The 144179-nt window shown below is 33.9% G+C and overlaps 9 protein-coding genes and 1 long non-coding RNA gene across 15 annotated transcripts; 5 read left to right on the forward strand and 5 right to left on the reverse strand.

Annotated features, from left to right (window-relative positions):
* Nucleotides 1–5566: 5566 nt before the first annotated feature.
* LOC107894196 (uncharacterized) lies at nucleotides 5567–8849 on the reverse strand. Of its 2 annotated transcripts, none has more exons than XM_016819429.2 (4): nucleotides 8506–8849; nucleotides 6077–7797; nucleotides 5873–5971; nucleotides 5567–5722 (listed from the first exon to the last, which is right to left on the reverse strand). In XM_016819429.2, exons 1-3 carry the CDS (start codon nucleotides 8684–8686, stop codon nucleotides 5894–5896), a joined length of 1980 nt encoding a protein of 659 aa, XP_016674918.1. In that variant the 5' UTR covers nucleotides 8687–8849; the 3' UTR covers nucleotides 5567–5722; nucleotides 5873–5893. The 2 variants fall into 2 exon arrangements, with proteins under 2 accessions (XP_016674918.1, XP_016674919.1); XM_016819430.2 differs by having other exon boundaries at nucleotides 5567–5971; nucleotides 6077–6224; nucleotides 6261–7797; nucleotides 8506–8848.
* Nucleotides 8850–11188: 2339 nt separating this feature from the next.
* LOC107894193 (4-hydroxy-3-methylbut-2-enyl diphosphate reductase, chloroplastic) lies at nucleotides 11189–15276 on the forward strand. The gene is made up of 10 exons (XM_016819422.2): nucleotides 11189–11568; nucleotides 11705–11901; nucleotides 13025–13204; nucleotides 13309–13440; nucleotides 13531–13605; nucleotides 13681–13786; nucleotides 13879–13973; nucleotides 14104–14289; nucleotides 14378–14464; nucleotides 15021–15276. The coding sequence occupies exons 1-10, from the start codon at nucleotides 11313–11315 to the stop codon at nucleotides 15084–15086; spliced, it is 1380 nt and encodes a 459-aa protein (XP_016674911.1). The 5' UTR covers nucleotides 11189–11312; the 3' UTR covers nucleotides 15087–15276.
* Nucleotides 15277–17351: 2075 nt separating this feature from the next.
* LOC121212239 (probable 1-acyl-sn-glycerol-3-phosphate acyltransferase 5) lies at nucleotides 17352–20685 on the forward strand. 3 transcript variants are annotated; one of them, XM_041084633.1, is made up of 4 exons: nucleotides 17352–17489; nucleotides 18193–18893; nucleotides 19161–19291; nucleotides 19918–20685. In XM_041084633.1, the coding sequence occupies exons 2-4, from the start codon at nucleotides 18331–18333 to the stop codon at nucleotides 20340–20342; spliced, it is 1119 nt and encodes a 372-aa protein (XP_040940567.1). In that variant the 5' UTR covers nucleotides 17352–17489; nucleotides 18193–18330; the 3' UTR covers nucleotides 20343–20685. The 3 variants fall into 3 exon arrangements, with proteins under 3 accessions (XP_040940567.1, XP_040940566.1, XP_040940568.1); XM_041084634.1 differs by lacking the exon at nucleotides 17352–17489 and adding an exon at nucleotides 17496–17797; XM_041084632.1 differs by having other exon boundaries at nucleotides 17423–18893.
* A 1147-nt stretch (nucleotides 20686–21832) lies between these two features.
* LOC121212240 (UPF0496 protein At4g34320) lies at nucleotides 21833–23821 on the reverse strand. Its single transcript, XM_041084635.1, has one exon. It carries the CDS (start codon nucleotides 23230–23232, stop codon nucleotides 22069–22071), a length of 1164 nt encoding a protein of 387 aa, XP_040940569.1. The 5' UTR covers nucleotides 23233–23821; the 3' UTR covers nucleotides 21833–22068.
* Nucleotides 23822–51513: 27692 nt separating this feature from the next.
* On the forward strand, nucleotides 51514–52235 carry LOC107894953 (uncharacterized). The gene is made up of 2 exons (XR_001683331.2): nucleotides 51514–51665; nucleotides 51915–52235. It is a non-coding gene; the product is annotated as an uncharacterized lncRNA (long non-coding RNA).
* Nucleotides 52236–60311: 8076 nt separating this feature from the next.
* On the forward strand, nucleotides 60312–60884 carry LOC107894952 (putative lipid-transfer protein DIR1). The gene has a single exon (XM_016820110.2). It carries the CDS (start codon nucleotides 60382–60384, stop codon nucleotides 60700–60702), a length of 321 nt encoding a protein of 106 aa, XP_016675599.1. The 5' UTR covers nucleotides 60312–60381; the 3' UTR covers nucleotides 60703–60884.
* A 27042-nt stretch (nucleotides 60885–87926) lies between these two features.
* On the reverse strand, nucleotides 87927–91668 carry LOC121212241 (dolichyl-diphosphooligosaccharide--protein glycosyltransferase 48 kDa subunit). Its single transcript, XM_041084636.1, has 13 exons — nucleotides 91157–91668; nucleotides 90915–91051; nucleotides 90694–90819; nucleotides 90361–90414; nucleotides 90143–90256; nucleotides 89936–89991; nucleotides 89777–89818; nucleotides 89383–89458; nucleotides 89215–89286; nucleotides 89001–89126; nucleotides 88797–88901; nucleotides 88466–88549; nucleotides 87927–88175 (listed from the first exon to the last, which is right to left on the reverse strand). Exons 1-13 carry the CDS (start codon nucleotides 91428–91430, stop codon nucleotides 88128–88130), a joined length of 1314 nt encoding a protein of 437 aa, XP_040940570.1. The 5' UTR covers nucleotides 91431–91668; the 3' UTR covers nucleotides 87927–88127.
* A 1440-nt stretch (nucleotides 91669–93108) lies between these two features.
* On the reverse strand, nucleotides 93109–95409 carry LOC107894191 (deSI-like protein At4g17486). 2 transcript variants are annotated; one of them, XM_016819418.2, is made up of 5 exons: nucleotides 95172–95409; nucleotides 95021–95085; nucleotides 94203–94447; nucleotides 93836–94123; nucleotides 93109–93658 (listed from the first exon to the last, which is right to left on the reverse strand). In XM_016819418.2, the coding sequence occupies exons 3-5, from the start codon at nucleotides 94405–94407 to the stop codon at nucleotides 93417–93419; spliced, it is 735 nt and encodes a 244-aa protein (XP_016674907.1). In that variant the 5' UTR covers nucleotides 94408–94447; nucleotides 95021–95085; nucleotides 95172–95409; the 3' UTR covers nucleotides 93109–93416. The 2 variants fall into 2 exon arrangements, with proteins under 2 accessions (XP_016674907.1, XP_016674908.1); XM_016819419.1 differs by having other exon boundaries at nucleotides 95206–95400.
* Nucleotides 95410–98414: 3005 nt separating this feature from the next.
* On the forward strand, nucleotides 98415–102286 carry LOC107894190 (dehydrodolichyl diphosphate synthase complex subunit nus1). 2 transcript variants are annotated; one of them, XM_016819417.2, is made up of 8 exons: nucleotides 98415–98612; nucleotides 98723–98776; nucleotides 99520–99787; nucleotides 99881–99942; nucleotides 100385–100574; nucleotides 100671–100767; nucleotides 101104–101186; nucleotides 101916–102286. In XM_016819417.2, exons 1-8 carry the CDS (start codon nucleotides 98430–98432, stop codon nucleotides 101921–101923), a joined length of 945 nt encoding a protein of 314 aa, XP_016674906.1. In that variant the 5' UTR covers nucleotides 98415–98429; the 3' UTR covers nucleotides 101924–102286. The 2 variants fall into 2 exon arrangements, with proteins under 2 accessions (XP_016674906.1, XP_016674905.1); XM_016819416.2 differs by having other exon boundaries at nucleotides 98423–98612; nucleotides 100668–100767.
* Nucleotides 102287–115684: 13398 nt separating this feature from the next.
* LOC107894188 (BURP domain-containing protein 13) lies at nucleotides 115685–116834 on the reverse strand. Its single transcript, XM_016819415.2, has 2 exons — nucleotides 116663–116834; nucleotides 115685–116568 (listed from the first exon to the last, which is right to left on the reverse strand). Exons 1-2 carry the CDS (start codon nucleotides 116711–116713, stop codon nucleotides 116077–116079), a joined length of 543 nt encoding a protein of 180 aa, XP_016674904.1. The 5' UTR covers nucleotides 116714–116834; the 3' UTR covers nucleotides 115685–116076.
* Between the last annotated feature and the right edge of the window lie 27345 nt (nucleotides 116835–144179).

Genomic DNA, 144179 nt, shown 5'->3' on the forward strand with positions numbered 1-144179 from the left:
AGAAAAGTTTTTACCCCCAAACAAATGGAGCCTAAGTGTAATTGAAGCATCCAAATTATGTTTTCCAATTTTTAGGTGGAGGGTGAGAATTGAAGTAATTACGCAGGCAATTACACTCATATCCAATTTTAAAAAAATTGTTTTCGTAACACCCCATCACCCGACCCGATCGTCAAGTCCTAGTTACAAGGTGTTACATTCATTGTCAGAGCAACTACAATAAAACTAAATTCTATTTATACTAGTAAATGATTAATTTCAACCAATACATGCATACAATACGATATACAATCGTTTTCGTGTCTTAAACAAGTTTATGAAAGCTCTAAAGCTAACTCGAGGTCGAATTAGGACCAAATTGTAAAAATTTCAAAACACCAGGTTGACGTCGCAATGTCAAGGGGTTCCTCGTCGCACCGCAACATACTAAGTAGGCCTCATCGCAGTGATTAATACTCGGCATTGCGTCATGGCATGGCAACTTGGTCTTGTCGCGACAACAAACATTCAACATCGTGATGTGACATACTGTTTCTAAATGTTACCATTTTGACAAGCTCCACCTAGAAACAAGTCCAATTCAAATACATACCATTTCAACTCAATTTTACCATTATCAACTCTACATTTCTAAAATATCTTACTATTCATGTATTAGGATTCAAAAACACATGCCAAAACTTTACACTTTTTGACAATTCTTAACATCTACCACATTTACTTATTCATTCATTTATATAGATTACTAATAGAGCAACATTTTGAGCAATTTCATTAGGTACCAATCTCTAGTACAAGAATTCAAGCCAATTGACAATCTCAAGTTACCATTCAAAACATCAAACACTCACAAATTCACATTTTATACCAAAACCGACTCCACCTACGTACATTCCGTATAATGAACAAAAAGAGACTTTACGAACATTGATGAGTTGGAGATCTCTGGCTGGATGCTGGAGTCACTGCTCGAGACCTCAAGATGTACCTAAACCTATGCACGAAAAACAAATCGTACGTTGAGCAATAAAGCTCGGTGATATTTCTATGATTCAAATCAATATAATATAGATCATAATCAACTACATAAAATTTATATGATTTCTAATGTCAACTAATACAAGCTCATCATATACCACAATTATACCAAATGTTTCATATGAATCACCTATACATTAATTGAATTAGTCAAGCTAAATGATTATATTATAACAATATTTCAATGCCAACGAAATTCACACAACTATTCAATTTGCAACATTTAATCATACCACATTTCCTTACCAAATCGAATAAAATCATTTTTAATCTTACCATATCGGCCCTGAAGCTCGTTAACTAGTTCGCATGGTCTTTCACGTGCAATTGATAATCAAATATCGTATATAAGTACCTATAGTACAACTTCATAACATTTAATTCTTTTCAAATATGATTCAATCAATTCAAAATTTATATCCCTTATTAACATAACTCAAACTCAAATGGATATATGGATCCCAACCAACACACCAATTTGGCACCCAATGCCTCATTGGAACATCCGAAGTAAATAAATTGCATCCAATGCTCATCAAAATAACCGATGTAAAAGTTGTGTCCTGCACTCATAAAAACGTCCAAATAAAAATGCACTCAATGTTCATCGATATATAGCCGAATTAACCTGTACTCAATCTATCTTATGGCATGCCAACTATTTCACTTTGCCTAAATAATTCATATGGTAACCAATTTTCCGAATTCATTATATAGCTTAATTACAATATTTCAATATTTCAATTCATTCCACGTCTCAATTTATTGTCAATTCATCATTTCATCAATTCATACAACATATCTCAACTCAATTTTATACTGAACATCATAAATCATTAAGTTGATCTGAATCATAAAAATACAAACCGAAAACTCGAGTTACTCGTCATCGGCTCTCGCCTTTCTTTTCCCTCTCGACAATCCTGCATTGTCTTTAGCTAAAAATAATAATAATTTAATAATAAACAATATCAAATTCCATATCGAATCACATTCAATTACAAAGGCATACATATTTTGCAATTTATTCAATTTAGTCCTTAAACTTAGGACAAGCATAACTTTCAATCTGGACCTTGGGATTAAAATTCGATTTCACATATATTCATTAGGGACCTTCTACTTTCTATTCCTACCAAAATTTCATGACAATTTTTCATTTTATTTAGTTTGGTCCTTAATATACAAAATCGATAATTAAGCTTTACAAATTAGTCATTTTCTTAAACTAAACTTAATTTCTATCAAGTTCACACCTAAATCTTTAAGAAATCAACAATGACAACTTTCTAGAACTTTAATAGTTTCACAACTTAATACATGAGTTAGCTAAATCAAACTTTCATGACCTTAAATTTATAAATAAATAAAAATGAAAAATGACTAGAAACTTACTTGAATCTTTGGTCGAAAGTTAAGAAATATTGAAGCTTTCTTTGTTTCCTTAGCTATGGAGGATGACAAGGAAGAAGATGAAAAGCTTTCGTCTTTCCTTCCACTTTCTTTAGTTTATATGTTAGGATTATAACTTAATTAATTATGTTTTTTATCTTAATAAATCAAAATATAATATTAGATCCACTATCTCTTATTCATAAAGGGTTTAAATACCATTTTAGACCTTTGTATAATTGCAATTTAAGCCTCCAAACCATTTCCTAATTAAAAATCTATTGCCATTGGACTTTTACAATTTAGTCTTGGGGCATTAATTAACTATAATTTTAGCTAAATTACTTATCCAAATTTCAATTCATTTATACGCCAACTCCATAAATATTCTTATGTAATATTTATAGAATCGATTTACAAAAATAAAGTCCCAAAACTGCATTTTTAACACCACTGGAAACCAAGTCGTTACAATTTTTATACAAGTTATAAAAATTATATTATAAGCATGAACATATATCGGTGTTTGGATTGGTTACGACAAAAAAATTATATTATAAATCTTAAAAAAATTATATTATAAAAATATTTTGTGTATTTTATAAAGTTATAAATAAATCATATTATTTAAATCCTAAAAACTTTCTAAAGTTATGCCCCAAATATTTATTATGAAAAATAATTCACGTATCATAAAAGCGTTATAATATATTTATTTATAAAAAGTTATGGTTAATAAGTATGGACATAATTTGTTTATGTGTCCATGCTATATATTATAAAAATAATATATTTATCCATAAAAATGTTATTATTTTATTTACAATTTATTTATAAAAAATAACTTTCTAAAGTTACGACAAAAAATATATATTATTTATAAAAAGTGTTACAAAAGTTTTGTACAATTCATAAAAGTTATATGTTATAAATTTTATAATTTTTTTTACTTAATTTACGTATTATAAAAAATGATATAACCTAGCATAATTCTTCCTTCAAATTAAATTTATACAAGTCTTTTTTATTAAAACTATAGATTATTTGGACTATGAGCTCAAATATTATAAGGTTGATGCTAATTATACAAATAGAAAAAATTTCTTGAACTATATCGTGGGGTATGATACCATTGGATAGAATAGTACCAAACACAAGCGCCATAGACAATTCGTGCATGAACTCTTTAATTTGAGACATTCAAGGCTTTAAAGTGTGATTGAGAAGACATTTATTGTTCTAAAAAAATATTTCTCATATTAACAACATCACCTTAATATTAAAAAAAATGGTTGGATTATATTAGCATGTTGCATATTTTATAATTTCAATTATAGGATTGAGATGATTCATATTTCGAAGAGTATATGGAAGAAGAAAATGTTAGTAATATTAATTATTCCAATTCAAATTCAGATGATGACAAACTGGATCAATGACTAACGTATGATGATATGTTAAACATTAAAGAGGGAATAACCCAATAAATATGCACTAAAACAATTAGATAAAATTACATATTATGCTTATTTTTCTTGATATTTTTATTAATAATCGTATTATCAACTACTTTTTAAACTAAAATAATACATATAATAATTTTATTTTAATTTTTATTAAATATTTAAAAATTATTTTTATCATACTAATAATCTTTATAGTAATTGATATTTTTTATCTCCATTGTGCAGCTTTCTTATCCAATATAGATTTTCTATTATTTTATTATTCTTATTTCATATTTCAAATATGTCTATTATTATATTACAAATCATAAATGATTATTTTATAAATAAATACTTAAGTCAATTAAGTCTTAGCTCGATTGGCATCGATATTGTTGTTAATATAGGAGGACTTGAGTTGAGTGCGCTGATTATTGCCAGTCTAACAGGTTCATCCGATTCGATTAAATAAATTATTAAAAAATTCATAAAAATAATTTAAAATACATGATTCAATTGGTTCATACCAATTTTCAAGTCAATCAATTTAACATCACTCTCCAAACCAATACCTTAATCGATTCTTAGTTCGATTGATTGGTCTGGTTCAAACAATGATGACCGTAATATAAAAGTATAGGATAATGTATATTAAGTTCCTCTATCATAATTTGATCTATTACTAAAATTTGATCTTGCCCTTATAATAGGACCTGTTAAGCAATTTCACCTAAAAATAAAACAAAATCACTCTCCAAACCAATACCTTAATCGATTTTTAGTTCGATTGATTGGTCTCGTTCAAACAATGATGACCGTAATATAAAAGTATAGGATAATGTATATTAAGTTCCTCTATCATAATTTGATCTATTACTAAAATTTGATCTTGCCCTTATAATAGGACCTGTTAAGCAATTTCACCTAAAAATAAAACAAAATCACTCTCCAAACCAATACCTTAATCGATTCTTAGTTCGATTGATTGGTCTCGTTCAAACAATGATGACCGTAATATAAAAGTATAGGATAATGTATATTAAGTTCCTCTATCATAATTTGATCTATTACTAAAATTTGATCTTGCCCTTATAATAGGACCTGTTAAGCAATTTCACCTAAAAATAAAACAAAATCACTCTCCAAACCAATACCTTAATCGATTCTTAGTTCGATTGATTGGTCTGGTTCAAACAATGATGACCGTAATATAAAAGTATAGGATAATGTATATTAAGTTCCTCTATCATAATTTGATCTATTACTAAAATTTGATCTTGCCCTTATAATAGGACCTGTTAAGCAATTTCACCTAAAAATAAAACAAAATCACTCTCCAAACCAATACCTTAATCGATTCTTAGTTCGATTGATTGGTCTGGTTCAAACAATGATGACCGTAATATAAAAGTATAGGATAATGTATATTAAGTTCCTCTATCATAATTTGATCTATTACTAAAATTTGATCTTGCCCTTATAATAGGACCTGTTAAGCAATTTCACCTAAAAATAAAACAAAATATTGTAGTCTATAACCATATATATTTTAAGCCAATTTGGCAAGGAAATATGGTGTAGAAACCTGTAATCTCAGACCAACCAATTTTGTTATCCTTCAAATTGCACTCACTAAAAAACTGTAGAAGATTATATATATATAAAAGAAAAATCATATTAAGAAAGAAAAGAAAAAAAAAAGGAGATTAGATTAGATTGGTAAGAATTAGAGTTGATGAAGCAATGGGAGAGTGGAGACCATCCAATAACAATAAGCTCTACCCTATGTCAACATCCTTCCCAAGAACAATGGTTCATTGCGCAGCAGTGCAAATTGTAACAACTAACTACACAAGCTCTTTCCATCATCATGGAGAAGTCATGACTTGGTTTCGGATTCGGCTCGAACGCCTAACCGGGGTCACTATCCCTTCTTCTCTTCCTCTCTTCAATTCAAAACAAACAAACACAAGCACACAGTGTTAGTAAACAACTAACTACACAAGCTCTTTCCATCATCATGGAGAAGTCATGACTTGGTTTCGGATTCGGCTCGAACGCCTAACCGGGGTCACTATCCCTTCTTCTCTTCCTCTCTTCAATTCAAAACAAACAAACACAAGCACACAGTGTTAGTAAACAAGTTCTCTGTCTGGTTTGTCGATGACAAGTATATATATAATGAGTATGTTGTTACTTACATGCTTGCTAGGTATCTTATCGTACGTGGTAAAACTACCATAGGACAACGAACCCATGGAGTTATCGGATGAAGCTGTAGATTCTCTCCTGTAAGTAGTCTTCCTCCTTTCTTGGCTCTGATGATTTTCATTTGGCTCTGATGATGAGCTGCTCATGTCTGAAGGGCATGGTTCATGGATTGTATCCTTTAAACCTGCTGCCACTGAGGGCTTTCCTCTCTTTGTGTAGACTAAAGCTGAAGCTGCTAATAGACACAACACAAGCAAAGCAAAACCCGTCATATTCTTCACGGGAAACTGGTCCTCAGGTCCGTTGATTGTGGAATCATCTACCGAAATTTGAGAGCTGTAAGTGGAATCTTCCTCAGGGAACATTGTTTCAGCAATGTTGCTCGATTCATCACCCTCAGGGTCCCAAGTTTTGGATATATCATGTTGAATTTCAGTAGCTTTAAGGTCCACATTGCACCCTGCATCTAACTGATCATCAAGTTCAATCATCTCAGCTCTGATCTCTTGCTCCGTTGCATCAGTTTCAGCTTCTGGAACCAGCTCCGAGCTTTTAAAATCTTCTTGTTCTTCATCTTCTCCTGCATCAGTTTCTTCTTCTATCTCTTCTTCATCTTCATCTACTGCCTCATTGGCTTCAACCTCTCCATGATACTTATCATTTGCTATTACACTGTGATCAAACATGAGACCGTGGTGCCCCTCATCAACCACATGATCCTCATCCTCTAGCAAATGACTCAAGTTAGCATATTCAAAGAGATTGAATTTGTCCCCTGCTCTCGAACTGGAAACATAAGATACAAAGCTATCCGACCATTGCCAAAGATTTTCACTGAAAACATCAAATTTAGCTTTTGCAAAAGCGGTGACTTGAGGCGGCACATGGAAGTTTAATAGGCTTAATTCTTCCAATCCACTAGAAGTAAAAGCTGGAGAATTAGCTGCTAGAACTGAAAAGTAAGAAAAGGCCAAAACCATAAGCAAAACAATGAATTTTGATTTGATGCAAAAATGTTGCCTGGACCTTCTTTTGGTCTCAAAACTCTCTTCAACCGTGGCAGCAGCATCCTCAGATTCTCTCTGGGAACCTTCGGACTCTGTTTCTCCAGTGTCGTAATAGCTTTCGGTTGCTAAGCACTCCTCGAGTTGCTTGTCATCTCTTTCCCGATAAAGCTCGATTCGAGGATTTGGCCTGTAGTGAAGAAACTGAGGCCTTGGAGAAAGGTAATTGGTTTGGGGGTCATGAGGAAGCATCAATGGATCTGCATCAAGTGGTGCTAAAATCGAAACTTTAGGACTAATCTCTAAGCTGGGAATCACTTGAACCGAATTGGCATTGCCTTCCAAAGGCTCCTTACATTCATTATCTTCCATGATCATGCTTTTAACATCAGAAAATGAAACCTTCTTCGGCTTCAAAGCAACCTCCGGGGTTGATTCATTATCTTGCATGATTAGACTTTTCACATCAGAGAATGAAACAGAAGATCGAGGCAGCTCGTTTCTCTCTACCAAGATTTTCTTTCTAGGTGACGCATTGATCTTCGAAGCAGCCGAGATTGTTGGTGCCATGAAATTCTTTGTACCCTTTGAAACAGCTGGTGATCTGAGTCTTGTTGGTTTCGGATTCTGGTCTATATAATTCTCCTTGTTGGGATCACGCAAAGAAGCTACACTTTCTCTGCCAGTTGAATACCTTCGAACAAAATCTAGAAAAGGAAAATGATAAAAAGTACATATACAAATATCAGAACCATAATTCTTACTGTTTGGTTGCTAGGAAAATATCTCACCATTGCAAATAAATAAAAGCAACATTCAGTACTTGAAAAGTTGCAAGTTTGGAACTTTTATCAACTTGGTCTCTAGACCTTTTTTAGTCTGTCTTTGAAATTGAATTTTTACGAACAATTTAATTTTTTTAACACATTTAATGTCATGTTATCACCTGAATTTTTAAAAAATATATATAATTTTTAAAGATTATTTTATATATCTTAAAACCTTCAGATCATGAAATAATATAATCTTAAAATGTGATATTATCACCTCTTAACGAGGTTAAAAAAATTAAATTAATTTACAAAATTCAAGTTAGGAAACTAAATTCCACTAACCAATAATGATTTAAACTTACAATGACTCAACCTGGAAAATTGAAAATTCTAAAACAATTCAAACTCAAGGGTGAATGTTCATTTTCTACCCAAAAAAGCAGATCAATATTTTCTAACAAAACTAACATAAAACGAAACAAAAATACGAACCCAAATTTCCTCTTCGATATTCCCTTTAGAACCCAGATTAATGTCTCAAATTTTCTTTACATTTGTTTCATACCCTTAATTCCTATTGCCAGAAACAGATAATAAAAACTCTAAAAAAAAAAAGAATAGTAGAGTGAAAGAAAATGGAACCTGAAGGGCTATTAGCCGGAGTGTTGAGGTTAAATGCTTTGGGATTTGTGATAACAGCCGGCTTTGTAAAAGGGTTTCCATTGAAACTTCTCCTTGTGGGGTCGCAGAGTTTGGATTTTCTCGTATTAGCGTTCGTTCTACATGGGATCGACGATGAAGAAGTTTTGGAAACTGATGTCATTATTGAAAATTTTTGTTTGCTTTGTTTCGTTTACTGTTAGCTTGATTGAATGTGATGGGGGTTTAGGGTTTTAGAATGGAAAACAACAAAATCTTGGATGGTAATGGTAAAAGATTGTGACTGGGGAAATGTGAAAGAAAATTTGATGAGGGGGGATGGGTGGGTAATGTAAAAATGGAACATAACGGCTAGTTTGTTTCAAAAGCAGAGATTCTGATTCCGGGCTTTTGAGTTTTGACCGTTGGAATTCGAAAAGGTCTTGGAACGAAAGTGAACCGTTTGATTCATTGTTTCTGCTGCAGTTTGATACCACTGATTCTACAATCCATCTTTGTCATTAAGGTAAATTATACATTTAATCACTCAACTATAAAAATTTTATTTTAAGCACTTAAAATAAAAAATTTGTAATTTAAACAATTATTTTTTTCCTGACTAAGTCTTAACTTAATTGACATCAATATTATTATCAGTACAAGAAACGTGAATTTGAGTGCGTCAAAGTATATTATTCTCTTATTTAATAATTGAAGAGGGATATAGATAATTTTAAACATTATATCGAAAAATAAACATTAGGAAGTAAATAAAAAATAATAATCACGTTTTATCCCATTTTAAGTTAACTTGTCACTAACCCTTTTTGAACGGTTTGAACGGCACGAACTTTTTTTATTTAGTTAATATTTTATCTATTTAATTTAAGGTGTCCCATAAATGCAGTTGTACCAGTACCACATAATTTTCAATTTTTTAAGTTTTATATTGATATTTTTATTAATAAAAAGTCATATAAATTTTTCTTTTTCATATTTTTCTTTATTGAATTGTTCAAAATTCTCCATATTTAGTTCTTGCTTTGGTCGATTAAGTTTTAACTCAATTAATATGAGTATTGTTGTCAATCTAGGAGGATGTGGGTTCGAGTGTGCTAAAGCGCATTATCCTCCTATTAATGGGTTGGAGAGGGATTATAGGTAATTCTAAGCATTGTGTCAAAAATAGTAAATATTATCATAATTTATAATGAGACTATTAAAAAAAAATTCATGTTTGTGTTTAGTTTTCTTTTCCTAAGTTTTTTAATTTACTAATGGTGATACTGACAAGCTAAGAAAACAAGAACCACCTATGAATTAGGCATCGATTATAGGCTCTCCCATTTTTTTTTCTATTTCAACGATTTGTTTTCATTTTCATTTTTATTTCACCTATTTTGTTTTTAAAAATTACCACCGCTATCGCTTCATACATGGCAACACCCATTAAAAAATTATTTTTTTCAATTGATTTCAACTGGCATAATTTTTTTAAAAAAATTGACCAATATTATCTAACACACATACGACACCTGTTAAAAAAATACTCACATTTTTATGAGTATTTTAAAAAATATATATGAGTGTCGCCTGACACAATGATAGCATCAAAATTATTTTTTTTGAAATCATGGTAATTAAGAAGACAAGGGGTGATATTACCCGTATGTCAACACCTACGAATACTATTAAAAACAAACCGTTTTTGTAAATAAAATTTTCACTTTTTAACTCATTTTTATAAATAATTAATATTTCTATATTATTTAAAAAAAACTAATATAAATCCATAGGATTGTGTAAAAGGCTAAAACATGCTTTTGGCACAAAATTTGAGTGGATGCATAAATCACATGTAGATGTGACTTCTCTGAAATTTCTACATGGAAGGTGGATCCATTCACTCATTCTAACACGTTAAACATGCCTGCCTAACTTTACATATCACAATCTTTAAATTTTGGGTCAATTATTAAACATAAAATCCATTTAGTTATTAAAAAAATTTAAAAGTATTAATTAATAATAATTTAAAAATTGAAAGAGTCTTAAACATATTTAAGTGTTTATTATCATATATTTTTATTTATATATTCTTGAAAATAAATCAATTTCCATTCCTTAAAAAATCCAAAAAGAGTCTAGTTTTTATATTATTGTTTTATTTTGGGTTTTTTTGAAAAAAAATATTAAATTAATTTTTTTTATTTTATGCTAAACATACATTGTTATAATATTGGATCGATTTAATTACTAATTAAATTTTAGTTTGATTGGCATGAACATTGTTATTAATATAAGAAAATATGAGTTTAAGTGCTTGAAGTGTATTATGATTTGAATCTATATATTCTTATATTTTATATAAATCAATAAAAAATAATAATAAAATTTAAACATTTAACTTTACTATCTTAATTAAAATCTCGTTTAATTTTTATATAATTTTTAACAAATATATTTATTTCATAAACTTTTCACCATATTCATTTTATGCATTCTTCTTCTTAAAAAATATGTTATTTATATGGTGTTAATAATATGTGCTTTATTAGTGATCCAAGTGGACATCGGTAGAGTACTAAAACGAACCATCCTCACAAATAAAACGACACAAATAATAACAAACAAATAAAAATCGTGAAATTAAATAAAAACCAGTAACCACGACATACACGTGGAGCTACTAAACTTTGTCCGGAAATTAATAAAACGCGCACTGCACACTCCCAGTATAAACCTTACAGGAAATTTTCCTACTATATTCGCTAACGTGCGCTGCTGTTCCCTCCTTATTCTCTCCCAAAATGGCGATTTCTCTGCAACTGTGTCGTTTCTCCATCCGCATCGGTTCCGATAACTTTGGCGGAAGATCCGTAGCTCTCCCTTGTCGGAAACCTATCTCCGTCAGATGCTCCACCGATTCCACTTCTGTTGTGGTGGATCCCGATAACTTCGACGCCAAGTCTTTCCGACGTAACTTGACGAGGAGCAAGAATTATAATCGGAAAGGATTTGGACGCAAAGAGGAAACTCTCGAGCTCATGAATCGAGAGTATACTAGTAAGAAAAATTCCGCTTCTTCTTCTTCCTTTTCTTTTTTTTTAAAAAAAAATCTAATTCATGTTTTTGGTACGATGTACAGTAGGATTTAATTTGAATTGTGTCAAAAAAATTATTGTTTGGAAATTTCTTTCAGGTGATATCTTAAAGAAATTGAAGGAAAATGGAAACGAGTATACATGGGGAAATGTTACTGTAAAATTGGCAGAAGCGTACGGATTTTGCTGGGGAGTTGAGAGAGCTGTTCAAATTGCTTATGAAGCGAGAAAGCAGTTTCCAGATGAGAAAATTTGGATTACCAATGAAATTATCCACAATCCTACTGTTAATAAGGTACTCTATGCTTACTCTTTTCCATACTTTTTTTCTTAATATACTCTTTTCCATACTTAGTACAGGCTGCAGACCACCGGATATATGTAATTTTTATAAAATTTGAATTTGACTCCGAATCTGCTTTAAATCCGAATTTACTTATTATTTGCATTAAATATGGATATTGTTATCCGAATTTAAATTATCTGTTAATATCTACATCCGCTTCAAATTTGCCCTCAAGAGTAATTAGAATAAGCAAATCCAAATATTATCTAAATGTGTAATACCTTAATCTACGACAAACAAATCGGGTTTCAGTAAATATTTGAATCCGCATTATTGCCGTTGTTGAGGAATGCTTTTTGTTTCAAGTAAGCTCTTATATATATTTTTAATTAAATATACCTTTATTCTTTAAATTTTATTGAGTTTAAGTAAAACTAGAAATACTTTTATCTGTTAAATTAACTGATCTTTGAAATTAAAATACTAATGTGGATGATATAGTAAAATTTTATGATTTGGACAAACATATGAGAGAACTTTTATCTGTTTTTGCTTTAATTTGACAGAATCTCTAATAGGTGATTAAAACTATTTTAAATTTATTAAATTAGTAAGAATACTAAAATTGAATATTTACATGTTCATATATCAAGTATTATTTGTAGCATGGCTTGGTGGATTTCTCAGAAGTATTTTTATCATAAATAAAAATCAAACAACAAGGACTTATGTAATTAAAAAAGAACATAATATCTTACATGAATAAGTGCATTAGTTAAGGTTATTTCTAATATATTAACATTCTTTTTACTATTTTATACTTTCTATAATGATTATAATAAATTCATGGGCTGAGCACCATCGGCACTAGCTGGCCTTGGTGCTTGAGCACCATGTGGATTTTGCTTTACTCCATTATTATTTTTTACATTTTATCTCATGCATGTTTAATTACCGCTTACAAATTGACTTTCACATGTAATGAATGAGTCTTACACATTTGAATTGTGATGATCTTTTTATTAGATATTAGTGGATGAAAAAGTAATGGAGTGTATGAAACCCTGTCAGACACTACTGGGACTGGACCTTGTTAGTTTCTTTACGTAGTTCTTTTCTTTTTCAAATGCAGCGGTTAGAGGAGATGGAAGTTAAAACCATCCCTGTTGAGGGAGGGAAGAAACAGTTTGATGTTGTGAATAAGGATGACGTAGTAGTTTTGCCTGCTTTTGGTGCTGCAGTTGATGAGATGTTGGTTTTGAATGACAAAAATGTCCAAATTGTTGACACTACTTGTCCTTGGGTAACCAAGGTATCATCTTCCACAACTTGTTTTTTCCAATTCGTTAGATCTTTGTAGCTTTTTGACATTCAGAACAACGGGTTTTCGATACTGAAACCTTCTTTCATATGTAGGTATGGAACTCTGTAGAGAAGCATCAGAAAGGTGATTACACTTCCATCATTCACGGTAAATACTCTCACGAGGAGACAATCGCGACCGCATCTTTTGCTGCTACATACATTATTGTGAAGGATATGACTGAGGTATGTCCTAGAGTGGCTAGTATTCTTTTTTCCTTCTGATATCTTGTAATCAATAAGTTGTTGATTTGTATGATGTATGATTTGTGATAGGCAATGTATGTTTGTGATTACATTCTTGGAGGTGAACTTAATGGAGCTAGCTCCACCAAAGAGGCGTTTATGGAGGTATAGTCTTCATCTCGTTTCTTCTTTTCTTCATATGTCAAATATATGTTCGCATGATTGTTGGTTCTTTTGCAGAAATTTAAACTTGCTACCTCAGAGGGCTTCGATCCAGATCATGACCTGGTAAAACTTGGCATTGCAAATCAAACTACAATGCTGAAGGGAGAGACTGAGGAAATTGGTTAGTGGCACTTTATGCACTTGCTATACATCATCATTCTTCTTTGCCAAGTAATTACTGCTTCATACACACGTTACATTTCGGTTTAACAGGGAAATTAGTTGAGAGGACAATGATGCAGAAATATGGAGTCGAAAACATCAATTATCACTTCTTAAGCTTTAACACAATTTGTGATGCAACGCAAGTAAGTTGAATATTTGCGACCGATGCAATGATGTGCAGTCCTTGTTGTTTTCATCCCCTTAACTGATTGGATATTGAAATCATTGTTGTGTTGGTCATTGAATTTAAGCCATTTTATCATCATTTTTCAGGAGCGACAAGATGCTATGTATAAGTTAGTGGAGGAAGATTTGGATCTTATGTTAGTAGTCGGCGGGTGGAACTCGAGCAACACTTCACACCTTCAAGAAATTCCCGAGGATAGCGGGATCCCCTCATATTGGATCGACAGTGAACGGAGAATTGGTCCGGGAAACAGGATAGCTCACAAATTGAAAGTAAGCATGAACTGCCTAGAGAAAAAAAAGGGGGTATTCTAGTTGCAGTTCTTAATATTCTAATTTATGCAAAATTGTGTTGTACCAGCATGGGGAGCTTGTTGAAACGGAAAACTGGCTACCGGAGGGCCACATTACAATTGGTGTCACTTCTGGTGCCTCCACACCAGATAAGGTAATTCTAGTGTTATATGTGTATATACACACACGTACACACAAGGGCTAAGGTAAGAAAAAGTTTTAGGGCCTAAATTGAATAATAAATTTTGGGGGGCAAAGTGTAATTTCATGATTATGTTAATTTATAATTTTCGAAAAAAGACTTAAAAGTAATTTTGACATTTAAGGGCGCCAAGGCCAATGTCTACTTTCTAGATTCACTATGCACAACTATATACACATTCACCATGTGTGTGGAAAAAGAAATATTAAAAATTTATGTAACAAGTAATTGAAGTTTTAGTTGAAACGGTAAAGTTGAAGATCTAAATATCATAATCTTTTAAGTTAAAGTTTTACTATATGTATATTTATGTTTATATGATTTATATAAAAATATAAAAAGATAACACACTCTGTAATAATATAATTTATTTTGTATATAAAAAAAGATATTTTAATTATTTTTTAACTAAGTTGATGTTTAGTTGACTTGTAATATGAATGTAAGTATAATATATATATATATAAACACAAATAATACTATTGTTTTGTGAAATTGGATTAATCAGGCTGTGGAAGATGCCCTCGTCAAGGTGTTTGACATAAAACGGGAGGAGGCCTTGCAAGTAGCATAAAAGTATGTATGTATATATGTATGTAGGTTTACACAGGTGGGTCAGCCATTGGTGCTCGTTCGGTACTGATAGTATAATGTTGTCAGTGTATAGTTGAAGTGAAGGACTCTTTAATCTTTAGGATCTGCGCGTACTTGAAATCAGATAATGTTGAGTAATTATGTATCATGAAATGGTTTTTCTTTTTGCCTTTTCTTTCTTTTGGCATAAGATTCACCACTAAATGTGACTCTCGGACCCAGTTACCGTATTCGAATATAAGACATTATATTATGATACTAAAGCAACTCTGACTAATTTGATGTAGTATCACAAAGTTCAACGTGTAAATATCATGTAATTCAAATTAATCGTCATTCACAATCATTCAAGTATATTATTTAACAAGTCTATGATTTGTTCAAGGTCAAAAATGGAGTTAGAACTTAAATTTCATATTTTATTAGTGTCTCGAGACAAGACATTCATGTGTCAAAACCTATTGATTTTTATTGTTGTTCCGATGTTGGAATGTCTCGAAACTAATGTACCTTGACTAAATCAGAAATTGAGCTGGATAGGATCTTATTCAAAAGGCAAAACTTTTCTAATATTGTTTTCACTATTTTCAAAACTCAAATTTGAAACCTCTTTTTTGTCGAAATCAAGGTGTTTATTGTTTATAGTAACTAATTATCCCTTCGTTGTGAGTGTTCTAAAAGAGGTAAACGACTAACCATGAAACGTGCTCTATTCTAATGGGCGAGGATCGAATGTCTAACCTCATGGTTAAGGGATAAGATAAACAACAATCAACCTCATGATTAAGGGATAAGATAAACAACCATCACACCACATGATTCAAATTCGTAACCTTACTTTAATTCAATTTCGAAACCTTGCTCAATAAACATTAAGCGCTTTATCATATGATACAACAAATATTGAAGAAATGTTTGATATTTATAGATGGTTTTATAAGTTTTTAGTACTCATCAAATTTCAACCAACCGTAAAAAGAATTACAATTGATAATATTCGAATGTTATATTTGATCAATTTTACTTTTTATTTTTAAATAAATTAGTTAAACTAAGTTTGGGATTCATCAGCCATCCTCTATAGAGAATTAGAGATCGAAAATGGTTCAGTTTTTGAATTTTGTGAAAGCCATGTTTAACTGCCAAGCTGTCTACATAAGAAACCTTATAGTTCTTATTCAGGTACAAGAAAAAACACAAGGACTTTACATAAAAAAAATAGAAAATTCAGGGGCTCATTTTGAATTTAGCCAAAAAAATCAACAACCAAGCGTTGCTTGCTTGATATTTCGAGTTATGCGGTCAATTTAGTTAAAAATTAAGAAATCTTGAAATAAAAATGAAGAATGAAGATATTCAATTCTTTTCATTTTTATTCATTCTTTTCATTTTTAAATATAAATATTAAAAATAAAAATCTAGAAAAATGTTTTTACTCTTTTATGTATTTCTTTTTAACACATATTGTTTACCGAATTACTCTTCTATTACCAAATAATTACGCCTCTATTCGTATATATATTTAAAAATAAATAATATTTTCTAAAATACAATTTGAATAATAAATTGGTATAATTGTCGTTTTAGTTCATATCAATGTTGAAAATGAACAACTTAGTATCTCTAAAAAAAATTAAAAATAAATTTTAAAATTCAAAATATTTATAAAAATTTCAAAATTTATATTTAAAAAAAGAATTTTTTTTAAAAAAATTCTAAAAAATATATAAATAAAATTAAAAATTTTAAAATTTTCTAAAATAATAATTTTAGGATCTAAATAAGTTAATTAATGATTCAAGTTTGTCATACTAAAGTATCTTATTTTTCTTTAAATTTTTTTCAAATATATATGGTTTTAAATTTACGTGATGTAACATGAAAATAGTTATATTGTAACAAGATTTTAATTTGACATGTTTAATTTTTTTAATTTAACTCTAATAATTTTACCTAATTTGATTCGTTTATAGTTTTATTTTACTAGATTCAATTCGAAATAATTTCAAATCTAATTAAAATGTTAAAATAAAACTCGTGAACCCTATTAATTCGAAAATTTTTTCAGGTATAACTGCTATCAGAGATAAGTCAGGTATCAAGTTAGATGCATATATTTATCATCATTTATTATGTATTTAATATTTTATTTAAAATTATTAATTTTTAAATTGAAATTTTGGTTCTATTTTTAAAAAGCCATAAATAGTGGCAGGATCTGTAATTTAGACTCAATTCTGTGTCCATTTCATTAAACCCTCCACCTCCTAAGCTCAACTCTTCATAAATAGACCAAAATCCCAAGTTCTCCGATTTTTCCGGCAGATTCTTTTTTTTTTTCTTTTTATTTACCGTTAAAAACCTGAACCCTAACTATTTAAAGGTAAACACTCACTTTCCCCATTTTTTTATAAAAATTTTCAGATAATTTTAATCTTCTTTTAAGTGTATATATATGTATAAGTGTGTGTGTATATGGTTGATGCTGATAAAATGCCGCCATGGAATTTGCTTTATTTTCCTTTTAAGATTCCCGTTCTTAAAATTTTCCGAGCAACCAAACAGGATCTTTAAGGATATTTGCTTTATTTGCGTGGATTTTGAGCAACATCTTATCCAGCATTCAGATCCGTTTCTTTATTTGCAAGATTTGTAACTAATTATTCTACTTATTATTTATTCAGTGATTAGGTAGACGACGAGCTTTTGTCTTTTTTGTATCTGTTTATTTATTTATTTATTTGAACATGCTTTGGAGAGTTTATTTAACTGAATCTTAGTTAGCATTATCTGAATGTAGAATTTTTTTTTATTTTATAAAAAAGGAATGCTTCGATGGTATCTTCTTGACTTTAAGAGTGAAGTAATAATGGCTTGCTATTTTTGTTAAGAAATTAGAGGTTTATGCTTAGGAAGCAAGCATGCTTTTCGAGGAAGATCATTTGATACTAAGTTGCCCTTTGGTCTTCATCCTTTTAAATGCTGGTTGAACTTAAGTATTTGATTAATCTTTGCTCTCCGTATGTTGTAGCTCGCTTTTCAGTGCTTTTGAATTATTGCACTAAACTTAACTTTGTTTTCTGCAGTGTCTTGATTTTCAGTGTTTTCTGCATGTTCGCTTGGGGCTAGACGTCCTGTCGGTTAGTTTCTAAGTAGATAAGTTCATATTATAGAGTCTGTGCAGTTTATTTTGTTTGAAAGGTACGGATTGGGAGTTGTAAGGTATGGAAGTTCCAAGTGCGAAACATGAAACAAGGCATCGTAGGTTGACCCCGCTTAGGGTGTTAAGGGGTCTGATATGTTTGCTAGTGTTGCTTTTAACAGCTTTTATGATGATAGTGTATTGTGGCTTTTTTAGTACTGTTGTATTGAGGCTTTTCAGCGTACATTACAGCCGAAAAGTAACAGCTTTCTTCTTTAGTTCTTGGTTAGCATTATGGCCTTTTCTATTTGAGAAAATAAACAAAACCAAGGTCATTTTTTCTGGAGATGATGTTCCTGCAAGGGAACGAGTTTTACTTATTTGCAACCACAGAACTGAGGTTGACTGGATGTACCTGTGGGATCTTGCATTGCGGAAAGATTCCCTGGGATACATAAAGTACATCCTTAAGAGCAGCTTAATGAAATTACCTGTATTTGGTTGGTCATTCCAAATTTTGGAGTTCATCCCTGTGGAAAGGAAGTGGGAGGTTGATGAGGCAAAAATGCGCCAGATGCTTTCAAAATTCAAAGATCCTCGAGATCCCCTTTGGCTTGTTCTCTTTCCAGAAGGAACAGATTTCACGTATGTTCCTTTTATTTTATTTTATTTTATTTTGGAATCATCGCAATTTATGCGAACATCACGACACTGGAAATTTATCACTAGTTTGCCTTGAGTTCTTTGCTGATGCACTTGCAGTGCACTATTGTCTTTTTATTTTATTTTATTTTGGAATCATCGCAATTTATGCGAACATCACGACACTGGAAATTTATCACTAGTTTGCCTTGAGTTCTTTGCTATTGCACTTGCAGTGCACTAAGCCTTTAATTATTCTTTTCCTTGCAGTGAGCAGAAGTGCTTAAGAAATAAAAAATATGCAGCTGAAAATGGCTTGCCTATCCTAAAGAATTTGCTGCTTCCAAAATCAAAGGGTTTTAATGCCTGCTTGGAAGATTTGAGGAGCACTTTGGATGCAGGTTTTTTTTCTTCTATATGCTCTTCTGTTGTTTTAAGCAATTGGTTGTCTGTGGAGGCTCTTCTAGCGCATTGATAGGTAGTTGTAGAGCAATAGGTTTTCTCATCATGAGATGGAGTCAATAGCATAAGAGACCGGTTTCTCATGTAACTACAACTTTACAAAGATGATCGGTTTCTTTTTCCCCCTTTCCTTCCTAGCACACTACCTAAACTAAGGTCACTAGCTGCTAGAACTTAGCCAAATGTGGCACAGGTTGGAGAAGAGTGATAACCTTTCACAATGTAGAAAGATTTGAACTTTCCCTATTTACGATAACCCTTGGTTTCTTGTCTGGTCTAGAGCTGATCAAGAATTTTAATTCAGACCTATCCTGTTTCCTTTTTTTAGATTCAAGAAATGGAAGGATAGGTAGAGAGTTCTTAACTTTTGCGTAATGAAAAATAATTTTTTTTCCAAGGTTTCAAATAGGCTCCAGTAAGACTGAAATTTAGGCATAGGATAAACTCGATTATTCTACTTTCTAATCTGTTTGATTGCTAGGAGAATGCTTACTTTTAGTTTTCATCTGATAAACCCAGTTTAGGCACTTCGACAAATTTCCATGACCTATTGGTTTGTTTTCAGTTTACGATGTGACCATTGGATATAAGCATCGCTGTCCATCATTCTTGGATAACGTCTTTGGGGTTGACCCTTCTGAAGTTCATATTCACATCAGGTGTGTTACCCTGGATGACATCCCGTTGTCCGAAAGGGAAGTAACTTCTTGGTTAATGGATACATTCCAACGTAAGGATCAATTGCTTTCTAATTTCAATTCCGAAGGTTATTTCCCTCTGCATGGAGCAGAATTGAACCTCTCTACAGTCAAGTGCCTCATAAACGTCATGCTGGTGCTTGTCTTGACTGGTGCATTCACATTTTTAACCTTTTTCTCTTCCATTTGGTTTAAGATTTTTGTATCGTTATCTTGTTCCTATATGGTTTCGGCTACTTATTTAAACATCCGTCCAGAACCTATCTTCAACTTTGTCAAAACTAGTCTTTAAACCTAATTTCTTCCAAGTTATTATTATGCAACTTCAATAGGTATTCATTCACAAGCAGCATCAAGAAGTGCTTGCCGGAAAAACTTCATTTGACATGACTTCCAGCATCATCCAAATGGGAAGGTTCATGTCGGGAGCTTAAATAGCTTGTGGCCTAACGGAGAATCTTCGGGGCGTCAAAATTGCCTGTATGTGCTATTTTCAGATATCAACTTTGTTGTAAGGCTTATGTACTATTAAGTAGAATTTTAGGTTCCAATTCTCAGAAACTGTATGAAATCTCTAAATAAGGTTTGCCATTTCGCACATTTTATAGAAGCATCAATCAACGCCCATTTGTTTCTATTTATCTTCAGAGAATTTTCTCTGGTTTAATGATATCCAAAGTTCGAATCTCGTTTTGTGTAAATCTTGTGTGGACTTTTTTTTTTTTAAATTTTAGTGTTATTTAAGTCCGGTTATCATTTTAATCGTGCTTTGATAGTGATTGATTTTATTTATAATTATTCGAATGTGTTATTTGTACTGATTCTATTTTTAACTTGAAAACTTGGATTTCTACCAATAATTGATTAAAAAAAATATGGTGGTCCAAATCTTGTGGCAACTGGAAATGTAATTAAAGATTATAACATGGAATTGCATCCCAAGTGGTCCAAATTTCGTGGCTACTGGAAATGTCATTTATCCCTCATTTGATGATACGATAGCGCTAGTGGATCATATGTTTAACGAGTCCGACTGTCACATTGTTGTATTCTCTATGTTGTACATGAGGATATGGTGCATAAAGCAACGGAGTTGAAAAGTAAACTCAAAAAGTTCGAACCATCATAAAATATGGTGTGGTGGTTGCTTATTTTATTTTTTTGAATAATATTGTTAGGGGTTATTACCGAATGTGAATACTTTGATTTTCTTTAACAAGAAAACTGTCAATTCCGATTCAAGATGGTAATTGAATTGGGATAAATTCGAACATGACGAGAATTCTTTAACATCTAAAATTATTCAATCGAACGGTTTAGGGTTTAATTTTTAATCTTTAATGTTGAGTTTGATTTTTATATCATTTAGCATTGATTCAATTGTCAATTTTAAGGCTCTATTTGGTAGAGTAAAAAAGAAAATTGAAATGATAGAAGATTGAAGGGTAGAAAATTAGACGGATGAAAATCATAAATTTTCTTTCTATTCATTACTTGGTAGAGTTGAAAATTAGAAGGAAAGAAAATAAATCATTTGAAAAATGTATAATTCTGAACTAATATATACATTTTCTCTCGTCTCATCTTTTCAATTTGAAATAATTGATTTTTATGCATTCAGACGGGAAATAACATCTCTTTTATTTTTTTCTTCTCATTATTTTTTTTCATTTTTCATTTTTTCACTCGCTTTTATCCCTCTACTTTTCCACCCAACCACCACAGCGTTAGTACTCCTTCCAATTGACCACGAGAAAATGAAATCAAATAGTGAATAAAAAATTGAGCAAATTTAGAAAATAATAAAAATAGTATTCAATAATTACATAGAATCAAAGAAACATTTCCCAAATGGAAAATATCAACAATCTCTGAGACCTGAAAAAACATACATAACCAGGATGTGGCAAATCAATCAAATATTTCATCAATTTTTTCAACATTTTTGTCAATATTGTCAGCATCAAACATGAAAAGAGGTCAAATTTCCCAGGATTTAAAATGATCTCAATAGAACATCAATTGTTAGGATGTTTTATGATCCTTTGAAGAACAACAGTCCTTGCCCTCCTTATGTCACGGCTACAATTATCAGCTTGTTGCCCTAAATCCTCCACATTCTTCATGAACACCCCTAGCTTCTTCTTGATCTCATCGATCCCGATCCTCACGGCTTCTTCTTGTTCTATCGCGAAACCCACGTTCTGCAACAGAGCTTCGATCTCGATCTCCAACCGCTCCACAAGTACCCGAATGTTATCCAAGTCTTTAATGGCAACATAAGTGCCTGCTTGCATTGAGGTGATCACTTCCTTTTGCCCTTTCAACACGTTTTCGTAGTTCCTCCACAGGGAATCGATCCATTTCCCCATCGAACCCAATGGGATGGACGTTGCAGCGGCGAGTGCAGCAGCCACCGGAGGAGCAGCCATGGCGGCTGCTACAACCGAACAAATCAACACTGTGGCGAACGTGGCAACGAATATCATGCTCGATACCTTACGCCACGTGTGGATACACTTGAGCTTCTTGTCAAGCTTGTTCTTCCTCAGATGCAGCTTCTCAAGCATTGCTATTTGTTGCCTATAAACAGATTGAAATATTTGAAAGAATTCAACAGTGAAAGGGTCCCCAGCTGCCTTGAAATTCCTCAGTTCTTCCAATGTCTTCACATATTTGCTGCCGTTAACCTCGCTTTCGTCCTCGAATTGTTGCAGCGCCATTAGGATCAACAACTGGCTATCCCGAGCTCGTTTTAGGCACTTCTCCAACGCGGAGCAAAAATCGAGTGTTTGCAGGCTGTTCTCAAAGTACTCTTCAACTAGCTCAAACAATTCTTGGCTCTTCCATATATCTTTCTTGCATTCCAGGATAACTTTAACCACCTCTTGGTTCATCTCTAAGAGACAACCTGTTACCTCTTTGAGCGAATCGAACGAAAGGGCTCGAACCTCGACACCCATGGCTAGCGTGTTGATGACTCGATTGGTTCGAGCTTGGACATTGGTGTCGAATGTTTGCAGCTCTTTGTCTTGCTTACAAGCTGCTTCATAGGAGCTTAATTCAGTTGTGTACTGCAAATTGCTGCTAAGACTGATAGATGATGTCGATGCCGATGAGGATGATAATGATGATGATGATGACGATGGTTCTGATGTTTTCTTGCTACCATGATTTCCCATAGCTCTGTTTAGATCAGATCTAAGCAAAGAAAACAAAAGATTATGAAAACCCAAACCCAAATTCAACACCTTTCACAAAACCCAGAGCTTTAAATCTGTTCAAACACACTTTATATCAAACAGGTTATGAACATATGCACTGAAATAACCAAAATCATTGAGATTTTGAACACTGTCAATGCTTAAAAAAAAAAACCCCAGATAGAAAAAAAGAAGAAGATGATTGATGGAATCTTATCCAAACAATGGCATTAACAGGGAAAGAAAAAAAATGAGGGAGAAAAGGTTTTATCTTCAAAACAAAGAAAGGCAAAGGCATACAACAAGACGCAATTATTAAGGTGAAGTTGAAAGCTTGAAAAACAAACTTAGAACAGTAGAAGAATCAAGCAAGAAAAAAAAAGAGAAATTGGGAGGTGGGAATGTTGTTTTGGTTTAGAATTTAAAGGGATTAGAGCATAGCTTGCACGCATGAGGAAATGAGAATTGGGGGTGGCATGGAAAACGCGGGAAGCAATGTATGTTCTTGTATTTTCTCTTTCTATCTCTAAAAACTCCATTTTTATTTTTACAGTTTTAATGCGCAAATCAACTGCTAACTTCAGAAAATCATCCAATTTCGATAGTTTAATATAATTTCATATTGAATTTTTAAGTTTTTTTTTTTTGCGATAAAAAATTGTAAAGTGATATTAAATTATTAGAAATAGGTAATATCATATTTCCTACGATCCTTTTCACTAAATTAATATAATTGTTACTGTAATAAATTTCGTAATAATAAATAGATATAATTAAACGTCAGTTCAACAATTTAGATGCACAAAACCAACAAAAGATTATAAGTTTGTTAATTTATATTCAATGGAGTAGAAATTAGCAATATTTTATATTCATAAAATATGATGAGTAAATTTTGATAAATTAAAATAATAATAAAAAGACTTGGTTTTTCAATTTTTTTTAAAATTAAACCAACAAAATAAACAAAAACTTTGATCTAGAGAAAAATGAGGGAATGTTGGGGGATAGTATGCTTAAGCTCCAAGATTATTGGTGGTGACGTTTAATATGAACAATTTTTTTTATTAAAGTATTAAAAAAGTCCCTCAAAAATAATTCGAAAATTAATTTAAAAATAATAATCAATTGAGTCTTTCGAATTGTCATTTCTATTAAGGCTCTTAACGAATGGTTAAGTATTGATGTGACGAGTAATGTAACGGATGCCATGAAAATTTTGATGACATGGCAATTGATGTGGAAAAACGTTAAAGTGGAGGGTTTAATTGATTTTTAGGGATCATATAAAAATTCTTAAGAAATTGTACAAAATGTTAAAATATTTTAGAAATAACTAAAATGAAAAATGAAAATATTAAATATATTATAAAAATTTTAGCTAAAAGTTATTAAAATATTATTAAAAAATGAAAATTATGGAAAATCTATCAAAGTTATCAAATAACATAAATTTTTTAAAAAATATAAAAACTATTAAATATTATAAAATATTATTAATATGTTATGAGAAAATGAAATATTAATAAAATATTATAAAGAAATTAGAAATGATAGAAAATTATATCAAAAATTAAACTGATAAAAGAATATATAAAAATTAATAAAAAAGTTATAAAAACTTATTGAACGTATAAAAAGTTGTAGACTTCAATGAGGTGTTGAATAAAGGACCCGAGAAATAATGGATTTAGTATTTGGTGGTTTAAGGTGAGTGATGAGTAATGATTTTGAGTGAAGAGAGATGATCAATACACGTTAATAAGAATGATTTAAGTACGATGTAGGGTAACATGTGTTGGAAAACAAAGAATGAGCAGTAATTTTTATTAAGAAGTTTTAAATATTATTAAAAGTTACTAAAATATTATAATTTTTTTTGAAAATTTGTAAAAAAATATATAACTTATTAAGGCTTAATTTGGATAGGCAGTGTGTTTACCTCCGGTGAGGTTAAAAACAGCGGTGACGGTGAGATTAGATACTGTAGTGGTGGGGTGAAAATAAAAAATGAATATTAAGGACATCATATTAGAATTGATATATAATAAAAGTTTTTTAAATTATTTTATTTTTATAAAATTATTAAAATGTGTGAATTTATAAATTCATTTAATACAATATTAAAATATATCTTCCAATATTTTATTATAAATATTTTAATGAATTATATAATCAATTGAAATTATTTATTAGATAAAATGATAATTATTTTTATTTTTTATTGTTAAATATTCTTTTATAACAAGGATAAACTACAAAAATAGTCACTTTTGTTTGTAAAAAGGAGAGAAAGAACTTTACAAATAAAACAATTTTCATTCAAAAACATAATTTAGCCGGATGAAGTATGTATTAACAAATATACTTAAAATCTAGTTTTAGTTCTCAAAGATGAAAAATAAAATACTAAGACTTTAATTATTTCAAGTAAATAACTAAAATTAATGTCTACTAATAATTTAATTAAAATTTGAGAAAGAAATCAAATATTTATTATTTTATTTAATATTTTGAAGCTAATTATATATTTAGCTATAATTGTTCAATTTAGTATTACTTTATTTATATAGTTAGATATTTTATTTTAGGTTTATATTTAAAATTATTTACTTTTATATTATAAATTTTATTATGATTTCTTTGTTTTATTTTAAGTTGTTTTATGGGATTTATTAGAAAGGACAAAAAAAAAGGATAAAATGCTACAAACACAGCTTTAAAATTTTAACTGGGTAAAAATAGACCAGTGGGATTTTTAGGGTGTGGTGTGATTACACCTCTTTCACTGCAATGCAATATTGGGTTGCGATTGCGTAATTTTTCATATAAATCTCACTGCACAGAGACTGAACGTGGATCAAAAGGAAGCCTAAATGTTATAAAAACTTAAAAATACTGCTTCTTTTATAAATACTTATTATTTTTATAATTTTTTAAAGATATTATATAATCCCTAATAATCAATATATCAAATTTAATGCTTGTAAAACCATTGAAAAAAAAATACAATTTCACCTTTTATATGGATTTGAACCGGACGTGATTCATTTAAAGTTAAACACCCTCATTTTCATCATTTTTAAATTTACAAATTATTTTTAATAAAAGTAATATTTTATTATTTTCTAATTTTCATATAAATATTCATTTTTATTTTTTAAAATTTGAACCAAATATTTTTTTTTAGTAATTTTCATTTTCCAAAATAAGGAAAACAACAATACGTTTGGTTTTTCTAAAACCAAAAGGAGTTTTAGCTTCTTCTCTTTTCTATTGACATATCATGTTTGTCGGGGAAGGGTCATTGTATATATATATATTATATCCTACTTATCACTACTTGTTAAAAGGTTTGTGCTATGCATTAAAAATACATTGATACTTACAGTGAATTTTATGTTAAAAGAAGTGTTTTTTTTTAATTAATTTTATTATAAATTTTGATTATATAATGTCTAAAATTATGTATAACCCCTCATTAACTCATAAATAGGAAAATAATGCGTTTTACACTCTCTTGCATTAATAATAATACTCATACCAATCGAGTTAAGATTTAATCTACAAATTTATTATTATTATTAAGAACCAAACAATTACCTTATTCGTTGGGTTTCTTTTCGTAGTTGATACCACCAAATGAACAAATTTTGCCAATCAAAGCAGCTTTTTAAGAGTTTACTTCATTAGCCTCAAAACTTGAATCAAACTTGCTCTTTTTCACGCTTTTATACCCTTTTTTTTAGTATAATATATTTATTCATATTTATCTTTATCTCCAGTTTGAAACGCAAACTTTCTTTCTAAGAAAATCATTACGTTTTTTCTTTCTTTTCTTTTTTTTTTTTTAAAATTGCCACTTAGTTATTAGTGTTCAAGGCTTAGAAAACATATTTAATTATGGGCTAAGTTCGGGCTAGGTCAATATAAAATTTTAGTCCTATTTTTTAAACTCGGACTTAATCTAGTTCGAAAATGAGTTAATACTAGTTCAACTCTAATATGAGGAATAAATGGTAAATATGTATATATCTACATATAAATAATTTAGATTAAACGCGTTAAACAAACAGACAACTAATTAAAATTTACAAGAAATATTTTTAGCATATTAAATTTAAGACCAAATTATTTATGTGATAAGTACACGTGATTTTTATAATGTAACTTATATGTTTCAGATATTTTTAATACAATATTTTATATTCAAATCGAGATTTAATATTTTTAAACTAATAATTGCGTTAATGTAATATGTCAAATAATTATTTCGACAGGACTAATGCCTATTAATGAATACTTGGTATAAAAATTTATTGAACACAATAATTTGCAAATTTTGGTTAATTTCATCTCTAAATATGAAATAAAATAAAGAAATGGCAATGTTGTGAATTTTAAGAAGAAAAGGGGGCATTTTTAGAAGAGAGAGACTCGTCGTAGAACCTGGAACAGCCGAGCGAGACAGCGAGTAGGAAAATATCGTTACAGAAGCGCGTGATGTTTTCGGCCGAATTTTTTTTTTGTTGCAAGCCAGTTTTGGAGTGCCACGTCATTGAAATGACACGTGGCAGAAACATAGCGGTTTCGGCCATTTGGGAGAGTTCAAAATTGTTTCCACGCCACGTCAAAGACGAGAGATATAAAGTTGTCGTCACGTGCTCTATAACGCCCTTTGCTTTGCTTTGCTTTTCTTCTCAAGACACGTGACTCATATAAAACCTATATATACATAATTTTCGTGTTTATATAAATACGTAATTATAAATAAAATCTGAAGTTTGCGATTTATTTATTTATTCTACTCAATAATTTTATAAAATATATATTAATGGGATATATACATAATTTTCGTGTTTATATAAATACATAATTATAAATAAAACATCAAGTCTGCGATTTATTTATTTATTTTACTCAATAATTTTATAATAAAAAATATATAATAATGGGATCATTAATAGGGGTGAAGTCAAAAAAAAATTTTAGGAGAGTCTAAATTAAATTGTAATTTTTACGATAATAAAAATGTAAATTTTAAAGGATTAAATCAAAATTTTATCATTTTAAGGGGTAAAGTACAATTTTATCTTTATTAATTTAAAATTTTAAAATTTTTAAAATACAAAAATAAAAAAATTAGGTCATTAATCTTACTAAATTTGATTGTTGCTTTTCTCCTATGAACCAATTCAAAAATTGGTGGGGAGACAGGGATTTTTGGCAAAACTTAGTAGACAAAAAACAATGTCATTGTAGTAGATTTATTCAGGGTCAAGTTATTTGTCCAGAAGGTATGCTTGAAATTTGAAAGAATTTGGACAAAAATATTAAGCTTGAAAAATGTATTTAGGCAAAAAAATAGGCCCATTTAAAATATGGGTTGGGCTCGAACTTGAACATTCAAGGCCTGAGCCTAGCTCGACCCGGCCTGTTTTAAGTTTATAATACTTTATATTATGTTATTTTTATATATTATGTAATTTAAAACACATTAAAAAAAGAAACATATACTAAATATATAATACTACTCTAATATAAACATTAATATAATGTTAAGATGACTGTCGAAACCATTTTTATTTTGAAAAACAGAGGTCGACTTTAAAACGAAAATGGAGTCGCCACCAATCCTTTTTTTTTAGGCGTGATTAGGTCACCTTGTGATTAATCATTTTAATAAAGTATTTCGGTTTATTAAAACAACATTTTTGGTCTACGAAAAACTAGAAAACAGATTCGGGAGTCAGTTACGTGCGATGAGGGATTAGCACCCTCGCAACGCCTAAATTTGGTACCGTATTGATCAATTAACGTCCTAATGTTGAAAATTTGAAAAAGATTTTAAAATACAACTCCTTTAAAATGTTTAGATAATTTGAATTGGATGTCGAGAGTCTCCCGTTCTAAAGGAATAAAATATCGTGTTCAGTACGATTGGATACAATATTTCAAGCCCTCAATACAAGATCGTTTCGTGATTTCCAAAACTTATGCATTTGAAATTTCAAGAAGATATTTGGTTATTTGACCAAACGATAAATCGCAACCCAGCACGATTGAGCACGATTTATCGAATTTCTCAAATACGAAATATGTCTTATTTTAATTTTTAAAAAAAACATGGATAAAATTTTCGAGGGATATTCTGTATTTAGGTCGAACAAAGGATCGAAACCCAGCACGATTGGACACGATCTCTCAAACTTCCAAACACAAAATATTGCCTCGTTTAAATTTTTAAAAGCATGGACGAAATTTCGGAAAGATATTCCGTATTTTAGTGGAACGAAAAATCGAAACCCAGCACGATTGAGCATGATCCCTCGGACTCCCAAATACGCAATATTCCTTATATTGGAAGGATTTTAAAAATGTAGATGATTATAAAAGTAGTGGGGATACATTTATTCAATTTATTCGAAATACAAAAATGAAATGATCAATTCACAGCAAACGAGTTAATGAATGAAAATAGATATTACTAATGCATAAAACATAAGGTCCATCATATAAATGAATGTCAAAATAAATATTATAAGATGAAGCTTTAAAATTAATGTCGTATAGAACAACTTAAATCTAAAATAAATTCAAAAAAAAAAAATTATTACGTACATAAAAATAATGGTCTAAGGCCATGCAAAATTTTAAAACAATAAATGTGTATGGAAAAAAAATCAATAAAATATATATATATATATATATAATGATAATGGACGAGGGTGTTTTAAAAAACAAAATATACATGTAGTACAGTAGGATCTTTAAGGGAAATAAATTATATATAACCTAATTTAAAAGAAAATATGAAACTGTCATGAAATTGAGAATGTGAGTGGAGTCAAACTAATTTAACATAAACTATATATGTTAGTATATAAGGATAATTTAATTCTAAAACCCCATTATATGGCAATAGTTTTTAAAACAATGACTATATAATTTAAATGAATAAAAGAACAAATATGAGGGCAAATTACTAATAAAAGCCCCGTTTTTTTAAATTTACCGAAATGGGCCAGGTCAGAAATTATTAACCGGAATAGGCTAGTTTTTACAAAACGCGTCCATGTCAGCACGTTGTCAGGGGAAAAAGCAGGAAAGCGCTTCCTTGGGGAAGCGTTTTCCCCGTGTTTGAACAATAGCAACGACTACTTTTTTTACTGTTGGTAACCCCCCCAACGGTCCAAAAAAAAAACTATAAAACCCCCCCACCCCTTTAATTTTTTTCACACTTAAATCCTTTCAATCTTCAATCTTTAAATATTCTCTCAAATTCCTCTCAAATTTCTCTTAAATTCCTCTCAAAACTCTCGTTAATTTTTTTCAAAAAAGCTCTAATTTTATTTTTTCTAGATTTATTTTTTAAAATAAAAAAAATTTGATCGTGTTAGCAATGGCCGAAGAATTAATTCGCTTTGATGATAAACATATATCCGTTGAACAAATGCAAATGGTAAGTGTTAAATTTAATATTTAAATATTATTTAAGATTTCTGTCATTTATGCAAATTTAAATAATTTTTATTTTATTATTTCTTATAAAAGTCTGTAGATCGGATATTGCAATGCTATATTCGTAACATGACTGGTCCTCCATCACCGTTGATAGAGGATTACCTACGGGAAGCGGGTTTTTGGCACGTGGCGATGATAGGCTGGGGGTGCAAGTTGGACCTGAAACTTATTAGTGCGTTGATAGAAAGGTGGAGACCCGAGACGCACACATTTCATCTTCTATGTGGAGAGTGCACTATCACTTTGGAAGACGTGCATTTGCAATTAGGATTGCCGGTGGACGGGGATGCAGTCACTGGGTCCGTTCATTCTGCTGATTGGGGAGCGGTATGCTACGAGCTTTTGGGTGCTATTTCGGACAATATTAATGGAGGTCGGATCGAGATGGGCTGGTTACGAGACACATTTTCGAAGCCGGATGATGATTCTACCGAACTAGAAAAAATTCGATATGCTCGAGCATACATTCTTCAAATAATTGGAGGTTATCTGATGCCGGACTTGTCACGAAACCTTGTACATCTGAGATGGCTGCTGAAACTCGTTGATTTTAGAGCAGCTGGTGAATTTAGTTGGGGGTCTGCCGTGTTGGCAACACTGTACCAGGAGATGTGCGGGGCTACGCGACCGAATAAAGTGAAAATCGGAGGTTGCCTATCACTACTGCAATCATGGGCACGGTTTCGCTTTCCATTTTTACGTCATCGAGTGGACCACCCATATACATTCCCACTCATAACGAGGTAAATTTTATATTAGATTTTACAATTATTACGTAGATTTAAAATATAATCATATGCTAAAAAATTATTTAATTAGGTGGAACCATTCGGCAAGTTATGCTCGATTACCTACCTGTCTTGAAGATATACGACTTCTATTAGATCAACGATCGGAAGCACAAGTAAGTATTAAAAAAATATATATACATACATAATAAAATAGTGGATTTGTATTTAGTATTTAGTATTTAGTATTTTTTATTTAACTAATATTTCCATCATTTTTATATAGTTTCAATGGACACTGTTGTAGGCCCATTTGCCCGGGCCCAAGAAAGAAATAAAAGGCCCAGCACCCTGGCCCAACAGCCAAGCCCACATCAGACTAGGGTTTCAGAAACCGAAACCCTAGTATCCCACTTGCCGCTGCTCTCTGTCAGCCGCACGTCCCATCGCCATCTACCGCCACCAACTCCACCATCAGCCCCTGCAACAAAGAAGCAAACACGCAAGCAGCAATAACAGAGAAAAGTAGAAGCAAAATCGGTTATAAAAAAGAGGCCGAATATCATCTTAAGGGGGGGCTCTCCGATTTTTGTAAAAAAAAAAACACTTTTTGCAAGATTTGAAGAAAACAGAAATAAAAAAAAGGTTGTTTTTTTCTTTTCCGTTTATTTTATTTTATTTTATTTCGCAACAAAAATAAAAAAAGGAGGCATTTTTACCCTTTTTTGCCGTCACCGGAGCGTTCAGGAGGTCGAGAAGAGTCATCGGAGAGAAAAATGGAGACTTTTGGTCTCCCCGCCGCCGTACACGGTGGCGCCGGCGCCGGAGGGCGGCGGCCGGTGCGGTGGCCCTCGGCCAGACCCTTGGCCGGCGCTTAGAGAGAAAAGGGGAGGGTTGAGAGGTTTTGGTTTTTTTTTTTTGAAAAAAGAAAGAGGAAATGAAATTTTTTGGGAAAATTTTTGAATATATAGGCGTGTGAAACGACGCCGTTTTGGCCCAGCTCCATAATGCCCAAAACGGCGTCGTTTTGCTTTAGCTCCTGACCCGAGACCCGACCCGTACCGCCTGGGATCCGCGTGTTTTTGGACCAGAGGGGTTATTTGCGCCCTCAGTCCTTCCGCTTTTGAGGCCGTTTACAATTGGGTCCCATTCCCTCTTATTACTTGCTTTAATTTTGCCCTAAATTTCCATCTTTCTTGCGATTTGGTCCATCGACCGTCTGCTCAGGCTTTGTTAGAACGACGTCGTTTGGTCCACGTGGGAATATTTTCCGTTTTGACCCTCCGTCCTTTCGCGCGAGTCACATTTTGGTCCTTTCCGTCCTTTTTATTCCAAATTCGCCCAGTATTTTCTTTTTTATTTCGATTTAGCCCTTTTTTAGCCACTTTATTATTTTGTTTATTTTATTATTATTATTACTATTATTTACTATTATTATCTTTACTATTATTGTTAGTATTATTACTACTATTATTATTACTATCATTATATTTATACCCATATTTACTTATATAAATCTTAGATAATAGGTGATATATTATATTATTATAAAATTGCGTATATACGTATATGTATATGTATCCTTTTGACTTATTTAATATATACATACAAAATCATATTTTCGTATATTTTATAATTTGTATATACATACACTTATATCTATATTTTCTAATTTTTATAAATATATTTATATGTGCATACTTATATTTTTATATACTTTCTAATTCGTGCATACCTATTTACATCTATATTTTAATATATTTTAAACATATATATAAATATCGCTATTTATTTTTTTATTTATTTTTTATTTGCTATTATTATTTTCAAATTTTGATGTATACTTACATATATATATCTTTACATTTTTTATAATTTTATTCATTTATTTATTTACATTTTCATTATTATTTTGAACGAATGGTCTAATTTTATTTGCTTGTATACATTGCTATTTCGTATGTTATTAGTCTGTATTTTTTATTTTTCTTATTTTCGTTGCTATTACTTGCATTGTTTTTACATCATCGTATTCATATTTATTTAGTTACGCATATTAACATCTTATCGTATTTTTACTGTTTTGTGAAAAATATTTCATTCGATGTATGAATTATAACTTTTTGAGTAAACAAAATTTCGTGTTTAGATTCGAGAATATCGTACCCTAACTTACTGGGTTTCGATTTTCACAATAAATCTAAATATACGAATCTTTTCAAACTCAAGTTTTTTTAAATGATCTCCGGAATTAAGAAAAGATCGTGTCCTAACTTACTGGGCACGACCCCTTTCCTAAACCTGGGATAATAAAATATCTTTCAAATAAATAAAATTTCGGCATTCATTCGCGTATCGAAAATTCGAGACATTGTGTCCTAACTCATTGGATATGATTCTCCTTCTCGAATAACGTGAAATATGCCCTTTTTTTCTTGAAAATTTTCAACGTTTTAATACAAGGATCGTATTTTTTTAAATTCTTCTAAGTTTTTCAATTTTCGACATTAAGACATTAAGTAATCAACTAAGGTACCAATTTTGGGCGTATCGAGGGTGCTAATCCTTCCTCGTGCGTAACCGACTCCCGAACCCGTTTTCTGAATTTCGCGGACCAAACTTGTTGTTTTAATAAAATCAAACCGTTTATTAAAAACAACCGCTTTTCGAGGTGATCCAATCACACCTTATAAAAAAAGATTGGTGGCGACTCCTGTTTCATTTTTTTCAAAACCCAAGTCGACCCTGTTTTTATCCGAAAAATAGTGTCAACAGCTTGGCGACTCCGCTGGGGACATTAAATAAGAGAGTCAAGCCATGAGTTGATTATTTCTTGTCTTTTTGTCGAAAGTTGAAAATTTGGTTTAAATATACGATCCTCTCATTGCATTTCATTTGTTTGAGTTATAGTTTTTATCATGTTTTGTATTCTAAAATTTTTATATCTCTGCACATTGCATTGCATGGCCGTTGGTCACACCCTCTTAAGTGGGAGTGAGAAGCTACGCCTTCGTGAGGTTTTCACCTCCGCATGGGATAGTGAATCGCTTTCGGGATACATCCGTACCTATGTCTTCGTGAGATTTTCATCTCCGCATGGCCATAGGGAAATGTATTCCCCTGAACTGAACTCAGTCCGTATGAGCCTATAATGGGTGAGGATCGAGGAATCTGCTGGTTCGGGTACCCTTACTTTAGAACCAACCCTCATATGGTAGACTTAGGAACTTAACCTAGGTAGAGCCACTCCAAACCCCTAGTATCTACCTGATTAGGTACTTTTTGTTTTCCTTGTTTGCTTCTGTTTTTTTTTACTAACCGATCTTGTTTTGTTCTGATTATGATTGCCTTGCATTTGCATTTTAGGAAAGAGATATGGATTCAAATCCAATTACTAAACTAGAAAGCTTGTCATGGAATACGAATTCCTTGATAAAGTGGAAAACAATACGACTTCCCAAACATATTCTGAGAAACACAAGAATGGCGAGGGAAGAGTTCGTGACCTTGCTTGGTGGCCTGGGGATTCGAGACGATTGTCCAAAAGCCTTCAACAAGCTGACAAGCCTTATGAAGATGGGCAGATGATGGATCGCAACCAAGATCAAGAAAATGAGCTAGCAATGGCATCTATTGGTGAGATTACCTCAAACATGCGGATGAAGAAAAAATCGATGTTGTTTCTTGGAATATGAGGGTGAGGTCGTACATGTATCCGTTTTATGTAAGGGAATTTGCTTTCTAGAAAAGTTTCCTAAATGTAATTGAATCAGAATCAACGTCTCTTTAGGCATTCATTTCATGCATTTGCATTACATTGCATCATATGCATTAGATTTTAACGAAGTGACCCTAATTATGTAAAATTATTTCAGCTAATCTGGAAAACCAATCAACCAAACATCCTTACGGTACTCGTCGCAAAGCCAAAGAAATGGATCAAAGATTAGAGAAACTGGAGCAAACGCAAAAAGAGATGCAAGACCAGTTACAGGTGCAAATGAAAGAACATATGGAAAAGATCCAGAAAGACATGGCACAAAAGATGAAGGAGTCTCAGGATGAACTAATGACTAAATTGACGCAATTAATAACCAAGGGAGTGGATAAAAGGAAAAATCCTGTGGTTTGCGACGAAGAAGGAAACAATGATGAGCCACTTTTTTCTCTAGGATACACGCCTCCGCAAGCGCAAATTCAGATTGAACCACATCCACGAAGATCTTCTGTTTCGATTAGGCCTCAGCACTTTCAAGGTGACGCTTCAATACCGAAGAACCTTCAGGGCAGATCTGGTTCTAGTCCTGACGATAATCTGGTTGTCCCGGACTTCGATGAAGTAGCGGAGAAAGACAAGATGAAGGAGGAGTTACCAAAGCAGTTTGAGGAGAAATGGAAATGGGTTGAAGAGAAGTTTAGGGCGATAGAAAGTATCGACGGCTATCGTGGAATAGATGCGAAAGATCTGAGTTTAGTTCTGGATTTGGTACTTCCTTACAAATTTAAGATGCCGGAATTCGAGAAATATAATGGGACCAGCTGCCCAGAAGCTCATATTACTATGTTCTGTAGGCGTATGGCCGGATACGTCAACAACGACCAACTGCTCATACAGTGCTTTCAAGATAGCCTCACAGGGGCAGCGTCTAAGTGGTACAACCAATTGACGCGTATCCAGATTAGCTCTTGGAGGGATTTAGCACGAGCCTTTATGAAACAATACAGTCATGTAGCTGATATGGTCCTTGACAGAATTACCCTTCAAAATATGGAGAAAAAGCCTAATGAAAGTTTTAGGCAATACGCACAAAGGTGGAGGGAGGTCGCTATCCAAGTTCAGCCGCCACTCCTAGAGAAAGAAATGACGATGCTCTTCATCAACACATTGAAGGCCCCGTTCATCACCCACATGTTAGGAAGTGCTTCGAAGAGTTTTTCAGACATAGTCATGAGCGGTGAAATGATTGAAAGTGCCGTGAGAAGTGGAAAGATTGATGCTGGAGAAAATAATAGGAGGTCAGACTTAAAGAAGAAGGAAAACGAGGTGAGCAATGTGAACACCTACAACAAATCGATTACACAGCCAAGAAAGGTGATTACTAGTCAGCAAGTTTCATCTAGACAAGAATCGTATGTGAAGCAAGGCACTGAGAACCTTCAATTCACGCCAATTCCGATGGCATATAAGGAGTTGTATCAAAGCTTATTCAACGCACGTATTGTCGCCCCTCTCTACACGAAACCTCCACAGCCACCGTACCCCAAATGGCACGATGCGAATGCACATTGCGAATATCATGCGGGAAATACGGGGCATTCCATAGAGAACTGTATAGCCTTCAAGAAACTGGTTGAAAAGCTCATCAACATGGGTGTCGTCAAGTTTGGTGACTCATCTAATGCAGAAAATTCGCCACCCAATCATGATTAACAATGGGGTGAACGCAATATATGAGAAAGTGTTGGGAAGTTTTCACATCAATACCATATATGAAGGCATAATTGAAAAGGGATCTTATTAGATGTTCGCCCTTATAAACCTGGGAGTGTTCTAAAGAAACCTTTGTAGTATTTAGAGCTTACTCAGAGTAATATTCAAAACACACTTGTTGCTTTCAGCCTAGAGCAACAAGAAGTCTTGTGTGAAAAGGGCTTATGTCTGAACGTCATTATTTTAATGGAATGCATCTTTGCGATCTTTTGAACTAATATTTTTTCATTGATCATTCTTTTACTCTTCCATCCAAATCATTCTTTCGTTCATTCATAATCATACTGTGCAGATAATTATTCTTAAATTCATACATTTTTTATATATTATTTTGTACCTACAATAGGTCCCTGGATATCAACGACATGAATAACACTGCTACAGACTTAGAACCTCCTTTTGAGCGAGATATGTGTTTAGAGGGATCTCACGACTTTGAAGATGACACAGATCGTAGCTTATCTCCAAACTTGTTGAGGATGGTAGAACAAAAGGATAAACAGATCCTACCTCTCAGTGAATCATTAGAAATTGTGAGCTTGATGAATACTAGAATTGACCTGCCTACAGAGACGAAAAATTCAAAGATGTCTTTGTATGATCATACCAGGGTATGCCTCGATTCTTATAATAAAACCTGCACAACAGCACGATGTCAGAAATTTACAGTGCGAACGATGCAATTCTTTGCCGGGGCAATACCGTTCTCGTCAATTCAGCATAGCTTTGCCCGTTTGAAGTCGAGTTTCTATTCCTTCAAGATGTTGCTGGATTTTATCCCGATGGAAGAAGAAGATCAAAAGTTTCCAGTTGTAGTTTTGCCCTAAAAGGCTCTATAAAGGAAATTCGATATCAGAGAAGATCCTTTGAAGGGAATAACAAGGACTTGCCTAATCCCAAGAGTTTAGATCCGATTCAAAAAACAAGGGAAAAGAAAAAAACAAAATCAAAATCAAAATAAAAAAATAAAAAAGAAAAAGAGAAATCAATCAAAGTCAAAATAGAAATATGAAAAGTAAAGAAAAGAAAAGAAGAGGCCAAGGCGAAAAACCAAAAGGGGCGCTTTGTGACCAAAAGTGGTTTGGAGTTGAAAACCCAAAAAGGGTGACTCAAATTTTGAGCAAAATGGGGCATGGACATCACCATTATCGAAGACTTCTAATGGGCATTGCTTCACTATTGAGATCATTAATTACTTCATCAAATGGATAAAGGCTACAGCATGCGACAATGTCATCATATGCCAATATAGAAATCCAGAGACGATGGTATGGGAAAATGTATTGAACTGGAATGACAACATGATAGTTGAGGGCTGTAATCGGTTCAAAATCAGACATCACAGTTTGTCACTGTATTGTAAGACAATGAAGTTCAAAAAAAAAAAAAAAGAAAAGATGAATAATGAAAATGGAAAATGAAAAGAGTAAAAATGGAGAGGCTAAGGGGAAAACCCACAAAGGGCGCCTTAGGCCAAAGGGGATCTGAGCTGAAAACCCGAAAAGGGCGGCTCAAATACTGATCAAAATGGGGCATGAGGTGATATAAGCTGCTCAAGTTTTGTTCATATTGAGGCATGTGTTGATCTTGCCATGCCTGAATCAACAGGAAAGGATAGGCGACATCTTGGGGGCATCGACAGAGCATTGTAGATCTCCTAAACACATGTCCAACTTAAAAGGGTCTTCAGAAAGTTTGTATAGAGAAGTTCAAGCTGTGATATCTGGGGCACCCAATTCTCATGTTATTTGTTGTTCTTGGAATACTTTTTCTTTCTTTCCAAGATATACATTCCCAATTAATTCTTTTGTTGTCCTTCTTCACTATTTTCAATAATTTGTTCTTTCGAGCTATGCTCAGAACCAACTTTATTCTTATCCATTGTTATGACCTTTTTGCAAGCATTGGAATAATGATTAATGGACTAATAAAACTTTCACAAAGGAAGTTTTGCATATTACTCTGAAAAGTTTCTAAATAATACAGGAACCTGAAACAGGACTATTGTTTAGAACATGCCAAATTTGAAGGCTGGAAATTTGAGAAGGAAGAGTCTAAGTTTGGACTTTCTCTTTGGATTTTGTTGACAAATGCAGTGATTGAACAAAATGGCAAGATGTCGTGTCAATGAAAAAGCTTAAATAAACAAGCAAGCAATGATCACTAGGCAATAGGAAGAGGTTACCTCGGAGAAGAGAGCCTTCATTTGTGCATGAGTCTTTGAAACGACACCCTGGAAATGGTGTAAGGGGGACCAGAAAGATTAAGATCCTATATCCTTGAATGGTGATAAAAGAGGATTGAGGAAAAACCATATTTCTACCATTGGATTGTAGTGGGAGAAGGATGGTACAAATTTTGTGCCCTAATAGATTAAACGTTAAGATTTACAGTTGGGGGCAGCCAGATTAAGTGTTTCTTTGGATATACCAGACGAGCAAAAAGGCGTTGTAGTACGTCAGTGATAAAACCTTAATAAGTTTTTACGTGATGTTAACCTAAGCATTAATGAATCATCTTCATGACATTTTGCATTCATTCAAATGTCATTCATACATATCTAGTTAGGAGCATTTGATTCATTCTGATTATGTCATCCTAATCACTAGGCACAATTAGGTTCATAAAATAGAACATACAGGTCATGTTCCCCAAGGGACAGATCAATGAAGTTAAAGATCTTGCCTTCCTGTATTGATAGTGAAGCAGGTCGAAGACATAAACCTTGCCTCTTTCGGTTGTGATAGAGCTGGTTGAAGACAAAAGATCTTGCCTTCCTACATTGACAGCGAAGCAGATCGAAGACACAAACCTTGCCTCTTTCGGTTGTGATGGAGCTGGTTGAAGTTAAAGATCTTGCCTTCCTGCATTGATAGTGAAGCAGGTCGAAGACATAAACCTTGCCTCTTTCGGTTGTGATAGAGCTGGTTGAAGACAAAAGATCTTGCCTTCCTACATTGACAGCGAAGCAGATCGAAGACACAAACCTTGCCTCTTTCGGTTGTGATGGAGCTGGTTGAAGACAAAAGATCTTGCCTTCCTACATTGACAGCGAAGCAGATCGAAGACACAAACCTTGCCTCTTTCAGTTGTGATGGAGCTGGTTGAAGACAAAACATCTTGCTTTTCTGCATTGACAGCGAAGCAGATCGAAGACACAAACCTTGCCTCTTTCGGTTGTGATAGAGCTGGTTGAAGACAAAAGATCTTGCCTTTCTGCATTGACAGCGAAGCAGATCGAAGACACAAACCTTGCCTCTTTCAGTTGTGATAGAGCTGGTTGAAGACAAAAGATCTTGCCTTCCTACATTAACAGCGAAGCAGATCGAAAACAAAGCCTTGCATCCATCGATTGCAGTAGAGCTAGTTAAAGAAGCAGATCTTGCCTTCCTGCATTAACAGCAAAGCAGATCAAAAACAAAGCCTTGCCTCCATCGGTTGCATTGGAGCTGGTTAAAGGTTACAGATTTTGTCTCCCTAAGTCGTAGCGGAGCAGATCAAAGACAGCAAATCTTATCTCCAAGTGTAAGGAAGCGGATTCAAACCACAAGTCCTATATCCCTGACCTGTAGTGGAATAGATTGGAAATTACAGATCTTGTCCCCCTGAAGTTACAGTGGAGCAGATTGAAGCCAGAGATCTTATCTCCCCGAGATTACAGCGGAGCAGATCGAAGACACTATCATATCTCCCTGAAGTTACAGTGGAGTGGGTTAAAATAAAGGATCTTATCTCTCTGAGGTTACAGCAGAGTAGGTCGCATCAAGTCTTATTTCCCTAAAGATGCAGTGGAATAGATTGAAAACCACAAACCTCGTCCCCCTGAAGTTGCTACGAAGAAGATAAAGGCTACAGGACGCATCTCTCTAAAATGCAGTGGAATGGATCGAAGCAACAAGACCTAGTGGATTGGAATGAAACTACTTGAAATGGAGAAGTACCAGAACAAGTCAAGACTCGGCGAGACCGGGCAAAATGGGCCTTTCTTAGTCTTTGCTCTGTTATCGTTACTCGACAACGAGCAAAGAGGGGCAGCTGTTGCAGGCCCATTTGCCCGGGCCCAAGAAAGAAATAAAAGGCCCAGCACCCTGGCCCAACAGCCAAGCCCACATCAGACTAGGGTTTCAGAAACCGAAACCCTAGTATCCTACTTGCCGCTGCTCTCTGTCAGCCGCACGTCCCATCGCCATCTACCGCCACCAACTCCACCATCAGCCCCTGCAACAAAGAAGCAAACACGCAAGCAGCAATAACAGAGAAAAGTAGAAGCAAAATCGGTTATAAAAAAGAGGCCGAATATCATCTTAAGGGGGGGCTCTCCGATTTTTGTAAAAAAAACACTTTTTGCAAGATTTGAAGAAACAGAAATAAAAAAAAGGGTTGTTTTTTTTCTTTTCCGTTTATTTTATTTTATTTTATTTCGCAACAAAAATAAAAAAAGGAGGCATTTTTACCCTTTTTTGCCGTCACCGGAGCGTTCAGGAGGTCGAGAAGAGTCATCGGAGAGAAAAAAGGAGACTTTTGGTCTCCCCGTCGCCGTACACGGTGGCGCCGGCGCCGGAGGGCGGCGGCCGGTGCGGTGGCCCTCGGCCGGACCCTTGGCCGGCGCTCAGAGAGAAAAGGGGAGGGTTGAGAGGTTTTGGTTTTTTTTTTTGAAAAAAGAAAGAGGAAATGAAATTTTTTGGGAAAATTTTTGAATATATAGGCGTGTGAAACGACGCCGTTTTGGCCCAGCTCCATAACGCCCAAAACGGCGTCGTTTTGCTTTAGCTCCTGACCCGAGACCCGACCCGTACCGCCTGGGATCCGCGTGTTTTTGGACCAGAGGGGTTATTTGCGCCCTCAGTCCTTCCGCTTTTGAGGCCGTTTACAATTGGGTCCCATTCCCTCTTATTACTTGCTTTAATTTTGCCCTAAATTTCCATCTTTCTTGCGATTTGGTCCATCGACCGTCTGCTCAGGCTTTGTTAGAACGACGTCGTTTGGTCCACGTGGGAATATTTTCCGTTTTGACCCTCCGTCCTTTCGCGCGAGTCACATTTTGGTCCTTTCCGTCCTTTTTATTCCAAATTCGCCCAGTATTTTCTTTTTTATTTCGATTTAGCCCTTTTTTAGCCACTTTATTATTTTGTTTATTTTATTATTATTATTATTATTATTATTTACTATTATTATCTTTACTATTATTGTTAGTATTATTACTACTATTATTATTACTATCATTATATTTATACCCATATTTACTTATATAAATCTTAGATAATAGGTGATATATTATATTATTATAAAATTGCGTATATACGTATCCGATGGAGGCAAGACACAAACCTTGCCTCTTTCAGTTGTGATGGAGCTGGTTGAAGACAAAACATCTTGCTTTTCTGCATTGACAGCGAAGCAGATCGAAGACACAAACCTTGCCTCTTTCGGTTGTGATAGAGCTGGTTGAAGACAAAAGATCTTGCCTTTCTGCATTGACAGCGAAGCAGATCAAAGACACAAACCTTGCCTCTTTCGGTTGTGATAGAGCTGGTTGAAGACAAAAGATCTTGCCTTCCTACATTAACAGCGAAGCAGATCGAAAACAAAGCCTTGCATCCATCGATTGCAGTAGAGCTAGTTAAAGAAGCAGATCTTGCCTTCCTGCATTAACAGCAAAGCAGATCAAAAACAAAGCCTTGCCTCCATCGGTTGCATTGGAGCTGGTTAAAGGTTACAGATTTTGTCTCCCTAAGTCGTAGCGGAGCAGATCAAAGACAGCAAATCTTATCTCCAAGTGTAAGGAAGCGGATTCAAACCACAAGTCCTATATCCCTGACCTGTAGTGGAATAGATTGGAAATTACAGATCTTGTCCCCTGAAGTTACAGTGGAGCAGATTGAAGCCAGAGATCTTATCTCCCCGAGATTACAGCGGAGCAGATCGAAGACACTATCATATCTCCCTGAAGTTACAGTGGAGTGGGTTAAAATAAAGGATCTTATCTCTCTGAGGTTACAGCAGAGTAGGTCGCATCAAGTCTTATTTCCCTAAAGATGCAGTGGAATAGATTGAAAACCACAAACCTCGTCCCCCTGAAGTTGCTACGAAGAAGATAAAGGCTACAGGACGCATCTCTCTAAAATGCAGTGGAATGGATCGAAGCAACAAGACCTAGTGGATTGGAATGAAACTACTTGAAATGGAGAAGTACCAGAACAAGTCAAGACTCGGTGAGACCGGGCAAAATGGGCCTTTCTTAGTCTTTGCTCTGTTATCGTTACTCGACAACGAGCAAAGAGGGGCAGCTGTTGCAGGCCCATTTGCCCGGGCCCAAGAAAGAAATAAAAGGCCCAGCACCCTGGCCCAACAGCCAAGCCCACATCAGACTAGGGTTTCAGAAACCGAAACCCTAGTATCCTACTTGCCGCTGCTCTCTGTCAGCCGCACGTCCCATCGCCATCTACCGCCACCAACTCCACCATCAGCCCCTGCAACAAAGAAGCAAACACGCAAGCAGCAATAACAGAGAAAAGTAGAAGCAAAATCGGTTATAAAAAAGAGGCCGAATATCATCTTAAGGGGGGGCTCTCCGATTTTTGTAAAAAAAAACACTTTTTGCAAGATTTGAAGAAAACAGAAATAAAAAAAAGGGTTGTTTTTTTTCTTTTCCGTTTATTTTATTTTATTTTATTTCGCAACAAAAATAAAAAAAGGAGGCATTTTTACCCTTTTTTGCCGTCACCGGAGCGTTCAGGAGGTCGAGAAGAGTCATCGGAGAGAAAAAAGGAGACTTTTGGTCTCCCCGTCGCCGTACACGGTGGCGCCGGCGCCGGAGGGCGGCGGCCGGTGCGGTGGCCCTCGGCCGGACCCTTGGCCGGTGCTCAGAGAGAAAAGGGGAGGGTTGAGAGGTTTTGGTTTTTTTTTTGAAAAAGAAAGAGGAAATGAAATTTTTTGGGAAAATTTTTGAATATATAGGCGTGTGAAACGACGCCGTTTTGGCTCAGCTCCATAACGCCCAAAACGGCGTCGTTTTGCTTTAGCTCCTGACCCGAGACCCGACCCGTACCGCCTGGGATCCGCGTGTTTTTGGACCAGAGGGGTTATTTGCGCCCTCAGTCCTTCCGCTTTTGAGGCCGTTTACAATTGGGTCCCATTCCCTCTTATTACTTGCTTTAATTTTGCCCTAAATTTCCATCTTTCTTGCGATTTGGTCCATCGACCGTCTGCTCAGGCTTTGTTAGAACGACGTCGTTTGGTCCACGTGGGAATATTTTCCGTTTTGACCCTCCGTCCTTTCGCGCGAGTCACATTTTGGTCCTTTCCGTCCTTTTTATTCCAAATTCGCCCAGTATTTTCTTTTTTATTTCGATTTAGCCCTTTTTTAGCCACTTTATTATTTTGTTTATTTTATTATTATTATTATTATTTACTATTATTATCTTTACTATTATTGTTAGTATTATTACTACTATTATTATTACTATCATTATATTTATACCCATATTTACTTATATAAATCTTAGATAATAGGTGATATATTATATTATTATAAAATTGCGTATATATGTATATGTATATGTATCCTTTTGACTTATTTAATATATACATACAAAATCATATTTTCGTATATTTTATAATTTGTATATACATACACTTATATCTATATTTTCTAATTTTTATAAATATATTTATATGTGCATACTTATATTTTTATATACTTTCTAATTCGTGCATACCTATTTACATCTATATTTTAATATATTTTAAACATATATATAAATATCGCTATTTATTTTTTTATTTATTTTTTATTTGCTATTATTATTTTCAAATTTTGATGTATACTTACATATATATATCTTTACATTTTTTATAATTTTATTCATTTATTTATTTACATTTTCATTATTATTTTGAACGAATGGTCTAATTTTATTTGCTTGTATACATTGCTATTTCGTATGTTATTAGTCTGTATTTTTTATTTTTCTTATTTTCGTTGCTATTACTTGCATTGTTTTTACATCATCGTATTCATATTTATTTAGTTACGCATATTAACATCTTATCGTATTTTTACTGTTTTGTGAAAAATATTTCATTCGATGTATGAATTATAACTTTTTGAGTAAACAAAATTTCGTGTTTAGATTCGAGAATATCGTACCCTAACTTACTGGGTTTCGATTTTCACAATAAATCTAAATATACGAATCTTTTCAAACTCAAGTTTTTTTAAATGATCTCCGGAATTAAGAAAAGATCGTGTCCTAACTTACTGGGCACGACCCCTTTCCTAAACCTGGGATAATAAAATATCTTTCAAATAAATAAAATTTCGGCATTCATTCGCGTATCGAAAATTCGAGACATTGTGTCCTAACTCATTGGATATGATTCTCCTTCTCGAATAACGTGAAATATGCCCTTTTTTTCTTGAAAATTTTCAACGTTTTAATACAAGGATCGTATTTTTTTAAATTCTTCTAAGTTTTTCAATTTTCGACATTAAGACATTAAGTAATCAACTAAGGTACCAATTTTGGGCGTATCGAGGGTGCTAATCCTTCCTCGTGCGTAACCGACTCCCGAACCCGTTTTCTGAATTTCGCGGACCAAACTTGTTGTTTTAATAAAATCAAACCGTTTATTAAAAACAACCGCTTTTCGAGGTGATCCAATCACACCTTATAAAAAAAGATTGGTGGCGACTCCTGTTTCATTTTTTTCAAAACCCAAGTCGACCCTGTTTTTATCCGAAAAATAGTGTCAACAGACACCATACGAGGATCTGGCAATTCGGGCAGTAATTCTGGATGAATACTTGCAAAATCCGAACGCTTGACACGTGAAGGTCCCATTGGTCAACTTTGCTATTGTGGAGATGCACCAATCAGACAGAGTATTACGGCAATTTGGATTCCGACAACCGATTCCTGTGGCACCTGAGGTGTTGGATGATCATCAAAAAATCGACTTACGGCAATTGCATACAGATTGACCGAGATTCTGGTTACACTATATCCAAATGTGGGAAGATCGGTATGATTATATACCTACTCAGGAACCGATCATCGTTTTAGAGTTGGCGTGCGTGTCGAAATACATGCCATGGTTGAGGATCCATGGCAAGCCATATTTACTGTCAGAAGAGGAGAGGCAGTAGCAATTGTGTGTCCAAAGGGAACGACGTGACCCTTTAAATCCTAGAAGAAGGGACGACGACGCAGGCCCATCAACAGATCCCACATAATCACCCCGCCCAGCAACAGGACCTACACAGTCACCGGGCCCAAAGTTCAACCGCTGACACCCACAGCACAGCCTCTTCAGATGATGCCAGGTACGTATCCTAGCCCTTTTATGTATTCTAGCCCTTATATGTTTCCTTTTTCTAGTCCTATGGCAGGTTGGAATGCATGGCCCGATTCATCTCTATTTCCGATTACTCCAAGTGAACGGCTGATCTATAGGCAGCCGTCGCACGAGGGATCGCAGGAGGGGCCGTCGGGGAGCTCTTCTTTTTACCAATCCCCGTCACCTTATGGGTTTCAAACACCTCCGTCATTAATGATGCAAACACCTCCACAGTCACTATTCTATCAAGGCGGGTCATCCTCCCAACACCCACAACCAGAATCCTCGCCGGAGCAAGCACAACCCCCACCAGAAGCTGGACAAAGGAGGAATCAAACGCGTAACCGTCGACGACCTCCATGTGGCACTGAATCCGACCGGCACGGACATTGATTTTTATTTTAATATATTTGTACAAACATTTTGAATCTTTTTATATTATTTCATGTAATTAGATAAAATGTTGTTTTAAATAAAGTAATTGTAATTTACTTTTATATTTTTTAATAAAATGGAAATTATTTTAAATAAGGCAACATTTTGAATATTTTTATATTATTTCATGTAATTAGATAAAAGGTTGTTTTAAATAAAGTAATTATAATTTACTTTTATATTTTTAATAAAATGGAAATTATTTTAAATAAGGCAACATTTTGAATATTTTTATATTATTTCATGTGATAATATAAAATGTTGTTTTAAATAAAGTAATTATAATTTACTTTTATATTTTTAATAAAATAAACATTATTTTAAATAAAGCAATATTTTGAATATTTTTATATTATTTAATGTAATAAAATATAAATAATACAACATATTGACAATTACAACAACTATCAACTATTGCAATTTGGACATGATCTACTTGTATGGCCTGGGTTCCTACACTATCCACATAACTTCTGTTGATTGGTTGTTTCTCGGATATCCATATTGTTGCGTATTCTAGTCGAGCAAGGTCGACCCTTTGGTTTATACCGCAACTCTCTATCCAGTAACAGCTTAAACGGAGCAAGCGATACAGAGGGCCACTTACGCTCATCTGCGACCGGTGGGAATATGTGTCTCCACACGTTGTACATGTATTCCAATTTGTACACGTCGTCGACATAGCTCATGGGATCCAGACGAAGATTTTGACAAGCTGCAATTACATGAGCGCAGGGATAACGAAGTGCGTCAAACCTCCCACAATCGCAAGTCCTATTTCTTAAGTGTACACGATATTGCCCGCCAGTAATACCTTGGTGCGGTTTGTCAAACTCTGTCACATGAAACCATAAGTTGTCTCAATCGTGACACACTGAGTGCATAGTGTTCGCCCATGCCTTCGCCTTGTTAATTTCTTGCAATACCTTTGCGCACCATACATGGCCTCCCTGCATTTGGCCTGGATAACTCGCTGCTCGTTTCGAAAATAGTGCCGCTAAACGAAAATATGTCTCTCGCACAACTGATGTTATCGGTAAATAATGTGTTCCTTTCAGAACAGAATTTGTACATTCGGCCAGGTTTGAGGTCATGTGACCATATCGTAAGCCGCCGTCGTATGCTTGTGTCCACTGTTCGAAAGGTATATTACATAGGTAGTCATGGCCCTCTTTGTTAACTAAATGGAAAACTGCCAACATCTCATGAAAACGGTCCTTACTTATCTCATAGCTTGCCAATATAAGTTGATAGCGAAAATTACATACCACTTTTCCATTTAAAATAAATTCAATATTCCAAACGAAATTATATTAATAGAGATAAAGTTAAATACCCATGTTGGCCACTTACCGTCGTTCACCTTTAGATGGATATTGCTTGTAGTAGTTGGAAGCAATGTGCCTTAGGCAGTACCGATGGTGTGTGCGATGCCATAGGCTTCCCTGTCGCTTAATTGTAGCTAGTATTTCGCTGCCTCGATCCGATATAATGCATATATCAGGTTGGGGGCAAACATGCATCTTTAACCTAGAAAGAAAAAAATCCCAATCATCAGCTGACTCCCCCGGTGTTATTGCAAACGCAATTGGAAGGATTCTTCCACTACCATCCTGTGCCACTGCTAGCAATAGCCGATGGGTATATCTACCGTACATAAAGGTACCGTCAATTTGTACCAATGGCTTACAATATGCAAATGCGTCTTGGTATTGCTTAAAGCTCCAGAAGAGACGCTTAAATACTTGGCATCCACGGAGCAATCGGTCGTTGTAGTATGCAGGTTCTGTTTGAAGTTCTGTTATGCAACCTGGGATGTATCTCTCTAGCACTTGACACTACTGCCATATTTCATTATATGAAGCGTCCCACCCACTATGCATCTTCTCCAAAGCCTTCTGCTTAGCTATCCAAGCCTTACGGTAAGAGGGCGTGTACCCTATTTGGTTACGAATATTGACAATTAAGACTGGCACTGAAGTCCTAGGATTTGCCTTCACCGTAGGTAGTATTAAGCTAGCTAACATAGCTGAATCCATCTTGGAATGATCTTGTGAAATACCTGTCAACGAAGTACGTTAAATAATGTAACATTACATAATAACAGTATTATTCAAAAACCTTAAATACTGTACCTGCAGCACATGTATGTGAACCTTTATACTTTTTTATCTCCTATAACCCTGTCGTTTTCCTTAACGAGGCATAGATTTTCCATGAACAACTTCCATCTTGCATTGCACACTTCGCCTCAAGCTTATCGGATTTAGATATAACCACGTGGTAGTTAACACCGTTATTGATGTTATGTTGTTTCAATACACCAAGAAAACTATCCTTATTGGAAAACTCCTTACCAACTTCAAATTCACTCGAATCCAATAACGAACTTGTATGATCATGTGTTCTGTATGGTAGATCTGGAAACTCTAATATATCATATGCAGATAGATCGACATTATGCATGTGGGCTGGAGGCGAGTATGCCTTGAATCGTGGATCTTCTTCTTCATCTGAACCCCCTTCAACATCTTCAGGTTCAGTTGGAATAGGCTCCGGTTCAGAAAATAATCCAACTTCTGTACCATCGCGGCCGGGCTCTCGAGGTGGATCCACATCGGACTCATCATCTAACCCACCATCATCTGTGACGTATGAGGTCCCCTCACCAGTGGATGTCATGAGGAGTACATCATCCCTTCTTCTGGGCGTTTCATAACGTCCCCAATTGGATGTAGATTGCCAAGCACTATAAGTTGATGTCGTTCCCCAGTACGTATTTCTAGCATCAAACATCGACCCACCTAGGTGCATGTACCATCCACTAACAGAGTGTTGTGCAGGGGTTGTGTATTCCATACCGCTACCAAAAACTGGCGGTTCCGTGTTATGTAACCCACTAACGGAGTGTCGGGCAGGGGTTGTGTATTCCTCTCGAACAGCAGCCGCAAATGTATCATTTGGTGATGCAAATTGTACATATAACTCAATATATGGTGCTCCACTAGCAAGATGAGTCTGCACCATTGCCTCCAAGCTATGAGCACCTTTGATGTCGAACGAGTCATATGTTACTGGATCAATAGAAGCACAAAATCGATACCTAATAGACAACACTTTCATTGGCGTCGTTCTGAATATTTTACGCCTAATCCTTTTATGAAGTTCTACTAAATCTATGTTCTGGTTAAAAACCAGTCGTATTGTATTCTCCGAAAAAAAACAATACCGTTCTTGGTGTGACGAACCTCACCATTATAGTAAATAACAACACTAATGCGTTCACTCATCTTTAATTTTTATCCTTCTTAGCCTCTCTATTTTTTTTTTGCTGTAAGTTATGCAACCTGAGAACAAAATTTGGTTCATTTATAGCCCAAGTTATTTCAAAAACCACTGTAGCAAAAGAGCGTCCACGTGGGAGCTTCTTTCAGTACTTTTGCTGAAAATGCATCCTACTTGAAGCGTTTTTTACACTATTTATGCAGACACGTCTTCTCAAAATTATTTTTTCAGAGACCACTGTAGCAAAAGAGCATCCACGTGGGAGCTTCTTCTAGTAATTTTGCTGAAAATGCATCCTACTTGAAGCGTTTTTACCACTATTTGAGCAGACACGTCTTCTCAAAATTATTTTTTTAGAGACTACTGTAGCAAAAGAGCGTCCACGTAGAAGTTTCTTTCAGTACTTTTGCTAACAATGCATCATGCTTGAAGCGTTTTTTACACTATTTGCACAGACACGTCTTCTCAAAATTATTTTTTCAGATACTACTGTAGCAAAAGAGCGTCCACGTGGGAGCTTCTTTCAGTACTTTTGCTGACAATGCATCCTGCTTGAAGCGTTTTTGACACTATTTGCGCAGACACGTCTTCTCAAATTTATTTTTTCAGAGACTACTGCAGCAAAAGAGCGTCCACGTAGAAGCTTTTTTAGATTAACAAATAATTTAATTAAGTTACTCTAAACCCCAAACCCTCATTTATTTGATTTTTTTCTTAAATACCCTAAAACCCTAAACCCTAAACTCCTAATCTATTTTTTTTTAAATTTATAATTAATTTACTCAAGTAACCCTAAACCCTAATTTATTTGATTTTTTCCTTAAAACCATAAACACTAAACCATAATCTATTTTTTAAAATTAGTAATTAATTTAATTAAAAACACTAAACCTTAATTTATTTAATTTTTTTCCTTAAAACCCTAAAATTTAAAAACTTAAAATTCTCAAACCCTAACCCTAATTGCAGAAAACCCTAATAAAAACACAGGCAAAGCGCTTCCTTGAGGAAGCGTTTTCCTGCTTTTTCCCCTGACAACACGCTGACGTGGACGCGTTTTGTAAAAACTGGCCCATTCCGGTTAACAATTTCTGACCTGGCCCATTTCGGTAAATTTTAAAAAAACGGGGCTTTTATTGGTAATTTGCCCCAAATATGAATTAAATTCCAAATTAAAATGAGGTAAAAAAAATTAAAGTAATTCACCATATATATTTAAATAATTTTTAAAGAAAATGAATGTTAAGTAAATAAAAATGAGAAATTTAACCATGAAATATAAAACAAACTAAATTGAAATAAAATTAAACTAAAGAGGGTAGAATAGAACATGAAAACAAAATTAAGGGCTAAATTGATATGCGTGCAAATATGCAGGGATTTGAAAACAAAAATTCCCTAGGTATGAAACAGTGTCGTTCCAGGTGCTATATAAAACCAATTTTTTTGGCCAAAATCCATTTGTTCTGCCATTTTTTCAAGAAAGACTAACAGCCCCTTCCCTCCCAAATCTCTGCTAGGGTTTCAACCCTATCTTGGTGCGTCGCAAATGGAGGGTCATCGGCATTTCTATGCCTCCGTCTCCGACGCCGATCACGGCGTGAACCAGGGTGAGTCTCCTTTTCTCTTCTTTTTAAAAAAAAAACAGTTTATAAAATCGATAGAGAGGAAAAAACAAACATTAACCGAAAATCCAAAGAAAAGAAACAAAAAAACACCTCTTAAGACTGTAAATGGACTTTTGTTGATGTTCTATTGCTTGTGTATTCTGCCGTGAAGGAAAAAAAACGTCCATTTTACAATTGCTTTGTTTCGGTTTTATAGCCGACTCTTTTACAATCTATTCTACACGTTTGTAGGTTCCTAGGCGGGTACGCCTCTGACATGGCTTGGTGAAGGGGCGTACGACTCGGAGGAGGCGCGCGACGTGCGGCGGAGGCACCAGCAGCAGATTGCCTGGGGTTTTCACTTTGCTGGAAAAAAGTTTAAGTTATTGGGCTAAAAGCTTGCGCTAAGGTTTAGTCTATTTTTTGTATTTTGGGCTCAAAACTGGACTGTTTGGCTTTTTGGTTTGGGAGTTGTGTTTAATGAATTGTATTTTGGGCCGGGTAAAAATTGAGTCCAACAATGACTATATAAAAACTTTTAATAAATAAAAAAATATATAAAATTTTATTAAATATTAAAATAATATAATATAAATTTTTAAAACATAATAAAAAATAATACGAGTGGGCCTAAAATAGGCTTAGGTTAGTCTTTTGCAAATATGGGTAGGTGTAGAGGTGTTCATGGGTCGGGCTACCCGGCCCGAAGGCCTGCCCAAAATGTGGGAGGGTTTGGACAAAAATATAAGCTTGAAAAATAGGATTGGACAAAAAATAAGGCCCGTTTAAAAAATGGGGCGGGCCTCGAGTAAGGTATTTTTAGCCCCGGCTCAGCCTGAATTCACTAAAGGACAAAAAAGATCTGCAATTTTTTTATATTTTTTAATGTTATTTTTTTATTGTTTTCTCCCTGTGTTGTTACAATTTTATTATTATGTTGCTATTATTTTGTTGTTATTGTTTGGATATTGTATAAAACTTATTTTATTGTTAATTTTCTTATTATTTTAAAGGCATTTGCTTGTTAAGTTGCATTTATCTTAGTGTTATTTAAGTCTACATATTTTTTACAATTTATTTTCAATTTGTTGGAAAATATTTATTTTGATATTTTTAGTATTTTTGATGTATTATATATATTTAAAAATAATATAAAAAATTAACACAGGCGGGCCGGGCCGGGATTGGGTTTTAGTATTTTTATTCGGGTCAAGCTTGGAAAAAATTTCAGGCCCGGCTAGGCCCGAGCCCAATAAATGGGCATGATTTTTTAGTTGAGCTTACCCGAACCCGGCCCAGCCTGACCCATGAACACCTCTAGGTAGGTGTAGGCAAAATTTTAGGCCTATATTTCATGACGGGCCGAGCTTAGGCAAACTAAAGCATGTTAATATCATGCTTAGGGTCGCCTCGGCTCATGAGCACCTCTACATTGCAGGGACTTATTTAAATAAAATAACAAAGTCTAGGGTTTTTTTATCTTATATATCTAAAAAAAGATATATTGGGTTAAAAAATAAATTTGGACAAAATAATAGTACAATTTAGTTTTTTTAAATAATTTATTATTTTTATGCTTTGATCTAGAGGTGTTTATAGATTGGTGGTCCGTTAGTTGATCTGGCTCACTTTACGTTTTTCAACCTCGGATTGGTTCGATTTATTGTTTATAAATAATAAATATATAATAATTTAATTTTTATATTTTTTATATTTAAATTTTTAAAAATATTTTTAATTAAGTTTTAGATGATAAAATGGACATTCTAGGCAGGCCGAGCTCAGACCTGGAAGTTTTTAGAATCAAGTTTTAACCCGAATCATGAAAATCTTTACATTTTGATCCTTTTGTATATAGGGATTGATCCTTCTTAACAAAAGGTTTGATCTTTCCTTTATAGTAAAAGAGATACATGATGTTTTTAAATGAATTTGGTCAAATTTGAAACGTGTTATATTGGTGTACTAATAAGATAAAATTAAATCAAATCATTGGATCGAATAATTTGACACGATTTTTGCACATGTTTTAATTTAATCCCTAATGATAAGTACCGAATTTCCTATTTTCTTTCTTCAAGTTAAATGCCAGGTTTAAAAAAAAAGGTTTAATTTTGCCACCGACCCCTGTGCTTTTTAGACTTTTGAAATTTAATCATTATGCTTTTACTTTCTCAAATTTAATCCTTCTACTTGTTTGATTTAAAACTTAAACGTCAATTGATAACACATTTTCAAATTTTAACAAAAATAAATTAATAATGTAATAATCAATTGAAATTTTAATTTTTAAATCGTATAAATAAATAAATTAAAACTTAAATTAAAAAAATTAGACCTAAAATTTATATTTTAAAAAACTAAATTTAGGTGGGTTTTAGGTTTTCCCCCATTTGGTTTGTCCCTTTTGCTGGTTGGTCAAGTCATTTAATTAGTTGGATTCAATGTCGTGGCGTCACAAAGTATCTATGCTTTTCATGAGTTTTCACTTTCTCATGCAAAAATTGAATTTTTAGAAACAATTAAATGCATAATATTAAAGACAAATCCCAATCTACTTATTATTTTTTCAGTTTATTGATTCATTGTTTTTATTTTCTTTCTCTGCTTCATATATTGTATGTTAAATTAGATTTTTGGTTAAAATATTTTAAATTCCCTATATTCTTTGTACATTTGGAATTTAGTCCTTCTACTTATATTTCCGGGAGTTTAGTTTTTTTTTTTTACTTTTCATATTTAAAATCTAAATTCAATTGTCAACACTGATAAAATTCTTTTGTTAAATTTAGGTTTATTATAACATTATTCTTTTTGTTTCATGGCTAACAAGTAAGTATTGCCTTATTTTAAAATATCACATCATCGAATTTAACTAAGAATTTTAACGGTGTTAATAATTGGACTTGAATTTTTAAAATTGAAAAGTAGAGACACTAAATTCTAAATACATGAAGAGTATAGGGGCATGAAGTAGCATATTTTAACCTAGATTTTTTTAGTAAATAAAAATATTTTTTTTGAAAGGTTAATTCATTAATTCATTTAATAAATGGAACCATACAATTTAGAGAAAAAAATAGCAAACACTCGTCATAAATGGTGAAGGACAAGCTCCATACCACAAAGGCTTTAGCCTCAGCGTCAATAGAACATTATGACACGTTGACAATTGACTTTATCACAACTCAAGCACGACAAATCTGGAGTGCTTGTAAGCACTTAATACGATAAGGAAATTAGCCCTGGATGGTCCAAAGCGGCGAGCAAAAATCGACAAAAGAATCAAGCGTTCACCAAACTAGAGAGTATAACAACAAAATCATCCCTAAAATTAGTTGTAAAACTAATATTACATGCATAAGTAAGACTAAAAAACATGCTACAAAAAGCAGACAAAAACTTCTAAAACTGAAGACTTATTGAACAATGGAAAAACAAACAAAAAATATATAAAACTTAAGACAACACGGTTCCAAATTGACACGTGAAATCATTTATTATTTTGAAATACTCTCAAACTAGAAACAAATTAAGAAGTTGACGAAGAGCCACCCACTTTCCAAGAAAAACTACTGGTGACCGATAGAGTTTTAGCGAACGATAAGAACCGTCACCTATCCATCCCAACTTGTATAAAATATAATATCGATAATTTAGTTGAAATATAATAAGGTTCAATATATTTAAAAGGCAATAATCATGTGAATTTTAGATTCACTATTAAATGAAGATAACATTATTGATAGGATAGTCACAAACTCTGAAAAAATTTAATTTTCATAAATCATAAAATAAAAATGAATGATACTTTAATTATAAAAAACAAATTTATGGATTTTCTATAATAATAAAAACTAATTGGATAAATAATCATGAATGTTGTAATTATAACTTTATAACTAACACTATTTTAGGGATCCAAAAATCCAATTTCATAGGTTGCCTTGTAGAACTTTTATATGCTTTACTTGCAAGCTAAATTGGCATAGGTGCATGGGATTGGTTCCTTTGGTATGGTGTGTCTGTTTTATCATGTAATAATGACAATTGGGGTTTATTGTGGAAGATGTTATTTGTAGCAAGTGATTCACCTCTATATATCCACGTCATACATATAAGAAGAATAATTATATATTATTTATTATCATAAAAAAATTGGTCTGAATTGAAAGTGATCTAATATGATTAAAATTTTTTAGGTTTTAGTTATTAGATAAAATATGAGACAAATATGTGAAGATACTCTAGTAATTTAATTTATAATTGATGTTGAACTAACTAAAAATTAAGGTTAATATGCAAAAATCATATATTAGAGTTATAGTTCCCAAATTAAACATCCGTGATTTTTCTAAACATGCCACTTTCTTCAAAATAGTGAGTTATTTTCTCTAAAATTATGACTAATTTAAAAAATAAAAATCGCAAGTCTTGAATATTTCAACATATCAATAGTTTTAGGTACGCTTTTTTAACTCACATTTATTTTTCATTTCTGACATTACAACTCTTAATTTATTAAATTTTATATATTAAAATTTTACTGTTTTAATAAGGGACATCCGGACGACTTGCTATGGAAATATATATAAAGATATTTATTGATTTCTGCTATTAAATTTTAAATTTATATATAGATATATATTTTAAAAAATAATTTAATCGATATATATATATCTGTTATCATGGAAATTATTTTGTTTTAAAGTATAAAAGATTGTGTGAATGAAGTTTAAGTTGTGTTAATATTGATTGATCTAAAGGAATGTTAATATTTATCAAAATTATATGTACAATTGTAGTAATAAACAGTGATGATTGCTCGGTTTTACATGTAACCAAGAAATTGACCCAAAAGAAAATTTATTGTTTAACGTGTTTTTATTGTCAATCTTTGATTACTACATCAAAATATCACTTATAAGTTAATAGTTTGTTCAAATATGAAATATTAATAGAGTGTCTGACATCTTAAGGTGAGCTTTACCTTTTATTGAATTTATTATTTTGGCTTATATTTGAAGTTTTATTTGAGTTTGTTTTATTTGATTTAGCTATTATTATGCACAGCAGCATCACCGCATGCATTGATTATATTCTCATGTTAAATGGTACAAACTTTAAACCACGATATAAAAGAATCTTATGATAGCTTCTGAAGTCATGAATCTCGACTTTGCGTTAAGGGTTATACTCTTCCATTGCTTATGTATGAGAGTACCTTTGACCAAAAGAGGGAGATGGAAAGTTGGGAGAGATCAAATTGCATCTATATAATGATCATGTAGAAAACTTCTAGAAACATTCAATGGAGCTATATCAAGTAAGATTACCATAGTTAAAGAATTTATGGCTGACATTGTAAAAAAAGTTTTTCAAAAATTAAAAAAGGTTGAAACTAATACATTCTTGACAAATTAATTGAAATTAATACATTCTTGACAAATTTAAATTCAATGTGGTATACAAAGAAAAATAAGGATGTTGTGGATAGGTCATAAAATGAAACCAAGTAAGGATGTTTGTTTCTCTTGTGATGCGATAGGTCATAAAAAGAAGAATTGTACCAATTGTCACGTTTGTATTGGAAAAATTGTTTATGATCAACATTTTGTTTCACAGTGAAATTTTAAAAAAATTCATAAAATTGAATCCTTGTTGTGTTATTTATGAAAATATTTTTTTAAAAATTTAGTACATGTGTTTTTGAGCCTGCCAAATCTTAGTTTTTGACCAAATGGTATTCTCTGCTATTTTCGAACCTTCGATTGCTAAAAAAGTGGACTTTTATTTAAAACCGAACACAGGATGAAAACCATAACTTTCCAGAGTGAACAATTCACTTTCTTTATGAGGAATCAAAACCAAAATCTTTCTCATGAGTATTCATAAAATATAATTTATTTGAGGCTAAAAACATTTTCCCTAAATTTTGACAGAATATCCACGTATAACTGATGTGTATTTTCGGCTACCCCATAATCTCTCTATATAGGAAAGAAATCAAGAGTCTAGTAGAACATGGGGGAAATAATATTTAATAGAGAACCCAGAGTCCCCTTGCAACTCTATGTGGTGGGCACAGCGTGTTGTCTACCCCCAGTAAAACATAGGCTCATTGTGCCATTCATATATTGGATACAATTATATGTGCAATTTAATTTTAATTTTAATTAAAATAAGTTCATACAATTATTCAACTTAATAACTTGTTTGTATTCCCCAAACATTATTTTATTTAATTAAATTATTTTGTTTACTCAATTCTAATTCTTGCAAAATCATGACAATTTTACCATATTAGAATCAATAAATTAATAAATTTAACTATCCTATTCATTAAAATTATAATGACTTAATTAATTTAATTTTCTCTTCCAACTCAATTATTCAATTACAATCTATTAAAGAAATTAAATTAAATTTTAAGTCATCTATTGTTCCTTCCAAGAAAATGTATTTAACGTGGATAATAATTCATACAATCTACTTCTCTTTTATTGTTTTAATTCAATTATCGTATCAATTCAAATTTAAGTATGGATCATTGGGAAGCAACCAAACGAGTCATACAATATATCTTAAAAAAAAACATTACATGCTCAAATATCTGATAAGTTAAAGATCGTCTTTGTTGGATGCCAAGATTGTATGAAATCTAAGACAAGCTATATCAATATGCTTGCTGTAGGAGTTGTCTCTTGGAAGAGTGTTAAGCAACTAGCCGCAGCTCTTTTGATCATGGCAGCTGAGATTATAGCATATTACGGGACACCTAACCATAGAATGTGGATGCAAAATTTTATTATTGGGCTACGAATTGTGGATGGAATAGAAAAACTAAGTTGTTTAGTGACAATAAATCTGCAACCCTTTACTCCAATAAGAATAGGAGCGCATCAAAGTCGAAGCATATGGACTTCAAGTTCTTAATTGTTAAAGAAAGAGTTCAAAGTGGTCATAAGTCTATTGAGCATATCGATATAGACTCCATGGTTGTAGGGCTACTTACTAAGGAACTATCACTCAAGGTTTTTCACGAGCACACTGTTGATATTAATGTACTGACTTTCAAGGGTATTCGGTTTTAGTGAGACTTCGTAATTTTAAATGCTTTTCTATTATAGATGCATTTTTTGTTATTTCAATTCACAGATATCTTAAGGTTATTTTCTTCAAAAATAAACTTTATTTGATTTATTAGCACTCTAATTTTGATAAGGTTTGATCTTACTAAGGTATAAGGATGACCAATTGGAAATAGACATGTTTAGATCACATTGCATATAATTTCCATGTCATACATCCATACTTGATCTATACCATTTGGTTGTGACAGTATAAGTTATTAGGGATGGATTTAGTTAGAATATATGTAATGAAAGTCATATTGGTTTTATGTTAACATAATTAATGGATGAGATTATTCGGAATTCTTTTTGAACATGATAATAATATTTTGAACTTATAAGATTATAAAATGACATGTAATTATAAGGTAATTAGTATATATATATAGCCCAAGTGGGAGATTGTTGGATTATATGGATGTCACATATATAATAAAAATAATTACATGTTATTATTTATTATCATAAAATGTTAGCCAAATTAAAAAGTGATCTAATATGATTAAGACTTATTGGGCTTCAATTATTAAATAAAGTACATGCTAAATATGTTTAGATACTCTAGCAACTAATTTCTACTTGATTATGGACTAATTAGAAATTAAAGTTAATGTACAAAAATTATATATTAAGGTTATGGTCTACAACACATACATAACTTTTCTAACATCTCATCTTCAGAATCATAAGATTCAAAAATTTCACTATATCAATAAATTTAAATATACATATCAATAAATTTAAATATACTTTTGCATCTAATTTTTATTGAAGTGATGGAGTCACCTACACCCATATATCCATCGAGAAAGAGCCAAAATTTGACATTGTTACCCTTTTTTTTTTATAATATTTGCAATCACATGCTAGCTAGCTTCTTCCTATTATTTAAACTATACAAAGCTTGATTAATTTTTCCCACACCAAACCGACCCTTTGCACCTCCAATGTTTGCCCGTGATCCACATATAAGTATACGTACATTTTAATTAATTATGTATAGTAATGCCAATTTGCCAACTCTTATATGTCACGAGAGCCTTATAGCATCTTCTACTAATTCATCAATCCCATATATACTATATGTGTGCTATTGAATTCATCACCAAATACCAAGCTGTCCTTTTGGAAAATGGTGTAGTGGTTTGATTCCAAGTCAACTTGAGTTTAGTAAATGCGGATTTAGATATTTGTTGAGAATTTTAATTATTATTTATTATAGATTCGAAGTAAAGGAATAATATAGTTATGTATCTTATTATTAAATATTCATGATTTAAATCTATGTTATCTTTGCAGATAACATATATTTAAATTCATTTTTCTCTTTTAAATTTTTTTAAAAATTTATTGTACCTACTAAAATATTCAAAAAATAATTTAATTAATTCAAATTTAAATAATGAAACTTAAATTTAATATAAATAATAAATATATTGAAGTTTTAAAATAAACATGCGAATTGGAATTACAAATATCCAACCCACTTTCATTCAAGTCCTAGTTTTCTATATAAAGGCCTAACTCTCTTTCTCTATCAAAGCCATTCCAAGCAAATTACAAGTGTTGTTTAAGCTCAAAAAGAAATGGAGGGATACGCTAAGCTTATGATCGTGACAATGGTGGTAGCTGGTTTAGCCCTTGGGTCCGGACCCATGGTGGCAAATGGTCAGAAAGTTTGTGGCATGAACAAAGAAGGTTTCAAGGCATGCCAGCCGAGCGTGACTGCCGGGAACCCCAGCCCTCCGCCACCGTCGGCTGCATGTTGCATGGCTTTAGACGAAGCCGACCTCACATGCCTTTGTTTCTTCAAGAATTCCAAGTGGATGAACGATTATGGAATCGATTTCAATCGAGCTAAGAACCTGCCCGTGCAATGCAATTTGGCCAAATCTTTCAATTGCTAGATGTAGGATTAAAATGAAAAAACCCACTAATTTCCTTGCGTTGAATGATTAACTAATTATTTCTTTTGTTTTGTTGTTGTTATTGTTTGTGTTATGCAATTTGTTTTTGTGTGTGTTGGTGTTTTGTATTTTGTTGGTTGTTTTTATTCAAATTCTACAATAATCATACGTAAGTTTTTGTATAATTTGAATAATTTTAATTTCAGTCCTCTAATTGGCTGATTTTAGTTTTTTCGAATTTTTAAATTCCACTCTTAAACCAAATTTTAGTAGTCAAATTCATTGGGAAAAAATTTATTATTAGTATCATAAGTTGTGGGTTTAGTCCATGTTCTTTAATTTGATCATGTTTTCTCCCCGTTCTAAAGAATAATCGTTAAATCAATTAATTAAATTACATTGATTTTAGTCCTTATATTTTTCAAAATTTTAAATTCAATCCTCAACCAAATAGTAGCAATTAAATCCATTAAGAAAAATATTGTTATTGATCTCGTATGTTGTGGATTTTCTCATATTTGATTGTTTTTAGTTCACATGCTTTTAAAATTTTGAAATTTTTATCTTAACTCAAATGATAATTGTTAAATCCATTAATTAAAATAATGTCAATTTTATATGAGTATTATGTGAAATATCGAGCTAAGAAGACATTATACGTGTGATAGGAACTTTAATGAATTTAACTACTATTTGGTTATGACTGAAATTTCAAAATTTAAAAAGTACATGGGCTAAAAATGATCAAATTAAAATATATGGACTAAATCCACAACTTATATGTATAGTTTATACTAATAACAAAATTTAATTTTTTTTCTAACTCTATTATGTTGAGATGTTATGCATGAAAATTGAGTATTCGACCTACCTAATTTGTTTTTTCGTACAATATCTTTAAATAAGCTTAATACACTATTTAGTATATGAGTTTGACATTTTATTCTAACGTTGTATGTGTATTATTTTTGGTACAACATGATACATATAGTGGTGTATTTAGTGGGGCTAGCAGGGGCTTTAGTCCCCCTAAAATGAAAAATTGTCCATTTAGACCATTTAGAAATTTTAAAACTTTAAATTAATAAAGGTAAAATTACACTTTGGCCCCCTTAAAAATAATAAAATTTTAATTTAATCCTTTAAAAATTATAAAGATATAAGCTATTAAAAGTTAGAATTTAATTTCAGCCATCCTAAAAAAATTTTCTGCCTTTGCCGCTTGATATATGTATTTGGTAAAAGTTATACATTTTGGTGACTGAAAGTAAAGGTGTTAACTTTTTAGCGCTTAATTCGAGTTTTAAGATTGATTTGATAAAAAATCATGATTAAATAATAATATTAATAATTAACTTTCATCATATCAAACCTAGAACTTGAAAAATAAATCACAACCATCAAATTGTATCTAATAAATTAAACAAAAGATTAAATAAATTCATAATTAACACTAAATTTACTATATTAACAAAATCACGAAAATTCAAACCTACTAATTTTATCAATTAAATTTCATCAAATCAATCATATAACTCAAAGTAAACATTAAAATTTTATTACTTTTACCTTTTATTATCAAAATATATAATATTAATAATTGAATATCATATAGAATAGTATATAAATAAAATATGCATTATATATCTAATCAATTATATACTTAATATATTTTATACCTAAAGTAATATTTTTATATTTTTGAGAAGAGGTGACATATGAACACTTTATTTGATTTATGTCTTTATTTCCTCATAAATTGTATGTTTGTAAAAATAAGAATGGAATTTCTTCTATTCCAAGCGGCTGAGCATATTGTGTTAGTTTTCTTGAATTTTGTCAAATACATGTACGATATTGAATAAAGAAAATAAAAAATTGTCAAATTTAAGTACCAAATGATATATTAAGGCCTTTGAATATTCATAGTGTGAATTAGACTTGCCAAGGGCTGGGTAGCCTGTCGACTCGATAGGCCTGACCTGACTTGGGTCAGGCTTGGGCAAGGATTTTTGTACATCGTGTTGGCCCAAGTTCAATTTAAATAATAATAAAAAATATTTTTAAAATTTTAAATTTAATTATAAAATATCAATTAAAATTTTTTTTTAATATTTTATTAAGTTTTGAATAGTAAAATGGGCTTATTGGTCAGGTCAGTCCTGCCAAAAAATGGGTATCGACATGAAATTTTTCTGAAATCAAGCCTCAATTCGGTCCAGCACATGGACAACTCTAGTTTAAATATATATTATTTTATTATACCCTAAAAATAAATGGCATCAGCCCAAACGCGTTTGTAGAGTTTCTTTACTCCACTGACAGTGTATAAGATAATTATCCTCTCTCTCTCTCTCTCCCTTTAAGACAATTGCCTCCAAATCTTCATTATAAGAAGCTAGGAGTTTTATTAGATTAAGAAAGATACCTCGATTTTTTGAATCTTGTGCTTTATCGCGTCCCCTAAAGGCACAACCTTGAAATACAAGCTACTTGACAACATCTATTTACACCTTCAGCTATAGTCGATTTCTTGAAACTTGTTCAAAATTTTGTTTCTCAATAATCCCCTCAATATTTTGCAAGGAATTATGAAGATCGAGATAATTTTTCATAGCATTCTTACATAAAGAATTTACATCCTTACCCACATGAGTAACAAAAGAGCATTTAGATCCTTCATTGACCTTCTTCTGTGATCAAAATCATTGGCTTATAAAAGTATTTCCATGACGCCCAAATGGCTTGTTGAAGAGAAAACAAGGAAGGCAATATGCGTCGTTCTTGGTGAAAACTCGAGCCAATCTGGGAATAACTTGTACCAAGATAGAAGAAATCGACGTCCATTCTTATTAATATTGAGGAGATGTTAGAGCCTCACTTGGAGTAATTAGTTGATATGGCCCAAACTTAATGTAAGCTCGATAGATGTAACGACTTGAAATTTACGGTTATTGAAAAGTATATTTTCGGGTCTTTGTTTTTGAAAAATGAATTCATAAATATTTATAATAAATATTTACGAAGATTAGTTGTGTGGTTAATTAGGTTTTAGCTAGGTGAATTAACTTGAATTAAGGTTAATTAGATATAAAGACTAGATTGATAATAGTGTAAAAGTTTAATTATAGACTAGAGGAAATTTAAGGGACTAAATTAGGATTTAAACCATAAGTTCCAAGTGTGTGGTAATAGTAAGACACATGATAAAAAATAAAATACATAAAATAGTAATAATTACTTATTTAGTTATTATATAAGTAAACATTATTTTATTATTAAATTATTATTATATTACATTATTAAAATAAAATATAAAATAAAATAAAACATAAAAAAAGAAACAAAGAACAAAGAAAAAGAATTGAAACGAAAACAGGGGAAAGAAAGGAGAAAAAGAAAGAAAGAAAATAAAAAGGGAAATTAGGGTTTTAAAGGTTCCAAGTTCAAGCGTAAGTCAATTTAGTCTATTTTCTTATGATTTTGATGTTTTTAGAATACTAAAACAAAATATTACTTAATTTATGTTGAAATTTTGGAAGTTAGTTGATTTTTAGATGTTGTTCATGTTGAAATAATTGAAGAATTAGGGGTTAAATTGATAGAATTTCAAGTTAGAATTGAGAAAAGGATTGAATGGTAAAACCAATTGTCGAAACCATTTTTTTGATAAAGGGTGTCGACTTATTTAAAAACGAAAATAGATGTGAGAGTCGCGACCAATCCTTTTTGTTTAGGTGTGATCGGATCACCTCGTAATTTGATTGTTTTAAAATGTTTTGTTTTACTAAAACAGTGATTTTGGTCTACGAAATTCGAGAAAGCGGGTTCAGGAGTCGGTTACGTACGAGGAAGGATTAGCACCTTGTAACACCCAAAATTGGTACCTAATCGATTAATTAACGTCTTAATGTCGAAAGCTGAAAAGATTTTAAAATAAATTTTAAAATACGATCCCTTCTCATAAATGCTAATTTTAAAAACGCCTGAATTACGTTGAAACGAGCATCAAAGACTTACTCATCCCGAGATAGTGAGGTAACACATCCAGTAAGTTAGGACGCGACATTTAAATCTTCGGGAGCAAGTTTGCCTTAAATCTTTATCGAAAGTTTGTGTATTTTGAAATCTAAAAGGATATTTGGCTTTTTAGGTTTAACAAGAAAATAGAAGCCCAGTAAGTTAGGGTACGATTTCTTGAATTCCCGAAACGCGAAATATTGTCTTACTTTGAATAAAACAAATGCAACATTTAGCAATGTGCGTTTATTTTGTTTGGAGTAAAATGAAATTATCTATGTTGGATAAATATATGGTCTTTGAAGTGACTTTAATGAAATGAAAATGAGTGACGATATCGAACATGGCATAATAATTTGCGAATAAACATTACAATAGTGAATCATAAAAGCATGAAAATATGAATAAAGAATTAAAACACAATGGCAATAATCATACAACACAAGTAATTTTGACACTAACATTAACAATCAAAGAGAAATGAAATGAATGATAAAACAATTCTAAATGGATAATAGGGACAATTCTAAATGGATAATAGGTAGGGAAAACTAGTTTAAAATAGATACTACAAAAAAACGATTTAAAGTAAATGGGGGTAAAACAATTAAAAATCATTAATATTCAAGATAACAAAATAATATATAGGTCAACTTAAAATAAATAATTTATAAAACATTTGAAAATAACATGAAGGAATTTTACATAAATAATATATGAAAAGTAAATTTAAAATAAATAATATATATATAAACAATTTAATATAAGTAATATATGAAATCTTAGAATAAATAATAATAAAGAGGTTTACAATACCTAATAAAACAATTTAAAATAATTAGCAGGTGAAATAATGTGATTAAATGACATATAGGAAACTTAAAACAAGTATTATATATAAAATAGTGTAAAATAAAAGGAGTATGTATAAAACTTCAAATAATAATACGTTTGATAGTTTAAAATAAATAATACATAAAAAAATTAAAAGAATAATACTTTAAAATATGCAAAACTAACTCAAAATGCATAATAATGTAGTGATTTAAAATAAACAATATATGAAAACAAACTTAAAATAAATAAAACTAAAATAGTTCCTAAAAAAATGAATAAATAAATAAATTAACAGATTAGGACTAGGCCGAAATCGATTTAAAATTTAAGGTACAAATTGTAAATAAAAAAAGCTATCAAGGATCGAAATAAAACGCGCTTGAAAACTGAGGGACCGAATGGGAAAATATTCCCAGCCCTTATACATTGCGCTTCGCTCGTCTGCCTCTTCAAATGGTCTGAGGACCACATTGAAACAGAGATAAAATCCTGGGGAAAAAAATCAAAATAAAAGGTAACATGAGACCCCAATGAAACACGCTACAAAAGCGGAGGGATCCATTGTGCAAATAGACCATTAGGTAAAAAATACACGGATCCTCCGCGGATACGGGCCGGGTCACGTGGTTGTAGATGGTGGTTTTGGTGCAACGGGGGTCAAATCTTGGGCGTCGTGCGTGCCGAAGAGGCACGTGGGGTGTGCGGCGCTAGGGGAAACTAGGGTTTCCTGCTAGCTGAGACTAGTTTGGGCATTGGGCATAGCGGGCCTTCATGGATTGGGTTAATTGGGCTAGTGTAATTGGGTATCAATTTTGTAATTTGGACTTTTATACATGGGGACTTTTTATTTATTTATGTGTTTGGGGTCTTCTGGTGGGCTGGACAAATTTGGGCCCATACAACTGCCCCTCTTTGCTCATTGTCGTGTAACGGGAATGAAGCAAAGACTTTAAAAAGGGCCAAATTTGTCTGGTTTTATAGAATCTTGATCTCCTTAGTGCTTCTTCTCTTCGCGTAGCCTCGTTCCATCCTACTGCATCTTCAGGGGTATAGGAATTATTGCTTTGATTCACTCCACTGAAACATTTTCAACCTGTCCCACTTCAATTTTAGGGAAATAAGGTCTGTAACTTTAATCTACTCTACTGCAACTTCAGGGAGATAAGATCGGTGTCTTCAGTCTGCTCCATTGCAACTTCAAGGAGATAAGACTTGTAATTTTAACCTGCCCCACTGCAACTTCAGGGAGATGAGGTTTGTGGCTTTAGTCTGCTCCATTGCAAATTAGGAAGACAAGATTTGTCATTTTCGATCTGCTCCACTAATGCCTAAAGATACAAGATCTACAATCTTCAACCTACTCCACTACTGCTTAGGGAGATAGGATGGTGGCTTAAATCTGCTCCACTACTACTTAGGGAGATAAGATTCGCCATCTTCGATCTGCTCCACTACTGCTTAGGGAGACAAGATCTACAATCTTCAGCATACTCCACTACTTCTTAGGGAGATAAGATGGTGGCTTAAATCTGCTCCACTACTGCTTAGGGAGATAAGATTCGCCATCTTCGATCTGCTCCACTACTACTTAGGGAGGCAAGATCTACAATCTTCAGCCTACTCCACTACTGCTTAAGGAGATAATATGGTGGCTTAAATCTGCTCCACTACTACTTAGGGAGATAAGATTCGCCATCTTCGATCTGCTCCACTACTTCTTAGGGAGACAAGATCTACAATTTTCAGCCTACTCCACTACTGCTTAGGTAGATAGGATGGTGGCTTAAATCTGCTCTGCTACTGCTTAGGGAGATGAGATTCGCCATCTTCGATCTGTTCCACTACTGCTTAGGGAGACAAGATCTACAATCTTCAGCCTACTCCACTACTGCTTAGGGAGATAGGATTTGAGAATTTACCGATGTTGCTACACCATCCTCTAGGGATATGATCTGTAACATCGATTTCATGGGCCTATGTTTATGCCAAATGGTTAAGATGTCATGATCGGAATGAATCAAATGCTCCTAACTAGATGTATATGAATGATGTTTGCATGAATGCAAAAATGCTAATTTTAGCATGATGTTCTTTTAATTTTTATGTTGGCATTACTCGTCATTCGTCGAGGTTTTATCATTGGCGTATTACTCTATCATTTTTCTTCAGCTAGTATCTTTGGCAGAAAACTCGAAGAAATAATTACAATTTGGGCCATTCTTTCCCCAATATTTCTAACCTTTGAGTTTGGGTAATTCAAACTAATTAGTCATGTTTCGGGTCCTTGTATCATTTAGAAGTATTTCAGAGTAATATGCAGAACTCTTTTTTTGAATATCATTAGTCCATTAATCATCATTTTAATGAAAAAATGCTTGAAAAAGATTCTTGCAATGGACAAGATGAGACTTTATTGAGAGCAAAGCTCGAAATGAATAAGATAATCAAGATAATAAATTTTGCTAAAATATAAAATGAAAATAGGTGCCCCAGATATCACAGCATGAGTTTCTCTGCACAAAACTTCTTAAGGACCCTTTGAACTTGAAATATGTTTGGAAGACTAATAGTACTTTATTGATGCCCCAAGATGTTCCATCCCTCCTTCTTGTTAATTCAGAGAAGACAAGACTACCACATGCCCTATCTTCGATTTGAATTGCCCATTCTTGGGTTTTCAACTCAAAACCCCTTTGGTCTCAAAGCGCCATTTTTTGGGTTTTCGCCTTGGCCTCTCTTTTTTTTTTTAGGTAAAGTATCTCTTGACCAAATTCGAATTCACGGGATTAGGCAGGCTTTTTTCATCCATCTCAGTCAAGATCAGAGCTCCTCTAGAGAAGGCCTTCTTCACCATATAAGGTCCCTCCCAATTTGGCATCCATTTTTCTCTGAAGTCCTTTTGTATGGGAAGGATCTTTTTCAAAACAAGGTCTCCTTCATAGAATTCTCTAGGGCGAACCTTCTTATTGTAGGCCCCATATCATTTGCTTTTGGTACATTTGACCATGGCAAATAACTTTCAGCCTATTTTATTCAATTAAGTTCAGCTGATCGTACCGCGACTAGATCCATTCTGCTTCATCTAACTTTAGTTCTGACAGCACTTGTAGAGAAGGAATTTCAACCTCAATAGTTAGGACCGCCTTCATTCTATAAACCAAAGAGAAATGTGTTGCCCCGATAAAAGTTCTGACTGACGTTTGGTAAGCGTAGAGGTCGAATGGTAATTTCTCATGCCAATATTTATAAGTCTCAGTCATTTTTCCCACGATCTTCTTGATATTCTTATTGGCTGCTTCCACCACGCCATTCATTTTTGGGCAATATGGTGACGAGTTATGGTGTTTGATCTTGAATTGGCTACAGACCTCCGTTATCGTGCTGTTCTTTAAGTTCAGTGTATTGTCTGATATGATCCTCTTAGGCATCCCATATCGATATATGATCTCTTTCTTTAAGAACTTGCTGACTGCTGATTTCGTGACGTTGGCATAAGAAGTGACCTCTACCCACTTGGTGAAGTAATCGATGACCACAAAGATGAATCGGTGCTTGTTAGATACTTTTGGCAAGATCGGCCCAATGACATCCATGCCAGACATAGAAAAAGACCATGGAAAAGTCATGACATGAAAATGTGAAGGCTGTACATGAATCTTATCTCCGTAAATTTGGCATTTATGACACTTCTTGGCATAGTTGATGCAATCCCCTTCTATAGTGAACCAATAATATCCGAGTCTCATGATTTGTCTGGCCATTGTGAAATCGTAGCGTGTGTTCCGCAGACACCTTCATGGACCTCTTCCAAGATTTGCTTAGCCTCGACAGTGTCCACACATCTTAAGAGCACCTGATCCTTCCTTCTTCTATATAGGATCTCTCTATCTAAGACATAGTCACTAGTTAGCCTTCTCAATATCCTTTTATCATTCTCTGTCGCTTGGTCTAGGTATTCACGATTCCTCACATATCGTAATATATCTTAATACCAAGGGTGATCGTCTTTTTCTTCTTCTTCTTCGATGTTGTAACAATGAGCCGGAGTCTCATAGATACTCATCTGGATAGGCTTCACATCCTCTTACTTGTTTACTTTGATCATAGAAGCCAAAGTGGCCAAAGCGTCAGCCATTTGATTTTCGTCTTGTGGAAGATAACAGAAAGTGATGTCATCAAAATTTTCAATTAACTCCAAAACCAACTTTCGGTAATTGATCAACTTGGGGTCTCTCATATCCTATTCACCTTTAAGTTGATAGATCACCAGTGCAGAATCCTCATATACTTCTAGCACTTTGATTTTACATTCAATGGTCGCACGGATACCCATGATGCATGCTTCATACTCTTCCATGTTATTTGTGCAATAAAAATCCAATTTACTAGTAAAGGGATAATGATCTCCATTTGGGGATCCTAGAACTGCCTTGATTCCATTACCCACAGCATTTGAGGCTCCGTCAAAATTTAGGATCCAAGGATGATCTTCTTGAGAGTCTTCTTCAATGGTTGCAACATACATTAGATCTTCATTTGGAAAATAAAAGCTCAAAGGCTCATAATCTTCTAGAGCCCTACTGGCCAAAAAATCTGTTATGGCACTCCTTTTTATAGCCTTCTGGTTCACGTAGACTATGTCAAACTCAAAAAATAAAATTTTCCAACGAGCCATTCTTTCGTTCAAAGCATTTGACTCTATCATGTACTTCAGAGGGTCCAGTTTCGAGATGAGCCAAGTTGTGTGGTACAACATGTACTGTCTCAGTCTTCAGGTTTTCCAAATCAAAGCACAACACAATTTCTTGATCGGCGAATATCTTGTCTCACATTCAGTGAATTTCTTACTAAGATAGTATATCGCTTTTTCTTTTCTTCTCGACTCATCATGTTGGCCTAACACGCATCCCATGGAGTTTTCGAACACTGCCAAATACAGTATCAGTGGTTTATCTAGGTAACATGGCATCAGCACTGGGGCATTGGACAGGTAATGCTTGACCTTATCAAAAGTTCTCTGGCACTCCTCATCCTATACACCTGGGTTGTGCTTCTTAAGGAGGCGGAATATCGAGTCACATTTCTCCGTTAGTTGTGAAATGAACCGAGCGATGTAATTTAGTCTTCCTAGGAAACCTCAAACTGCTTTTTGAGTGCGTGGAAGAGGTAATTCTTGTATGGCTTTGACTTTATCTGAGTCAATCCCAATCCTCTTTTCACTGACTACGAATCCTAACAGCTTTCCTGACCTGGCCCTGAAGGTACATTTTGCGAGATTGAGCTTTAGCTGGAACTTTCTTAACCTTAAGAATAGTTTTCTCAAGACTTGTACGTGCTCATTTTCTATTCTGGATTTCGCAATCATATCACCGACGTAAACTTTGATCTCCTTGTGCATCATATCATGGAATAGAGTTACCATGACTCTCTGATATGTTGCTCTTGCGTTTTTCAATCCAAATGGCATCACCTTATAACAAAACGTTCCCCATATGGTCACGAATGTGGTCTTTTCCATATCTTCAAGATGCATCTTTATTTGGTTGTATCTCGAGAAGCCATCCATGAAGGAGAAAAGTGAATAATCTGTCGTGTTATCCACTAATGTATCAATATGAGGCAACAGGAAATTGTCTTTTGGGCTGGCTTTGTTCAAATCCCTGTAGTCCATGCACGTTCGCACTTTTCTATCTTTTTTAAGAACGAAAACTATATTAGCTACCCATTCTGAGTACTTGACCACCTGTAAGAAATCGGCATCGAATTACTTCTTGACCTCTTCTTTTATCTTTAATAGAACATCAGGTCTCATCCTTTAGAGTTTCTGTTGAATTGGCTTGCACTCTTCCTTTATAGGGAGTCGGTGTACCACATATTAGTATTCAACCCAGGCATGTCTTGATATGACCATGCGAAGACATCGTTGAATTCTTGTAGTAACTCAATGAGGTCTAGCTTTGTTTCTGTGGTAATACAAGCTCCAACCTTCACCTCTTTTGCCTCTACTAAGCCCACAATTTCCATTGACTCCTTGTGAGGTAAGATTTATTTCACATCTTGTTCTACCATCCTTAACAAATCAGGAGATAAGTTATAGTTTCAGTCATCTTCAAAATCCTAAGAATCCTCCATATACATATCTTGCTCAAAAGGAGACTTTGAGTCAATAGCAGCGTTACTCATATCATTGATATCTGAAGACCTGTTATAGAGATGAGGAAAAGTCCAAAAAAAAAGAATCTAAGAATATTTATTAGTGGTATGATTATGAATGAAATGGAAAGAATAAAAGAATATTTGCTCAAGATGATACGCAAAGATGCATTTTTATTGGAATAACGATATTGGACAAGAGCCTATTTCACAAAAGGATTCTTATTGCCCCTAGGCTTAGAGCAATAAGCTTGTTTTGGATATTACTCTGAATTAATTTTAAAAGTTACAGGGATATCCTCTGCAGTTAAATTGTTCAAAATGCTCCTAGGCACGTATGGGCAAATGTCTAATTGATCCTCTTCTCTCTTTTCTTCCTCGGATATGGCGTTAATGCTTAAATTTTCCGACATTTCTTCAGCAGACCCTTTCCTTATCGATCTTCCTTTGTAGTAAATAGTCCCTCCCGACGCGAATGTTTTGGATATGTGAGGAAAGGTCATTGGCTCCCATTTAACCTCTTCCTCGCTCAAATGCGTTCTTCTCCTTTCTTATTTCTTCTATTGCTCATTTTTCTTTTGCTTTACATCTGGCTTGAAACCTAAGTCAAAGCGGTCTCATTTGTCCATGAGCATGGGTGCCCCGATCCTTCCTTGTAAGCTTCTTCCAAGCCCCCTCCCGGGCACAGCTCCTTTCCCAACTGTCAGTTGTAGGCCCATCCTTGTAGTCTTGGAGATTTTGAGCGTGGGGACCTTATTTCCTACGAGAATGAAGGTCGCATTTATAAATTCTAACGATCGAAAGGAACATTCTATTGCTTCATCATCTGTCGCCACATATGGCACATCTCTGGTAACGAATGCAATGATATCTTCTTCCGCGTTTATAGTCGCCAATCGGCCTTCAGCTATAAATTTGACCTTTTGATGTAACGATGACGTTACTGCCCCCGCTAAGTGAATCCATGGCCTCCCCAATAAACAATTATAAGAGGGCTTGATATCCATCACCAAGAAATCCACCTCATACGTGCTTGGACCAATTAAAAGGGGTATTTTAATCCTTCCCATTACTTTTCTTTCGGTGCCGTCAAATACCTTCACTACATTTTGGCATGTCTTCATATGAGAACTATCTACTGGCAACCTATTTAGTGTGGATAGGGGCAGGATGTTTAGTACCGATTCATTATCAATCAATACCCCTGTCAATGTGTATCCTTTATAACGGGTGGTGATGTGCAGAGCCTTCGTGGATCCCATTTCCCCTGGTGGTATTTCGTCTTCGTTGAAAAATATGAAATTTTTAGCACTTATATTATTGACAAGACGGTCCAGCTTGTTGACAGAGATGTCGTCTGCGACATAGGTTTCGTTTAGCACTTTCATTAGCGCGCTCCGATGTGTCTCCGAGCTCAAAAGTAAAGCTAGCACTGAAATACGAGCCAACTACTTATGTAGCTATTCTACAATACTATATTCGCTGTGCTTTAAGAATTTCAAGAATTCTCTAGCTTCTTTTTTAGTCACTGGCTCGTTAACTAGCGATTCGAGCTTGACCGTTTTCTCCTTCCTTTACTCGACTACTGGGGCCTTTTCTTTAACAACTTCGGTTCTTGTACCCGCAGAATCATAACGTCTGCCACTGCGTGTATAGAAACCTACCTCTTGGCTCTTCCCTGAAGCACTAGCCGGATTCTTCTTTCTCGGGATTATCACGTTACAGTCATAGTTCCAGTGAACCCTTTTGCTATCCTTGTAAGGAAAGGATATGGGTTTCTGAATTATGACTCTCGGCACCATTTGTATTCATGCTTCATTGTTCTTTGGTCGCGAAATAATCACCATAAGGTGATTAACTCTTTGGACCCATTCTGTTGTTCCCTCCTCTGAAGCGTAAACCTCTCCTTCTTCTGATCTTTTGACTTCTTCATAAAATTCTATTTCTTTATTGTCAATCAGATTTTGCACTATGGCTCTAAACTCATTGCACTCTTGGATGTCATGCCCTCATTGGCATGAAACTCACAGTATTTTCCCGCTTCTCTAGGCCTTTCCCCTAAGTGTTGTGTGATCGAACCTCCATCAATCATTTGTTTCCAAACCCAACTCAATGGGGTTTTTACTTCTACCACGTCGACCTTGATTCTTTTTCTCCCTCTCTCGACTGTTGCGTTTACCCCTTTATTAGCATGATCGGGCAACAGATTTTCTACTATGTTGGGTCCTGATGGGTCGTCGAACTTTATGATACCCATTTTGATAAATCTTTCTACCAACTTTTTAAACATAGTGCAGTTCTCAATCGAGTGTCCTGTTAACCCTGTGTGGTACTCACATTGGGCATTTTCATCATACCATTGTGGGAACGGGGGTCGCATAGGCTTCAAGTAGTAAGGTGACACCACATGGGTATCGAATAAGCTCTGATACAACCCCCTGTATGACATTGGGATAGGCGTAAACTGGAGCTTCTCTGTATTTGGTCTTGGGTTGGACTCTTGCCTTAGAGAGCTTTGATGGCTAGTAGTCACAGTCTTCGGCTTGCTTACGGTGACTGGCTTGGAATAACTCTTATTGTATACGTTCGCGTTGTTCACCTCATTTTCTTTCCTTCTTGGAGCTGATTTCTTGGCACTTTCCCCTGTTTCAATCTTCCTGCATCTTATCGCATTTTCTATCATCTCCCAGACTTTACTATGTCTAAGAAGCTCTTAGTAGCGCTTCCCAGCATGTGGTTGATGAATGGAGCCTTCAGAGTATTGATAAAGAGCATGGTCATTTTTTTTCCAAAAGAGGTGGTTAGACTTGCGTCGCCACCTCTCTCTATCTTTGGGCGTATTGCTCAAAGCTCTCATTTTGTTTCTTTTCCATGTTTTGTAACGTAATTGGTCGTATTGCTTCATGAAAGCTTGTGCCAAGTCTTTCCATGAATGGATTTGAGTACGGCTTAGTTGGTTGTACTATTTGGCTACAGACCCAACCAAACTGTCTTAGAAGTAATGGATCAACAGTTGATCATTGTGAATGTACCCTGCCATTCTTCGACAGAACATGGTGATGTGAGCTTCTGGGCAACTAGTTCTATTGTATTTTTCAAAATATGGGGTTTTGAACTTAGGAGGGAGCACTAAATCCAGGATCAAACTTAGGTCATTGGCGTCTATTCCGCAATGGTAATCAGTATTCTCCATTGCTCTGAGTTTTTCTTCCAGCCATCTGTATCGATCCTCTACTGCTTTGGCGATCTCACTTTTGTTTTCTCCATCTCAACTACATTATCGAGATCAGGAACAACGGGATTGGTTGCGTTATCTCCAGGATTAGAGCCCGAGCTTGTTTGATAGTTCATCGATGCTGAGGTATCAGTTTGATGCTGTTGAGGCCTGATAGTAACGGGTACCCCTCGTGGGTACACTTCTGGTGGTGTCTGGACATTGATTGGAGTAAAGTCTGAGAGGTAAATAGGATCCTCATTTCCGTTCGCAGTACTTTTCCCTTTTTCACGTTCTCTGACCAGTACCTGCGCCAATTGGCTTATCATATTATTTTGGGACTTTTGCATTTGTTCCCACATATCTTGTTGTATTTTAGCTAATTGTTCTTGCATCTGCGCTTACAATTGCTCTTGCATATCCCTTTGCATTTGTTCTAGTCTTTCTAATCTCTGATCCATTGCTTTAGTTTTGTGACGGGTATTGTAGCGGTATTCGGTTGGTTGACTCTTGTTGGTTTCCAGGTTAACTGAAATAATTTGGTTTAATTAGGGTTTCTTCATGAAACTTAATGCATATGATGAAATGTGATGCAGATAAATGAAATGAATGCAAAAAGAGGCGTTGATTCTGATTCAATTTCATTAGAACAACTTTACTAGAAGAAAAATTTATTTACATAGAGCGGATGATTGCATATACGACTTTGCCCTAATGCCCAAAGCCTTAACCTTCCTAAGAAGCCAAGCTAAGTCTTGGCCTTGATCTGATTCTGATTCGTACTTTAAGCTTAATACGTCAGCTTAAACTGCCAAGGTTTGCAAATAATCAGCTACCTCTCGAACTTGAGCCACAGCTTCGCCCATGACATAATCTCTATTTCTGATCTGATCTTGAGAGCGGTGAAGTTGTTCTTTGCAATGTTCATTGTTTGCCTCAAGGAGTTCCACTCGAATTTTGCCATCTTGTAGTGCAGTCTCGAGTTCTCGATTTTCCTTTTCAACTCTTTGATCTTGCCTAGACTGGCCTTCAATTTAATTACGGACTTACGGCTACGATGCTGATGTAGTGATTTTTCCAATTCGACCACCCGAGCTCGTAACCTCTTTTTTTCGCTTTGGCTTTCCAATAAACTTTTTTCAAAGTGTCCTCCCGCATTCGAACATTTTGAAACTTCTTCTCCTAATGATCGACTCTGGTATTTTGTTCTTTAATTTCCTGACGCCACTACTCTGACGTTTTACCCAAACCTGCAGTTCTTATCGACATACGCAGCTTCTTGTAATCAATTTTCAGACTATCCAAATTTTTCTCTGCCTTACTTTTTCCCTTCCTCAATTTTTCGGCCTCTTGCTTGTGGATATCGGCGTCTAGTCCCAACTTCCTCTTCTCCTCTTCTAACTGCTCTATCTTCATTCCCAACTCCGAGCTCCTTTTTTCAAAATCTTGCTTGATAATCTCTAACTCGGACGAGACTACTTGTAAATGCTCCTATATCGATCGAGCGTTTTCTTGACTTGGCATTAGGATATTGTCGTTGATTCTTTTACCCCACCACTAGTCATACTCGGGGGTCGTCATTGGACCTACAGCGAATCCTCTCATCCTACGAATTTGGTTCCAAGCATTCGATATCTCACGGACTCTCTTCCTATAATTATTGTCCTTGTATGAGAACTCGCATTGAGCCAACCCTTATGTTGCCGGTATGAACTGCCTTGATCGATACTATCTTAACACAAGTAGTGGAGCGTATCCAATGGCTCCCCATATCCCAAGCAGAGGGACCCAGTCAAAGTCACCACACCGATATAAAATCTCATTGGGGATCATCCATGGGGCCATCCATTCAACATCTTTAACTTGCAAATTCTGGAGAATCGCTATCTATTTCTCTTCGGAAAGGTCATCCCGCCTTGACGTAGCCACTAATTCATTCAATGGAGAGTAATTCTCAGAAAAAACTCGATATAAGACTTTTTCTACCCTCCAAAAGTGGAAATGGAGCCACAATAACAAAAGTTGCGCACATCCTATAAATCTGCCTCCACTCACTTTCCGGCAAGCATTCAATGATCTAAACGTTTCGGCCAAGATCGCAAAGACGCGTGTGACCCCTTTAACAAGTCGATCAAACAGGTCTGAGATTGCTTCATCTACGTGTCCTAATGCCTTGAGAAAGACGACCAAACCGTAAATACTCAAAGTGAAAATATCAACCCTTTTCTTCATATCCGGGTGTGCCAAAATTAGATCTCTCAAGTTCTTCTAAGGAATACAAGTACTGTCTCCCTTTTGCTTAGTCCGAGCTACAACCCATTGTTCGCTTATCCCTGTGATATTCATCAGTCTTTTTACAAAGGACGGGACGTTAGAAGCTCTGGAATAGGCTTTGTCAACTTTAACCTTTGGGCAGCGAAGTAATGCCATATACTCTTCCACGGTAGGTACCAAATCAACTCTCCCAAAAGTGAAGCAGCTGTAGGTGGGGTTCCAAAATTGGGCGACAGCTTGGAATAAGCGTTTTTCTACTTTCACCTCGAGTAAATAGGGTAAGTCTCCGTAATTATGATAAAATAACTGCTTAATCTCGTCTTTCCAACCATTCCATATCTCTTTTAATTCTTGCAGGTTATTCTGAGTCATACTGATGCGAGTAAAATCCCATAATTCTGACTCGTATCCCTCAGTCAAACTATCACATTTCTCTTACTGCGTCTTTTCAGACCATATTCGAACGGTCGTATTTTCTTTCACTCTATCAAGAAACCCTTTTTCCATGCTAAGCTTTTAACCAAACATGAATCAACACCTTTTTATAATGTAATGCCATGCAATAATAGGAAAACAAAACAAGTCAGTATTATATACAAAAAATAGAACCTCAAAGTAAGCAGGAAATAATTAAGCACCTATTCAGGTAATCGCTAGGGTTTGGCGTGGCTCTATCTAGGGTGGGCTCCTGTGGGTTAATACATGTGGTTTGGTTTTAAAGCAAAGGTATCTGAACTGGCAGATTCCTTGATCCTCACTCTTTATAGGCTCATACGGACCAAGTTTGATTCAGGGGAATACATTTCCCTATGGCTATACGGAGATGAAAATCTCACGAAGACGTAGGTACAGATGTATCCCGACAGTGATCCACTATCCTATACGGAAGTGAAGACCTCACGAAGGAATAGCTTCTCACACCCACTTAAAAGGGTAAAATCGTCCAATTATGTAATATGATGCGCGAAAGTATACTAAGAAACTCGAACCATAAGCCAATCATACAAAATGACGAAAACCACAAAAATGAAATGCAATGAAGGGATCGTAAATTTAAAACAAATTTTCAAATTTCGACAAAGGACAAAAATTAATCAATTTATGGCTCGACTCTCAAAGTCCCCAGTGGAGTCATCATGCTGTCGAAACCATTTTTTTTATAAAGGGTGTCGACTTATTTAAAAACAAAAATGGATGTGAGAGTCGCCACCAATCCTTTTTGTTTAGGTGTGATCAGATCACCTCGTAATTTGATTGTTTTAAAATGTTTTGTTTTACTAAAATAGCGATTTTGGTCTACGAAATTCGAGAAAGCGGGTTCAGGAGTTGGTTACTACGAGGAAGGATTAACACCTTCGTAACGCCAAAAATTGGTACCTAATCGATTAATTAACGTCTTAATGTCGAAAGCTGAAAAGATTTTAAAATAAATTTTAAAATATGATCCATTCTAATGAATGCTAACTTTAAAAATGCCTGAATTATGTTGAAACAAGCATCAAAGACTTACTCGTTTTGAGATAGTAAGGTATCACATCCAGTAAGTTAGGACGCAACATTTAAATCTTCAGGAGCAAGTTTGCCTTAAATCTTTATCGAAAGTTTGTGTATTTTGAAATCTAAAAGGATATTCGGCTTTTTCGATTTAACAAGAAAATCGAAGCCCAGTAAGTTAGGGTACGATTTCTTGAATTCTCGAAACGCGAAATATTGTCTTACTTCGAATAAAACAAATGCAACATTTAGCAATGTGCGTTTATTTTGTTTGGAGTAAAATGAAATGATCTATGTTGGATAAATATATGGTCTTTGAAGTGATTTTAATGAAATGAAAATGAATGACGATATCGAACATGGCATAATAATTTGAGAATAAACATTACAATAGTGAATCATAAAAGCATGAAAATATGAATAAAGAATTAAAACACAATGGCAATAATCATACAACACAAGTAATTTTGACACCAACATTAACAATCAAACAGAAATGAAATGAATGATAAAACAATTCTAAATGGATAATAGGTACAATTCTAAATGGATAATAGGTAGGGAAAACTAGTTTAAAATAGATACTATAAAAAAACGATTTAAAATAAATGGGGGTAAAACAATTAAAAATCATTAATATTCAAGATAACAAAATAATATATAGGTCAACTTAAAATAAATAATTTATAAAACATTTGAAAATAACATGAAGGAATTTTACATAAATAATATATGAAAAGTAAATTTAAAATAAATAATATATATATAAACAATTTAATATAAGTAATATATGAAATCTTAGAATAAATAATAATAAAGAGGTTTACAATACCTAATAAAACAATTAAAATAATTAGCAGGTGAAATAATGTGATTAAATGACATATAGGAAACTTAAAACAAGTATTATATATAAATTAGTGTAGAATAAATGGTATATGTATAAAACTTCAAATTATAATACGTATGATAATTTAAAATAAATAATACATAAAAAATTTAAAAGAATAATACTTTAAAATGTGCAAAACTAACTCAAAATGCATAATAATGAAGTGATTTAAAATAAACAGTATATGAAAACAAACTTAAAAAAATAAAACTAAAACAATTCCTAAAAAAAACTGAATAAATAAATAAATTAATTAATTAACAGATTAGGACTAGGCCGAAATCGAGTTAAAATTTAAGGTACGAGTTGTAAATAAAAAAAACTATCAAGGATCGAAATGAAACGTGCTTGAAAACTAAGGGATCGAATGGGAAGATATTCCTAGCCCTTATACACTGCGTTTTGCTCGTCTGCCTCTTCAAATGGTCCGAGGACCAAATTGAAACAAAGATAAAATCCTGGGGCAAAAATCAAAATAAAAGGTAACATGGGACCCCAATGAAACACGCTACAAAAGCGGAGGGATCTATTGCGCAAATAGACCATTAGGTTAAAAATGCGCGGATGCGGGTTCCCGTGGATGCGGGTTGGGTCATGTGGGTTGTAGATGGTCGTTTTGGTGCAACGAGGGCCGAATCTTGGGCGTCGTGTGTGCCGAGGAGGCACTTAGGGTGTGCGGCGCTAGGGGAAACTAGGGTTTCCTGCTAGCTGAGACTAGTTTGGGCATTGGGCTAGTGTAATTGGGTATCAATTTTGTAATTTGGACTTTTATACATGGGGATTTTTTATTTATTTATGTGTTTGGGTCTTCTGGTAGGCTGGACAAATTTGGGCCCGTACACCAGTCATAAGTTTTAAGTAGTAGGGACTAAATTGAAAGAATTTCAAAATTAGGATTTTGTGATGAAATTAGGGAGTTGAAATTAGTTTAAAGTGAGAATTGAATGAAAATATGGAATTAGTTTTGAGAAAATAAAGTTAGTATTGGTTAGGGATTAAATTGGAATTTAGGTAAAAGTTGTGTATAAATTGAAATATTGAATGTAGAATTGTGTTGTATTGATAAATTTTAATTGTTTCGATTTTCATAGCTAACGTTGAGCCGGAGACCTCGGCTAAGAAAGGAAAGGAAAAAGTTGACGAGGAGTAACTCGGGAGATTACGGTTTGTATTTCTATAATCCGAATCTAATAATTAATTGCTGTAATTATTATTTAATGTGTATGGTAAGTGAATTGAGGTGAGTACTTGATATTATGGTATTGAATTGAGTTGAATTAAATTCATGAGTATATGTGATTATTTGATATTGAATTGAATGTATGTGAATTTATGATTGGTGTAGATTTTGATTGAAATTGAAAAGTGAATTGAAGAACCCTATTAATTGTATCGGGCTGAGTCAGATATAGTTGGCATGTCATAGGATGGGAAGTGTTTAGGGATACTATGACCACGAGCCGATGAGACACTAAGTGTCACTCTATTATTTCGAATTATGCAATGAGGCACTGGGTGCCATACTGATGTGTTTTGGTTGGATCCATGTATCCGCCAAAGTCCGAGTCGTGTTAATAGGGGTAAATAAATGAGTTGGTAATAAGATTGATATTGGATGTGAATTTGAAAATTGATATTGAATTGAATTGTGCAAAAGAAATGCATGAACCAAGGTTCATGAAAAGAGAATTGTTATTGCCAATTGATATATGAATTCAAAGTGAGAAAGCTATTGATGAAAAATGAAAGCAATAATAGATGAATTGATTTATTGATTAGTTAATGTTTATGTATGGTTAAAGTGTATATTTTATACAATGTTATTTATTTAAAGTATTCGGATTATAAAAGTACGATTGAGTTTATACTCAGTGTACGATTAGTTTTCCGTGCGCAGGCTAGGTTAAAGTTTAAACGTTGAATCAACATCCAAGGCCGATCCCGAACTCATTGTGGTGAAGTACATTTCTTTTTGGTAAATGGCATGTACGTAGGATGTTGAATTTGTCATTTTGGGATATGGATGTAAATGTTGTTATAATATGATAAGAGTTGAAAATATATATATGTGAACATATATTCTATGTTTAAGAAATTAAGTGATGTGTTTTGGTTGAAATTGGCATAAATTTAGGAATAGTTTAAATGATGTTTAATTGAATTGTTTAGATATTATATGTGAATTACCTATAAGAGTATATTGGTTAAGTACTTAGAATGATTAATTTGACATGTTTTGCATGTATTTGTATGTGTTTTGGATTAGTTGAATGATTGGTTTTTGAATTGTTTGTTATTCAAGATTTGCAGTGTTGGTAAACTTGATGTATAAGGCTCATTTTGAGTCCACACGACCTAGCACACAGGCATGTGACCAGACCGTGTGAGACACACGGCTTATACTTGGGCGTGTGTGCCCTACACCTAGGAAAAATTTTAAGATTTCACGAAAAATTCTCTGAGTTTCCGATTGAGTCCAGATTTGTTTTAGACATGTGATTTGGGTTTCGAGAGCTCAATAAAGAGACATTATGATTAAGGGCCTCTTCTGTAGTGCTTAAAAAAACCACTTCTGGCTTCAAAAGTATTTTTGGAAGAAAAGTTGTGTGAAACAAGCTGCTTTTGGTTGAAATTTTTTACTTTTTAGAAGTGTTTTTCAAAAGGACTTCTGAAAAGGAGAAGCTAAAATTTTTAGCTTTTCCTCTCCTAAAAGCACTTTTAGTGCTTAATTAAATTTTCACCCCTCCAATAACATAGTACTTTCCTTTTTTTTCTTGGTGCTTAATTACAAATGTGTTAAATTCATTAATTAAAAATAAAAAAATATTTTTAAAATAATAATTAAAAATATTTAATGGTTATATTTAAATATTTAAAATATAGTTTATATATTCTAATGAAATTTTATGAATAATTAATATTTATTACTTAAAAATATTTAAAATTTATATTTCATATATTAAAATATTAACAACAAGTTATAATAATTTTTTTATATTCTTACTAAAATATAATAATATTAACTAATTTAAATATTATTTAAATGCTTATTTATTACTTGATAATAACATGCCTAAAATGGACATTTTATTTCTCAAAAGCACTTTTTGACAACAATGCTAAACACTCAAATATTAAACCAAACTTTTCAAAAGCACTTCTCAAAAGTATTTTTTCCACAGCACTTTTCAAAAATATTGCCAAACTAGCCCTAAATTATTATATGTATATTATATTATTATATGATTATTCGTATTTGTTCTGAAATGTTCGGTAATACTCCGTAATCCTATTCTAGCGACGGATTAGGGTTAAGGGGTGTTACAACGGACTTCGTCCTACTGATTTGGAGGGTAATCCCAAATAGATTTTCAAAGTCTCAGATCATGCTTTAAAGAAGAAGCATCAAATTCCTTTGTTTCGACTCTTAACACCTTACGAGGATGTTTAGTAACTTAAGAAGACTCGATATCTTATTCAGGAGCTTGGGAAGACTCGGTATCTCGTTTAGGATCTTGAGATTAAGAAGACTTGTTATCTCATTCAAGAGTTTGGGAAGACTCGATGTCGCGTTCAGGAGCTTGGGATTTAGAATACCTGATATCTTGTTCAAGAGATTAAAAAGATCCGGTATTTGATTTTTCTCCACCAATAATAGAAGGTTGAGGAACCAATTGATCATTATTGCTTTCTAACACCCTTTTCTTGAAAAAAATATTCGATTTTTTTATTGACCATAATTTAATTGAAACCTGAGGATTGTAATAATATATTAAACAATAACATAATAGGAAAAAGAAAAAAATAAGTCAAATAAATAAAGAACATACTTTATATAAAATTATTTATTGAGAGATCTTTTGCATAAGGAGTCAAAAGGGAGATAATTTGTATTTTTTTTACTCTGTGCTCTCAGTCTCGGCATCAAACTCTGTTTTTTTTCTCTCGACTGTGTCAATATCGTACCAGATGAAGATAATTTCTTAGCAAGACATACAAATCAAAATATAAGAAAGTCACTAACCTAATATGTATGACTATGTGCCAAATCAATTAACTTTGGAATTTGGCTTTAAAGTCCATATTAGACCTCTAAGTTTAGTCTTTTAAGGCCCATCATATATTAATATTTGATTATTATTAAAGTTATATAATTAAAAATTGAAAAATACTTTGTTAATATAAAGTATAACTTTATGACTTAATGGGACAAATTATATAAAATACAATTTGACCAGGGGGAGAATGTTATACAATGTAGGCACAAAATTTTTAGAATAATTTATATATAAATTTCAAAAATCTAAAAATTTCAAAAGGATTGTTGGGATCGACCCAATTAAGCAACAAGTAAAAAAAGAAAGCGGAATAAATTGATAAATTGAACACACAAGTTTAACGTGAAAAAACCCTTCCAAAGAGGATAAAAAACCACGGGCATAATTTTACTATAATAGCAAAAGAATGAATAGTATAAAAAATGGAGATAAAAACTAAACCTCGAAAACCCAAAACAAAGAACCCTCAAAACGTAAACACAAAATTCTCTAAATGTGTTATGAGTTCTAATATCTAACATGTGTATTTTCTAATGTTGTAAAAGAGCCTATTTACAGGCTAAATTTATAGGTCAAATAAGAATAAAATAATCTAAACTAATCAGTGTTTGATTGAAACAAATAAATAAAGTTTAACTAGAAGATTATTTCTCAAATTTGACTGAAATAGGAATCATACTTAACAAATCTCTACCTTGACTCATATTTCTACAACGTCATATTTGCCAAAGCCTGCCACGAGCCTATCTTGAACTATGCAGGAAATTAACTAAGTCGAATCTGTGCTTAGAAACTGGAAGACTTCTAGCTTTCGACTTGTACATTGCCAAATCAAAACTAACTTGGATTTGATTTTCACGAACACAATGCCCTAACTTTTCAAAACCTGCATCCAAAAGAGAATCTTTCTTCAACGAAATGGTCATACCTTTTTGCCTCCTATGACCAAGTTGCCTCCGCTTTAAATGAGTTGAATTTAACTCCGTAATGGATGAAGGACGTCCAATTTCACTTATCACTATAGAACCTTCCAGAATATAACAACTGCCGGTTCTTTTACCTTTTAACAAAACGAGAGCTTCACGAGATACTTTAATGTTGCTCGATTCGATGTTGATTCCGCATCCTTTCAAGTCTAAAATACTCAAGGAGATAAGATTCTTTCGTAAATCAGGTACATACTTGACATCTAAGAGTGTCCTAATCGTCCCATTGTATATTCTAATTTTAACAGTACCAATACCAATTACCTTACTAGATGAATCGTTTCCCATGCGTACAACTCCACCTTCAACCAAACTGTATGTAGAGAACCATTCTCTATTGTGACACATATGGAAAGAACATCCCGAATTTAGGATCCACTCGGATGTGAGCTTGGAGTTATCGCTCATTGACACTAACAAGAAATCATTACCACTTTCATCGGCCAAATTAGCACCAGCTACATCTTTTTCACTACTCTCAGCAGTATTTCGCAGTTTATAATAATTTGTTTTAAAATGACCTAACTTTTTACAATAGCGACACCTTTTGTCTCGTTTCTTTGATACTAGCAAAACAGAAACTTGCCTATCTGCCTTGCTATCCAAACGAAACTCATTGTCAAGTTTGTCTCTACTTAACAAATGACCCTTCACATCTTCGAATGAGTGTTTGTCTCTGCCATAAATTAGGGTCTCCCTAAAAGACTTGTATGAAGGGGGTAAATAGCACAATAATAGCATAGCTTGATCTTCATCGTCAATATGAACCTTAATATTCTTTAAATCATTTAAAAGAGTAATGAATTGACTGATGTGATCTTTAAGAAGCTCACCTTCGTTCATGCGAAACGTAAATAGACGTTGTTTCAACACTAAACGGTTATCCAGAGACTTAGTCGAATAAAGAGTTTCTAACCTTTTCCACAAGGCGGATGAGGTCTTCTTCATCAATACCTCCTGCAATACCGTATTGGCGAGGCACAATTGGATTGTAGACAAGGCCTTTTCATCAAGCTCTTCCCTTTTTGTTTGATTTAGATTCTCAGGTTTTTTCCCGGTAACAACCTTTTCAAGCCAGTTTGAACTAGAATTGCCATCATCCGAACTTGCCATATATCGAAATTTGTCTCACCATCGAACTTCTCAATTTCAAACATTATTGCTGTCATCTTTGAACGGGCTGATATATGAAAATTGAACTAGCTCTGATACCACTTGTTGGGATCGACCAGATTAAACAACAAGTAAAAAAAATAGCGGAATAAATTAAGAAATTGAACACATAAATTTAACGTGAAAAAATCCCTCTAAAGAGGAAAAAAAACCACAGATAAAAATAATTTTACTATAATAGAAAAAGAACTAACAATACAAAATATGGAGAGAAAAACTAAACTCCGAAAATCCAAAAATAAAGAACCATCAAAACGTAAACACAAAATTCTCTAAATGTATTATGAGTTCTAATATCTAATGGGTGTATTTTCTAAAGTTGTAAAAGAGCTTATTTATAGACTAAATTCATAGGTCAAATAATAATGAAATAATCTAAACTAATTAGTGTTTGATTGGAACAAATAAACAAAGGTTAACTAGAATATTATTTCTCAAATTTGACTGAAATAAGAGTCATACTTAACAAGAATGACCACTCTGCGCCCCCTCGGATCCCTAGTGCAATATACTCCCTTAATAAATAATAAAAGAAATAAAGTTAATAACAATAAAACAAGAAATAAATATTTCTGACTTGTTTAAAGATATTTTATGAACATATATTAAATATTTTTCTAATATATCAAAATATGTCAATAAGTTTTCAGTAGAAAAAGGATAAATCGATGCCATCACAAAGCTCCTTTTTAAGTTGATGGCACCATCCTTCTCTATGGTAACAGATTTTCAAAAACCCACCATCACTTCCTAATTACGTCTTAATTGCATATTGCTTCCTTTTACAACCGAATATGAACTCAATTAAAAATATGTACACAACTTTTAAAGCATAAGTAATACATTAAAAAGGTAACTTAATTCATTTTAGAAATAAAATAAAATAAATTCTCCTAATTATTTGAACTTTGAGTGACTAACACAACCAAAATCAAATCAATAGACTTATTTACATTTTTTAATTACTATTGTTTTTCAAAAAAAGAAAAAAGAAAAGAGCTGTTAAATTTTTTTTTAATTTTAAAGTCCGTTTGTTTACACGTAAAAAAATTTACAAAAAATATTTTCTACATTTTTCTGTGTTTGTTTAACAGAAATTTGACCAACGGAAAATGACTTACAGGTCAAGATAAAATAAGCTCATTTTTCTGTAAAATGACTTAACCTTTTGAAAAACGTAAGTCATTTTTCGAAAAAGAACTCATCAATAGATAAATTTATTTTTATATAAAAATTAAATTAAATCAAACTTAATATTATTATATTGATAATAAATTTTATTTTTATTTTTAAAAATATTTAAAATACTATATTTTTTAATATTATTAAACATACATATTTAATTATTTATATTTAGTCATATAATAAATTATTTAATATTTCAATTTTATTTTAATAATAAATTTTAAAAATAATAATTTTAAATAATATTATTCAAAAATATTCAATATTAATATTTTAATAATAAATATTTATTACAATTATAACTATATTAATAATAAATATTTTGTAATATAAAAGTTAAAATATATTATAAGTTTATGTATACTTCACAGATTTATAATTTAATCTTCTTATTTTTATTTTCAAGAATTTAATCCATTTAATTTTCAAATTTGAAAATCAAGTCTAATTATTAACATCGTTAAATTTTTTTGTCAATTTTGTTAATGTCACATTTTTAAATAAAAAATTCACACTTAATAGTCATGTAATTAAAAAATGACGTAATAAATCTGAATTTAACATAATATTTTTTATATATGCAAAAACAATGTAAAAACTAAAATTACAGATAAAAATAAATTCAATTAAACAATAAAAACATAAGAAAATCTCAAATATATATTTATTTAATTAAAAACAACTTTTATGAAATATTTTTAATAAATTTATCAAACAACAAAAAATATTTTACACAGATTCATTCAAACACCAAAAAATATTAAAATTTTCAGAAAAACAAATCATTTTCCAAAAATCATTTTACGAAAGTTATTTTCCAAAAATCATTTTACGAAAATTATTTTCAATGAAACAACAGTACCTTATATTTCTTATATTTCTTTTGCCCAGACCCTGTAGTAAAGTCAAATACATCCAGGGTTAAAATAAAGTAGATGTAACTGCGAAGGCACCTTCTATATCCACTCAAAATCATAGTGCATCAAAATCCATTTTTGGAGATCTGTTAGGGTTTGATTTTCATCATTGAAACTAAAACTCAAAGTCTTAACATTTCTACGATACATTTATGACTACCATTGTTGGCTAGAAATTGTAATCCCACCGTCCAAGGCAAAGCATACTAGATATGCCACACTTTACTTGTTATATAGATGAACAAAAGAAAAGATGAAGAATCCTGCCATCTGCATCAAAAACCCATACCAATAAGTTAAAATATATCACCCGCCATTTCTTTCAAGGGAGGAAACCCCAAAGACTCTTCATTTTTCTTAAAGCACTCATGTTTGATGCTTCATCTCCATCACATATTTAGATACCCAGACCATTAAGTATGATCCTCCTAATACATGGAAGAACTTAAAAAAACAAAAAAGTAGGCATATCTATGACGGACATATATCCATATTTGACACTTATTTTTTGAATCCGGATCATATAGAAGAAGTTTGAAAGGAGAGTGTAAGAGTCTTACCGTAGAAAATGCAGCTCCGTAGTAGGGATAAGCAGTTGGTATGAATCTTTCATATTCATTGTGTCTATATGGTCTGACTGGAATCTGCAAAATTCAAAGTTTTGATAGTTTATTTGTAAATAAAAAATTCCATGAGATGTGATAAACCCCAAAAGCAATTACAAAAAACAATATTAGTTAGATGAAAATAACTAGACATAAATCACTATCAGTCACTCTCCTATACTGATTTTTGAGAACTATTTCTATTGCAAGTTTCTTCCAGATAACTAGTAAGAGAAGTCTCAAAGGAGAAATCGTATCCAGAATCATGAGAAACAAAATACAATACCTGCTTTGAAAGGGATAAGCTTGTATACCCAAGCTTTTGGTACTCAACCTTGAACTGGAAAACACCATAAACATCTGGAACCTTAAATGACGCAGAATAGAGACCCTGCAGTACAAGAATGGACCAGTATTTTATGTGGATGACTTCTTACTAAGAGAAGGGTGATTTCACAAACTACATAATCTAAAGAGGCAAATAAAAAACCTTTTTGTCATTCGACAAAGTTTTCAAAATATAGGGGCTCATCATGTAAAACTGGACTTGGACATCGTCAGTAATGTATGGCTCCCAGCTAGTTCCAGACCACTCATAGATCTCAACTGAGTATTCCTTCATAAAATCACATCCATTTCTTTTCAGTTAAATTTCTGCAAAATGGTTTTTACATTAAACAAAACATACAGGGAGGAAGAATTACCAACTCATCATTAATCCTGTACAAAGCAGGTTCATCTGTTTCTACGACTTTGTGGTGTTTTACATTCACAGCCTAAAGTCAAAATGAGTTAAATCAGCACCACATATACCCATAATTTTTTTACAAGAAACAGATATTTACAATGACAAAGTTGATCAATATGCCTACCTTAAGATGACCTCTTTCATGGAAAATCCATTTGCTAAGTTCGGTCAAAAATTGCTCATTACCTGATTTCTCATATCTGCCATCAGAAAGAACATTTTTCACAAGCACGTCAGTTAGTAAACAACAACTAGCATGCACTTAAGTGCAAGGGCAAAGGCATAAAATTGCGTATAAACTTGGAAATGCATCTGGTTCCCTCCTTCAAGGAATAAGAAGATACATATAAAGGATAAAGGTTTAACATGGACTTCAGTTGATGGTTTCAGGACCTAAAAACTTGTTTAGCTTTAGCTGTTTCCTTCTATGTATTGAAAATCAGTTGCTGCTGACTTGTTTTAACATTTCCAAGGTCTTATATTGAAAGGGAAGTTTAGAGAGTTAGAATTTCACTCACTTGGTTGAGCTCCCAGATTTCTGGACACCAGATCTAAAAAATCTGAAAATATTTTAACAATTTATCAAGACATGTGACATGTTTATAAAGTTTAAAAACAAAAGGAAACAAATTCATCAAGGAAGCTCGGTTAACTTGAAATGTTAATATACCACATACCGATTGCTGAACATACTTAGTGAACCAGTAATCAGAATTCGTGCATTGTTCCTTGCCTACAAAATAAAATTAAAAAAAAAGAAAAAAGAAAAGCCATCACAGAAAAATAAGATTCTTTTATTCATGCAAAACTAATTTAAAATAAGATGGAACAGACAGAGGTACATGATCTGGACGTGCAGAAGATATATGAACAGTTGTTTGTACCTGGACAACTGAAACCAAGGAGATTGCAGAACCCGTCAATGATGCTGGAGTTGACAGCTTGGATAAGGGATTAGCTGAATAGGCAGATGGAGAAGCTGAGAGAACCTTTAACACCTAAACATAGGGCACATTTTAAAGGGATCAAAAAGAAGCTTCTGGTTTTAATAATTGAAATACATGTTCCTTAAATTCTTTGAAACCGGATGCAGGCAGCTTACCAAGCTATTGACAGGATTCAGTGAATGGCCAATGCCCTGGAAAAGTACAGGAACCTGTGGCAAATTTATTAAAACTATTGTCACTGTAATCACAACCACTGAATAACATACATTGAGCTTCGAACAACTTATCAGAATTCAATATAAGCCAGTAAAATGTGTGGCTAGCTCATATATCAGAGAAATAACAAGTATTACAACCTAAAAAACGGCTAAAGAAAAGTGAACTGATATGTACTACCTTATAATGATCAGAACAACCTCGAATTAGCAGATCAAGACCAATACCCTAATGAGCAGAGTAAGACTGAAAATGCAGGCATTAATACTTACCTCAATTTTCTTGCTTCCTATAATCACATCAGATTTAATAAAATCATCAGATGCAATCAAAGTATGATCTCCTTCTGTTTCCGAAACTGCATAGCCAGTGTGATCGATAACCATAGCCGAAGGATCCTACTCATCGAACAAGGAAAGATTCTATACACAATAAAGTTAAGCAATAACATAACACGAAAGCATCAAATTAGAGAATACAAACAACATCTGACCTCATCGAAATCAACTCCACATTCGGTGGCAACTTCCCGGATCAAATCAGAAGCATTAACATCCGCCGCAATAATTAAATCATGACCAGAATCAACAAAATTGATAATGGCAGCAACATCAACAGATCCTCCAAATCCTATTTAAAACAAAACAATATTAATTACTACTTCAACGAAAAACGCGTTAACAAAACAAAGAAGAGCAAATGACAATAATTCATTTAAAATGTGAAATAACTGACGTTCAACAGAGGGGCAGAATAGGATCAAGGCATCGTAGAGATACTGGCCGTAGCGCTGCAAGGCGATCTTAGGATCGTCGGCGAGTTTGAAGTCAAGGTCAAAGCCGCGTAATTTGAGAGAGTTGAAGTATGAGGAGTGGGACGACTTGACGGCGAAATCGTCGAGGAGAACCAGGACTCGGCGATCGGTAGGAGTCTCGGGAGAGAAAGAATTGCATAGAAATGGAAGAAGGATCGAGATCGAAGCAACAAAAATCACCCAAAATTTGCCCATTTTTGGGGATTAGGGTTTTAGAGTTGAAATGACTGAGGATTTGGGAGACTCAAGGTATCTACTATGTAATATCACACTAGTATTCCCCACTGAGCGAGCCGGCCCTTGAAGTACGTTATAGATGTATATGGTCCGAATCGGATCCCTCGGTCGAAACTTGATTTTACAACGGTTAAAAAGCGTTTACCATCGAAATTGAAATTATGATTTGGGTTAAAAAATATTTCTCGAATTCAATGGTAAATACAAGTTCATGTCAATTCAAACATTTGGTTGATGGTTCGATATTCGCTCTAGAATAATTTTAAAATTTATAATTAGTATCTACCTTTTTAATGGATTTACCAAATACAAATGATTAATCATTAAACTCACTTTAGTGGTTATCTTAGAAAAGTAAAAATAAATAAATAAAGAAACAAAAAGTAAAATTAATTACAACTTACAATAAGAAAAGTGAATAAGGCTAAATTTAAAATAAATTTAGCATAATATGTTTAATAAACTAAATAAATTTATGAGAAAAGAATATCGTAATTTTACTTTGTCATCGATTAAAATGATCTTTTATATTTTTCGATAATGTTGTCCTCTGAATATAACTTGAAAATTCCTCTTTGAGAAACCAATACTTAATAATCTCTATTTTTTGTAGTATTATTTAGATGCTAGTTGTTTGAAAATTCTTTAGTGCCGAACAATATTGTTTGAATCGGACTAGTTAGTTGGACTGATTGAACTGGACAAAAATCGGTTGAACTAGGCTATTGGTTTGTAATTTTTTTTTTTATTTTCAAAAAATTTAATATTTTTTAATCAGACTGGTTGGACCAATAAACCAATAGCCTGATTAGTTCAGCCACAGCTCCATTTAAAAAAAATTGGTGTTCAATGCTATTTATAATAATAAATCTTAATTTTAATTGGTATATAATTGTAACACTAATTAAATGAAAATTAATTTAAAATAATATATACTAATAATTAATTAACATACTTAATTGTGTAGTGTTGAATCTAATAAAAAATTTTATGTGAAAAATAAAAATTGTTATTAATAAGATTTTTTCTATTATTAATAATTAATAATATTTATTTTTAATACAGTTAAATTAAACTTCAACTCAATTATATAGTTGGTTAAAATTCTATTATTTAAATAAAAAATATTTTTATTATTTTGAACAATAAATTGAGTTGGCCTGATGTTAAAAAATAAGTCAAAATCCAGCTCAACGTAGGCTAGACTAACCTAGTTGTACAGATCCCTCGACACATTAATACTTCTAATTTCGTTGTTTAGTTTAAATTTTTTATATTTTATATACTAATTTTTTTAATAAAATATTTTGGTAGAAAATAATAAAATATCATAAATATATATATCAAGTATCTATGAATATATTTATATGGAAATATAAATTTTAAAATAATTAAGTATAATTATGAATTTCAATTCTTATATTTTACAAAAACTAAGAAGCTGCTCACTATATTATAATTTATTAAAATTAATCAGCTAATTTAGTCATTAGTAAACAGATGAACTTTAGCTATTTTTGCTAATACATTCCATATAAATTAGAGAACTGTTGGTTCTACTACATAAATTATTAAGCTGTTGATTTTAAGTTTTGCGATTAATAGTGTTATCCAATTGGATTAACTTTCTCGTAAATTATGAAAATTGCTCAATGCCTTCTAAACAATTAACCGGAAAAAGTCCGGTGGCTCAGTTGTTTCCGTACAGACTTTGCATGGGCAACATCTGCAACACCAGAATCAATCAGACATAATAAATACATTAACATCAACAACAAGCTACTCCACAAGCGTAGTTAAGAATGCAGGGAAGGAAAAGAGCAAACTTGTAAAGATTTTGCCCCTTCAAGCGACTTGGATGATCCGGTGCTTCAACACCATGAAGGGGACAAACAACATTACGTTTTCACCGTGGAAAAGAGATAATGAAGTTATAAGCCTGTCTTACAGTTGCTTCAACGTGCAGCTTTTCGATCGCTTCAGTTCCCATGGCGGTAAACAGCCTTTATAGTGAGAGTGCAAAAAGAGTGAAGACATTGATACTTCCCTCTGAGGTATTGAGATCGACGATAGGCAACTAAACGCACTTCTCAGCCTCTTCTTTTCATTATCAGCTTGGAAGTTGGGATCATGGCGGACCGCAGTAGCTTTGAGTGCCTCCGGAAGTATGCAGTTACATAATGAACCTACAAAGAAGATAAATGGGCGTTGAAGTAGCGTTCAGTACTTCAGTGCGTGTCTTAAAGCATCGGAAGTGAAGTTAGGGACAGTGATGAACTAAATGACATCGATACTTAGGAATCCAAGAAAAGCTAGACCTAAAAGAACTTTAAGCTCAATAAAGCACATATGGGCTATAATACCAATTCTTGCAAGTCGATTGACCCATTTTGGCATCCGGTTCCCGGTTAACTTGTAACATATATCCTCGCAGAAATGGTTGCAGTTCTTAAAAATCAAGTGGTATGTATCACCATTGTAACTCCCAGATTGCCGTTCTATGAACTCTCTTAGCTGGGCAGGGTCCAAGCATGTAATCCCCATGAAAATTGATTTCCTAAACTTGAAGCCAGGGCACCGTCGAGGTTCGACCTCAAAGACACCGCTTGTTGGGTAGTCATGAGCTCCAAAGGCATACTCTACACCATGAACTGTAAAGCAATGCAATGAACTGTCAAATGTGCTTCGATTTTCATGAAAATTGCTCTCAAGGAAAGAAACTCATCTAACCTTCCACTCCAGAGTGAAATATACCAAGACCTGCCCAATAAACATAGCCATTAGCATTTGTCAAGTCATAGACATTTAGGTAAACCGGAGCTTCACACGAACTGCAGCCCGCGGACTTTACTTTCGGAAACATGCAAAAGTTAGCGGCTGGATTCCGAGACCGAAGAGACTTAATCGAGTGACTGCCGTTCTTTGGTTTCATCATCAATGATACCGGAAAAACTCAGTTAATACCTATCTCCAGCCTGCGAAAGATCAATATAGGATCACACATATATTATGCACAGATAGTTACACATTTGCAAAAGGGATTTTAGTTCATAAAATTCAGTCTCGTTGTAGAATACTTGTTCAATAGGATCCAATAATCTCTCATCGAGATATTAAAACTATGTTGCACAAACTTTTTATTTTTCTTGAAGTATTCGTGTCCAACATTCATATCCAGCATATGGATACGGAAATATGCTTTCAAGGATCCTTAAAATACCTGAAAATCCTTACAAAATTCAAATTATAGACTCATATCCGACACTCACACCCAAGTCCCAGCAACGTAGTATTAAAATACTTAGTTGAATGCAACAACCAAAATAATAATTAGTCTAAAAATATATATACAATCCCCAAGTTAGAAACCCAGACTCCTTAGCAAATTAGACATGTCAATTTTGACTGGAACCTGAAAACCTGAATTGATAAACTTGAATCCGACCTTGACACTACTTGATTTGATCATGACAAGCCAGCAACTCAAATCAGAATTGACCTGAACTTAAAATGATGTAATAATAGAGTAATCTACCAAGTAAACTTACATAAAGTTACTCTGAGGAGCAGTGTAGGTATAGTTCCAGGTAAAGATGCCAAAAGAAATCAACAACTGCAAAAAAGGAACATGAGAAAATGAGCCAAACCCATGTAAGAAAACATCCAAAATAAGCACACATTGTAGGGGAAAAAATGTACCAAATTGAACACAATGATATCATGGGGCTCTCACCCATCAGTGGCCAAAATGCAGGGCAAAGATATTGTGATTTCCCAGAGTTAAAGAAAGGAGCTGAGAGTGAAGGAGCCTGTGCTATGGCTGATAGCCTGAAAACCCACACATTTGACTCTGTTTGTTCTGCTTTTTGTTTTGTTTGTCTGTTCCTTTTTTTACTGACAACAATGAAAGCTGGAGCTGGAGTAAAGAATCAAGCTCTTCTTTCTTGGAAGACTGATTGAGAATTATAATTATATTAAGTAAAGAACAAAGGGTTAATTTAACTGTAAGTCCTTAAACATGCTTAAATTCTAAATTAGTCACCAAACTTTGAAATATCAAATCAAACTGTAAACATGTATGTACTTATATACTGTTTAAATATGATATGTTAAAATAAAAAGAAATACTCCTCTTATATTTTAATAATAATGTCTAATTTTTAACAAGTTACATTTTATCCATCTATAGAATAGATATACATGTGTTACAATAATTTGATTCACGTATTTTAAAAATGTTTCACATCATATTCAAATTGATATTTAACATCTGAACTGATGGTTAGGTTGACGAAAGAACATTATTGATATAATATTGATTCTCTAAGGACTTAATTATAATGTTTTGAAGCTTTAAAACCAATTGAAAATTTCAAAAAATAGTTTAGGATTGTTTGACGTAATTAATCCCAAAAGTTAACAGTAAACTTGTAGTAAAATCATGTTTTGTTAAAGAGAGGAAAAGGAAAAGTTAAAAAGAAAAATGTGGGACTGGTATGCTTAATTGCTTATTGACTCACTTTAGACTTCAAAAAATTAATAAAGAAAAGAGAATATAAAAGAAAAAAAATCTGTACAAATTATTTATTTATTGGGGGTAATTATTACTATTTAAATAAATTATTTGAAATAATACGGAAAAATATTAAAATTTAAATAGTATTAAAAACTATTTTATATGAGATGATCATGTATGTTAATTAAAATATATTTAATTTTTATTAATATTTTAATAAAAATATAAATATATATTAAAAATTATTTAATGTGTGATAAAATTATTAAAGTTAAGAAAGTATTGTAAAAAATAATATATATTTTTTAATTTTCATGTAAAATTTATAAATATACTAAAATTTAAATAGCATTAAATTCTTTTTTGTACTAATAATATATATAAGTTATAAAATAAATAAATTTATATAAAGTTTAAGCCAAAAATTAATAATATAAGTTCTATATTAGAAAATTATTTAATTTCAGTCAAATAATGCTTAAATAAATTAAAATATTATATAAAATATAAAATTTAGACACTATTCAGACAATCATTATAGTTTTAATAAATTATTTAAAATATTTAAATTTGGTGGATTATTTTCAACTTTAACTATAGTTGATGATATCGTTTAAATATATATATATAATATTTATATTTAAAAGATATTTTTATAAGAATTTTTTAAGAAAAAATAGATTATTGTATATGATCGCTAGTTGTGATTATATTATTTTACGATTTATGATAAGATTTTATTTTTAAATTTAAATTATAATTTAATGCGTAATGTTTAAATATATTTATTATTTAAAATATTATTACTAAAGAAAATTATATTTAAAATTTAATTTAAAATACGAGACTCACTTTAAATGTAATTAAAAAATTAAATATTTTAGAACATTAAAAAACTATCTTACAACTGAAAATTTTTATATATATTTTCGTACCTTCTTTTATATAATATATATGATATATATATATATATAATATGTTTCTCATAATAAAAGCTTTGATCAAATTCAGAATTGAGTTGAATCGAATTTTATTTTAGAGAATAAACTATCTTAAATATTTATTTATCTTATTATATAAAATATTTAATTGAGTTAGTGTTACAAATTATAAAACACTAACTTGATTAATAAAAGACTAAAAATCAATATTTTCTAAAAAGTAAAAATATATTTATAAAAATATATTTACCCTTTTATATTTTAAAATTTTAAACTCAAAATAATTTGAAAAAAAAACCTGATAGAATTTAAATTTAAGATACTAAAAAAAAGACTTCATTAAAATTTAAAAAAATTAAATTGTAAACTGGCACAATTATATATATATATAATTTCTTTTAACTGTTGGTCAACTGTTCCCCACTTCCCCTACTGTTTTAAGTTGCAAGATTATTTTCTCCTTTCCTTGTGACATGCCACCTTTTATTTTATCAAAAAGAGAAAGAGACTAAATTACTATCTAGTTTAATCATTTAATTTAAAAATAATTAAAAGTAACACAGAAAATTTATAGTTACGATAATACATCATCTAGATTAAAGGTGATCATAGGCCTAATTAGACTTAAGCATGATATTGATTGCTTTATATTTGTCCAAGTTTTGCTCAATTTCAAATATAAGCTTAAAATTTTGTTCAAATTCACTCATGTTTACAAAAGATTAATCTAAACTCATTTTAAGCCCACACATTTTATTTTATTTTAATATTTAATAATTTTATACAATTTTTAGTTATTAAAATTTTTTTATATAATCATCTTAACATTATTTTAATGTTTATATTAGAGAAATATTATATATTTAGTATAATCTTTTTTTAATGTATTCTAAATTACATAATATATAAAAATAACACAATATATAGTATTATAAACTTAAAGCGGTAATGTTCAAGTCCGAAACCAACTCATATTTTAAATAGGCTTAATAGTTTTGCCCAAACTTATTTTTCGAGTCTAATATTTTTGTTTAAACTCTTCTAAATTTCGAACAAGCCTTCAAGTCTAAATAGATAGCTTAATCTATGAACAGGTCTAATCTAGATTTATTCTTGAGTCATTCAATCTGATTCATTAAGTGTGACCAATGTAGTTCAATTTGGAATAATATTTTTTAAGTTTAATTTTGTTATTAATGAATCTATTTTAATTTAGTCATTTTTAATATAAAATAAAGATTAAAAATTATATATAAATTTTAAAAATTCACTTTGATAATAATTATTTTTGTAATGTGTAAAAAATAAATACAAATATTTAATTTTATATTAAACTGAATAGAATTATTTATGTATATAATATATATTCGTAAGCTAATTGAATAATAGTTTTCATATATAATACATATTTAATTTTAAGAAAAACTAGATGGAGAAGATTTACCTATAGTATATTTTAACAAAAAATAAAATAAAATAAAGAACACCAAGGCAAAAACAATGTTTTTCATTAGTTCTTTCTTACACGTTTCTGTTCACCAAGTCACAGTTTTTAAACTGCTTCCTCTCTACTTTCCGTCCTCTTTTCCGATCTCCAAAATTTATTTTAATCTGTTCTTCTTCTTTTTTTCTTTTTCTTTTTTTAATTTCTCGAAACCCCTTTTTTCTCGATTATGTTTAAATGTAAGTTGTTATTCCACTTCCTCAAGCGGTTCCCTTCCCTATCAAACAATTTACTTTTCTTTTTCTTTTCTTTTCTTTTTGTTTACTGATTGGGTTTTCTTCGTTTTCAGAGATCAATGGATTTCGCCAAGCTAAAGCGGATGTTGTGTTACTGGATTCATCAAGTACGTGATGTCTGATGTTGGGTTTTTCTTTTCTTTTGAAAATGTTTCACTCTTGAATTTTCAGTAAATAATTTATATGCAATAATTACTCGTGGATTGTTGAATACCCAATACTTTCTAATTGTTTAATGTTATGAATTGTTTACGTTGGATGGGATTTTAGCTCTGCTCGGACTGACTGTAAGTGTCCAATGGGGTATGGTGTTTATACTAGTTTGGAGTTAGGAGTTTGGGGACGGTTCAGGGCCATAAGACCGAATAGTGTTGGAAGTATGGTGGAAAAGGGGTGAAGTTTGTAGGAGAAGATGGGTTCGTTTTGGTGTTCATGAAATCCCAAAAATGGGGTTCTTCCATGTTGGAAAGTGAGAGAAGGGTGGGTCCTCTCTTTCTTTAAGTGCGCCTCTTGCTATTATGCCTTATTACTTATAGGTGGCGACATGGTATATGGAGGATGTGATAGATGAGACTTAGAGGTATTTATGTATAAACATATGGTTAGATTTCTTAAAGTTTTCAGAGGATTTCTAGAGTTCATATCCCTATATCCATTTGTTGGAAGAATAAAGAGACCGAATAATTTAGTGAATTAATGTTTTTTTTCAGTGGAATTTAATTTTTAACTAAGGGTTTTAAAGATTACTAGTGATGGATTTGCTGTTGAATTATCATGGCTGATGTGGTGAGTGAAGTTTATCTCTTTGAATTAAATTAGATTTTCATTTTGGGTTTAAGGTTTTGTGCAGATTGTGAATATCCTACTTCGGTTAACCTGGCATCTCTTACATTTTACTATCCACTTATTCTACTTTGCGATCAATATTGCAAATGCGCTCGAAAGCCATCTTATATCCAAGGGATTACTTAGGAGATACAAATCCCTCCATATATCCAAGCTTCAGTATCTGGCTATTGTGATAGAAAGCGAAGATTGCCGAACTTCGAATGTTATCGAGCTTTTGCAATGGCTGGCAGATCTTGGTGTCAAACATGTTTGCCTTTATGATAAGGAAGGTAAGAATTCTGGATTCAAACTGTTGCTAGATTGATTGGGTGAAGATGTATCCGCATTTTTTGTGGTATTGGATACTGGTTTTTCTGTTGTAGGAATACTGAAGAAATCAAAGGACTTCATCTTGGAGAAGTTCGATGGTGCAACATTGTTTCAGGTACTATCCTTTCTGCTTGTGGCCGAATTAGAGTTTTTCATAGTTCACCGTGACTAGATAACGTCATATACTCGGATAGAAATTGGCTAAAAGGCTGTCAGTAGCCAAAATCAAACTATCATGTGGCTCTGCATCGAATTTGATCTTTTATAATTTAAGGCTCTTTATGGTAGTATGCAATCAAATATTGTATTTACATTACTAAACCTTGAGACTCCTATAAAAAGTATGATACAATGTATTGGTCTCATTCTCGACTGCTTGTACATGTTTTATTTTGTTTTGTTTTTTCACAAAACCTTAGTGTATGGAGCTATTCTATGCACCATATCTCCGCTTAGGGTCCAATTATGTGTTGAGTCATTGGATTATTTTTGTGACGTAAATTGATACAAGTAGAACGGTATCGAATGTGCTAAACTACTAGCAAACTTTTGCTCAGGAAAATGATGTGCTACTAGATCAACCACTTATGACTCTGGAGTTTGCATCGTTTTCCGATGGGAAAGAAGCGGTGGCAAAAGCAGCTAATGTACTTTTTATGAAGTACTTGAAATCAGGTTCCACCAGCTCATATCAGGGAGAGCAAATCTTCACCGAATCTCAAATGGGGGAGGCACTCAAAACCGTTGGTTTGTGTTACTTGTCTGATCTACTCGGTATTCATTATCATCAGTCTTGCTTGCTATGTTAATTTGACTTTTGGTAATTGATTTCTCTTCAAGTAGGCGGCAACGGGCCAGAACCTGATCTTTTATTAGTATATGGACCTGCCAGGTGCCACTTAGGTTTCCCTGCCTGGAGAATTCGATATACCGAGATTCAGTGAGTATTCTCTTGACCTAAATTCTTCAGAATCAAGGAAAATACCTTGTTGTTTCGTCATCTGCCAAAGGTGATAATTCGGGATTCTGATGAAAGACTTTACAACTTTCTAAATGGTCCATTCTTCTGTATACCACACAGCAAAAGCTAATTCACGCTTAGAGAATTTTCAAAATTCTGTCTTGAGTGCTGATTGCCGATGTAGTGTTTGCGTAGATTCCACTTTGTTAAGAGCTGAAAGTTAACAGTAACCGCCATACTTTAGACCCTTTTTTCGTGTGAATAAATCTGCTATAATGCACTGAGTTATGTATTTCTTGTCATTCTCTTTTGCAGACATATGGGACCCTTGAAGTCTATGAAATATGGGTCACTAATTAAGGCAATTTACAAATTCACAATGGTGCAGCAAAACTACGGTAAGTAGTTTAGCATTTGACTTGCACTCCCTGTTTTTCTCAAGTACCAATATGCAAGTTAAAGTTTGGAAAAAGAACGAACCAAAATGTTTTTGATAGTAAAAGAAGAAAGGAAAGGGAAGGCAATGGAGTGGGGCAGGACGGGGGTAGATATTGCCAAATCTACCACCGCTCCACTATTGGCATGTTTTGCCCCCTGCTTTGGTGAGTGTTTAAAATTGATTGTTGCTACCAATTCCATGGATTTTGGTTACATCTATAACCACTCCACCCCATCCATTTGATTTATTAGCTCTTTCTAAAAAGTTTTGTGTGCATTTGACAGAGAAAAATTTATAAATATTTCACTTAAATATTTTAAATTTTATTGTATAGGGTAAGCTAATTGATAGAAATACTCCATACCCGTCTTAAAAAAAGAAACAAAAAAGTTTTAAAATCCATTGGAGAGTTGGGGTTTTCCCATCCCTCCTGCTACTATCTGTAAAGCTCCAAGTTTGTTTCTCTCTGTTCTATCATAATCTGCTTCACAGGTAGTGTTGTTCAAGAACTAACCTAGTTGTCCTTTTATTTAATTAATAACTGAGCTATTCAAATCAATCTAATGATATGATTTTGTGTTGATGAAACTGGTAAGAGGTTCTTGGTAATGTTTTTGGCAAATAAATGTGATTAAAAAACAATTTACATAATGGTGAATCTGATCCTGAATTTTTCATATTCCGACAGGCAAATGAGAGGCTGCAATTGAAGATCATTTTCCTAGACAAATTGAGCCATAAACTATATATAGAATAAGTTTTACTGTTTCAAGTTTGGTCAGCATTAACTTAAACATGATCTATATACAACATAAATAGCTGATAATTTTCTAGATGCAGTAAAGCATTTTCTCCAGAGTTATTTATTTGTAGAATCATCAGTGTTTGTTAGTTACAGTAGAACTTTTATTATTATTATTATTATTATGGCCCAATCTGGTGATTCTATGTATGGAAAAACTGTGAACTTGAGAAATATCAAGTGGAAATCAAATGAAACCTTCATTCATGGAGGTTAATAAGGCAAAAAGAAAATATATGTGACCTAAGATTCTTCCATTTTGGTTTTTCATATTTTATAATTTAGTCTAAACCAACCAGTGAAGAATTAAGCAACAATTTTCAGTCATCCTTTAATTGTGATATTAGTGTAGAGAAAACTAAAGAAAATCATTGACCATCAACAGAGATTAGGAACAATCAGGAGCAGATCATATCTCAGTTTAGCACTAATTAGTGACTAAAATATTGCACATATATTTTTATCAAACATTCCCTCAACATATGAATTTCCAGGGTTTATATAGTGATTGCTTTGAGAAAATTAAAAAAAGTGTCTTCTTAACGGTTTGTGAAAGTGTTGACTCATATTTTTGGTTAAAAATATTTAATGGTGATTGTATAAATGACTTAATTTGAATGATGTAATTTAATGATCTAAAATGTAGATTACCCTATATTTTTATTAGTATTTAAATTTTTTCCAGATATAAAAATATTTACTTTATGTTATAAAAAATAAAATTTATTATAAGTTAAATAAATTTATTCAATTTTATTAGAATAATTAGGATTTTTAATGGAAAATTTATTAATTCGTTCAATGAATGAGAACATATAATTTGAGAAAAAAAACACCCGACAGTGAAGGACAAGCTCCATCAACACAACAAAGGCTTCAGCTTTAGTATGAAAAGAACATTATGGTACGCTAACAACTAGCTCTGTCACAACTCAAATACGACATATCCGGAGTGATTGCAAACACTTAACACGACAAGAAAATCAACTCAGATGGTCCAAAGCGATAGACAAAATCCGCAATAGAACCAAATATTCACCAAATTAGAGAGGACGACAACAAAGCCATCTCTAAAATCATTTGCAGAAGTAAGACTACATGCATAAGCAATATTAAAAAACTTGTACAAAATAAGATAAAAATTTTCAAAAGTGAAGTATTAGTAAACAATGTAAAATAAACAAAAAAACATATAATACTTAAAACAACACGGTCCAAAAAAACTCATAAAATTATTTATTATTATAAAATATTCTCAAAATAGAAATAAATTAAAAAGTCAATGAAAAGCCACCATTCTGAGTATTTACGACCAACCCACCTTCCAAGAGAAATTGTTAGTTGTCGGTAGAGGTTTAGCTACAACAGGTTTCATTATCTATCCTTCATAACTTGTTAAGATAGTGAATATATCCCTAAAATGAAGGCGGAGTGAACAAGGAGAACAAAGAAAGAGAGGGTTAGTGGGAGGAAGGTAGAAAAATATGAATAAAAACAAGAAAGAAAAGAAAAGAAAAAAATAGAATTTTTTTTTGAAAAATTAAGATTTTTAAATTTGTGAATTACACACTTGAACCAAAATTGATTTGAATAATATGATTGGAATTAATTTTTTATTTTATTGTTGAGACTTATTCATCGATTTTTCTTATTGTAAGTTAATATTAGATATTAAACACCTCATTAAGTTAACATCATGAATCAATTCAGTTTAATGACGAAAATTTGAACCTTAATCATGGATGTAATTACGAGCTACCCACGGTTGACTTCAGCTTCTAAAAAGCATGATAAATAAACATAAATGATCTCAAGTGTCAATAGGCCCAGTACCATTACCATCATTCAGTCTGTTGTAGCTTCTCGGAATGTTTTTTCACAATGGTTCTGTTTGGCAATTAGCTAATAGTTGATTGCAGTGATTGGTTTGACCAACTGATTCTATTAACTGTTTATTTAAAAGTATTTGGTAAAACTTAGTTGATAATTGAAAGTTGATATGTGTAAAATGACAAATAAGGGCATGATAAATTTTATTGTTAAGTATTTATTTATTTATAATACTTTAGTCTTTATTGGCTTTTTTACCCTAATAATACTAAAAAAAAATTAAATATCAAAATGATACCCCATAACATTATTTACCAAAATGGTATGAAATGAACAATGTCGAGGGGTGGTGCCTCACAAAATGGCGGCACCATCTATTTTTTCTGAACCCATAATTTTTTTTAAAAAAAATAATATTTAAATGGTGGAGAGGTCTTTACAGCGGCATCGATATGATTCAATGAGATAAACAATGTCAAAATATGGTTTTATACGGGGTAAAAAAATAATTTTTTAATCGATGGAAGATGGTTCATTAGAGACCCCCGTGACCGGACAATCATGAGGGATCTCTTTTCTAATTCTCACTCACGGGACCCCAAACTCCATTTTCATTCCCCTCCCCGCCGGTTATTCCTATATAAAACAAGATGGGATGGATTGGGGACCAATTATTGTTTGAGGAAGGAAAAAAAAATTGTTAAGGTTGAAAAGAAGAGGAGACAGAAGGTGTGTTTAGGGTTTTAATTTTTTTTGTAGTATTATTTATTTGTATGTTTGTCACTTAATTAGTATAAAAAAACTAAATAAATACTGAAATGATATATTTGAGAATTTTTTTTGTATTATTATTTATCTGTATGCTTCTTACTTAATTATTATAAAAAAATTAATTAAATACTAAAATAGTATGTTTGAGGTTTTTAGGGGTTTTTTTTTAATTTTTACTTATTTGAGTTTTGCAGCATTAATTTTTATGTATTTTAAATATTTTTTGTGTTGAAAACTTATTGTGTGATGTTATTTGAATGCATTAGAGATATATATTGAAAGAAATATATTTAAAGATATATTGTTTGAGATATATGTTATTTGATGTTAATTTTTTATGTATAATAAAATAATAATTTTGATCTATATAATAATTTTTTTTTGTGAAAAAAATAATTTATTATTTTTGGGAGAAAAGTTTGAGTTGAAAGGAATTATCAGTAAATAGGTATGTGTTTATATATTATTTTGAAATTTTGACTTATATATGTACATCTACATGCTTTGCATTTGTAATTAATTTATTGTTATTATTAAGATAAAAAAGTTGTTTCAGAATAAACAATTTTAAGTTCTTTATTAAAAAAAAAAACTATATATGTACATGCATGCTCTTGTATGCATTTTTGTGATATATCATCTTTATATATTCGTTGTTAATGAGTGGAAATGTTTTTTTTATGTAATTAGAGATTTTAACTAATTTTATGTTGGTTGTTAAATTACAAATAAATTATAAATGGTAGAAAATGTTTTTCGTTATTTGTATATTGTTTATCTGTTTAGTTGATGATTAAATTTTATTTTTAAAACTGCAGATATCCAAATGGGTTCTTTGATTAGAGAAGACAATCACACACCAAATATGATTAATAAGCTGGTAAAAGAATTGTTATTTATTATTCACGGGTCCCCTTATAAAGTTGCATGTCATTTTTTATTTAATTAGGAGATTTTAACTAATGTGGTATTTTAATATGGTTAATGTGAGTACCGTGTGTTGAGGGTCCGTGTCAACGGTTTGAACTATCGGCCAGGTGAACGTATTATGCTATACTTGGAGGAATCCGAATTCGGATCAATAGCATTGATCTACATGTTCAATTTGAGGGTTGACTTGATATTTGCTTTGGTTGAGCAGTGGTGCCCGAAGACCCACACATTTCATTTACCCTGTTGGGAGTGCACCATCACTCTGAAAGATGTGGAACTATAATTCGGGCTCTCAATCGACAGTAGTGCAGTCACGGGTATGAGTAAAGTGTCCAAACCGGTGACACTTTGCTGTCACTTACTAGGATGCTCGCCTGATGATGCTGGAGATGATTTTACGAGTTTGAGATTTTCATGGTTGAATGCAAATTTCGAAACTTTACCAAGTAGTGCCGAAACTTTACCAAATAGTGCCACTGAGCAGGAGATGATGTGTGCTACTTGAGCATATATCATGCATATGATAGAAGGTATATTCATGCCAGATGCAAATAAAAATAAGGTCCACTTGATGTATTTGCCCGTGTTATCTAATTTGATGCTCACTTGTTTGTATAGTTATGGCTCAACAATATTAGCAACATTGTATCGTGAGCTTTGTCGGGCAACAAAGCACATAACACAAGACATAGGTGGGTGCCTGATATTGTTGCAGTCCTAGGCATTGTACAAGATGTCATTTTTGGCATCAGTTAGTCACCAAACTCATGTCTTCCCATTTGTAAATAGGTAATAAAATTGTAGCATTACATAAAGAATTTTGTTTTGTTTTATGAAAATTTGTTCTAACAAGTTTAATTTTGTTGTAGATGGTATACTTGTCCCGGTATCTAGATGTCCTATACGCTTGCGATTTACTGATAGATGATTAAAACACACGCCGAGGAATGGGTAAATTTTCCTAATATTCATGTCAGATAATTACTTTATTTATGTTATTTGACTCATGTTATTATGACCATATTATTAATTGTGCAGTTCGTCTAGATGTCATATTTCGCCCCAGACATTGCGGTTGTTATTCCTCCATCTACTTGTATCCACTCACACTTGTGGTGCACTAACGCACCCTTTTTGAATTTCTCAATAGTAGAGTGGTACAACAGGGATCAAGTTCTGCGACAGTTCAGGTGCAAACAAGATGATCCGAATGTTCTACAGAATTTTGACAGTGTCCATGGAATTAACAAAAGGGGGAAAGAATAAAATAATTAGGTGTAACACCCCTCACCCGTATTCAACACCGAAATAGGGTTACGGAGCATTACTAAACTTATAACACATTTATACATACTTTTCACATACATTTAAATCAATTCATACAATCATTATTCAATCTCAATCAATTTGTCCCTAATACGAGCTTACGAGGCCCTAAACATGCTTTGGGAATAGTTTGGGACTAAATCGATAACATAAGAAACTTTTACGAAACTTTGAAAATTTTTCTTCAAATAGGGGACACACGCTCGTATGGCCAGGCAGTGTGTCTCACACGGCTACCAGACACGCCCGTGTCACAGGCCGTGTGGACATTCGAAATGGGAGCACATGGTCGTGTCCTAGCCCGTGTCCTATCCCATGTCCAAACAAGTAAGCTTACTGACTTGGGTTACACTGCCAACCACACGCCCGTGTGTATAGCTTGTGTGCCCTTCGAAGTAGCCATACACGCCCGTGTGCTAGGCCGTGTGCTAGGTCGTGCCAAACTTGTAGGTATACTGACTTATACCACACGGCCAAGTCACACGCCAGTGTGTGAGGTCGTGTGGAATATACTGACTTGATTTCAAATTTAACACCAGGGGACACCCAGCTGTGTACTTAACCGTGTGTCACACATGGCTGAGACACACGCCCGTGTGGACAAAAATAGGCTATTTACCAAGCCAATTTGCCACCCAAACTTATGCTCACCTACATCAACTCAATGACACCAATATATAGCATCAATAGGCATTTTAAAACAATCAATTCAAGCCTAGTTCATGCATGATCTAAACCAAATTTCTTAATACACAAATCTTAAAATATATCATACCATTTGTACTAAAATTTCACATATAATTCAACTAACTAAACCTTTCTCAAACATATATCATTTTGCACCAAATCACAAGCATGATTCATATCTAGCATCAATTAATCAACATCTACCATATCAATATCCACAAGTATCAGAATATAAGTCATTCACATATCCATCCATGAACTCACCATACCAACCATATGTGCATATAACTAAATCCACCAAATTAAGCCAACTCTCATGGATATATTTACAAATCAAAGCATATACATTTACAAGACATTAAAAATTACCAAAATCATTATCAACCCATAATCAAAATGACTCAAAATACCTATACATGCTATATACTTAAAATACCAAAGTTCATAGGTACTAAGAGATAAGTGGATAGTGTGATGCGATCTCCAACGATCCCTATGTCTGAGCTAGCTTTGAAAACTATAAAACACAGAGAAATACACTAAGTAAGCTTTATAGCTTAGTAAGCTCGTATGAAATAACTTTATTGCAACCACATAAATATAATTCAATAATTTGAATACACCAACATGTAGCTTACATTAGCAAACAAACTTTTCGAATACTCTATTGTGAAATTATACACTACCTTCACAAGTTTTTTCGATTTGAAACTTATATAATTCATGTACGTACCTGTATCATTTAACATCAAACTCACATGTACATACCTGTATCATTTAACATCAAACTCATACACATTCACCTCTTTCGTTTACCCATTGAACCATTCAGAATAGAAGTCGAATATTGAAGAGTCTCGCACAATAAGCACATATACCATAGCTCGAAGCCAAATCAAGGTAGCTTATATCCGAAATACTGATATCATGGCCCGAAGCCAAATCAGCCGATATTCATAGCCCGAATCCACATCGGTATATCTTACACCCAAAGTGCTAATATCATGGCCCGAAGCCAAATCAATGAAGCTCTTAATAACATGTCACTGATTAACCGTAATTTATACATATTTTTACCCCTTGCTTAACATATTTTATGGATTTTTTCCTTAGAATTGGTGAATTTGATGCTCCTAATGCCTTAATTTCATGTTTTATACTTAGGTGAGCATAGGAGAGCGAAAGGAACGAGAAACGGACCAAAAACGGAGAAAATTGACCAATGTACGAAATCAACACGGCCTGGACTTCCTCACACGGGCAGACCACACGGTCGTGTCAATTTGGCAGAATTGAAGCATGACTCATACGGGTAAAACACACGCCTGTGCCATTCTAACAGGCTCGAGCACAGCCTAAATTAATCGCACACGGGCGTGTCACACGGGCATGTCCTTGTCGAGCCCAAGTTGAGTCCAATTCGGAAAAGGCCAATTTTGAGGGTTCTTAGGCATTCCAAAACCTATAAATACATCTTAAATGAGGAGGAAAAGGGGGGAGGCACAAGGAGGAAGGAATGAATTACTCGAAGGAAGCCGATTGATCCATCTCAGAAGTCAGATTCATCATCAAGACTGAAGATCTCCCCTCAATTTCCCTTCAGGAGTTTTAGGTTTTCTTTATGTTTTGTATTCATTATTCTTCTGAAATGTTTTCCTTTTTAGTTATGAACTAAATTCCCTAAATACCTAAGGGGAATGAAACCTAGACGAATCTTGTTATTATTTTCTGAATTGTATGATAAATATTTGACTTGTTCTTAATTATGTGTTCTTAATTCTTTTTTTGATATTCCAGGATATTGATTCAAGTTAAGCTCTTATTCAGAGGAGGAACAGACCCTGTCTAAGAGTACAATTATCATAATTAAGCGGAGTTAAATCATAATTAAGCGGAGTTAATTGCAAGGCTAGAGATAGGGTGACAAGATTTTACCGGATTAGGGTGAAACCTAATAAAGGGATCAATAGATTGAGTTAATGCAACCTTAGGAAGTTAATTAGAAAGAGATTTCAATTATTCAACCTAGGGTTGACGTTGTTAGTCTCGAGAGAGATAATAATATAACTTAGGATTTCTATGGATCAAGTCAAATGAATAAATCGTCCGATTCAGAGTCAAATAATAAGTGAAGTCTAGGTGAATTTTTCCTTAGGTATTGTCTTAATTCAATCGTTTTTCCAAAAGTAATTCCCAATTCTATTTCCTGTAAATTCTTAATTTAGTTAATTAGTTAGTTAAAACAAACCCCATTATTCTTAGGCTAGATAATAAAGATACAGTCATTACTAGTACTTTTAGTTCCTTAGGGTTTGACAATCCGATCTTGCTAAAATTATACTACTGTTCGATAGGTACACTTGCCTTCATCGTGATAATAGTTAGTTTCAAGAATGATTTATTATAAATTTATAAAGCTTATCACACAAAATCACGATCAGTCACTAGTATCCTAAACTATTCCTAAGGTTCAACCAGGATTTCAAATGCCAAATTTCCATTGAGTTAATGTCGAACTTATCTAAAGTCTCATATTCACAACTTGTACAATATCAAAGCATTTAAAATACACTTATAATGAAATTTATCACATACGAACTTATTTCGGGTTCAAAAACGATGAAATTGGTCGATTAATCGAGTACTTTATCTTTCCCCAGATCTAGATCTAGATTCTGATTTTCTTGATCTAAATATATTTAAAATTAACTCATTTAATAATCTCTCTATTCAATTTAGTCCAAAACACACTTTAAAGCACATTTACACTTTTGCCCCTAATATTTCACATTTTTCACAATCTAGTCCTTATTTCATAAAAATCACAAATTAATGAAATTCAAAATAAAATGAAATTAAAAATAAACACATGCTAGCCAAATTACTATTATGCCCTTATCAGCCCATATTTTTCATTTAATTTACATTTTAACCACATATTTTCAACATTTCTCAATGTAATCCCTATTTTGCATTTTCACTAAAAATCACTTAACAAAGCTTGTATAACTCATAACAAATATTCATAATCTATCATCAAACATCAAAACAAACATATATTCATCAATAGAATCATTCAAAATCTTTAACAGTTTTGCAAAATAGTCCCTAGGCTAGCTAGTACTAGATGCAACGATTACAAAAATATAGAAATAATCAAAAACAGGACAAAAAAAGACTTACAATTGAAACTTGAAGTAGCTGAATGTTTCAAGCCCTAAAATGGCTTTCTTCCTTGCTATGTACGGTTAAGAAAGATGAATGAAACTCATATTCATGTTTTTGTTTTATTAATTAACCTTTATTTTATAAATTATTATATTAACCTTATTATAAAACCTTTTAAAACACCTTAATATATGTCCATAGATGTCCAATGATGCTATTAATGGTCTAATTACAATATAAGGACCTTTACTTTAAGGTTCTATAGCTATTAGATACTTTTAGCTAATAGAACTTCACTTTTACACATTACGCGATTTAGTCTTTTTTCTCAAATTGACCATTTAAACGATAAAATTTCTTAACGAAATTTTCACATAATCATCATACCATGTTATAAAAATTAAAATAATAATGAAATAAATATTTTGACCTCAGATTTATGGTCCCAAAACCACTGTTCCGATTTGACCAAAAACAGGCTGTTACATTGGGTATTAGAGTATCAACAATATCTTACATTGTGGAACGCCTGGATAGAGCAAAGACCTCATATGGATTTTGATCTTAATTTGTGACCCTCAGTCAAGTACCAACTTTGGTACATCAAAAATGGGAAACCGTTTTTATATGGTGGGCAATTGATGGTAGTCTCTCCACACATGCATCGACGAATGCACCAACACCATTGATGAGGTCATCTGCCTCTTGCACTGCAACCCGAGCCCAAACCTAAGCTGTCTTATACACAGTATGGGGGTAGTTCTTATCATTCAAATTTGGGGATAGATAATTATTTTTTGGGGTCGTCTAACCACGCATATGGGTCAGAGATTCTCGGTTCCAGTTCTGATCATCCGGATCCGAGATCATCAATGAAGTTTGATATCTTCAGCCCATTATCACCCCAGTACTCCACCCCTCCTAGGAAAACCTTTGGGACATTTGATTTTTCGAGTATGTTTAGCACACCCCAAGTTTCTCTGATGAATGCTATGAATGATGTGTCAGGTGAGGGTAACAATGACCGTCGCGAGTACCCTCGACGCCAACGTTGGGCACCAAAAAGGTTTACCCCACGGACAACACCATCAAACCATTAATTTTAGCACGTGTAACATTATCTTTATTGCATGTGTTTTGTAACCGTAATTCAAATTTTCAAGTTTGTATAATATATAGCTCAAACATTTTCTCCGTATTCCAATTAATATTCATTGAAGTGCAATCTTTTTATTTTATAGTTGAACATGTTTAAGCAATAACAAAATTCTATCATAATTAAAAAAATTTTAATAAAACTAAAAGTATACACAAATTGTAAAATGAAATATTACTTCAATTGATAACAACATTTCACATACATTTGAACATGGAGTACATTAATTCATATTCCACTCGATCAAGACAGTTGTCTAATGTGGCAGGTTCGATGCGGGCATTTAGTTTGATTATGAACAACTATTCTGTACAGACCATAAAGCTTAGGGGTCAGTTTTCTCCCTCATATCATTTCACCATGGATTCTGGTTACTTGCAGGTGACTTTTCGACTTCCTATGTAACCCCTTGTCTGGGACAAGTTCGAAAGTCGACGAAAGCACTTTCCATGTAGACAAATTACGCAAGATGGGGAACTCGTTTCCCCAAATATGTAATGTGCATTCCAAAGTGTACATCTCATCAATATATTATTTAACATTGATTGAGACACGAGCACAAGCTGCAATGATATGTGTACAAAGGTAATAAAGTGTCTGGAACTTCCCGCAATCGCACTGTTTGTTTCAAAAATCAACTCCGTAGGACCTAAGTGGGATATCGGGTCGACGATCGATGAACTCCGTAACTCGAAAAGTTTCTATTTGTTGAGAATATATTTCTACATTCATCAACCTCGCTCTTTGATTGTTCACATCTATTCCCTTCCTGACCTCCTCGACAAGCACTTATCCTGCCTTTATCTGGATTACTTGTTTCGGCCCCATACTTGGCACCAAGGTTGCCAGCCTGTAAAACGTAACTAAAAAAACAGATGAAATAGGAAGATATTGTGTTTGCTTCAAGATGGAGTTAACCGCATCTGCCAAGTTGGTGGTCAAATGACCATAATGAGACTCGTCATTGAAACTCTAAGCTCATTGCCACGAGTCCATGGTACCCAACTATTCTCAAAAAGACGTATTTGTTTCATCGTGCATATCACCCTCAAGCCTGGTCAAGTTTTGCCTGAAACGGTGTTGTTTTAGCTCGTACGCTGCGTATGTATTCCAAAAATACACATTACCTTTTCGAATTAATTTGTGGAAGTATTAAGAATATTTAAAAAATATGTTGAAGCCAAAATTTACCCATGTTCACTACTTGTTTTTGCTAGTCTGCATTTTTGTAATAGAAGTTGGCAGCGATATGCCGAATGCAGTAAAGCGATCTCCACGGAACATCGGAACACCTAATTGCGCCAGTTAGTCCTATCAATCTATCAGATATGATACAAATATTATTGTCTCTAACAACATACATCCGAAAGTTTGTTAGGAATAATTCTCATGATTCCATGTTCTCCAACTCAACAATGGCAAATACACAATATCTTTTGTCGTGAATTTTTGGCCCACGAACAACTTCTCACATTTGGGATCTGTGGTCAGTTGGTGAGTAGGTAGTATATCGGGATACTTAGGGAACTTGGATGCATGCGACACATCGAGATCTACGATCGACATGTGGGCCCCAAGTTCATTGTGTATGATAATTCCTCGACTCAGGTTCCTAACTAAAGATGCGTAACATTTTCATTGTCATTCGCACCTTCATCATCGATATCATTCGATACCTCATCTAGATCGAAATTACTATAATCTTTAACCTCGCAGTCAGAAGGACCGTTATTATCATATTCATCTTCACTATTTGCATCGATCTCAATCATCACCAGATGTATTTGTAAACAAGGACCTGGGTTAAGGTTCTCAAACACAAGTGGAGCATTAAGATCGATGTCGAACCCACGTACAGACGATCATCTATCAATAGACGCTTTTGGAAGCTCTGTACACATATCTTGAACTCCATGTTGTTCACTTAATGGAGTGAAATCTTTAGCTGGCTCCACATCAGCTAACTTAACAAATAATTGAATCAATTCAGTATGACCACTCTGATTCTGGCAATAAAGTGCAACCATTGTCTCCACGTCTTCATTGTCTACTAGTTCCATCTCAGTGAATTTAATGAGATTTGATGAAACTGAGAATTTGTAGAATAGTTTTAAGATCCTCCTCTCACAATGTTTAACAATTTTTGGACTAATCTTTTCTTTCATATCATCAATCAACACATTTCTATTAAATCTCATTACAATTTGTTGGCGACATTTAAATATACAACCAATTTTTGTTAAAATTACTCTATTGAAATAAACACATACGAAGAATTGATTATCCATTTTTAATACTAAATCTATAAAAATAATTAAACATAATTAAATTTCTCTATAGTTATTTGAAAAACAAAATATAATAACAAAAATTAATCACTGTACAAATCTTACAAATTTTTTTGACTTTTCTTATTTGTTTTTTCCTCTTCAACAAAAAAATTTCCTTTACTTTCTTCCTATCAGTTAGCTATTACAACCATTCAACAAAACACAAAAATTACTACAACAATTCAAGAAAACACACAAATTGTTACAATCATTCAACTCAAAGTTATAATGGTCCGGTGCCACCTGATAGTGTCCCTCCTTCTACTGGTGCCGCCTGACATGTGCCCTCCAACCTTGGTGCTGCCAGTGAATGCCCCTCCACCCTTTTTTACCCGTAGAAGCCCGTATTGGAAACCCATATTTTGCTCGGTATAAGTGCATGATACCGGTGCCACCGTATATGACCTTTCTACCATTTAAATATTATTATTTTTAAATAAATTATATGCTAATGATGGCTATATGATTGGGCAAAAAAATGGGTGGTGCTGCCACCTTGTCAGGCACCACCCCTCGGCATTGTTCATTTCATACTATTTTGGTATTTAATTATTTTTTTAATATTATTAAGGTAAAAAAGTCGTCTTTATTGAATAAAATTATTGAAATAAAACACTAATACCAAAGAATTAAAACATCAATTATGTAAATTAATTAGTGAATATTTTTTAAATTTTGAATAAACATATTTTTTAAGTTCCTTATTTGTAAATATTAACCTTGTAAAAATTGATAAATATTAATGGTGTATTAATATAATTGTAAACTATATTCTTAGTAATAATTATACCATGTTCTTAGTATGTAAATTAATGATAGATATGTCACACTCTGAATAAATTTGTCAAGTAGCATATTTCAATTAATATAAAGTTACATAAGAAATTATTTTACACAAGTAAATTAAAAATAAATTAAGAGTACATGAATATTTAAGAAATAGATACATGTGGCAAAGAGAGTAATTTTTTAGCAAACATGTGGTAAAGAAAGTAATTTTTTAGTAAATATGGTCAGAAATGTCATCCCACATATCTCATTTTCAATCAGCCAAGGAGGTCAACCTCTTTCAAATATACAACACGAATTCTGGCAATGCAATGAAGTTGGGCTTGCATATGAATCTGAATGAATCATCTTTTTCACGGAGATAAATCCTTGCCCGCTAAGTAAGAGGATAACAAGTTACAATTTCTATTTTAGTAGGACATGTATTTTTATTATTATAAAATTCATAAATGAAATAATTAATTGTGAGGGTACTATTATCCTATTTATAGTGATGAATTTTGCATGGTTACTAAAAAAGAAAAAAAATCACTCATCCTAATAATTTTTTATTTTGGAAATTTGAGTTAAAGATTTGACTACCCAATCTCTCGTGAATGCTCAAATCAATTAAAAAAAAAGAACAAAACTCTATTAAGGAAACACCCATCATAAAACAAACCTACTAAATCAGATTTACAACATAATTATTATTAAACCAAAGAACACAAAACAACGACACCACAAAAGTAAAACAGTCACCGGAAAGTTCATTACACGGCAGAGACACCACCACCGGAGGTTTGCTGCTGAATCCAAACAATATCACCTTGTCGAAAAACATGGCAATAAGAGCTCCCTTTCTCGACACCCAACATTCGAAACACCAAATGATCAGAGCTCAAATTCTTGGAATCCAAATGACAAACGACGACAGCCTCCACTTCGTCCTCACTGCCGTCGCCGACAAGCCGGAGTCTAAAAGCTCTGGTTTCATAGTTTAAATCCGTATGGCAAAAATAAACGGCATAAAAAAAGGGGAACGGATGGCAAGGCACTTTCTTCACCGAAACATTCTTCACCGAAACAATCTCCCCGGAGGTCCCAAAACGGTGTAGTTCTGGAACACCGGAGTCGTTAACGTCGGGTGGGTCGTGGTGATGAACTTGAAATCAACGTCGGGCCCGAAAGCTTTTTTAACGAAACCGAGCATGGAGTCCAAAGAGGTGGCGCAGATTTTGGTGGTTTCGCCATTGATGGAATCGCATGAGTATAAAGTACCCAAAAAGGCTTTACCTTTTGGGGAAGACGGTGGGACCTTGAAGAGGTTGAACATGGCGGCGGGTTTTATGAAAGGGATGATATTTTGGTATTTTGGGGGCAAAAAGAAAGGTGGGTACAGTGAGAGGTTTCTGATGGGGAAGAAGATGGGGAGTTTTTGACCAACGTGAAAATTAAGGAGTTCATCCATGGTGAATAACCCAACCTCTGCGCTTCTAATGTGATGGGAAATTTTCGTTTCATTTTCCAGGAAAATTTCGTCCTTCACTGCATATCCCCAGCGGCCATGCTGTATGGATGCACACATTTAAAGAGACCATAGTCGTTAGTTTCTGAAGTACAGTTAACTTGACCAAAAGAAGAAGAAGAAGAAGATAAATTACCATTAAAATCAATAGACATAACAGGACTGGATAAGTGTATCGAAGAACCATCTTTTTCTTTTCTTTTGTGAATTCTCCCCTCCTACAAACTTCTGTTGATATTAAGGCTGAATTTTACTTGGATGGCGGGTGCGTGTTTGTATAATTGTATTTGTGTTGAAAAAGGTTTTTCTTTCTCCTAGTATTACTTTTGTTCCTTTATTTGAAAATTAAGTATGCTTTTTCTTAGTTTATTTTAATATTTCAACTAATTAAGTTAATTTCAGTGTGTGAACTTGATTTTATCACCACCTAAAAATTAAAATATATGTATCAAAGTAGCATAACACAATCTTAAAACAATCTCAAATGTCATGTCATCAAAACTTTTTATTTGTCAAGTTGAAGGATTAAAAAGGACTTAGTTATTAAGTTTATGTATCGGAATGGACAAAAAATATAAATACCGCAATGGACCTTTCACGGGCTGCAAACCAAAATCTATGGTGAATGTATACAAATCGTCCCATAGAGATCAACTAATCAAATGGAGCTCATTTAATCCACTTAAACTGACTCCATTCGTGGAACATAAAAAGAAACCCATCTATTTGAAATCTTGGTGGTCTAATTAAACACTCCAACTAAACTAAAGTTATCATAGTGAATATTGTAAATCCTAAGAGATAAGATTCTATAGAGTTTAAATCCCTTAAGACTCCCATCTTGTAGATAAACTTTAATCATGACCGTCGAAGTAATTTAAACTATATCATTGGATTTAGGAGAGTTCACCTATAAATAGAGGCCTTCCTCCCTCTCATTTGTAATCATCTATTCTATTACATTCAAATTTATTAAAATATTTTAGAGCATTTACTCAAACACTTAGTGTACTATTATTTTCGTATGGCTTTTCTATTTGATTCAAGTTTCTTTGTCTTTTGAGTTTGCTTCCACTTTATTTTGCTACCTTAGAGAATTTCCCTTGTGAATTCTCATTTTTCAAGAGTTAGGCTAACTTAGGCAGATTTGAAATAAAAAAATGGCCTAAGGTTGAGTGGTTTGCTAGACTAAAGTTCTAGCCCTGTTATAGTTGGTATCCGAGTTAAAGTTCGAAGGTGCTAGTCGAAATGAAGAAATGAGTAAACAATTAGATTAAACCTATAAAGACCTGTGGGAGGGCCAGAAAAGCTAGAAAATTGAAGGATATGTTGTTGACTTTGAAAAGTCGAGTGATCAATCTTGAAGAACCCATGGAGGATATGAAGGACACACTTAAGGCAGTTGAAGGATGCATCGATGAGCTAGACTCAATGATCGAGCAACTCAAAGAATTTGTGATAGAATCTATTAGTTACAATGTGAAAGCGATGCAAGAGATGCTCAATTCCACTGTGGATAAGCTAACAGTGAGAGATGATGCTCTCGGAGCCACGATGACAACCTTGAAGGAGCAGATTGATGAGCTCAAGGGGGAGCTCACTATCTACAAGGTTGCTGTGGGTAATGGAATGTTGGATGTGGTTTCATAGAAACAAAAAATAGATGTTCCTAAATCGAAAGAGTTTAAGAGGGCGAGGTTTGCAAGGGATGAGGACAATTTTCTCTAGGGGATGGAATAAAACTTTCGTGTGATGCGTATTGAGAATGATGTCACTAAGGTAAACACTGCTTCAATTTATTTTACTCATATAGCTCTGTTATGGTGGTGTTGTAGGTCCACAAATAAGAGATGAGGTTGTATTGAGATTTGGGTGGAGTTCCAAAATGAATTTAAGAAGCAATTTTACGTACTATATGTCGAGGAGAAGGCTTGAGCTAAGTTGTGTCGACTTACGCAACAAGGCACTATTTAAGAATATGTTTGGAAGTTCACTGATTTGTTACTCCAAATCCTTGATTTGAGTGAGAATGAGGCATTCTACTAGTTCAAGATCGGTTGAAGCCTTGGGCGAAGTAGGAGTTGCACCGACAAGGCATCATTGAACTTATTGTAGCCAAGGTCGAGGCGGAGTCCTTCGTTGAGCTTGGTCCAAGAAAAGACAAGTTTGAGCCTTCCCAACCTAAAAAGATAAGGAATGGTGGGGGAGACCATGAGGAAGAATAAGGTAACAATGGCAATAGTGACAATGGTAAGAATGGTGGTAATGAGAAACCATAGAATGGGAAAAAGAAACCCAACAATCATCTGAGGGTTAAAGAGAATGAAAAGAAGTCAGTGAAATGGTTCTTGTGTTGTGGTCTGCATAGGATACGAGACTATCCAGAACGATCCAAGTTGTCTAGGACCATTAAAAATGACAAAGCAGAGCCTGATGAGGAAAGGGTATTAATGCTTAGATCAATGATACTTAATTCTGTGAAAGCAAAAAAGGCTCGTAAGTAAAAAGGGTTGATATTTGTGGACACCAACATTGCAAGCCGAAGGAAAAGTTCTCTTGTTGATACAAGGGCATCCGATTTGTTCATATTGGAGAAAGTCGTGGGTAAACTTAGGCTCTTACTTAGCAAATCAACTAAGAAGATCAAAACTGTAAATTCCAAAGAGGTCCCAACTATGGGAGCAGCATAAGGAGTTGAGCTACAGATTGTTTTGTGGAAAGGAAACGAAGACTTTGAGGTAATTCATTTAGATGATTACAACTTTACTCTTGGCTTGAATTCTCTTAACAATAGTAATACTTTATTGGTTTCTTTTTTCGATTGCATATGTATCTTGGATACTCATTAATGACAATGTGTTGTGCCAATGAGTCGTGATGAGAAAGGTGGAACCAAGGTATGGCAATTTAGCTAGCAAAGAATGTTTATTGTCATAAGTGTTGAATCCGGTGCCCTGAGTGTAGTATATTCGTTTGTAAAGTTGTAACTTTTTCAAACAAATTGGTTAATAAAACAAATTCATTAATTATATTATTATACTTTGTATGATTGTCCTCATATGGTTTTTGCACACAAAGCAAAATAGAAGCAAATGTTGCTCATTGGTTGTTTAATGTTTAAACTAATATTAAGTGGTATTACGTGGTCGTATTGTAATATGGAAAGACAACTTATATTTGTAGACGAACTTAAACATATCTTTAGTCTAATCAGAAATGAGCAAACCAATTGAAAGATTAATATTCCTTGTGAGAGATTGAACCTTTTTATGTGAGGTTTTGGGTAAGTGGTTGTAACAAGTTGGGATTAGATATTGGGGCTGCAATTGCTTCTTTGTGTAAAGGTAGATTAGGCTTTAGCCAATAGGTGGTTGGATTAATTGTGGTATGGAACCATTCACTGAGCGAGGCTAAGTACAATAAGATTGTTTCCAAACTGCGCTAACAAACAATTGTGTGCAAATCTCTCATTACTTTCTCTATTTTAGTTTTTGTTTATTGTTTGTTCAAACTTGTATCTAAACACCTGTTTAGGAAGTAGTTTGAATTTGTGCAACCCGAATAGTTTTTTCAGTACGTCAATAGAGGAATGGTTAATTGATAATATTACTAATATTGAACAATTTGCAATTGATCTTGACAATTGGGAGTGTATGTTCAGGGCACTTTGTTGGTGTCTTTGGAAGCAATGTAACAATAACGTTTTTAGAAGGTTATAAATTAGAAATTATCAATGTTAGTAGAGAGAGAAGATGGAGACTAAAGGTAATTAAAAAGGCTCGTATATTGTGAGAAATAAATCTAATGTATCGACTTAATTGTAAGGAGTAAAAAGTACAGGGACAAAAGTGAAAAAAAATTAAAAGTTGGAATGATTAAATTGAATTAAAGTAAAATGTAGAAGGGACTAGAAGTGAACTTTTACGAAAAGAAATATGACTCATGAATGGTGTTGTAGAGAAAGTTGAGTAATTAAATGGTCAATACTTAATTTAGATAATTATGAATAGAATAATAGTTAAAGTCTAAATTGGTGTAAAAGTATGATTGGTGGAATATTTTAATATTTAATATTTATAATTATTAAATTAATAGATATTATTTTAGAATAGTCTAGAAAAATGATGAAATTCATTCCTCTTTTCCCTATTCTCACGCCACTCTCTTTTCTCCATCTTTACAATTTTTATTTTTTTTCTCCATCTTTACAATTTTCATTTTTTTTCAAGTATGGCTTTTTCACCAATTTCAAGCCTTTCAAGTTTTATTCCTCCAATTTTTTTCATGAATCTTTAGGGAAATTAAAGGAGAAACCTAATAGCTATCTTAGTTTCATGAGAAGTGTATCTATAGTTTTCCTGGAGGAGAGGTAAAATAATAACTAGGGTTTGATCATAAGAAATTAAAGTATGATAAGTTTTTCATGAATTTCATGTGAGTTTTTGTTTAAAGAACATAAATATGTTATTTGATCAAGTATGATAAGTCATTTTTAACCATATAAGTAGGGGTGAGCAAAATCCGATTCGATTCGAAAAACTCGATAAAAAATTCAAATCTTGAATTAAATAGTTCAAGTTATTTGAGTTAATCAAGTTATTCGGATCAACTCGAATAAAAAATAATTTTTTTATTTAACTCGAACATGAATTACACAATTTAAGTTATTCAAAAATCCGAATAAGAAAATGCAAAACTACATCGTTTTGATAAATGTTTACCTTTTCTAAAGTTAAAAGTCAAAACTATTAAGTTAAAAGACAAAACTACGTTGTTTCGATAAATATTTTCTCATTAAGTTAAAATGTAAAACAATTATATTGTTTATGTAGTTAAATAATCTTGTACTTCGTCTACTAGTTAAATAATCGGTCAATGTAAACGCAACATTGAGTATAAATAATATGATTCGTTAACTCGACTTGACTTAACTCGAAATTTTTTCACTCGATTCGATTGAATTCGAAAAAAATTCAAATTGAGTTCGGTTGCTAAAATATGATTCGTCAGCTCAACTATCTCAAATTTTTTCGACTCGATTCGACTCGACTCAACCGAATACTCACCCCTACATATAGGTATCAATACCCCTTTAAATAGTGTTAGCAACACTTTCTAGAGGGATATGGTATTGATACCCAGCAAAAAGGTATTGACACTTATGGATGAGAAAAACTCAATTAGATTCAAAAAAATCGAAAAAGAATTCGAATTTCGAGTTAATCAAATCGAGCTATTCAAATTATTTGAGTCAACTCGAATAAGTAATTTAAGTTTCGAGTTCGAATCGAGTTGAATTTTATAATTCGAATAACAGATTGATGTAAATACCCTTTTAGTCCTTGTCAAGTTTGAAAATGAGCAAATTTGTCTCTCTTAACAAAAATTATAAAATAATTTAAAATAATTTTCAAAAATTTAAAATAATTTTTAAAATTCAAAATATTTATAAAAATTCCAAAATTTATATATTTTTTTAAAAATTCTAAATTTTTTTAAATTCTAAAAAATATATAAAGAAAGTTAAAAAATTTAAAAATTTATAGAATAATAATTTTGGAGACCTAAATTAGTTAATTAATGATTTAAGTTTATCGTACTAAAGTATTTTTTTTGTTTTGAAAATGTTTTTAAATATATATGGTTTCAAATTTATGTACTTTAACATGAAATTAGTTATAGTATAACAAGATCTTAATTTGACATGTTTAATTTTTTTAATTTAACCCGAATAATTTCACTTGATTCGACTAGACTCGAATTTCATTTCATTTTACTCGATTCGAAAAAAATTTCAAATCGAGTTAGGATAATAAAATTGGACTCGACAACTCAATTAACTCAAATTTTTTCACTTAATTCGACTTGATTCGATCGAATGCTCACCCCTATTGATACCTAGCCTCTAAGTATAAATACATGTTTGGAAGGTACTGATACATTGGAAGCCAGTTGTTGCAACACTATTTAGAAGTATATGGTATTAATACCCTCTTATGAGGTATCATTATTGATACCCAAGCACTTCTAACTGTTAGTTTTCTTCTCGATATCAATACCCCTACTTGCAAACTGTCTTTTGTTGTGCAGAATTAATGCTCCCAATGGTTAGAAACTCCCTCCAACAACCCTGAATGACTATAAATCAATGAGAGAGTATAAATAGGATCCAAGAACACTTAAATGCAGACAAGAAACAAGCTTTCAAATATTAAAGTGCAAAAATCTCATCTTTCATTTGTTATACTCATTTTCCTTTAAAAACACTTGTCATTTTTATTTGTAATTAATTCATTATATAAGTGTTTTATTGTATTTGTAAGAGCTAAATCATTGTACATTCACCTTTAAAAGGTTTTATATTCTTCTGATTTCATTTTTCTTATTTGAAAGGTTATTTAAAATATGCTTAATGACCAATCATGAGATGATTGTAATCATATACTCGTTTTACCTTGTTTGTTAATATAAGGCATTGCCATTGTTATTTCAATTTCTTTTTCTGTGTGTATAAATAAGTTGGCTAATAAAAAAGTCCTGAGAATACTATGATTATTCTTGAAAGTCTTTAGTCAATTATTATTATGGGCTTGGACAATGATAATGCATTGAGGTTAATGTGTAGTTGATTGATGACAAAGTGTTGTTATTGACATAGGAATGTTAATGTAACGCCCCAAAAAAATCCTTTATATTTATTTTTGTATGTTTGTGATACATAACTATGTATCTGCTTCAGTGGTTAAGTGTTTTGGGTGTGTGTAAGAGGTCTCAAGTTCAAGCCTTAGCTTGGGCAAATTTTTGTTTTTAAATAAATAAACCCTTATCTCTAATCAGTAAGCTTATAAATAAATGTTGGAAAATATGTTAGAATGGGTCTGCTGGTCTAGTGGTTAAGTGGAGTGTTAAGAGGAATGATGTAAGCACGCTCGGGACATCCTCGAATGCAAATCAAGAACTAATCGAGCTTCCAAAAGGCCCCATGACTCGAGCTCGAACCAAGCAAATTCAAGACGCTTTATCAGCCTTGGTGTTGCGCATTTGGGATGATAACAAGGTCCATAACGTTGGAGGAGCTAAGAACAACTCCTTGAAGACTCAATGTACTCTTTTGCAATCCGATCTCAGCTCCTCTCTAACTCCCCATGCGCCATTCAGCTCTAATCAACTCACTTGAGCTCGTTTCAGCTTGTTTGAGCTTGATTTTAGCTCGTTTCAGCTCATTCCTTTTTATTTACAATAAACTAAGTCTAAATTTGTTTTTAATTAAGTTTGCTACAGCTCATGCTGAATTCCTTAGCTTAACTTAGCTCACTAAGTGTTTTTGAATTATTTGAGCTAGCCGAATTAAATATGCTAGTTGACTTATAATTAATATGTCTGAATTTAGTTAGTGTCATTAAGTTGTCTAGTTAATATTTTTAATTATGATTATATGAATAGTTGTGTTTTATTTAAATATGTTATTTAATCATGTAGGTTCAGCCGAATGTGGAGGTTCATTAATGGCAAGGTGCATGTACGGGAATGTTCATTGAATGGGAAGATTCATGCATGGTTCGGTTCAATGTTTGGAGGTCTTACATTCATGTACATGGAGGATTAATTGCATGTAATAGATATTGAAGAATACATCCCCTTTGGACGGTACACATGCATGAATGGAGGATAATTAATGCAAGTTCATATACGGCTAGGTTTAAGCTTCCTTCCAAGTTCCATGTACAGCTGAATGTATGTGGGATGACCCTTGGAGTTTTTAAGCACCTATTCAGCCAAGAGACACCTCTTGGAAGCTTCATGCACCCCATGGCCGAACCTAGACACTCATTGAGCTTCCAAAGTTTCACATTCATTCAAGTGATTAAAGCTCATACATGAAGCTGTCCAAACACATTCCCATTAGCCGAATCAAGACTAGTTAATTAATGTTTTCATTCTAGAACATTCTATTTAGTTCATGACCGAATTTGATTAGTCTTTAAGCTAGCTAGTTTGTCCATTCGGCTATTACATGATAGTCTATAAATAGTTTGTTCATTTCATTGTAAAAGGACTTTTGCCAATTTGTTTAATGAACATTGTTCTTGTGAGGTTGCTTCCTCTCATATCTCGTACAAGTTTCAAAAGACTTATCTAGCTTGTGCTAGTGGCGTTAATCGTCCTTGTTTGAACTTATCACTAATCTTGGTGAGGCGTTCAGCTATCCATCTATTCATCCTTTTCACCTTAACAAAATAGGAATCGGGGTGACACTATCTAGTGTTGAATCATTCCTGACGTTAAGCTCGTTTTCCATCCCCATTCTTTGAATTTCTTTCTTGTTATCACCAAACCGAGCCAACTATCCGATAACATCTTTGCTACCCATAGCCGAACCTATTACTAATCTTACCATTCTTTGAAACCTTCCGCTTATCCCAACTTACCCATTCACTTCTATTTCTCGAATACGAGGCACGGATGATTCTCTTATCTAAGATCGGGAAATCAAGTGAATCCGACTCAACCACCCAGGCCGAATCACATCATTTGGTATCAGAGCTTGTAAAACGAGAGGCGCCGACGTTCGTATCAAGATCAAAATAGGTTCGTTGTGAAAAAAAATTTTCAAGTTGTAATTTTTGTTTTTCTCTATTATAATAGTGGTATTGTGAGGTATTAAAAAAAAGTACGAAATTTCAAAGAAAAAAAGAAGAAAAAAGTTCAAAATTAAAAAAAAAAAAGAAGTGATCAAGTTATTTTCTTTTGTTTATATTTTGTTCCGATTGTCAAAATATTCTTTTCACCAAATTTTAACCCCCCCAATTCCCAAAACGCCGCATTATACATTAAAAATTTCTTTTAGCCTACACGTAATCCATACATCTTATCCCTTGTAACCATTTTTGAAACCGACCCCAAAGCACCAAGACGAGTCAAGAGAAATAAACTACGAGGTTACGAGAGTAAGTTTGAGTGGTAAAAGGCTAGAGAGTGTGAGAGCATTTGATAGTTTGAAAAAGCCTAAAACGAGTGCAAACACGAACAGAGTGTTCATCAATTATTTTCTTTTCGAGTGAACTAGTGAGGTTTGTAGTGAGGTTTTAACTATTATTGAAAATCAACATGGAACGAAATGTGGAGGAAAGACGACCCGTTCGGAATGTACCGGACTTGAACTTACAAGCCTTGCTTCGTGAAGTCGAGCGGCTATTTGATCGTAAATTGGAGCCAATACAAGAAAGACTCGACCAAGTGGAGGGAAGAGGTCGACGAGCAAGGACCTCAATAAGTCCGCCTAGAGAACGTGGTCGAAGGCAAGTTCGGGATGATGAGATTTTCGAACCAAGTGAAGCCGAAAGCGAAGCTGGTTCGAACATTAGCAACCGGGAGAGAGGCCAACGTCATCGTGGCCAATGAGAGCGAGAAAGGTTCGATGATGACTTGAAGAGCATTAAGTTATCAATTCCTCCATTTCAAGGCCGTAGGACCCCGAGGCATATTTGGAGTGGGAGAAAAAGATCGAACTCATTTTTGAGTGCCATAATTACTCGGAGGCAAAGAAAGTTAAGTTGGCTGCTATAAAATTCATCGACTGTGCAATGATTTGGTGGGACCAAGTTACCTCGACCTGGAGGCGAAATGGCGAGCGACCCATTAACACTTGGGCCAAAATGAAAGCTGCTATGCGCCAGAGGTTCATTCCAACGCACTACCACCGAGAACTCTACCAAAGGCTCCAAAACCTTTCCCAAGGTACGAAGAGTGTCGAGGACTGTTACAAAGAGATGGAAGTTGCTATGATCCGTGCAAACGTGGATGAGGATCGAGAAGCAACTATGGCTAGGTTCCTGTCTGGACTTAATCGGGAAATCGTAAACATCGTGGAACTACAACACTATGTGGAGATAGTTGATATGGTCCACATGGCCATCAAGATTGAGAAACAACTTAAGAAGAAAGGTGCTTCCCAAGGTTATTCAATTACTAACGTGCCCAGATGAAGCCAAGGCACAAGCAAGAGTGCTTCGGCGAGCCAAACAAAAGATCCTATGGCACCCGCCAAGACTACTAAGCCTATGGGTGAAAATAGTAAAGGCAAGGCTGTTGAAGGTACCCAAAATCGATCGAGGGACATTAAATGTTTTAAGTGCCTTGGAAGAGGGCATATTACGAGCCAATGTTCGAATTAGAGCGCCATGGTGATTCGATCCAATGGCGATATTGAATCAGAGGAGGAGGAAGATGAAAGAGTTGAAAATGATACCGAAAACCCTTCTGATGCCGAGGAAGAATTGGAGTATGCGGTCGAAAGAGAGATGCTTGTTGTTAAGAAGAGCTTAGGTGCGCAAGGTACCGAAATCGATCCGCAACGAAAGAACCTTTTTCATACCCGTTGTTTTGTCCGAGGAAATGTATGTAGCTTAGTGATTGATGGAGGAAGTTGTACAAATATTGCGAGCACCCTCCTAGTTGAAAAGCTTGATCTACCAACAAATGTGCATCCGAGTCCTTACAAGCTACAATGGCTTAATGATGGAGTTGAGTTAAAGGTAACCAAGAAGGTTCTTGTTCTATTTGCAATTGAAAAATATGAAGATGAAGTTCTTTGTGATGTGGTGCCCATGCATGCGGACCATATACTGCTTGGGAGACTATGGCAATTTGACCGAAGAGTGAAGCACGACGGGTTCGCAAATCAATATACTTTCAAGTATCATGGCTGCAACTTTACTTTGGCACCGTTGACACCAAAACAAGTTGTGGAGGATCAACAACGATTGAAACAATCTTTGGAGCGTATGAGAGTGGAAAAAGAAAGTGAAAATGAAAGAGAAAAGAAAAAGAATTGTGATAAAAATAAGACCAAAGTGAGAGAAAAGGAAGTTCAAAGAAACATGAGCGAAGAAAAGAAAAGAGTTTTGATTAACCAAAGTTTTCTTGTTTCTAATTCTTTTCAGGTTGACTCAAATCCTTTGTTGCGGTTGCAATATATTCCCGAAGAGCGAAGGTTTGTAATGGTAGGAAAAGGTAAAACTAATCCTTGTTTACCTGCTTAAGGTATGGTTTCTGGAATTTCTATTACATCTTTGTCCAATTCGATTAATGAAGAAAACAATAACGATGAAGATATAACTGTTTTGGTTGATGGACAAAATATTCTTGATATGCGTGAAATTATTGAGTTTGACGGATATTTGCTGTCCAAATTGCGTTGTTTAAGTACAAAAAAATATGAATTAAATCTTTCTTTTCCATTGTTTGTTTATGACGGATGTATGCAGTTTTTGAAATGTCGCATGAATTCTTGTCGAAGTCACTATGCTTTTCGAATACAATTTGAGATGCCCAAGCGAATTACGGATATTATGTTATTAAAACCCTTGTTCGTTAAATTTTTGAGTTGTAATGAAACAAGTCTATTTAATAGTGAAAATGAGATATTGCTACTGTCTTGTTGTGAATGTCTTAAGTATAAGATGACTTGCTTCAATGACTATTTGAATAAGTTTGTGCTCTATATTGATTCTCGATTGGTTGCAAGTTCTAAGACGATTTTCAGAAAGGCATGATGCGGCGATTAAACATACTTATACAAAAATGAACAAGTAGGCATCCCTGTTTCAAAATTAACCGGTGGCTCGACTTGAGGACAAGTCACTTTGAAGACGGAGGGAATGATGTAAGCACGCCTGGGGCATCCTCGAATGCAAATGAAGAACTAATCAAGCTTCCAAAAGGCCCATGACTCGAGCTCGAACCAAGCAAATTCAAGACGCTTTATCAGCCTTGGTGTTGTGCATTTTGGGATGATAACAAGGTCCATGACATTGGATGAGCTAAGGACAACTCCTTGAAGACTCAATGCACTCTTTTGCAATCCGATCTCAGCTCCTCTCCAACTCCCCATGCGCCATTCAGCTCTAATCAGCTCACCTGAGCTTGTTTCAGCTCGTTTGAGCTTGATTTTAGCTCGTTTCAGCTGATTCCTTTTTCTTTACAATAAACTAAGTTTAAATTTATTTTTAATTAAGTTTGCTACAGCTCATGCCGAATTCCCTAGCTCAACTTAGCTCACTAAGTGTTTTTGAATTATTTGAGCTAGTTGAATTAAATATGCTAGTTGACTTATAATTAATATTTCTGAATTTAGTTAGTGTCATTAAGTTGTCTAGTTAATATTTTTAATTATGATTATATGAATAGTTGTGTTTTATTTAAATATGTTATTTAATCATGTAGGTTCAGCCGAATGTGGAGGTTCATTAATGGCAAGGTGCATGTACGGGAATGTTCATTGAATGGGAAGATTCATGCATGGTTCGGTTCAATGTTTGGAGGTCTTACATTCATGTACATGGAGGATTAATTACATGCAATGGATATTGAAAAATACATCCCCTTTGGACGGTACACATGCATGAATGGAGGATAATTAATGCAAGTTCATGTACAGCTAGGTTTAAGCTTCCTTCCAAGTTCCATGTACAGCCGAATGCATGTGGGAGGACCCTTGGAGTTTTTAAACACCTATTCGGCTAAGAGACACTTCTTGGAAGCTTCATGCACCCCATGGCCGAACCTAGACACTCATTGAGCTTCCAAAGGTTCACATTCATTCAAGTGATTAAAGCTCATACATGAAGCTGTCCAAACACATTCCCATCAGCCGAATCAAGACTAGTTAATTAATGTTTTCATGCTAGAACATTCTAGTTAGTTCATGACTGAATTTGATTAGTCTTTAAGCTAGCTAGTTTGTCCATTCGGCTACTACATGATAGTCTATAAATAGTTTGTTCATTTCATTGTAAAAGGACTTTTGCCAATTTGTTTAATGAACATTGTTCTTGTGAGGTTGCTTTCTCTCATATCTTGTACAAGTTTCGAAAGACTTATCTAGCTTGTGCTACTGGCGTCAATCGTCCTTGTTTGAACTTATCACCAATCTTGGTGTGGCGTTCACCTATCCATCTATTCATCTTTTTCACCTTAACAATATAGGAATTGGGGTGACACTATCTAGTATTGAATCATTCGTGACGCTAAGCTCGTTTTCCATCCCTATTCTTTGAATTTTTTTTCTTGTTATCACCAAACCGAGCCAACTATCCGACAACATCTTTGCTACCCATAGCCGAACCTATTACTAATCTTACCCTTCTTTGAAACCTTCCGCTTATCCCAACTTACCCATTCACTTCCATTTCTCGAATACGAGGCCAAACGACTCTCTCGTCTACAATCGGGCAATCAAGTGAATTCTACTCAACCACCCGGGCCAGACCACATTAGTGGAGGTCTGAAGTTTAAATCTCTGCGTGATCAAGGGGATTTATTTTTGCTATTAGTGTCGTGTGAGTATTGTAGTTTGACCGAAATTCTGAGTATTTAAGGAGTGCGGGGTTGTTGTGGCCGATTTTTAGGATGCTAATGAGGGTGATTTCAGTTGTTGAGGAGATTGTGGTGGGTGAGTAGTGAGGATTTTAAGGAGAGGTTTTGTGGATTGTGGATTGAGCGGAGTGTTTTAGGGGATATGGGTATTATCTTGAGGAATATCGACCAGAATAGAATTGTTGACTGAAGGGTTTTCTTCCTTTTTTCTTTTTGTGTTTTGCCAATTTTTTACTCTTCTTCTTTTCTTTCTCCTTTTTGTGTTAGCCGAAAAATCCCCAGTTGCTGCCGTTTTTTTTTCAAAATTTGGTTTCCCTTTTCTGTTCTCAAATTTTTTGCGCTAGTTTCTTTTCCCCTCAAGCCGACCGTGCATCATCTTGCTCTTCTTCTTGGTCGAATATTGCTAGTCTTTGATTCCCCTTTTCGATTCGTTCTCTCTTGTGTTGTCGAATTGCACTCTGCTCTATCGTCAGTAGGGTAAGTGATTTAGGTGTTTTGTTGTCTCATTTTATAAGATACTAAATGAAGGGTTGTGATTGACCAGTAAGTATGATTTAATTGAAGTTTACAGTGAAATTTGATTAAAAGTTTAATGAAAAGGGTTTGTGACTCTCATTTAGATGGAGACCAAGAGTTGGTCGATACGTCTTCAAGGAACTAAGAGAGCGATTTCAGTTGTTTTCGGTAAGGGGGTTCGGTCGTTGATCGATTTTTAACTTCGTTAGGCTCTGATTAAAATCGAGTAAGTAGTTAACTAAATGATGTTTTGGGTTGAATCTAGGTTGGAGTACTTGGAGTGCGGTTTAACTTCAAAACGAAATTAAGTGTGTAACCACAATGCTAAAAACTGGAATCAGCAAAAAGCCAAAAGGTGAGGCTGTCGACACTATGCGGGCGTGTGGCAGCTCGTGTGGGAGGCCGTGTGACCGAACACGGGTATGTGATCGATGAGGCAGGCCGTGTGCGATGCATGGGCCAGGCCAAATTGGGCCCTATGGGCCACACGGGCGTGTGGGCCTATATGGGTGAACCACACAGGCAAACCACACGGGCTGACAACATGGGTATGTAGGCTGATTTTCACTATTTTGATGCTAAGGTTGCACGGGTCGCCCGAGACGACTGTGAACCTACTGTAGGGTCGGTAAGCGTACTTAAACCCCTGATTGACTGAATAACTATTATATCCATATATGATATAGATATCTGTATGACTGTATATTGAGCATGCCGTTAAAACTGTACTAAATATTTATATAATACTATGATTTGGCATGACATATTGGTATATTGTATTGCATTGCGTTTGGGGGTTTATGATGTTCAGAGGAAGTGCACTAAAAGGCTTCGAGCCTAATTTACTAGCAGCTCAACTGCAAACTACTGTCTAGTGCTGTATTCGGTACTACTTAGAGTGTAGGGATGGGTGGGTTGATTATATCCCCACATGGAATGTAGGGTTGAAGTGTAGAGGCTGGTTGGGTAGGATTTTTGTGACTGCATATCTGTTACTGTTGTTGTACTGAGATGGGCTAAGGCCCAAATTGGACTGATACTGTTACCGAAAAAGGGCTTAGGCCCAAACTGTGATTATATGTATGCTATTTGTTTGTTTACATAGGGATTGCACACTGAGTTTACGTAAACTCACCCCTTCTGTTTTATCTGTACAGGTAATCCCCAGACTTAGGCGGATCGGAGTGGCGGAGGACTCAGCGGTGGCCACACGACCCTTTTTACTATTTCTTACTTAATTAGATTTTTTCGTAAAGTTTTACTTGGGGTATTTTATTGTAATAATGGCCTTTTTTTAGATTTAAATTTTTAATTTGGGATTTTTATTGCTTGATTTATAACTGCTAGTAGTAGGGATAATCGAGTTTTCAAAAGAATCAAACGTTTTAACAAAATTCACTCAAATACGCAACTATTTTAAAATGCTTCCGCAATAAATGACGTTTTAAAAATTAATAATGTTTTGAAAGAGTATAACTTTATGATAATGAATTACATTTCGAGAATGAATGACATGTCCTAGAATTAACTTAAAATATTGTAAAGAGGTTAAATAGAAAAAAGGTTTTTGACAACAACTCACTTTTTCGAAAAACACTACCATGTAACATCGCCAGATTCAGTGATAACGTCTAGGCCAGGTTTGGGGTGTTACAGTTAAAATCAATACATGAGTATGTGGTAGAGAACAACATACTGGACTGACGCTATGATTATGTTTCTTAGATTATTATGTAATACTCACAATATTACTCATAGTGATAACTATGTATATGATCCTCTGACTTGAGATTATGATTGTCCCAACATCATAAGTCATATATTTTGACACAGTCAAATGTCTACCAAAACAAGTTATACTATAAAGATTGATGATGGGTATGCCACAATCTATGTAGTGAGATATGATTGATCAAGATAGGATTTTTTCCTCTACATAATGAGAGCAATATGTTAGGCCTCTTGACAGAGTAAGACTAGAAATGCATGGCCATAGTCAAATAAGTTGATATGAGATATCACATTTTTTTCAGTCTACTCAAAATATCAAGAAATATGAGACTGGACTATAAAATTGTAACTATTCCATGACTTGTGTCTAATCTAAATATTAAGGATAAAATGATATAATACATGAAAAATTATCACAAAAAGGTTATGTCGAATCACGACTTCTTGTAACTTGGGTAGCAATGATGCGTTGCTAGATGTTACTCATTGCTTGTAATATTAGAATCGTTCTAATATTACTACTAACGTTATAAGAGCCTATAGAGTCACACCCTATAGTTGAAGCGAACAAAATCTAAATACGTTTTGTATTATACTTAGCTATCACGTGAATTAAATTAATTATTGAATTAATTTAATTTGATAGTTAAATATTGAACACATTATATATACAAACTTGTTGTACACAAATAGAGAACATAGATAAAATTAATATATGAATTTGATTCATACAAAATATCAATTTTATATAGTTTACCGAAATTATTAATATAAACAGTTATAATAATTAATTCTGGTCAAAATATAAAACACATAGAAATTGATATTCTTTAGTAAAGAATATAATTTCTTTTTCTGACTTTCCATTTGTTTCTCTCATAGTAAGGGAATAATCTTTTTTTTTCTTGATATGTGATATTAAAGAAAATAAAAGGAATATAATCCCTTAATGTATATTATGGTTATCAAAAAAAAGGTCTAGCAACCGTTTTTAAAAAATACTCTCTGAAAAGTTCAAAAGAGTGTTGTTGTTCGTTTTTTGACTAGGTGGATTACGTAGAGGCCGAGACATTATTGTTGTGGCTTGGAATCGACATCTTCGAAAGGGATCCTATCAACAACATTATTTGTCACTTTTAAGTTTCGAAAGGTATATTTTTGACCATTTTTTCAATCCAATTCGTTCCTCGTACATTCATCCATGATTGATGATTGCCGGAATAATTTTTCTGCTGTGCCACGGGGCGTACTGGCGATCCAACACTATCTTACCTTATAAAAGATAATATTGTAAATGTTATACTTTCTCCTTGAAAGGTACCAGTTAGTGAATCGGATAAAATCCTTAATTGAGAAAAGTTAAATTAGTAGAGGTAGGCAATTGAGGACAAACCACTTTGAAATCATTGCACATATTTTTTAGCTTCATTTTCTTTATTTTTTTAAACATCAATTCACCCCTTTCTCGATACATTTTGAGGATAACAATCATATTTGAGCTAGTTTTTTAATGAAAGTTTAACCACCAAGAGATAAATATCCAAGAGAAGCTCAATTTATACAATTGTAGTGATTAATCACCAAGAAGTTTCTACTATAGAGGAGGTGTGCTGTTACAGAAGGGACTGAGGCAGTGGCAAGGGATGTTGATGATACACCTGGAGAGGGGAGTAACAACCCAAGAACGGTTAACTAGACCACCCATGAATTACGCAGGAGCATGAGAGAAAGGAAGGCACCTAAGGCCTTAACAGATTTTTTCCGTTTCTAATAGACTTAGCATATAAATAAGACTAGTCTGTAAAGGAAAATCCATAAAAAATCCTTGGAAATTTTTCAATTCTCAATCTACTATATTTTCTCTGTTTCTATTTTATTTTCTCTACCTGCATCCACAACATTTAGTGCTTTCATTGATCTTACCAATATGGTAAATAACACAGAAGCCATCAAATCCTTTCAGGATACAACTGGCCGCCATGACCAAATCCTCTCCTCGCTCCAAGCCCATGTTTCGAACCAAGAACAGTGGAATACCAATACTCAGTCCACTCTCCAAGAAATGACTCGTCAATTACAAGCTATTTCACACCAGTTGGGTATTTCAGCAACGACATCTACCTGCGGCAAACTCACGATCGATAGTGTGATCACTCGAGGAAAAGGCAAAGGTATGCTACGATTCTGATGATATTTTTCTGTTTGCCCCGAGACCGGTGCAAGTTGAGTTACCAGTATTTTACGGGAATGACCCAGAAGAATGGCTGGCATCTGCAAATGATTTCTTTGAATTTTATGGAACCGAAGACCATCATCGAGTCACTATGGCTTCCTTTTGAATGGAAAGAATTGCAAAAAAAATGGTTTCGTTAGATGCAACGCCAACGACAGTTAGCTGGCTGGAATCATTTGGTTAGAGCTATCAGATGGCGTTTCGCGGTGCTAAAACTAGAATCACCTGAAGGACAAATATCAAAATTGGTTCAAACCACAACGGTGGAAGACTATCAAACTCGTTTCGAGGACTTGGCCCTACGAACATCCAATCTGTCCGATGAATTTCTCACTCAGTGATTTGTCTCTGGATTATGCCCTGATATAAAAAATAACGTGTTGCGTCACCGCTCAACTTCCATGAATGAGATTTTGTCCCTAGCACGATTTCATGAGGCCCGTCTCGGTGAAGAAAAAATCGGTGGGCCATTTTTTTAGACCCAAGTTACCTCCACTATTACCATCTCCTACTGCTAATACATTTGGGCCACGTACACAACCAGGAAGACCACCCCCTTTAGAATCCCATTCTCACTCTCCTCCTACTTTACAACCTCGTCGTATCTCAACAGCTAAGGCTCACGCACGCCGTGAAAAAGGACTCTGCTACTATTGCGACGCAAAATTTGTTCCTGGTCACAAGGGTAAAGATCCACAACTCTTTCTTCTCGACGATGAAGCTGAAGAAGAATCCCAAATCTCGACAATGGTTCCAAATAAAACTGACGGTTCTGATGAAGTGGTGCGAGAACAGTCTTTGGTTTCTTTTAATGCCTTCGCTGGGTGCTTCACCCTCAATACGCTTCGAGTTACCGGTGAAATTCAGGGGAAGGCAGTGTGAATCTTGATTGATGGTGGTAGTACCCACAATTTTGTTCAATCCCGAGTCGCCAAATATTTAGGATTACCCATAACATCTGCACCTAATTTTCGAGTGTTAGTGGGTAACGAGGACAAATTGAAGAATGAAGGATGCGTCTGTGACCTTCAATTAACAGTACAAGGAACACAGCTGGTAACTGATTTTTATGTGCTTCCCTTGGAAGGCACCGAAATGGTTTTAGGAGTAGCATGGATGGCCACTCTCGGGCCTGTAACAATGGACTTTGCGAAACTTCAATTTCAGTTTCGATTGGGAACTACGGATCATCATTGGCAAGGAGAATCGGGTCTCGCTCCTTCCGAAGTTCACTTTCAGTCCTTCCGTCGAATGTTCGCAACTAATGCCTTGGCCGCTTGTTACTGCTTACATTTGGAAACACCACCAGTGGAAGCACTGGTACTTGATTCTGCTGAGATGCAAGACTTACTGACTAAGTTTGCAACTGTGTTTGTGCCTCCGTAGGGACTCCCACCCCCGCGCGACACTGACCATGCTATACTATTGAAGCAATGGTTAGCATGTAGCAATCACATGTTTTATTATTATTATTATTATTATTATTATTATTATTATTATTATTTGGATGTAATGATGTAACTTAGTTGTATTCCAACTAAGTTTGTTAGTGGTAGTAGGTGGTGATTTATTTTAAGTGGATGTAATGATGAAACTTAGTTGTATTCCAACTAAGTTTGTTAGTGGTAGTAGGTGGTGATTTATTTTAAGTGGATGTAATGATGAAACTTAGTTGTATTCCAACTAAGTTGTCAAGTTGTAAGCTTGTATAAATAGGCTTTATGCCATTTTAAAAAAAATGAATGAATTCAATCAAGATTTCATCCATATACTCTCTATTTTAGCTTTGCTTAAAATTTATTTCATTTTTCTTCTTTGTTTCTGCCGCAAGTCTCGATTCTTGCTCGGTAAGCTTTTTGTTGAACCTTGCTATTTGTTGCACTTAGCTCCAACAATTGGTATCAATAGCCTATTTCTTAAGGGATCTGTTATACAAATTCATGGCTTCATCAAGCTTTTCACCAGCTGTACCTCAAATCTTCAATAGAGAAGGCTACCACATATGGGTGGTTAAAATGAAGACCTACCTACAAGCTTTCGATCTGTGGGAGGTAGTCAACTCAGATGTTGAACCAGAGCCACTTAGAGGCAATCCAACAGTGGCTCAAATCAGGCAGCATGCTGATGAGAGGACCAAGAGGCACAAAGCCATGTCTTGCATCCAGAACTCAGTGTCAGATGTGATTTTCACAAGGATTATGGCCTGTGAATCACCAAAACAAGCCTGGGACAAGTTGCAAGAGGAGTTTCAAGGGACAGAGAGGACAAGGCAGCAACAGTTGCTGAACTTAAGGAGAGATTTCGAGAATTTGAAGATGAAGGAAGAAGAAACTATCAAGCAGTACTCTGACAGGATTATGGCTGTGGTTAACAGCATAAGGCTCCTTGGAGAGCAGCTCAAGGAAGCTAGGATAGTGGAGAAGGTTATTGCAACTCTGCCCGAGAGGTATGAGGCAAAAATCTCATCTCTCGAGGACTCAAGGGACCTGTACACCATCTCCCTGACAGAGTTGATCAATGCTTTATATTCTCAAGAGCAAAGAAGAGCAAGCAGACTGGAGGAGCATCAAGAAGGTGCCTTTCAGGCAAGAACAAACACTGCCTACAAAGGCAAGAAGGCTTGGAGAGACAAGCCAAGGACTGATGTTGCAAGAAAAGAGGGTCAGACTTGCAAGCACTGCAGAAGGGCTGGTCATCCAAAAGAAAAATGCTGGTTCAATCCAGATGCTGTATGTTAGCATTGTAAAAAGAAGGGTCATGTTGAGAGAGTCTGCAAGAGCAAGGCCAAATCAAGGCAGAGTCAATTTCAACAGAAGAAAGCTGAGGCTCGAGTAGCTAAGGAGGACAGTGACCAAGAGGAGCAAGTCTTTGCTGTGTTATGCTCAGCTGCTCAAGAAAGGTTCTCATTTGGTTGGCTTCTAGACAGTGGATGCACCAACCACATGACACCTGATGCTGCAATCTTCAAGTCTTTAGACAGAAGCTGCAGAACTAAAGTCAAGATAGGAAATGGACATTTTATTCAAGCTGAAGGCAAAGGTGATGTGCTGATATGCACCCCCACAGGTGCCAAAGTGATTTCAAATGTACTTTTGGTGCCTGAAATTGACAGAAACCTGCTCAGCATAGCTCAGTTGCTGGAGAAAGGTTATTCTGTTGTGTTCAAAGACAACCAATGCCAAATCAATGATCCAAGTGGATCCAAGCTGATGGCAGTTCCTATGGCTAATAAGAGCTTTGTAGTTGACTGGACCAGGGAGTCAGACATTGCCTACACAGTCACATCAGATGAATCCAAGCTTTGGCATCAAAGACTGGGACATGCCAACTTCAGATCGATGGCTCGAATGGTCAGAGAGGACTTGGCTGAAAACTTCATCAACTCAGTGGATCATGATGATGTGTGTGAAGTGTGTCAGCTAGGAAAGCAGGCCAGACTCCCATTTCCCTCGAATCAAGCCTGGAGAGCCTTTGAAAAACTCCAACTGGTGCACACTGATGTGTGTGGCCCTATGAGGACTGAGTCATTAAGTGGAAACAGGTGCTTCATACTGTTCATTGATGATTTTTCAAGATATTGCTGGCTTTACTTCCTAAAACAGAAATCAGAGGCGGCCTCAGTGTTTTGGAAGTTCAAGACTGCTGCTGAGACTGAAACAGGTTGCAAGCTGAAGTCCATAAGGTCTGATAATGGGACTGAGTACACCTCAGCTCAGTTCCAAGCCTTCTGTGATAAGGCAGGCATCAAACATCAACTTACCAACACATATACACCTCAGCAAAATGGTGTAAGTGAAAGGAAGAATAGGAGTTTGATGGATATGGCCAGGTGCTTGATGATTCAGAAGAATCTGCCTAAAGCACTATGGGCAGAGGCAGTTAACACTGCAAACTACATTCAAAATAGGCTTCCAACCAAGGCCTTGGATCAGAAGACTCCATTCGAAGCCTGGTTTGGATTCAAGCCATCACTGGCTCATCTGAAAGTCTTTGGATGCATCTGTTATGCTCATGTACCTGCTGTCAAAAGGGACAAATTGTCTAAAAGGGCTCGACCTGGTATTTTGGTGGGCTACAGCACTGTTAAGAAGGGCTATAGGATATTGGATCCTTCAACAAAGAAAGTGTCAGTCAGTAGGGATGTGGTATTTGATGAAAAGTCATGTTGGAAATGGGAAAAACATGAACCTGAGGAAGTTTTAGAAGGACTTGCAGCAGATCAAGCTGAGCCAGATCAAAATGTTCCTGAAATGGACATTGATGATGAACCAGTTAGAGGAACAAGACCATTGACTGAGATTTATGAAAGAGCTCATGTAGCCATAGCTGAACCAAGCAATTTTGAAGAGGCTAAAGCTCAGCAAGAGTGGAAGCAGGCAATGGCTGAGGAGATTAGCATGATTGAGAAGAACCAGACCTGGGAATTAGTTGAAAGGCCAGTCAAAAGAAAGATAATTGGGGTGAAATGGGTGTACAAAGCCAAGCAAAATGCTGATGGTACCTTGAACAAACTGAAAGCAAGGCTAGTTGTCAAGGGGTTCAGTCAGAGGTATGGCCTGGACTACCTGGAGACCTTTGCACCAGTGGCCAGGCTAGACACCATCAGATTACTGATTGCCTTAGCAGCACAGCTCGAGTGGAAGATCCATCAACTCGATGTGAAATCAGCCTTTCTGAATAGTTTCTTAGATGAAGAGATCTATGTTGAACAACCACAAGGGTTTGAGATAGCTGGCAGAGAGCATATGGTCTACAAACTGAAGAAGGCCCTATATGGCTTAAAACAGGCTCCAAGGGCCTGGTACAGCAGAATCGATGGCTACTTGACTAATTTGGGATTCGATCGAAGCAAGAGTGAGCCAACACTGTATGTCAAGAAGCAAGGGACACAAACACAGCTCATTGTATCCCTATATGTTGATGACCTGCTGGTGACAGGAGGAGATCGAGCAGTGCTGGTCGATTTCAAGACCAAGATGCAAGAAGTATTTGAAATGTCTGATCTAGGGGAAATGTCTTATTTCCTTGGAATGGAGGTGACTCAAGCACAAAATGGGATATTTCTAAGTCAGAGAAACTTTGCCACAAAGATTCTGACCAAGTTCTCCATGCAAAACAGTAAAGCAACTAAAACACCTGTTGCTGTTGGAGAAAAACTATCGAGCCAAGGTGATTTTGAGAAGGTTTGTGAAACAACCTACAGAAGTCTAGTTGGTTGTCTGTTATATTTAACTGCCACTAGACCAGACATAATGTATGCTGTAGGATTGCTCTCAAGGTTCTTGCATTGTTGCAATAAAAAGCATTTACAAGCTGCTAAGAGAGTGCTTAGATATGTCAAATGTACTTTGAGCTATGGTTTAAGGTACAGCAAGGAAGGAAATCTGAAGCTGGTTGGCTACACTGATAGTGACCGGGCTGGCTCGATAGATGACATGAAAAGCACCTCAGGGTATGCTTTCAACCTTGGTTCAGCCATGTTTTGCTGGAGCTCGAAGAAGCAAAGTCTGGTGGCTCAATCTACTGCTGAAGCAGAATATGTGGCAGCTGCAAGTGCTGTCAACCAAGCCATTTGGCTAAGGAAAATCTTAGCTGATTTGAAAGTGCATCAAAAGGAAGCTACTCAGATCTTCAGTGACAACCAATCTTCAGTTGCAATTGCTAAAAATCCAGTGTTCCATGGAAGAACAAAGCATTTCAGCATCAAGTTGCATGTTGTTCGAGAAATGGAGCAAGCTCAGGAAGTGAAGCTGATCCATTGTAATTCTGAGGATCAACTTGCAGACATTTTGACTAAAGCCCTTAATGTCACAAGGTTCGAATGTCTAAGAAGGAAGCTAGGTGTTTGCTCCATGCAAACCAAGGAGGAGTATTGAAGCAATGGTTAGCATGTAGCAATCACATGTTTTATTATTATTATTATTATTATTATTTGGATGTAATGATGTAACTTAGTTGTATTCCAACTAAGTTTGTTAGTGGTAGTAGGTGGTGATTTATTTTAAGTGGATGTAATGATGAAACTTAGTTGTATTCCAACTAAGTTTGTTAGTGGTAGTAGGTGGTGATTTATTTTAAGTGGATGTAATGATGAAACTTAGTTGTATTCCAACTAAGTTGTCAAGTTGTAAGCTTGTATAAATAGGCTTTATGCCATTTTAAAAAAAAATGAATGAATTCAATCAAGATTTCATCCATATACTCTCTATTTTAGCTTTGCTTAAAATTTATTTCATTTTTCTTCTTTGTTTCTGCCGCAAGTCTCGATTCTTGCTCGGCAAGCTTTTTGTTGAACCTTGCTATTTGTTGCACTTAGCTCCAACATATACATCTGCAGCTCATGAGTACACCAATCAACGTTCGGCCTTATCGGTATCCTTATTTTCAAAAGGCAGAAGTGGAACGCCAGGTTCAACAAATGTTAGACAATAATCTGATTCGCAAGAGCACCAGTCCATTTTCCTCTCCAGTGCTCCTTGTCAAAAAGAAAGACGGCACATGGCGCTTTTGTGTCGATTACAGGGCCTTGAATGCAGTTACAATCAAAGATAAATTTCTGATTCCCACGGCGGATGAGTTGTTTGATGAATTAGGCACATCTCAGGATTTCTTTAAGTTAGACTTATTGGCCGGCTACCATCAGATTCGAGTTAAAGCCGACGACGTTCACAAAACTGCATTTCGGACTCACGAAGGACATTATGAATTCCTTGTCATACCGTTCGGTTTAACCAACGCACCCTCCACATTTCAGGCAACAATGAATGATCTTTTTCGGCCTTTTCTTCGTAAATTTGTTTTCATTTTTCTGGATGATATTCTTGTTTACAGTCAGCATTGGCACGAACATTGGTTCATGTTCGGTTGGTTTTGTAGACGTTGCGAGACAATGGGTTTGTCGCTAAACGTAGTAAATGCACTGTTGGCCAGCAATCCGTTGAATACTTGGGTCATATTGTCTCTCCGGAAGGTCTCACCGTAGATCCCACCAAGGTCGACGCCATCCGTAATTGGCCAGTTCCCACTAACCTCAAGGACGTTTGAGGATTTTGGGGCATTGCAGGTTATTACCGTAGATTTATCAAGGGCTTTGCTTCCTTGGCGTCACCGATTTCCGATTTGTTACGCAACAGACAAACTTTTGCATGGACTCCAGCAGCTCAGCAAGCGATGGATCAGCTCAAACATCGTCTTTGCTCTCCCCCAATTCTTAGTCTTCCACAGTTTGATAAAGAATTTCAAATTGAAACGGATGCTTCTGGATCGGGAATAGGGGCTGTCTTGACACAAGATGGTAAGCCTCTCGCCTACTTCAGCCAAAAACTTAGCCCAAGAATGCAGAGTGCGTCGACATACAGTAGAGAAATATTTGCTATCACTCAAGCTGTCGGTAAATGGCGTCAATATCTGGTGGGTCGTCGATTCATTATTCTCACAGATCAGCGCTCCTTACGGGAATTAAATCAGAAAACTATTCAAACTCCAGAGCAACAACGCTGGTTATCGAAGTTAATGGGATACGACTTTGAAATTCGTTATCGACCCGGCAAGCTTAATAATATGGCAGATGCTCTTTCCCGTACAAATGATGTTTCTCTCATGGCCATTTTTCGCCCAATATTTGGAGTATTAGACAATATTCGCACAGCCACCGCCCACGATCCTGCCTTGGTAACTATTCGAACAGCTATCCGCGAGGGACATTCAGATTATACTGATTACACGGACCATGATGGATTGTTGTTATTTCGGGGTAAAATTCTTGTGCCCAACGAAGCTGCCCTTCGATCCTTGCTCCTGTGTGAGTTTCATAGTTCTGTGGTTGGGGGACATTCTGGAATCACTCGGACTTTTCAACGTTTGGCTGCCAACTTCTACTGGTTGGGTATGCGCAAGGCAGTTCGACGGTTCCTTACCGAATGCCAAACTTGTCAACGCATGAAAAGCGACAGCTTGGTACCAGCTGGGCTTTTGCAGCTTCTTCCCATCCCCGAACAGGTATTCGAAGACATTTCTTTAGACTTTATTGTAGGACTGCCAAATTCAAAAGGGAAAGAAACTATTTTGGTTATGGTTGATCGCCTGACCAAATACGGTCATTTCTTCACTCTTCCTCGACACTATGACAGCAAATATGTGGCGCAAATTTTAGTTCAAGGGCTTGTAAAATTGCATGGTATTCCACGTATGATAGTTAGCGATCGTGATCGAATTTTTCTTAGTGATATGTGGACTGAAATGGCCAAGCTTCAGGGAACAGAATTATGTTTGAGCTCTGCTTACCACCCACAAACAGATGGTCAAACTGAAGCGCTGAACCGTTGCCTAGAAATGTATCTCCGTTGTATGGCTGGTGACAACCCGACTAAATGGGACTTATATTTGGCCTGGCCAGAGTATTGGTACAACACTGCTTATCACACATCTGCGAGAATGACTCCATTTCGTGCACTTTATGGACGAGATCCCCCCACGCTTCTATCGTATTTGGAAGGTAGCGCTTCGAATACTCAAGTCGATCAAGCCTTGAAGGATAGAGATGACTTACTCCGTGTGTTGAAGCACAATTTGGTTCAAGTACAAAGCCGCATGAAGAATCAAGCAGATAAACATCGTCGCGAATTAGAATTCGAAGAAGGTGCATGGGTCTATGTGCGGCTCCAACCTTATCGGCAACTATCTTTACGCCTAAGGAAACACGACAAACTTGGCCCAAGATTCTTTGGCCCTTACTGCATTTTAAAACGCATTGGGTCTGTGGCATACAAATTGGATTTACCGAATTCGACTCGTATACATCTTGTTTTTCATGTGTCTCAACTCAGGTCCTGCAAGGGTCAACCGATGCAACAAATCACTCCACTGCCATTGTTGCTCAAGGATGTCTTACCAATCTCCGAATCTGTCAACCTTGAGGACAAGGTCATTTTTCCAAGAGGGGGACCTGTTACAGAAGGGACTGAGGCAGTGGCAAGGGATGTTGATGATACACTTGGAGAGGGGAGTAACAACCCAAGAACGGTTAACCAGACTACCCATGAATTACGCAGGAGCATGAGAGAGAGGAAGGCACCTAAGGCCTTAACAGATTTTGTCCGTTTCTAATAGACTTAGCATATAAATAAGACTAGTCTGTAAAGGAAAATCCATCAAAAATACTTGGAAATTTTTCAATTCTCAATCTACTATCTTTTTTCTGTTTCTATTTTATTTTCTCTACCTGCATCCACAACATGTGCTTAATGGCATTTGAGAAAAATGGAATAATATTGAAAGAATGTCATTCAACTATGAGATCTCCACTTTTCAACGGTTCCATCTATTCTTATTAGAGGAAAAGAATAAAGTTGCTCATCCAAGCTGACGGTTATGAAGTATGAAGGGTGATCACAATGGGCCATCAATCCCTAAGAAGAGAATAAAAGACATCATAATGCCCAGAGAAGAAGATAAATGGGACGAAGTGGCTGTGAAGGTGGCTCAACTAAATGTCAAAGCCATGCATACATTATTTTATGCTCTTTGAGTGACAATGCCAAGAAGATTTGAGACAAACTTGAAATGACTTATAATGGCACAAGTAAGTCAAGAAATCCAAGATAAGTTTGTTTACATTGAATTATAAGTATTTCAAGGCCATGCAGATGAGGGACTTAAGGAGATGTTTGATTGCTTCACCAACATCGTCAATGGTCTCGATGCTCTTGGTAAGGCTTATCCAAACAAGGAGTTGGTGAAAAATATGCTAAATAGTCTTCTTAAATCTTGGGAAGCAAAGCTGACAATCTTTGAGGAG

The sequence above is a fragment of the Gossypium hirsutum genome, chromosome A13 (genome assembly GCF_007990345.1).
Source record: "Gossypium hirsutum isolate 1008001.06 chromosome A13, Gossypium_hirsutum_v2.1, whole genome shotgun sequence".
Lineage (NCBI taxonomy): Eukaryota > Viridiplantae > Streptophyta > Magnoliopsida > Malvales > Malvaceae > Gossypium > Gossypium hirsutum.

Bases quoted from the DNA above. Each gene is read 5' to 3' on its own strand.
- LOC107894196 (XM_016819429.2), bottom strand. From the start codon at position 8,686: ATGACATCAGTTTCCAAAACTTCTTCATCGTCGATCCCATGTAGAACG. The intron at 7,798-8,505 runs GTTCCATTTTCT...TTCCTTTTCTAG, and splicing joins TCCGGCTAATAGCCCTTCAG to ATTTTGTTCGAAGGTATTCA. The intron at 5,972-6,076 runs GTAAGTAACAAC...TTTGAATTGAAG, and splicing joins ATAAGATACCTAGCAAGCAT to AGAGGAAGAGAAGAAGGGAT.
- LOC107894193 (XM_016819422.2), top strand. From the start codon at position 11,313: ATGGCGATTTCTCTGCAACTGTGTCGTTTCTCCATCCGCATCGGTTCC. The intron at 13,205-13,308 runs GTATCATCTTCC...TTTCATATGTAG, and splicing joins CTTGTCCTTGGGTAACCAAG to GTATGGAACTCTGTAGAGAA. The intron at 13,441-13,530 runs GTATGTCCTAGA...GATTTGTGATAG, and splicing joins TTGTGAAGGATATGACTGAG to GCAATGTATGTTTGTGATTA.
- LOC121212239 (XM_041084633.1), top strand. From the start codon at position 18,331: ATGGAAGTTCCAAGTGCGAAACATGAAACAAGGCATCGTAGGTTGACC. The intron at 18,894-19,160 runs GTATGTTCCTTT...TTTTCCTTGCAG, and splicing joins CCAGAAGGAACAGATTTCAC to TGAGCAGAAGTGCTTAAGAA. The intron at 19,292-19,917 runs GTTTTTTTTCTT...GTTTGTTTTCAG, and splicing joins GAGGAGCACTTTGGATGCAG to TTTACGATGTGACCATTGGA.
- LOC121212240 (XM_041084635.1), bottom strand. From the start codon at position 23,232: ATGGGAAATCATGGTAGCAAGAAAACATCAGAACCATCGTCATCATCA.
- LOC107894952 (XM_016820110.2), top strand. From the start codon at position 60,382: ATGGAGGGATACGCTAAGCTTATGATCGTGACAATGGTGGTAGCTGGT.
- LOC121212241 (XM_041084636.1), bottom strand. From the start codon at position 91,430: ATGGGCAAATTTTGGGTGATTTTTGTTGCTTCGATCTCGATCCTTCTT. The intron at 90,257-90,360 runs GTAAGCTGCCTG...CCCTATGTTTAG, and splicing joins TGAATCCTGTCAATAGCTTG to GTGTTAAAGGTTCTCTCAGC. The intron at 89,127-89,214 runs GTAATTCTTCCT...GATTTTATGAAG, and splicing joins ACAGGATTAATGATGAGTTG to GAATACTCAGTTGAGATCTA.
- LOC107894191 (XM_016819418.2), bottom strand. From the start codon at position 94,407: ATGATGAAACCAAAGAACGGCAGTCACTCGATTAAGTCTCTTCGGTCT. The intron at 94,124-94,202 runs GTTAGATGAGTT...ATTGCTTTACAG, and splicing joins ATTTCACTCTGGAGTGGAAG to TTCATGGTGTAGAGTATGCC. The intron at 93,659-93,835 runs GTATTATAGCCC...TCTTCTTTGTAG, and splicing joins CAATCGACTTGCAAGAATTG to GTTCATTATGTAACTGCATA.
- LOC107894190 (XM_016819416.2), top strand. From the start codon at position 98,430: ATGTTTTTCATTAGTTCTTTCTTACACGTTTCTGTTCACCAAGTCACA. The intron at 98,613-98,722 runs GTAAGTTGTTAT...CTTCGTTTTCAG, and splicing joins TTTCTCGATTATGTTTAAAT to AGATCAATGGATTTCGCCAA. The intron at 99,943-100,384 runs GTACTATCCTTT...ACTTTTGCTCAG, and splicing joins ATGGTGCAACATTGTTTCAG to GAAAATGATGTGCTACTAGA.
- LOC107894188 (XM_016819415.2), bottom strand. From the start codon at position 116,713: ATGGTTCTTCGATACACTTATCCAGTCCTGTTATGTCTATTGATTTTA. The intron at 116,569-116,662 runs GTAATTTATCTT...GCATCCATACAG, and splicing joins TATGTCTATTGATTTTAATG to CATGGCCGCTGGGGATATGC.